The sequence below is a fragment of the Astatotilapia calliptera genome, chromosome 17 (genome assembly GCF_900246225.1).
Source record: "Astatotilapia calliptera chromosome 17, fAstCal1.2, whole genome shotgun sequence".
NCBI lineage: Eukaryota > Metazoa > Chordata > Actinopteri > Cichliformes > Cichlidae > Astatotilapia > Astatotilapia calliptera.
The window spans coordinates 13,834,251-13,978,429 of NC_039318.1; the positions used below are offsets into that span (position 1 = coordinate 13,834,251).

The following is a 144,179-nucleotide window of genomic DNA, read 5'->3' on the forward strand; positions in this document are numbered from 1 at the left end:
TTACACAGGAGAAAAAACAACTACACATAAAATAATTACACCGTGACGCCTCTGCCTTTCTAAATGGAGGTACAGTAATTGCGTGTGTATATGTAATCGTGTAAAATCTGAAGATAGTAAGATTAACAGTAACAGTATTTTGTCTCTATCCGCCATTGTAGAAATTCATTTCATGTAAACAATAACGTGGTGCACGGCGTGAGGTGAAAAAAGGCACATACCTTTGATGTTGTGAGACGAACTCCGGGGTAAAACAAAGGGGGGCCTAGCAAAAAAAGTTGAGAACCACTGTTTTAATGCAAGATAAATGTCTTTATGTCTGTGTAAAACAATTCCTAGTATTCTAGTGGACTAGATTTTAATTATTTGACATTAACTTTTTTAGACAGACTGTGGTGGGACTAACAGCAGAGTGTGAATGTTAGATAGAAAGTACTTAAGCATATGCTTCTATGAATTGGTGAATGAGGCAGGCTGTATTAAGTGCTTTAAGTGCTTGAGCAGAAAAAGGCTATACAAAAACTAGACCAAGGACCACAAAAGATATGTTGAGAAATAGAGATAAACTCAAACGTATTTATAAAGCAAACTATGTTATACAATCAAAGTGTTCAAACATCAAATAAATGAAAAATTAAAAAGATAAGAATTTATAGAAATAATGTTTCTAGTCATATAAACATAACATTACCGCAAAAACATGTTATTTAGACAGAATTTAAGAGCAGGCAGTGTTGAGGCCCTCTCAGCTCGCAGAGATAAGTCACATTCCCCCCTGTGGTTCAGGCTGGATCTTGGGATAACCAGACCCAACTGGTCAGTGGACATGAGTAACCTTGTTGGGAGGTTGGAGCTAGCCCATCGAATGATTTGTAAGCAAACAGTTAAGTGAAAATCAATCTGAAACCATACAGAGGGCCATAGAAAAGAGGCCAGTGCAGGGGAATTGAGCTCTTGGCCATGTGCTTATGTGAAAAAAAATCATGGCAAATAATTACCAAGATGACATAATAGCATGTATTCTTCTTCCAGAGTCATTAAGCAATACAAAGGTCTTCAAGCTCCACAAGTGGGACCAACCCCACAGTTTAAAAGTGAGGGGATTATGTAACGATTGGCTAAATGAAGCCTATGTTAATTTTCCATTTCTACTTATACCACTATCTGCTTTTTTTTTGGTAAAGGATACGTTTACTACATTTAGTTAGCTTTAGTTCTTCAAATTTCTGTACAGCATAAAACGGTTAACCTAGCAGAAACAGGCTTTATTAGACATGCAAGTGTTTTAGCAGCTAACCAGGAAGCAAACTCCATGAATATATAGAATAACCTGTTCTGGTCATAATCTGTAATCACATCAGATACATTCTGCCTTGCCACTGTTGCTTAACATACACACTATCATTTTGTGAATGCGTAGCTGTACGTCTATGCCTGTTTGTCAAGATTTGTGTGTGCTTGTGTGTGGCGTTTCCTGTGAGGCATCGTTTTCTTTTATCGCTGTGTTGACACATGTGTGCTCACCCTTAAAACTACGTGGGGGGGAAAAAAAACAATGTGCAAATCATACGTCATGCTACGGTTGCTGCATGGAAAGACAACTCCCCACTATACACTATACACACACTCTGAGAGACTTCCCAGCATTCAATGGGGAGCGGTATAGGGCACTGAAGGTGAGAGTTGGCATTCTAGATAGAAAACATGTAAACTGATTGTGCCCTTGAGAGAAACGAAAAGCTACAATGGTTTGTGTTTATTATTCCAGCTTTTCGTTGATGCAATTTTAGAATTTGATCATTGCAAATCATGAAAAATGCTGTTTTCAGAGACACGTTTTTTATTCCCCTCTGCAAAGTAAAATGGTTTGCCCCCACTTGTGGTCAGTTTATTAAGCCAAATGTTCATTTCTAAAAATATCATGTTGACAGGAAGGGGGCGGGCCCCATTTTGCAGGTGGCAGGCATTTAAACAAAGCACTGGCTTCACACTCAGCAGAGTCACTAAGAAGCATGCCATCCGTAGCTCCGGAAACAATAACAGTGTCGCTCAGGGACTTCTTTGAATCCCCTCCTAACCCCTCCTGACCATCCAGGTTAAAAACTCAAGGAGAGGAAAACGAGGGGAAAAACTCATTCCTCTTGATAAGACATGGCTGCTTAGAAAATTCAAGAGGCCTTTGCAAGTTGTTCGACTGTCTGATGGAAAAGTACAGGTCTTTGGCCTGCCACCCACACGCCTAATCATCATCTGTATGGGAGCATCATCCTCCTGAGCCGCTGCTCTGTGTATAGAATTAGCACAACTCAATTTGAGAAAAACAACTGGCGCATGACGTTCCATCGCACAAATCCCTGTTTGTGCAGACACTCTCACGAGGGGCGACTTCTCATTATGAGTGGTGACACAGCAGAAAAAACAAGTCGGGGAAGGACACTGGAATATTGTGTTCTCGATCCAGGTGTTTTGAGAAATTAAAGCCTTTTTTCTTAAGTACAGGTTATTAAGTAAAGGATCTACACAGCTTTCTGCCAAGAACAGTTTTGATTATTTCACTAACTTCATGTTTTCCTCATCTGACCTTAAACCCTGTTGTACAGTCCCTGCTGACAGTTACACCCATAACTTCTCTGATAATTGCACAGTTTTTGTTGTTTTGCCTGTCTACACCACCACAGTGGATTTCATACAATCAATATATGACTGAACGGCTGACTTTCAACTTTAAGTCAAGGGGTTTAACTAAAGTACTGTATTTACTATTTAGGGCATTTTTATATGCAATAATTGTCATTTGAGGATTGCTGCTAATATTTTTATAATTTAGATTAAAATTAGTGCTGTCAGCGTTAATCTCGTTAAAATGGCGTCAACGCCATAACCGCATTACACGGCAAATCTCCGTTAGCGAGTTCACCCCGTGCATGGGGCTGCACAGCACTAACGCATTAACGAGCTAACGCGTTGACGCCGTGCAGCCGCACGCACCGGGCGATCCGTGTTAACTCGCTAACAGAGAATTGTTGCGTTAATGCGGTTGTGGCGTTAACGTCATTCTAATGAGATTAACGCTGACAGCACTAATTAAAATCCTTTGAAGTTTGTTGCCTGAAGTCTAGAAGCCCAGGGACATCACTACATTTTTCTTCTCTTGAGATGATCTGGAAAGCCTTTATTGCAGCCACCTTACTGCATGTTTGTGGGTCTCCCTCTCCATTTAGTTTTCTATTTAATAACTGGAAAGTGTGCTCTATTGGTTTGAGATCCGATGACTGCCTTGGCCATTGAAGAATATCTTGTTTCTTTACCTTAAGAAACTCATAGGATGCTTTTGCAGTATGTTTTGGGTCATTATCCATGTGCACTGTGAAGCAATGTCAGATGGTTTTGCAGTTTTGAGTATAGCCCTGAACACTTCACTGTGCAATTCATTAACAAGGTCCGCGTCAGGTGTCAGGTGAACCAGGACACTCTGATGATAAGTGGGCTACAGGAGCAAGAAAACATAAATGGAAGAGGGCCAAAGCCATGGCCAACTACCAAGACTTTGTGAAGTACCCTCTGAAAGTCTCCTAGAAGAAGTGAATGCAGTATTACAGACAATCTCTACTGCGACCATCATTGAAACCAACCAGCTGATATACACCACAGCAACAGTGATCCTTGAGATGCTTGGCTACAATATAAACGCCTGCAAGGAGCAGGACCCTCCCTGGAGAAGGAGACTAGAGGCCAGACTAGATCACAAATACTGTAGATTGCACTAAAAGGTATAGAAAAAAGTGCTTGCTTAAATTAAACCTTGGCACACATGCTAGACGAAGAGAAATTCACTAACTATCAGAACCGCAGAAAGGTGTGGTAAAGAAAGAGGTTCTTTAGAAATACAACAAGCTGAGGCCTTAGAAACTGCCAAGCAATGACTAACAGCCTTGGCTAGCTGCCTAAAGAGGTATACCAGAGACAGAAGCCAGGAGAATAAACCAGATTTTCTGCTCTGAACCACCCAAGGTGCGCTTTCAGCGGGAACAGCCCCACCGAGGCTTTAGACAGAAATGCCGGAAGAGCATATGGGAAAGGGACGCAACGCCTATCAACAGTGCTGTGGATAGTGCATCTAAGAGCAGAGCACAGAAACCTCCCTAAAAAGTAATCCAGTAACCATCACAGTGGCAGACATCCAGACAGAGTCACAAGCATTGGCATAAACACCAGAGGGACTAAACACCAGCTAGAAGTAGACAGAGCAGTCGCTTGAGACCGTAAGATCAGACTGACGAACATGTGCACCGCCTGGATTGACTACAAGAAGGTCTTTGCCTCACACATGAATCCTGGAATGCCGAGAACTGTACAAGAGGAATTCAGGGGGATGCGGGAACCAACACTAGAGGGAAACTTCAAACCAGCACTCTGAGACATCCTGAAAGAAAGAAAAGGAAGAAAAAATGTTCTGACTAATTTTAGACTTGTGGACAAATATGTATGATATGGTTTCAAAAAGGCAAATCTAGTTTACTTTAACTGAAAAAAGCATTTTTCTTTCCTTTCTCAACATATGTCTTAAATAGCCACCATTTTGAGTTTTCAAACAGCCAACGGGGTTTTATCATAAAAGTAACCATAAAAGTGTCATGAAGCGCTGTGTGGCAGGCAGGGATTGGACCCAAACGCAAACTCACGGGGACAGAACTTGAACTCAAAAGCACAGCTTTATTGCTGGAAAATAGAAAACAAGCAATACAAAACTAAACTGGGAAAAGCTAATTATAACACATACAGAAGACACGGGGAGACTCACACACAGCATGAGGGACAACACGACACTGACTCAGAGAAACACAGGGTTTAAATACACTGGGGAGTAACAAGGGGAATGAGACACAGGAGGAGGGCACAGCTGGGAGAAATCAGGACTGACGAGACAAGCAAAGCAGGACACATTCACATAAGACATGGACTTTCAAAGTAAAACAGGAAGGATCACACAGAGACACGAACTTGACACAGTGGAGACAGCAACTAAGAAACACAGAGACATAAACCATAAGGCAGAGGACTCTAAGAACCGAGAGACACTGAGGGGAACTCAAACATGCAGACACAGACTTACACAGAACAGAGGGGACATAGAGAAACATGAAGGGCAAGGGATCGAAACTAGAAACCATAGAATAACTCACACAAGTACAATAATACAAACATCACAAAGAACTAAAAACGCTGGGTCAGGAGACCCAGGACCGTGACAAAAAGAGTCTGCACCACTCGTTGTCCTTGTATTTCACCATTAACGATTTCCCTGTAACAATATCTGTTACACTCTTTCTTTGGGCCTTATATTTAATACACCCTGAAGCAAAGTCTGGACTTTTCGATTCTATGATGTAAAATCCACTGTGGTGGTGTACAAAGGCAGAAGTATAGAAAATTGTGTCTTTGTTGAAGAAATTATGGACCCAACTATCACTGAACTTAATCTCCAATGTGTTTAGCTCAACAAAGCATTCAGACTATGACTCTGCTTGCTAAATTGGCTGGATGGAACAGGTCATAATAAATAAATAATAAATCTGATAAAGAATTATATCAGAAAGACTAAACCTAAAATTTATACTAAAGTTGCTTGTGTATAAGTAAATACAAGTTTTTAAACAAGTGGCTGTTTTACCTTCCTGGTTCGTGGTCACTGGCTGGTGTTTATTAAAGGACAGGAAATGTTATATGTGACTAAACCCATCTATACCCTTAGCACTCTTGAATGGTAACTCCCACAAAGGTTTGTTCTTTCCATATTCACAGTGTTACTGATTGAACTGTCATAATAAGAGCTGACATTTAAATGGAATGAGAAGGACAAAGCCACTTCTACTAGTAAATATCCTTTCTGCTGAAGGATCTTTGAGCAATATATATATTGGCTTCCCACTGGTTCGGGGAAGGCAAAAGACTAAGGGACCAATCATATTTGCTCATGTGAACAGTGAAGGTAGCTAGAAGCTGTTTCTGTAAGTCACATGAGGACAAAGATAGCTGATGTCTATTTTGGTGTCCCCGTTGCCCCTGTTGATTCCTTGTATTTATTATATTACAAATAGTGAACATTTGCATTGTTGCACATAACCATTTTTAAATGTAGTAATTAAAATAAACGGAGAGCTATTCGATACTACAAATCAGTGCCAAATCAGAAATATTCTGTTTTAAATCTGACGAGTATTTACAATCAGTAGTTGTGGTAACCTTGAGTACAGCGTATATAGCCAGGATAAGGTGTTCTGCCTGTCAGGGTCCACTAATTACTTTTCAGGCTTTCTCCCAGCTGCACCAACCTCTAAAGGAGAGGGAAAAAATAAAACAAGTATCACATTATCACAGTATTACCAACTAGGAAAGGAGGCTAAAGTTCATTTCCTTAAAATAACCCCAGAACCACAGGGCGAAATATGTGAACATATGACAGTTTTAAACCTGCTCTTGTGAATATTTTTATGTTGTCAAAGGAAAAGATGAGTGACTAGAGACATGTGGACGATGCTGTCATTGAGGAAAAACAAAAAAATGTACTCTCCTTTAAACCTTTATTGTCTTTGAGCTCATTGTTTCAGTTTTAGAGTCATAGTTTCAGTCTCATTGACTCTGTATTAGTGTTAAAGTCCTGAAAAATCCCCTGTATTTGTCAGCCTATAGACAGCAAGTAGCTGATCTATCCATTATACTCCCACTTTGTGTCATCAAGAAGTTATTACTAATTAATTATTTCACTTTCCTTTATCTTAACAGACAAAACAGACACTGTTAATCCAGATTACAAATATGTCACACCAGATTGCTCATGAATCATTCTTTTGTCTGTCGAGTTTCCAAACAAAAATAAGTCTACCCACAGGATAGCCCATGCTGCGCTGTAACTGACAAACTGCATACGTCCCCTGTTTTCTCCACACACGTGTGGATCGTGACCGGTGGGCTCTCCGACACAGCCGACTGTTTATGGCCTGTTTGGGTTCATCAGAGCCAAACATCCACATCAGGAAGGGGAGCAGGGGGTGAGCTTTTGAATATAAACAGCATCTTCAGCCATCAAAAATGTGCCCCCGGACCTGTTAGTGAGCGGAGCCCTGAAAAATAGACATCAGACATTGCATAATATCTTATGTAACAAGCCTCAGAAATTAATAGATGGGGCAGAGAGGCGGAAGAATTGGGAAATTATGCCATGGCCTTGCAGTATTGTATCGGTGCCCTGGCATGAGGGGCACACAGGAGGGCTCAAAGGATTTTAGGGGGGAATGTCAACTGCTTGATGAGAACAGAACGTTTGAAGAGTTTCAGACTTTCAAGATAGATTAAAAATTCACAAATTATTAGACTAAGCGTCTTTTAGACTAAAACAACCTGATGCTTTTTCCAGTAATTCCAAGTCTTTTGGTTCATCATAGGTTGATAAATTCCTGACTAGTTAAGATAAAAACATGCCATAAGAACAGAGTAAGATAGGAAATGTGATCTATACCTTGTTAAACATTTTAACTCAAGACTGAGTTTGAGTTAAGAAGAAACTTGCTAGTTTCCTGTCTTTGGTTTTAGGCCAATGACAGTTCTCCACACCAAGGGAAGTGGGGTGATTGGTATTGATAACAATGCATCGAAGTGATGTGGTGCAGCACATGCATGCTTGTGCAGAAAAGGGAAGCATTGTTTTTGAAATTTTATTTTGACACTAGCAGGGCTGGCTTCTGCTTTAGTAAGACCAGAAGGGAAGTTTTAACTAATCTAACCCATAGCAAGCCTGAAGACTTTGTTTTTCATGATAATGAGTGGTGCAGATTGAACAGTATAAAGTGGCAAGTGTAAAAGATTTTGATGAATTGACGGCTCAAGGCATCTGCTAATGAAAACAAACTTTGAACTTGGAGCAATTTCTATGTCTTTAAGTTACTACTACTCAGTCACCAAGCCTAGAGACTGAAATCTGACCCTCTTGGCAACCACTGGTCAGTCAGGAATAATGTGTATTCACCAACTGCTTTGCAAATTGTGAATTTAACTAAACTTCGTGATTCCTTTGGTCAGATTGCCATAGTCTCCTCCAGTTTACATAGAAGATGCATACTTGGCACTTAAGCGTGATTGAGATTTCTATCAGAAATTTATTTTTAAACCAGAAATTCCTTATAGCCCGACACTGTAACCTTTCCACACCATGGGGTATGTGTCGACGTGATTTGTAGTTACATTTCTCAAGAGGTGCACATCAAGTTATGTAGAAGGTTGTGGCGTGGGGTTAAAATGGGGTTCAGGCTATAACGTAAATTACAACGTGGATCTGATGCAGAATATGTATTGAGCTTTGACAAAGGACATAAACCTATGAAAGAAATTTGTAATTACATAATTAGAGTTAAACATTATATTGTTAATTAACAACTCAAGTAATGTTTAGAATTAGGTAAATGTAGCAAGTGCATGATAATAATAGTGTAAGAATATGCATTACTATAACTAATAATATGTAAAAACTAATTTAGTTATGACACTGCCTTTTCTAATCTTAAGTGGTGTAAGTGTAACTGAACTGATATTGCAAATGCAAAGTACAACATCTGTAATGCGCATTTATAAACCCTTTCTAAAATGCTTTGCAATTAGGCATTCACATTTATTTAGCAGCACTTGATTCCTGAATAGAAAACAACATTAAATTGGTTAAATGTAGTTAACTCTAGGTGAATTAAATCTTTAACCACAACTCATGTGCAGGGTCTATGTTCTTCACACACAGCAGAATATATTTCCTACTTTAACTGCACTGTTTTCACTAATGCAAACTGATATCAACCTATGTGAGCTCAGCCTTAAATAGCTGATAGCATTTTATTTTTGCATTGAATGAAGATGTGTATTATTCTACACATAATATTATATATCTAAAAGGAACATTGGACAAATTATATACACATAATTTGCATGTTTTGAAGCATTTTAGGATCAAATCTGACAAGTGCTAAAATAAAAATTTAAAACAGCCTATTATACCAAAATATTCAACAAAACTGTATGAAACAAATTTACCATATGGACACACTGCATAATCAAGGAATTTATCTTCTGTCAGATAAAGCTTGACATATACATATGCAGTTTTACAGGGGGTGTGGATTTCATGCCAGCAGATCTGATTTTGTTTCCTAGTACTATTGCACAACTTTATTTGGTCTCACGTGTGCAGTACATCTGAGCAGCCTACACTGACGTTCAATTAATTAAATGTGAATTAACCAGGAATCTGATTACTATTATTTATGATTTTTTTTGTGCGACTTTCTTACCACAAGTGAGTCATAAATAAAGTTTTATCCTCTGTAAATCAATTATGTGCTTTGGCTCTTATGGTCAGAAAACACCCATCTGGATAAACATCTATTTGTAAGAGGTGAAGGGTCTTTGTCAGGGTCTCGCTTCTCGTCTTCAAACACTTCTTTTATGCTAAATCGGGAAGACAGATGTTAGATTTAACAAAAACACTCTGGGGTCCTACGCGTTTGCCCTCCCCTTTGATTTTTGTGAACATTGTTCAGCCGTGTCAAAACACAGATGTGGTTATTATTCAGAAAACAGGGTCTGACATTGAACAAGGGCCTGCAGGGCCTAAAAGTTCCAAATTCCAAATCTAAAGTTTTTATCTGTCCCAGCTCACGTGCAGTAAACTCAACCTGTCCCAGCGATCACTCCAGCAAAAGTTCAGAAAGTTGGCAAATGCATTTGTGCAATGTCTTTCTCAGTTTGTCAGTTACATAACGCAAGCGTTCGTTTGACTGGTTTGCTGAGTGGGAGTATTATCATGCAGCAACAGGTATGTTCCAGTCTAAAGTTTATCTAAGTTCTGTTTGCTAATATTACGATCCAAGTCCAAGTTATGAAGTTCAGCAGTATTTGAACAGAGAGGGTGGGATGGCTTTGAGCAAATAGAACTCTTATACCGTTGTTGGGCCAATCACGATAACCGATAAACGGGATACACATGTGTAACATCAAATCAAAGGAAAGGTCACACTGCTTTTAAATAGCTTATTAATATATACTTAAAAGCAGCCAGCCCTTTAATTGCAGCATGATAAAAAATGTGACATTTGTCTTAATTTGTAACATTTTTTAATCTATATTTAATTGTTGTTACTTTGTCACTTGAATTGTGCATGTGTATCCCACCACAGTGATCACTATTAATAAAATATTAATAATCAGTTTTATTCTTCCTTCTGTAACCACTAAAATTGATTGCTGTAGATTTTAGTCACAAGGTTTGTTGATATGTCCAAAGTAAATGTACCAATTATTGTTATTATGTACCAGCCGTGGTTACACCAGCCTCTTATTAGCAGGCAAACATCAAAGTAGCATAGCAGCATGTAGCTCTACAGCACAAATATTTTTAGCTCGTTTTTTTTGTTTAATATTTAAGCAAAAATCACAATTCTGAGAATCATGTTTTAGTATTTTCACCCTCTTTTCTTTTTCTGAAAGTTGTGAGTATAATATTATGTTTTACCTTCAATTAAAACTTAAGTGCTAGAAAGTTTATTATCATTTTTGCTAATTATTATCTTTCTGCTCAGCATTAGCACATTCTTCTTTACATGCTCAACAATAAAGAGCGATATTTATCATTATGTTTATGTTACTTATCCACTTTAGCAAGACTTTTGTTCTGCTTACCCCAGAGCAAAATCTCTTCCTTCTTAGCTAACATAAGGAAATATTTTGGTTTGGGGTTTTTTCCTCAGCTAACATTGCAGCTAACTGTTCATCTGTCATTTGCTAATAAGTAGTTGGCTTTTCTACATGGAAAAGAAACTGCCACACCAGACAGCAGAGGCATAAGAGGCATAAGTCAAACAAACCTAGTGATATGCTATGCTATAAATTGCCGTTTTCCATTGAAAGTATGGGCAACTGTAGCAATCTTCTAGCAACCAAATCTGTCACAATGAGTTTTTGGTTATACTATGTTCAACACAGGCATGTCGATACCTGTGAGATTGCTTATATGGTGTTTGCCACACTGCAAACTGACATTATGTGTGTTTTCAACGTTATACAAGTCACAAAGAGCAGCACATTTCAGCAACATATAACAGAATTTTAGTAGTAATGTGATTAATTGTTTCACCTTGCTCTTAAATACATGCAGTATCTGTACTGCAATTGTTCAACATCGTCCATTATAAAGTGTTTAGTTTTAATTGTGTTTTGTTTCCTGCTTTTTAGATTTTGATTTTATTCTCCCATTTAAATCACCAGTAAATTCAGAAGCTAGGTAGTTGACATCAGGGAATAGACATTTTCCCCTTGTCAGCAGTGATTAGCAGGAAGTCCCAGCCAGTCTTTAGGCTTGTGTGATTGGGCCTCAATGTTCTATGAAGACGTTTGGAAGGAATATTTTATATTTTAAGAGTTATTATTTGAATGAAAGTATGAATGAACCACAAAGCCTAGCATTTTTCAAAGGAGAAGATCCTGTCACAATCTGCTGTAAACAGTTAACTAACCATCAGCATTCATTCCTTTTCAGGTAGGAAAGAACAAAGGTCATTACAGTTCACTTCTAAGATTCTATGTAATTCATTTTGTAATTTCAAAAGCTAAAATAAAAATTGGCCTTGAAAATGTTAGTTCTTTAGATCCATTGACTGCTATTTATAAAGGACTAATTTTCCTCGTGGTAACCGCATCTAAACATAGAAGGCACTTTTAGGTTCTGTTTCTCTTCTGAAAACAAAAGAAGCACATGATGGGAGTGTTATGATGAGAGTGTTATGATGAGAGTGGCTGGATGGCTTTGAAGCCCAATTTTCTTTGTTTCTCTAAACTGTTTGCTATCAGTCTCAGGTGGAATTGCTGCGCTGGCTTCTCTCACTGGGTCCGCCTCTGGGCAGCATTTCCCTATAGTTCCCTCCTTCATACACCTGCTTCACATTTGCGATCGAGTGCTGGGTATATCTGGCTGGTGGATTCACCAGTTCTTTGCAGGTTTGTTACAAATAACAGGTAATGAAGGTGGCTCAATGGGCGCCATGATGGTGATGACAATCTGTTTGTTTCCTCCCAGTTACCTGTCTGAGCTGTTGTGGAAACTTTGGCTCTTTGGAAATACAAACCTCCTCCATGACTCCATTCACCTAGAAAACAAGTAAGGCTGACACAGTTTTCACCTCTGTCAACAGTGTCCCACTACTGGACTGCTTTTAGCTCCCTATTTAAAGGCAGTGCTCACTAATGAACTGCAGAACCTCCCGACCATCTATCCACTACTTCTTCATTCAGTCGTTGTCAATAAAATAAATCTTAAACTTCCCAGCTGTTCTTTGAGTCTGCTCTCTGGGTCTACAATTAGCCACATTATTACAGGAAGCAGTCATCTATAAAACTGAATAAATCTCATTCAACCTTTATGATCCTGTACATTAAACATAAAAGTTTTTAATTAAATGTATTCGTGTCAAGGTGTCAACTTTTGCACCATATCTATTTATAAACGGCATGTTGCAATTAGAACGTCGCTCATGTGTGCCGGTTTTGTTTTTAGATACAGAATGTAACCCGCAGCTCAAAGGCTCTCAAATAGTTGCAGCTCTGCTATTGAAATCCATTTTTAGGTCAAGTCCCAGACATGCACTCCTTTCCATTAATCTGAGAGCATTTGATCAGGTCAGCTTCATGTCCGAATGTGCACACTTGTCGCTCTTCTATAAAATTAGCGACTACAATCTTACAAGGTTGATCTGGCACAGTAAAACTATAGTAACATTTATGTGTCACTGTCAGCACAGCACACGTCACATTAATACGATTACAACTGCAGGTGTCCTCTGCTCAAACTAGTTTAAAGGGAGACTAATATTTTTTTAAAAAGCAAATATTAACAGATGCTGCCCTGGACAAAGCCTGAACGTGGTGCATCAGGCCGTTTTTTCCACATTTTGGCAGCAGCATTGTTTCATAAACATAAAAGTGCAACAGTCTGGCACACGCAGAGCTTCTAAAATCCCATAATGGTAACTTGGCTTAGTTCATCAGTGTTGTAGGTGTGTTTGAACGAAAGCATGAGGAGCATAAACATAATCTATCAAATCCCTGCGCTATGCGTGAGTAAGTGTATAGTCTCTGAGTTTCATACAGGTGGATTCTGCCTGGCCTGCAGTGCTTGTTTGATCACTGAAAATGTGGCACATACTTTGAGTTTAACAGTCTTACTTGAACTGTTATCACCTAATGATGGTCAACATTGCAAATATATTTATGTAATATACATTACATTTACAATAAAACGCTTTAAATATATGGTACCAAAACTTTACTTCAATTCAACATTCGCCTCAAGGTCCTTTATACTGTACATTCAAGACCCTACAATTATACAGAGAAAACACCAACAATTAAATGATCCTCTATGAACAATCTCTTGGTGACAGTGGGAAGGAAAAATACCCTTTTAACAGGAAGAAACCTATGGCACAGCCAGGTTTATGGAGGAGCAGCTATCTGCTTTAAGTGTCTGAGGGTATAAAATATTACTATTACACTGTACTAAGTGTTGAAGCATTGATGATGAGTTGTAGATGATATGATGATGATGATGCTCACCCAAACTCCTACCTCTTATCCCGATGTTGTTGACATCTGCTCTGCTGTGTTATGTTCCTACCTTGTGCTTTTATTAGCTAATATCAGTAAGTTAGCGGCCACTCATCTGCACTGCAAAGATGGCAGTTTTGCAGTGACCATAAAGATGCATAGCATAACCAACATGCACAAACTACAACAAACATAGCATTCGAACACCAAACGTCCAGAAATGCACATGGTGAATGCAGTATTAAGGTAGGTAGGTAGGCAATATTTATGCAGTTTCATTAAGATCTGACTTCTTCCTCGTTTGCTCTCTCCTTGGCTCTCCTCTCAGTGAGCATGAGCGTGTGTCTTCCAGGAATTGGCCCAGGCGCACCTGTTTTCCATCTGTAGTCACTGGCAATATTTAAACCCAGCTTTCATCTCCACGTTTCGCCAGATTGTTAACCTACTTCATGTGGCTGTGAAGTGCAGGCCGCTTGCATTTCAGATTTATGTTCTACTTACCTGCTGTTAACTTGTGCTTTCACTTACCTGCTTCTCTCCTCCTACTCTTGGAATAGCATACACATCTACATACCTGCCTGACCCACTATCATCCCAGACTAGGAGTCAACCATGTATCATCGATAGAGGACAGAAAGGAAAGACACTTCTGATTCAGTGACGAGTTACTTACCTGAATAAAACATTCAGGTGACTGCAGAAATTTTCTAACAAGAAGCCTACCTGAGTGGCTTATTCACGTTTCTGAGACATCCCAGGAGTATCACCTGTTTCTTTGTCGTAAAATTCTCACCTAAGTTGAACACCCAGCTTTTAAGAAGCTCCATGGTTAACTTCTATTGCTTTTGTAAAACCATCTTTGCTTTTTTTATTAAACGTTATGAATCTGTGATCAGCGATCTGCGTGTGTGTCCTCTGTGCGAATAGTGACACTAAAAGTTATCTGCATGTGTTTTACCTGCACTTTAACAGCGTGGAGAACCCAGCAATGTTCTGTGCCTGAAAAGGAACTCGGAAAAAGTAGGTCATCTGGCTTCATGTTCATACACGTGTTGCACTGTTGGGATGTGCAGTTTATAATATCTGCCTGCAAATCCTCTGGTCTCAGATATAGCTGCTCCATGGACCAGCTATCGTGTGACAATAGTTCACATGAACTTGTTACCTGACAGAAAAAGCCAAAGTGATGTAGAAGCGGACGAAGATGCCAACTTTTGGATGGTTAACTCGTTGAGGTATTAGAGACTTCTTCAGGGGACTTACTTACCTGCTGACAGATGCTCCGTCTAATTACTGCCAGTGTGGTTCAAGTATTCATAATCGCTGTCAGCTGAAATGAGCCGACTCTCATGAGATGATTTATAGCATTTCTGTGCTGTTATTCAAAACATGAGACAACACATGACACGTAGCACCAAAAAGGGGGAAAAGCATGTCGAGCTGGCCTGTAACACCACACACAACTATTTCTGACCTCAGTGGGCACGTTGGCTAATAATAAGAAGGCATAATAAGAATAAGAATAATAAGAAGCTTATTTTTTAATGCAATCAATCACCCATGCTATTCCAAAATATTGTTCTGCCCACTGTTATCAGCTGTACTGCGCATATAATAAAGAAAACTATCACTTGTTGCCTGCTTGTTGCCACATGAATGCCTGCTGAGAGGTGAAACCTGAAGGCGGATAAAGTCGAACCAACATCAGCTTCCTCTTTCCATCCTGTAAATACGGAGCAAGGATGTAGCAGAGAACAGCAGGTCAACAAAGCACACTTGGAATGTTTTCATAAACAGACGTGTTCAGTGTGTCGTTTCGGTGATGTTTGACGATAATGAGCTTTCAAATGTAAAACCAAAACATGCACAAAGGTGCACAGCAATAAACTTGAAGTGACAGCTGATGAAAGTCAGTTAAATGAAGAAAATGGCCTATCTATATAAAAATCCCCACTCACCACTGTAAGCAGTCTTCCTTCATGCTCGGGTCCTCTACCATAAGCCCGGGAGGTTGAGGGTGCTGCACAGTATCTTTACACTTCTTAGGACTGTGCGCTTCTGGACGGAGAGCTCAAATGTCATTCCTAGTATCTGCTGGAGCCACTCGCCTAGTTTGGGTGTCGAACAAGCTATAGGTTCATGTAACCCCTTCTGCTGGGATTACTTGTGTAGTAGCATTCCAACAGCTCCCTATTCCCATCCCTTGTCTACGTTCTTGTTCCAGTAGCCCACTTCTCATCAATGTGCCCTGATTCCTTAACACCTGATGTGGTACTTGTTAATCTAGGAGATGTTCGAGCCAGCATGGCATCCTGTATGGTTTAGGTAGCATGGGGGGCCTAGCCAGATGGACATCATGGTCGAGATTGGTATCCCCACCCTGTTCTGCTATATATATATATATATAGAGAGAGAGAGAGAGTGAGAGAGAGAGATAGAGAGAGAGATATTGTACATATATAGCTAAGTTATCTGGCAGATAATTGTTTGTAATGAAAGACAGACAGAGAGTACCGCAAACACTGGAAGAAATATTGAAAGTCTACAAAATGTAAGAAAAACTGTTGAGTCCATTTCATATTGTTTTAAAATGTTTGCATTAAGTTCGATGTATTACATACAAACACACCATATTGTGAAGACACCCAGTCTCAATAGGCTTATCCAGTAATATCTCCTTTAAATCGGTCAAACAGTGTTTGGCCCAGTGATGAGGAAAAGATAGCAAAGAAGGTTTTCAGCAACAGACCCGTCGCATCAAGAAATTCTTTGACAAGTGGTTCCTATTTTATTTTCATGGAAGAAAAGGTGCTCAAACTGAGCACCAAAATGGGGAAGAAAGGTGATTTAAGTGACTTTGAATGTGCCATGATTGTTTATGCCAGATAGGCTGATCTGAGTCTTTCAAAAACTGCTGATCTGCTGGGAGTTTTCCACACAACCATCTGTGGTTTTTCTAGAGAATGGTCTGAAAAACAGAAATGAGTGGCGGTCAGTGTTGGTCAAGTTACTTGAAAAAAGTAATCGGTAACTAATTACCGATTACTTCCCTTAAAAAGTAATCCCGTTACTTACTGATTACTTATTTTCAAAAGTAATTAATTACTTAGTTACTTAGTTACTTTTTAAAAACACGATTTACAAACTGAATAGGTGATAAAGCAATAGATCTTTCAGCCCAATTCTACTTTTTCTACATAATCCATCATACAAAATGTAATCAAATGGAAAAGTCTCTTTTTAAAACTTGTTTTATTAGTTTTAACCTTTTAACTTTATGCATCAAGCAAAAATTTAATTATATGCAACATTCTCTGACTGGAAGAAATTTGTTAAACTTATTTTCTGCACATTCCAGCACATAAAATATTTTTTTGTGTGTGTGTGTGTGTTTACACTCACTCTTTCAAATAGATGCAAGTAAAACACAGCAGAAAATAAATAAAGTCAAAGACTAGCGGTCCTGTTGCTCTATTTTCACCTGTAAAGCAGGAGTGGCGTAGGCGGAGGTTTACCCTGGTGCAGGTGTGCTGAGAGTTTCTCTGTGAGTTTCCCATTACGTCATAGCGCACTCGGTGCTTGCTTGGAAGTTTAGGGGTGGGGGGGGGGGGGGGTTTCGCTTTAAAAAGAAGTTTTCATCCCACGCACAACGGACACTAATGTTTTTGTCACTTTTTATGGAATCTAACTCAAAGTAAGGTCAGTACTTCCAGGCTTTGAATGCTGCACGCTCATACTCTCTCCCGCACCCATATAATCCATTGTTGATCTGCACACAGCTGTTGTCAGGAATGTCGCACTCGCTTACGTCACTGTTATGAGACATTCTCGCAAAAAAATCACGTTTTAGTAACGCAGTAACGCAGCGTTCCTACGGGAAAGTAACGGTAATCTAATTACCGTTTTTGCAATAGTAATCCCTTACTTTACTCGTTACCTGAAAAAAGTAATCAGATTACAGCAGATTACTGCCCATCTCTGGTGGCGGTGAGCGGCAGTGAGCGGCAGTTGGACAATAAAAGACCGGAAAAAACGCTGCCTGATGGGCTGAGTCTTAATTTCTGCTGTGACATTCAGAGTTTGCCATAAACAACATGAAAGCATGGATCTGTCTCCTGCTGCTGTAATGTGTAACGTGTGGGAGATACTTTGTTGGCACACTTTGCCAACTGAAGTTTTGTTCTAACGCAGCGGTCCCCAACCCCGGGCCTCGGACCGGTACCGGTCCGTGAGTCGTTTGGTACCGGGCCGCGAGAGTTGACGCTCAGGTGAGAAATGTATGGTTTTCAGGGTTTTTATCGGTTTTCAGCGTCATTTTGTTATCGTTTTTATCGTTAACTCGGTTTTCCTGGGTCTTTTCACGTGTGTTATGAATAAATCTTCTTTTTTTCGGTACCGGTACTAGTTTTATTTTGTTGTATTTATCAGCGACACCTTAAAGGCCGGTCCGTGAAAATATTGTCGGGCATAAACCGGTCCGTGGCGCAAAAAAGGTTGGGGACCACTGTTCTAACGTGCACTAACCAGTGTCACAGTCACCAGATCCCAATTTAATAGAGCACTTTTGGGATGTTACACGGGAGAGTCGCACCATGAACGTGTAACTGATAGATCTGCAGCAACTCTGTAATGCTGTCACACCAAAATCTGCCAGCAATATTTCCAACACCTTGCTGAATCCATCCCACAAAGGCTTAGATTTCTATGCCTGCTGTTAAAACTCACGACACTAAGATTTAATGTGTATTTGTGTAATATTTATTCCTTTTGGGGGGAAAGTAGTTAATGCAAGGCAGTAAAATAATACAATGGATAATAAATGCATGGCAAATAAAGGCGACAGTAAACTGCAGCTTCCTCAAACTTGGCCACCACCACAGGAACGCCCAAATGATAAGTCCGTTCCAGGTCCTGCTCGCTTTAAAAGCAGTGAATTGCACTGAACTGGCAGCGTGAAGCTGTTTTTCTCCAACAATGTGGTCAGCCAGAATGTAAACAACGACTCTCTGTCATTAAACCTGTATTTATCCTAAACACTGCCCAAACATAAAATTGGACACTCATTATAAATGGCTAAGACTACAACGCCTGTTTCAGGTGGAAAAACTGGTAAAAGACTGACTGAGCGACTCCACTCAGACCGTCACTTTCTGAGCTCTGGGCTGTTTAAGTGTATCCTCAAATCAAATGAGGTAATTGGGAGAAGAAGGAGCCCCCAGCAGCGGTGGGTGTAACACGACGCTTAAAGAGTTGCTATCATCACATGGCAGATGGAAATTTCCATTCAGTGTCCTTGCTTGTTAAATGGGAAGGGTCTGAAGCGCTCGTTTCCAGTAGTCCGCTTCCTCCTGCGCCGCTCTTACACAGTAGGTAAGACCCCGACATTTCCATTAACATCTGCTCTTTACTTTAAGTTTTTTTTTTTTTTCCATCCTTCTTGTGATTAGCTGCCTAATCATTACCCTCCCTTTCTGATACTCTGGAAGCGGGCAGTTTGACTCGGAGGGCTTCCCCCCGCCTGGTAAGCAGTGTGGTGAGGTTTAATGACTAAAATTAGAACATGTAAGTCAAATCATAAATAATAATAATGACAGAGAGCTCACTTGTGCGCGGGTTTATTTGGGTTTGCATGCATGCGTATTCGTTTGTTTGTTTTTTGTTTGTTTTTATCGGGTTTCTTTCTACAGTAAAGCGTGTCTTTAGATAAGGAGCGTCTGTGTGCGGAGGCTTCCTGCAGGGTGGTGCCTGAAGTCAATAAACAGCGCCAAACGTGTCTTTATTTATAAGAGAAAATTGCGCTTTTTTCTTTCTTTTTTTTTTTTTTTTTTTGGTGTGAGCATTTATTGTCTTAACAAAAGGGTTTCTCGAGCCACCAGTTGATCGCATGCAGCAAACGTGGATTTTGCGTGGAGCTTGTGTGTGTTTTGCATGCTTTTCCGCGTTCACTGAAACCGCAGGAAAAAAGCTACACAAAGGCGGCTAATAACGTTTCCAATTTTCATCTCGCTTTTTATTTAACATTTCCCTGCTTTTTTTCACTTTCCATAGTTTCTGTGACTCATAAAGTCTCTCTGTATATAATACAATTCCAGTAATGATTTTTGAAGCGGTGAGCAGCTGGAGAAGATGCTTAAAGAAAGAAAGGATCGTGGTTTATGTAACAGCGGAGCGAGGCACGCGGAGCGTGGCTTGAGGAAGTCCTCTGAGGACTAATAGATATGTTACGACTGCAATCACAAGCTCATACTGTCCCCATGCTTTGATGGAGATGCTTATATGGTTAATCTCAGTTTATTTTGACGAGATTTCATGTCCACGCTTTTTGTTTTTTTTTCTTTTTCTTTGTCTGTCATGGTGTGCCCCTCAGTTACCACCTGGAAGATCATTTTTTTTGACTGTGGGCATCATAATAGATTACAGATTGTAAAGAGTGAGGTTTTTATAATGGGATGCTTTTCACTTTCCACTTTACTCTCTTGAGCGTCTTTTGGTTTGAAATTGGAGAACACTGGTCTTAGTGGCAGACAGCCAGGTGACAGCACAGGACTGAAAACAAAGACTTAGATTGAGCCTGGAGAATCTGCAGGCTTGGGCGTATTCAAGTGGTGACTTAAGGTTCTGTCACTGCCATTCTGGAAGCTAAAAATACCCAGTTGCTACTCAGTGACCGTACACTTTCAAACCAAGGCCTAGATTTTTCTTTTCAACCTACTTGCATAATAGAGGTCTGAGTATGACTCCACCTACATGGATATTTAAGTTTCTAGATGTGGGCGTGTTTTCTTTGAGGAATGTGGTGGTGGCAGTGGTACACACTCGTGTCGTAAAGACTGTGTGGAGACATAATGGCTATCAGTTATTGAAGAGAAGTTATTACCTTGCTGCAGCTTTAATAATTACTACAGAGTAAATGTGTAACCTAAGTTTATAAGAAATTTGAAATGACCCATTGCCTTAATGGCAGTGGGTCATTCCAGCTCTTGAGCAGAAGTGCACTTTAATGAAGTTTGACAACTTCCTAAACTGTAACTTTTTTTAAAGAGTATGGTCAGAGTCAAAGGATTGTAGAAGCATAACATAAGCGTGTTTCCAGCTTGGAAAAGGTTTTGTGGATCACGTACCAACTGAGCAGTTTCCAACTATTTCACCAGCTGCATGCTGGTTAAACTAACCTCCATGTTTAATATCCGTGCAGTGCCTTTCAGTCTTACACCAGCTGACTGTAAAGGTCTCTGTGAAAGCAGCCATTACAGTTATTTTAACTGCTTTTCCAAGATAAAGGTGGGAAGGAAATTCCTGCACATGTTAGAGCTTGGAGCTCGTGAAGCCTTACTCCTCACTGACCCCATGGATACCTGAATGACACATGTAGGTCAGATCCTGCTGCGCAGCTGGGAGCTGAAATATTGCCTGCACTGGCTGAGCTAACTTGGAGTATGAGCAAATGATCCACAAGCCAGATGCCGTGTCAGTTTCAAAGGAATGGATATCATACAAAGATGCATTGAGCCAGTGCCACAAAGCACAGAAGCAACTGGCAGTTTTCCAGAATGCTGTCGGCACATTCAATGCGAATGTGAAAAGGTAAATACACTGTATAATGTGTGAACTGAATGATTGCATAATTCACAAACCTGGGCTGTTCACTGAGGTAACCACCTGCCTGTATGCAGTAATCCAGCTTTTTTCTAATGTAAAACTTAGCAGAACCTTGGAAGGAATTTACCCCTTTTCTTTTTCTCGCCAACAGGGTGGTCAGGGGTCAGCTGCAGGGGTTCAGTGTCCTCTAAGCACTGTGGGATGTTTGCCAACACAACTGCTTGAGCACTTTAAAAACTCCTGTGGAGGGAATAAGGTGTGATTCCTGATTAGGTTTTTTTGTTTTGTTTTTTTGTAGTTTTAGGGGGCATTCCTCAGTTGACTGATTGTGGTACACCTGGGGTAAATGTCAAGGAGAAAACCACAAAAGGAAAAGAAGGCAAAGAGAGGGAGTGATAGAAACTCGTAAACTATTTTTTTCAGCTAGCAAGCATATCAGGTGTCAGTCACATAGCCCTGGAGACCTGTCGACCCATGTATTTCCCGACCGTTTGACAAGTGATTGCTGGAGTTTGCTAGCTTTCACCAGGTGAAACAGGTCATAAAAAGAGTACTGCTTCAAAAACCTCCTTAATTGTTATCCATAGTTGCACACGTCTTTGCAACGCAATTTCATGGTAGTGACAGTGCAACCACTTGCTAAGCATTTGCAGAATACACAGCAGGACAGGTGACTGCCAGCTCTCAAGGCCTGTGTGAATGGGGCAAGTGATATCACATTGACTGCTCTCAACCACTCGCAACTTGTTGGGGAATGTACATTTTCCCCTCATGATCAGTGGTTTCCTTGCAGTTAACAACCTGGCTATAGGCCTGTGTGACTGGGGGCTTAGCTAGGCTATCTGTCTCCCCATGCTTACTCTGCCTTCATATTTGTCCTGCAGACTTGAGAGTTTTAGAATATTCTCATCTAAAACCTCTGAAGAAAGGACAATATACAGACTTCCCAAGATACTTCTGCCTTTCCTAAAAATGTAGCATTTATAATTTACCCAGAGTAACTCTGAGTTTACCTAATGTTAGCAAGTCCCTGCAAAGGTAAACACGAGTTTCATGTAGGCAACACTGTGCATGAGAGAGGTAATATATTTAAATATTTTCTTCTTTTATCTGTCTGCCAGGAATCAGAACTATGAGTCAGTGCCTTAGCAAGAGATTAGTGCAGAGCACTTGATATGATTGTAGCTCTAAATATCCCACATAGCACCTCTGAATAATCAGAGAACACCGGGTTGATGGTTACTAAAATATTCTCCATTTTTCTTCTACAATTCCTTCCTTAGACCCAGTTAATGTAATTAAAGTGACCTGAATTCATGCTTGTGTAGTGTAAAGACTCTTTTTCTGTTTCTCCTAATTCAATATTGTATGCTTCAATTACACTTTATAAAGCTACTAGGGACAAAGGTGTCAGCTTTACATAAGCAGCCAGAGTAGTTCTGTGTTAAAGTGAACTTCAAATGCAGACTGTTATGTGGAAAGTTCTTACTATGGCGTGATGAAGATATCCAGAGTTCAAAATGGTGCCAACTAGAGAAACATGAAAAGAAGCAGGTTATTTTGTAAATGTGTTCTCCTACTGAGAGAACAGTCTGTCTCCTCTGTGCATCAGGTAGTGACGTCTTTATACAGGTGACCTAACAAAAGTTACTGGCTCCAAGCTCTCAAATTACACCCACGGGTTATTTTTCATGGTGGAAAAGACCACAGATGGAACTGGTTTTAGTCTTTTAGCTTAATTTTAATCAAACTGAAACTGAAGACACCGAGAACTGAGCCTTTGACGTAACAGGAAACAAAAACCCTTCTCTGGCCCATTAGCCCCTTCTGAAGTCATCATCCACACCTCCAGCTAGAGTCAAGGGTGAAACCTTGAGCTTGTGAAGAATTACACATTGTTACAAAACAAAATGCTGTCGTCACTATTAGCAGACATGAGCTGGCAAATCAATATTAACTGATAAGATGGACAGAGAGAGAAAGTCTCCAGGGTTCACAAACAGGTTTGGACACACCAGGTTTATTCCAAAAGGTCAATATGGTGTTTACTTTAGGTCTAAGGTCAAAGTTTTTTGTCAATATGGGCTTTTTTTTTGGTTGTTTTTTGTGTGTTACTTGTTTGATATTCGTCATAGAAATCTCCATCTTTATGTAACAGTTTCTTTTGAATAAATGAAACGATTCATTCCTTCACTTCCGACACTGCTGTCGCCTAACAGTGGACGCAAACTGGTATCTTAAATGTCACAGGCAATAAGGGCCGTTCCATATTATGTTAGAAATAGGTCACACCATGTGCGGTTTGGCTACGTCAAAAAGTGTTTGCAGTTGTTTTCAGTGGCCACATACGTCACAGTGATCGCATGAAATGACAGAGGTGCGTTCAAACCCCGTCTTCTTCTTTACCTTCACACATCTAGCCCGTCGCTGTGAAACGATAACGGGAAATGAACAGAAAATGTTGGAAAACAGTTGAGAGGAATTATCTAACCAGCTAACCTAGCACTTTGGATGTAGTATAAAGTTGCCCTTATTCAGGAGAGTCGTTGTATGTGATTATTTGTTCCAGACTAGAGGGAATACCTCAGGACTGAGGTTGAAAAAATAGTTACCAGCCACCACACCTTTTCTGGGAACACTCAGTCCTCTGTGCTTACTTTACCCTACAGAAGCAGAACATTAAAAATCAAACTTCTCTATGGAACATCAAAATCAAGAAATAGATTCCTAACCCTTCCATATGGTAGCAGTTTCAAACTAGATATGAATAGCATGAACGCAGCCTTCCAGGATAGTCTGTTCATATGCTCTCAACATGTGAAAACGTGATATTCGATTCCAGCGCAACAGCAAGGGAAATTTACAGAAGGGAGGAGGGAGTTGTCGTCCACATGTCACACATGATGATTCGTCCCAAGTGCAAACAATGACAAACTGGATGATCTGAAGGAGCATGCATGCCTCTGTCACACTCTCTCATATGTTGTTATAGTTCTTGCTGCAGGGACACAAGTGAATGTTAAGCCATCCACAGATGACACGCCTCACCAGTAGCTATGGTTAGGCTGTCATAATTCTTTGCAGATTCAGAACGCTTTGATTTCTGTCACTGTTCTTAGGCAGCAGAGGCAGATGGACTTCACTGGTTTAATGGACAGTTTGGTATTTTTTGCGCTCATGAAAAAGAACTTTTAGCTCCGTGAGCTTCAGCTGTCCTTATCTGTTATCAGTACATATTCAGACTGTTTACAAAACGAGTTGCAATCATAGCAAGATCTCTCGTTGGGGATTCCAGTCTTGGCTGTATGGCTCTTCACAGATAAGACTTTAGAGATAACACTTTATTGTTCATCCATCTATCATAGGGTTTCATGTTTTGGCAATTGTGAAATGACTGGAAAGTGTAAGCAAACCTAAGGTTAGCAAAACTGTTTTGTGCTTTAAAAGTTTCACGAGTTTTAGAAAGCAGGGATTGTCCGAGGTAGTAACACTGTTCTTCTAGGTCTTGGTGATATTTCTGGTTGGAATGTGGCGTTTGTTCATCGGGTGTCATCGTGTTACTTAGCAACCTCCGACCAATAGGTTAAAATGGCTAGTTTCTAGCATTTATGAATAGTAACACCTTATAAAAGTGTCATATGATACTGATTTTATAACAGTAACATCTAATTTAACAAATATTGAGTATACTCATTTTTGACATCTCCAAAGTGTGCCATATTAGTCCAGTGTTAGTATTAGTATTACATCATTTCACAGGGTAACTTAGTAAGTCAAGTTAACTGTACTTAGGAACCATATCAAAAGGTTGTCAGATAACTGTATGCATGTATTTTAGGCTACGTGATCTAATCCAGCTTTCAAAGTCACCTTTGTTTCAGCATTTTATGCATTTTTGTCTGGTGCATGTTGCTGATGTGCAGGTAAACCATAATTAAACGATAACTTAATGAAAATTAAGGTATGAAAATCTCCTTTCCTACATGGATGTTTATTTGATTGAGCAAAATCTTGCATTCTAATTTTTTATTATGCACTCAATGGAGGTGGTCAGTGTCTGACTGAGTGTAGTAGTTGAGCATTGATGCATGCATGCAGGTAAATAGAGTTTGCTGCATGTAAACATACAATGAGGCCCATATTTATGTCGATTTCTATAAACTATGTCTACCACCCTGTGGCCCTGTGACAGACTGGCGATCTGTCCAGGGTGTACCCTGCCTCACGGCTCTCTATGACACCATACAGTTTGTTATTTAATCTGTTACCCAGAATATTGCTTTACCTTCACCTAGTGGCAGGGTACCCAATTGCTTCTTAACAGGAAGTTTTGTGGCCGGTTGTAGCACAATTTTTAAAGCAAAGTGCATCATAAGAAGAACAGTTTGATTCTTAGTGACTCATTCTGTTGACCTGCAAACAACTAGCGGCCATTTCTGCTGACTGATAACTTTTTGTTCATTTTAATTGTTTAAAGCCCAAGAGAGGCTGGCAGGCTACTGGTGTCAGGTATGAACCAGCTGGTTCAACTTCTCCTTAACAGCTACCGTTGTACATCCAAACTGCCTCATTAAATTGAATTTGTGGTTTCAGGTGGAGGAATGTGGTTGCAATTTGCAGCTACTGTGACGTGTGTGACTTCTTTTTGACGTAAGCACGCCAGAACAACTTTGCACTAACTTTTAGAATGTTTACAAAAAAATGTTGAAAGTAACTTTAGTCATTTGAATTAAGCTTATATTTTTAATGTATGTGTTATTGAATATTTTTGAGATTATCTTGAAGGGATCTCCACAAATATAATTGCTAAGTATCATATGATGTACATAGCACTTACTTAGAAACACGTGCTGACAGAGGACAACTAATGATTTACTTGCAAGTTGTTTGGTATTTGCACCCAGTCACATCGAGTTGAGAGGTTTGGGCTTCACTAACAATAAAGATATACAGAGAAGTTAAAGTTGATGGTGCCAACGATGTTTTGGTCAAAATGGGAGGTTAATAAACCCTCGATCCATGATGGAAACGTCCCTCGTGGCCTCTTGTCAGCCACCTGATTTCAACATACTTTGTTATTCTCCCGCTACAGACATGCAGTTAAAGCGGGAGAGTAACAACGTGTACTCTCTAATCTGGAAGAACCACATGATTACCTCAGCTCTTATTTAGGCAATCACTTTAGCAAACTTTAAGAATAGCCAGAGTGTGGTGGCAAACACCAGCAGTAGGTGGGCTCTGCCAGTTAAATGACAAAGTGTTCCCAAAACATTGACTGGGGACATGCTAATGGCTCAAAATGTGGGTAGAGATATCAGCGTGAGCAATGATCAACCTTTACTGAACCCAGTGAGAAGAGAACTGAGAACATGAACTCTTACACCCTGTTCTGTACAAACCTATCAGTAAATAAGTGAAGTTTCAATTCCAGGATTGAAACTTATTATTATTACTCAAAAAAACACCTAAAAGAAAGAAGAATCGGAAGATTCAAAAAAGGATAAATATTTGTATTTGTAGATGCTTGTAGCAACTTTGCAATATTTTCAGCCACATATTTCTTACTAAAAACCTTCATTTTAAATGAGCAAAGTTGGTGGACTGGTCCTTTGGGTTTATGTTTTTTTTAGTTGTAGGCTGGAACTGAGGCAGATACAGATCATTGAATGGATTGGCTGAAGCCAGCACGTGTCTTTGCCTCCGACGGATACTTCAAGTCTTTGTTTTGTTTGCAGTGCTAATCATGTGACCTCAAACTCTGACCTCAGACACTTTGGTTGGTAGTTGCTTTTCAGCTCGGCTCAGAAGTTTCTTTCCCAACCCCCGAATCTGTGTCTTCGGGGGTTGATGCTTAGTCACAGGTGATTAGCCGAGCATGTGTGTGAAGACACCCCCCCCCCCCCACACACACACACACACAGTTTAGCTTTCACAGAAATTGTCTCTCCTGTGCATTTTTCTGCTTCATCATTTTTCTTCTTTGTGTCAAACTTTTGGGATGAATTTGATTTTACTTGCATTTAAAGTGAGATTATTATTACTGCTTTCTTGCTCTGGTACATTTTGAAGTTTCTCACATGATCTCACACACACATTGCTCAAGATTTGTCAGGTTGTGCTCGCCTTGCTAACTACTAGACGAGTGGTAGTGAAACGTGAAAAAGTGCAACAGAGATGGTAAAAAGTTGAGACGATAAGAGATAAAGTTGTGCAGAGCTGCAGGTGACATATTTCAAAAGCAAACTGTCCTCGTTTCCCATTTTAGGTTATACTTTTCACAGTTTCACTACAAACTGGACAGCAGCTAGTCCTTATTTGCAGCCAAGTATGCGGACTAATAATGGCTCGTGTGGGCTCAAGTAAATTTTCTGATTTTATTTAAACATTAAAACACAGTAAAGTATCGTATAAACGAAGACTTTGTAGCAGTTCAGCATTTGGAGTCTATATTTAAAACATATCTTTTCATGTTCAGCATTTACAAGCTCAGTGTCCGATGTTCTGAGGAAGAAAATAGTGTCTTTTTACCTTAAGTGATCTGTACATGTGTGTGTTTTCTTCTATTTGAACTGCATTACAAAGTAAAAAAAAACCCATCTCTGACACAAACATGACCTTGGGCACGCCGACATCCAGACAGTGAGCCATCTGATTGGTCAGCCTGTGGCACGGCCTACTACTGAAAACACTGACAGTCGCCTACAGTATGTCTGTGTCTGGGCATCTGTGTGCCTGCTGCATGTGCAAGCAATTTTGTGTGTGTGTGTGTGTGTGTGTGTGTGTGTGTGTGTGTGTGTGTGTGTGTGTGTGTGTGTGTGTGTGTGTGTGTGTGTGTGTGTGTCAGAGACCAGTCCAGACAGCAGTTTTCTGTGACCTAAATCATACAGACCACCTGTGTTTGATCTGTATGATTTAGGTCCATTTATAAGTGGTCATGTGTCCTGTCATGTGGTCGTGTCTTGAAGCTGCTGAGGGTATTTAAGAGTTGGTGCACGCTGGTATCTTCAGTCCGATGCCGATGATCAAACTGGCCACGTTACAGTGTAGCTCTATCCGTCCTTCAGTGAGTGTATATAGTTTATTCTCCGTGTGCTCTCCTCGATTATATTTGTTGAGTCAGATGTGTATATACGTGTATGCATACCAAGTGGGTGGTGTTGGTGGAGATTGGGAGTGAGCTATCAGGGTTACGACCCCGCTTATGACTGATCAAAAAAGGAGGAGTCTGAGCAAACTGCGCATACTGATTGGCTGACAGAGGCCCTCCTTCCTCTCTTTTAAAAGCTTCCTGTCTTACCTGAGTCACAAAAGGGCCAGAGCACCTCACCCATCCACTCGTCTCTCTTCTGTCTGTTTTTCTTCAAATCTATTCATTCAAAAAGGGAGGACAAACAAGGAACCTTCCTAGAACCGCTTTAAGAAACCTTTCAGTAAGTGAGCTTGTTTGTTTAGGGAGATTTTTTTTCTTGAAAAAGTGAGCCATGCCATGCACAGCAGGTAGGACCTCTGTTGTGCAAATGTTGAGTGGGGGGTAAAACAGAAACACGTGTAATGTTTGCTTTCAAGGAATTTTCTGTGTAACACGTAGCAGTTTAAAGCATTGACTTCACTCACTTAGCTATAAAGGGGTGTGTTTGCTCGTGCCAAGACTTGTAGACCGTGGCTGATGCAACAGCTTGTGTGTACACTGAAGGCGAATGGTTTCAGACTAAATAGGTAAAGGGCTCTCATTCTAAATTTACAAATTACTGTATTTTTTTAAGCCTGGCTTCTTTTCCTTTTTTGCCAAACACTTTAGATAAGACCAATATCTTATCTTAACATGACTGCATACAGTCTATATCACTATAGCAGACATTCTATATATGAGAAGAAACTTAAAATGACTGCTGCTGTGTGATTTGCCTTGAAACATGTTGAAAGAACCAAGTCAAAATCTTTAAATGCATATTGTATGAACTGTGTGTTGTCTCTGGAGTCTTTAAAAATGTTTTGGCCTCAGGAGTGAGATAGATGGGTCGGGTTTAGAAAAGAAATGAACAAATTCCAGCAACCTATAAAGATTAATTTTACCGATGGTGGGAAGTACTTAATGTGGGTTTCTATAAGTAATGGTTGTATCAACACATCATTTTAACCCAGCTTGACAGGTTAATCCTCTTGGCTGCAGAGAGCGAACCCCAGTCTCCATTTCCCTCTAACAGCACGGCAGACAAGGACTTTGAGAGATTAGGTGTAGCGGCGTGTGTGATGTGGCTTTTAACGATGACACAGCCACCTAATCTCTGTTGGCTCAAAACTATTATGGCTTTACTTCACAGAAAGTACAACAACCTGTCAGTAACAATAAGTTTTTGTGAAAGAAGGTCTCAACTGCATCGGCCAGGACATTGAACACCCCTGGTAGTGTATCTAAAAGAGCTCAAGTTTTGACTGCAAACGCTTGTTTACACTTTGAAGTGGCTCAACCGCTTCCCTCTTTAAAAGCTGTTGCTTAAGTTGCAGGTCTTTGTATTTCTATCAGCTGTCCTTAAGACTGACCACTTGCGGATGGATGGTAGCTCAACTATGTTTTTACTGCTCCACTTGATCATCACCAGGTGGTTGTGGGAAGGTTTTTGTTCATCGTTGATGTTACAGTTGTTGTCGTATTGTGGCATTATCAGCAATTTGCATGAAAAACCCAATGATTGGTTTAAAACATAAGACCTTTTTAAACAGAGAGAAACACTGTTTGATTCAGTGCAAAGAAGCAAAGCTATCATTATGCATAAAGGTAATCAAGGTAGAATAAAGACCTGTCCATATCTAGTTAGTCATTACAGGAAGTGTTTGTGAACTAAAAATCACGAATGTGGGATACTGTTTGTCCGTGATTTAAACAGCCCAGTGCTGCTCCCAACAAAGGGAAAACCAATTCTGCAGGGGAGACCTACCTCGGCACTTGTGCAGGTGAAGCCAAAGGGAAGATATGCTTCACCATATTTTCTAGTCTTTGGCTTAGAATGAAGTTGGTTTGGAAACACATTCAGCGATGCTTCATCTCCTGCTTTGCGTTTCTGTAGGCGCCCGTGCTAGCAGTGTCCAAGCGTTTTGTTTTTTTCCCCCCTTTTCATCCCGTGCCCCCCCTGCCATGGCTCTGCGCCCCCCCTAGGGGGCGGGCCCCATACTTTGGGAAGGTCTGCATTAGTGTATGTTAAGTTCATGGCAGAAGAAAGAGCTGTGTGAATAGGTAAATGTGGTTTGCCGAGCTGTTCCTTTAACTTTACATTAACATATTTGTTCTTCTCAATGCATTACACCACATCATTACTGCTGCGAGTGCCGTGAAACAAAAGAGGATGTCAGAAGTGTCCTTTCTCATGGGTTCATCGGTGTCACGGCTCTGGCTGGTCCTGTACACGTTGCATTAGTTTTTCATTAGTGAGTCGCCCTTAGGCTCTTTTCTTCCAACTCAGTCAAAGAGCTCTTTGTGTGAGGGGGGAAACAGCACTGTAAATCACGTTGCTGCTATTTTCGTTTATAATCACGTTGTCTTCTTTCAGTGTGTTGAGCTCCTTCTTACATAACTTAAACACTACAGAAATTGAAGGCGGTGCCCCTAAGTGGAGTGTCATTTCTTTTCTTTGATGTTAAGGGTTAAGTTGTGTAAACCAGCTCATGCATTATCAAGGGCGCAGCTGATGGTGGTCCGACGACCCCACGGACATGCTATATCCATGACCTAGTTTCACGTCACTGGAGCTGACTCGACTCCGCTCAGCAGTCATTATGTACGTCAGCACTTGGTTGTGATATCTTCCTAAAGAGACAAGAGATACAAATAACTTTAGTCATTAACACAACTAATTGAGCCTGTGTGAAATGTAAAAGGCAATAAAATTAACACAAAGTCACCCTTCCTGGTACAGGTGAAGCTGCGTAACAAGTGCCAAGGCACATATAATCTCTTAGGAAGCCCCTCAGTTCCAGGAAATGGTTTCCAGAGTAGAGGGCTCCATTTTTACCTTAAAGGATTTTTTTATTCTTGTGGGAGTGGTCTTCCCCCGGGGCTTTCTACAAGAAACCCTTTCTGCCATAAAGTACTTGGATAGTTAAAGGTTAAACATCATGGTTAACCATGTTTAAGTTGAAGTTTGCCTTCAGGGCTTTCTGCCAAAAAGGCTTTCTGTGTGCCTTCCTCATCATGGCCAAAAACCTGATAAGGGCAGATAATAAAACCACTGACAGCCCCTGTAATCAGTTATTCCAGTTCTTGGAACAGTTTAAGACCAGCAAAAAAAGGAAAGCAACATATAAACAGACAAAAAGCCAATTCTGTTACTGAAACTTTGTCTTGTTTTTCCTTTATTGTTTCAGGACTTTTCTCAACGGTAACAAGATATAGCTGAGGTGATTGACAAGGTTCTTGTATCCTGTGCCAGTGAAGTCTAAACCCTGAAAATCCTAGAAAGGTACATTTCTCTGCCTCTGGTCCTGCTCTCTGTACCACTATGCCGGGAATTGTGGAACGCATGGAACTGAGGAAAGTCTCCACAGTGGCTGACGACGACAGCCTTGATGAACAACTCACAGAGCCCACCGACTGTGAGAAGGCCACCATGAGCAGGTCAGTGACTGTGATGTCTTTCTTAATATCAGTAGACTAGAGAAGGCTGGATTTTTGTGGGCAAGCCTCTGGTTATGGCAATCTAATCACAAGCGGATCTTTGAACTCCTGCTTTACCATGATTGGGTATAAATTGGTGTGCATTGGTGCGTCAGAATAAATGACAGAAGTTGTAAATTGGTGTCAAATAATCAGCGTAGACAGCTTCTTCTCTGCTCGTTGCACAGAAAGGTGATTAAATCATAAATCGTAACACGGTAATGTTTTCAATGAATGACTCTCTGTGTTTGCATCACTTCAGGACACCTGCTTGGGATGTTTGATCTGTTTCTAAGAATAAATTGCATATGTTTTAGTCTGAAGCAGCACAGTGAATCTTTTTACACATAGCTTCCATATATAGTTGAGACGTGGACACACAAATGACCTCAGACAAGTGGCATAACCAGTTCAGCTTCTTTTCTGTTGCTTGTACTGGCACTTGCATATAGACATAAAGATTACATCTGTTAGCAGTTTGCTAAAAAAAAAGAAAAGCTAAACATAGCACAGAAAGTTGATATACATTTGAACTGAACCACTGTGTTTGTGTCCTAATGCATATCTTTTTCAATCCTATCAGTCAGTATAATGTGGATGATAATGACGATGGAGAAAGCAATGTGTTCCTGACAAATGGGATACCAAAGAGGCAGAAGTATGATAATAAATACTCTATATTACTAACACATGTCTATGGGAAGCTGGATTTTCAATCTCTCTGACAAATCTTTCACCAACAGCACCAAAGCCTTTGGTTTGCTGCACATTGACAGTGTAAACTTAAAGCTAACACTAATGAAATAAATAAAAGTCTTTGTCTGGTGAAGGTTGGTGTGTTTGAGGACAACCGCTTGACAAAAACTATAGACTCTACTTTATTTTCTTTTGCTTGCACTTAAGACTTGCAGTTAAACATAAACACTACAACAGCTATTGGCAGCTGGTTACAAAAAAGATGTGCCACAGTTGACGTATATTTGAACTGAACCATTAGCTACATTTGCATGTCCCAACCAGAGATGGGCAGTAACGCGTTACTTGTAACGCGTTACTGTAATCTGATTACTTTTTTCGAGTAACGAGTAAAGTAAGGGATTACTATTGCAAAATCGGTAATTAGATTACCGTTACTTTCCCGTAGGAACGCTGCGTTACTGCGTTACTAAAACCGTGATTTTTTGCGAGAATGTCTCACGACAGTGACGTAAGCGAGTGCGCCGTTAGTGACAACAGCTGTGTGCAGATCAACAATGGATCACATATCGAGTGTGGGAGAGAGTATGAGCATGCAGCATTTAAAGCGTGGAAGTACTGACCTTACTTTGAGTTTGATTCCATAAAAAGTGACAAAAACATTAGCGTCCATCGTGCGTGGGAAGAAAACTTCTTTTTACAGCGAAAAAAAACCCTAAACTTCCAAGGAAGCACCAAGAGCGCAACGACATAATGGGAAACTCACAGAGACACTGCCGTATCCTTCCACTGACCGCTGCACACCTGCACCAGGGTAAACCTCCGCCTACTGCAGTCCTGCTTTACAGGTGAAAATAGAGCAACAGGACCGCTGAGTCTTTGACTTTATTTATGTTCTGCTGTGTTTTACTTGCATCTATTTGAAAGAGTGAGTGTAAACACAAAAAATTATTTTATTTTATGTGCTGGAATGTGCAGAAAATAGGTTTAAATGTTAAACTCATTTATTCAACTCAGAGAATGTTGCATATAATTAAATTTTTGCTTGATGCATAAAGTTAAAAGATTAAAAATGATAAAACAAGTTAAAAAAAAGAGACTTTTCCATTTGATTACATTTTGTATGATGGATTATGTAGAAAAAGTAGAATTGGGCTGAAAGATCTATCGCTTTATCACCTCTTCAGGTTGTAAATCGTGTTTTTAAAAAGTAACTAAGTAACTAAGTAACTAAGTAATTAATTACTTTTGAAAATAAGTAATCAGTAAAGTAACGGGATTACTTTTTTGGGGAAGTAATCAGTAATTAGTTACTGATTACTTTTTTCAAGTAACTTGACCAACACTGGTCCCAACGTATAACTTTCAATTCAATTCAATTTTATAGAAGACCCTACAATAATACATACAAACATTCTGTTGCTTTCTCTATTCTGCCAGTGAATATAACATGGATGATATGTTCCTTCCAAATGAGATACGAAGGAGGAAAAAGTATGATAATAAATAGTTTTTCCTTCTACTGGTGAATCTTTCACCACCAGCAGTACCAGGCTTTGGTTTGCTTGCACATAGCATCCACTAAGACTAGCAGACTTGGCAAACACTAATGAGTCATAGAATAAATATAAACATATTTTATTACTCATTTTAGTTTGGTTTATACAGATTATTACAGATTCTTGTCCATTCTTTTCTTTCTGGGCATAGGTTGGTGTCCAACTTCTTTTCTGTTGCTTCCACTGACACTTGCATTTTAACATAAAGACTACAGCTGATGGCAAGTGGTTAAAAGCAAATTGTGGGGCAGAAAGTTGATTCATATGTGACATTAACCATTAGCTGTGTTTGCATGTGTTAATATATATCTTTCTCAATCCTCACAGTCAATTTATGGATGATAATGAAGACGGAGAAGGACAAAGGTGATAATAAGAACTTTATAAAACTAGCACAGGACTATGGGAGGGTGGATTTTTCCTTGTGTCTGACAAATCTTTTACAGAAGGTTCAGATTCATGACAAATAACCAACATAGATAGTCCAGTACCTTTTCTGCTCCCTGCACTTGTGCTTGCACTTGCGAAGTTACTCCTCATTTGGCATGTCTATCTTTTGGCTTTAAAGCGGCAGATTAATTGCATGTAAATAATGTGTTTATCAGGGTGAGGCACACTGGTGGTTATTGAATTGGGAAGGTGTTTCAGTCCAGCTAGCTACTTTCTGCTGCTCCCTTGCCACAGCGGGTAGCTAGTTTTTTAAAAAAAAACTGAGTTGTTAGAGTTGATGCGTTTTTAAGAACAAATGAAGAAAGGCATAGGTGTAAAGAGGTGCAGTTACAATTTTTACGTTTACATTTAAAACCCTGACACACACAAATGTCGTCAGATAACCAGCATAACCAGTCCAGCTTCTTTTCTCTTGCTTGCATTTACACTCGCACTTAAACGTAAAGACTACGGCTACAGATTTTAGGTAGTGAACAGTAAATTGTAGCACATAAAGTTGATACAGAGACTGCATGTGCTAATGTATATCTTTTTCACAGTCAGTTTATGGATGACCATAGTCCTGGATGGAGGACTATGTGTTGGTAGATTGTTTTTCTTGTGTCTAACAAATCTTTTATAAGTGGCACCAATGTCTTTTTGTTTCCTGCACATTGTCAAGTCAAGGTACACTGAATGCTAACACTAATAATTTGCAAAAGAAAATCTACATATTTCATCACTCATTTGAACTTGGTTCTACTTCAGAGGAAGTCTCTGGGTTGAGAGCAGTGTAGATCGGTATAACCATATAAACAGTTGAGCATCTTATTGCTTGCACTCACGCTTGCACTTACGCACAAAGACTGCATTTGATGACAGGCGGTTACATCATAAAATATAGCACTGAAAGTTGATACACATTTGAAGTGAACCTCTCACTGTGTTTGTCCTAACGTGTATCTTTCTCAATGTTGACAGCCAATTTAATGGGGATGATAATGACGATGGAGAGAGCCACAGGTTTCTGTCAAACGGTATACCAAAGAAGAAGACATATGAAGAAGAATATGTAAGGATTTAGTCACATCAACTATGTATCTCCTTTTGACTCCCAATATAATCTGTTATATTATTTTTATATTTGGTTTTACTCACCATATAATGCATATGCACATGTCAACAATTCATCATCCTGTCTTCATAATTCAAGTAAATGAAAAGTATTAATTATACACACAGACGCACTTACTGTTCTACATCAATTTTTCATGTGTTCAGTTCACTGCTCATTATTTTAAATTAGACCACATGGCAGACCACAGTCTCTAAGTTGTTAGCAGTTATGAGATGCTGTAGGAGAGTGAGGTCAAAACCATAAGAATAGTGCAGAAGAACTGCAGCTTGTCTCCTAAAGCTTCTATCTGTCTGTAGGTGGCTTACTATGCCAAATGTTTAGCTCTTTCTTTTTCTAAAACAGGGCGCATATGATGCTAACATTAATGATTCATGTAGTAAATATCAATAGTTCATCACTCAACTGAAGGTAGTTTTACCTTAAAAAGCTCTTGTCTTTTCTTTTGACTTTGGGCAGCATCCTGGCCACGCCTCATTCGGCATGTCCGTCTTCAACTTGAGCAACGCCATTATGGGCAGCGGCATCCTGGGCCTGTCCTTTGCCATGGCAAACACTGGCATCATTCTCTTTACGTAAGTATGTTTGGACTAGCGGATATATAGTGCATTGTGTTACATGTTTGATAGAGATTAGGTGTTAATTTGGTTATAAATGCCAAAAACAATGATTGCTCCACAGGATATACTTTGAAAGATTATTCAATTTCAGTTCAACTTACTTATCAAATTACAAAATGACAACAACAATAACCTCAATGCACTTTATATTGTAAGGTAAAGACCCTAAAATAAAGCAGAGAAACCCCCAACAATCAGACCACCTCCTATGTGCAAGACCCTGGCAACAGTGGAAAGTAAAAACTCCCTTTTAACAGAAAGAAACCTTCGGCAGAACCAGTCTCAGAGAGGGGCAACCATGTGCCACGACCAGTTTAGATCGAGGGGAGGGAGACAGCACAAAATACATGGATTAATAATAACTAATGCAATTATAAGCTGAAGCTTGTTAGAGCTCCCTGTCAGTGTCACCCCTCCTTACAGTCCTGAAAAGAGACCTAAAATAAACACCGGTTAGCATTGCATTGTTCTCCACAGATTAATTCATGTCTTCTTAGAATTTATTGTAGTGGAGTTTAAGATGACAGAATTATGGGTTGGGCAGGAAAGACAAAGATTTTCTGCTGCGTCACTAGGTGGAGTGTTTAGTGTGTGTACTAACTAACTTATACCAAATGATGGCAGAAAGTTCTTTTCACTTTTTGTTAGAAAAGGTGACAATCGCGTGTTACCACAACAACCATGACAATTCAGCATTTTGGAATCTTTTGTATGGTATAATAGTGTGATAATTATGGTACAGCTAAGGCTGAAGGGAATGTCACTAATTTGTTTGGAAATCAGAGTGTCTGATTATTAATTGTTGCACTGACAAAGTAAAAATGATTTTTATGACTCTTTTAGATATAGACTGTGGTCACGTACCACTCGGATTAGGGGGCACCTGTTCCCCACGGGGACATCTGAGCTTCAGTGGTCAGTTCCCTCACCAATCTGGTCCCATGCATATGCATTATTGGACTGTGGATGACTTCCATTATCCAACACCCCCTAAATGCCCCCGGTGTACCCACCGCAACTCCCTCTGTCATCCACTGTCCACGCACATGGCTGCAGTCCAGAGCCTAAAAATGAGAACTAGCTGGGGGTGTGAAATAACTACAGGAAGCTGTACAACTTTGTCCCTCTTCCGTCATAATCTCACTGCTGACACACAGTATGGTATTTGAAGAATGCAGCAATGGATGTATTTGTAGCATTTACGTGACACAGACATTAGTCATGCTACAACCATGCCAAAGTCATTTTGAAAGGACAGAATCCCCCCCCACCGAACACAAACATGAGCCAGAGCAGCTTCAAATGTCATTACGTTTTTTTTAACAGCAAGGGGTAGATACTCAGTTACACAGTACCAGTTTTTCATACTTCTACACCTCTCTCTCTCTCTCTCTGCGCAGAGTCCTCCTCATCGCTATAGCCATTCTCTCCTTATACTCTGTACACCTGCTCCTTGTGACTGCTAAGGAAGGAGGTTGGTATTTGCTCTTCAGACCTTTAAACATTTTTAAATGTTACGACGTTAAATGTTATGACTGCTGATTAAGGGATTACAAGTGTATGTTTCCACAGATGATAACATTTTATATACAGTATTTAATTGGGAGGTTACTGTAGGTCACAGGGAGGAGTATGACGCATGAGAAAATGCTCGGACAAGTGATTGTAACAGCACAAAAAAGTAATTGCTGTTATGCCAACTTTCGTTGGAAATCTCCACACCCTTACCTAAAGGCATTTGAAGAAATGAGAATGAAGTAGTTATTGCAAAGATAACTTTTTTTTTTTACAAAGAAGGGGCTAAGTAAGAATTGCAAAAGAGACTGTGTAACATACACCTGATTGTCTAGTTAAGGCTGGTATCCTTAGTCACTCTCTCTGTTCTGGCAGGATCCCTCATCTATGAGAAGCTTGGAGAGAGGGCATTTGGCTGGCCCGGAAAAATGGCTGCATTTGGATCAATAATCATGCAGAACATTGGAGGTAGGCCCTAAATCAGTGTATTTCAATGAAACATATGTGTTTTTAATTGCATTACTGGAGCTACAATAATATCTGTAATGTGCACCTCTAAAGAAGTATTTGTAGTTTGCATGAAACCTGAAGTTGCCCTTGTTGTCCTCTTGCAGCGATGTCCAGCTACCTCTTTATAGTGAAGTATGAGTTGCCAGAAGTGATCCGCGCATTCCTGCACTTAGAAGAAAACTCTGGGTGAGAATGGGCTCCTCTAAAGATGAAGCAAACTAATGTTCGTGTGCCATCTCTTGTGGTCTAACCTTGTGTTGTGTTTGCAGTGAATGGTACCTAAATGGAAATTACCTGGTGCTGTTTGTGTCCGTCGGAATCATTCTGCCTTTATCCCTCCTCAAAAATCTGGGTAGGAACACAAGTGAAAACCGTCATATTTTCTCCTTCACATGTTTTGTAAACTTTATCCACTTGCTCCCACCACAGACTGACTTCCAGTTTCACTAAAGTTTCTAAAGTTCGCTTCCTGCTATGTCTCGCCAAATTCCTCAGTGCCTCCATGTTCTTGCAGCTGTCTGTAAAACATACAGACAGCTGTATAAAGCAGCAGACGGGATAAATTCTTTATGTTAGAACTGAATTTGTTGATGATGATGATGGTGGGGTTTTTTGCATCTGTCACTATTTAAATTTGTTTCTGCTCAGATCACACTTGGTTGGTGCGTTTCTTTAATAGGGCTGACAAGCAAGAGTGACACATATAATAGAAAAGGCATCAAAATGCATTAAAAACAGCTATCTAGGTTCAGAGTAAGAAAGGAACTCACTTTTTGTTTTCTCGTTTCTTTTTTAGGCTACCTGGGCTACACCAGTGGTTTTTCCCTCTCTTGCATGGTTTTCTTCCTAGGTGTGGTAAGTTGAGTGTGAGCAATCGTAATATGTGCTAATAATAATGTGATTAAGAATTGTATGTCAAGAGATCAGTATGAACATAAACCATCTGTACGTAGGTGTTTGTCACTTGGGGTATGTTAGCATCTTTCAGCTAATAGTTTCTGTGTTACGGCCTGTTGCCAGTTACTCAGATTTCCGATTTGCCAGTGTCAGGACTACTAACGGAGGAAGTAGATTTTTCTTTCTTTTCATATTTACTTTCCCAGGTCAACACTCAACTTGTTGCCTAAAAGAACAAAAGTGGTAGGGAAAAGGGTCAAATAATTTTTTTGTTACCACGTTTTAATAAATTTTAGTTGCAACTTCTTATTCTTGAAGAAGGTGCAACTAAAACCTAAGATACAGCCTCACACCTCAACTAAGCAGTAAAACAACCGTCCTTAAATTATTTGTTTTAACCCTTCAGTATGGTTGACGCTATAATGGTATCTTTTGGCATTTTCTTGCTAGGTAGTATGACAAAATTACACTAAATGCAAATTACAAAGATGACATTTTTTAACAATATTAAACTCTTGATTCACTGTCACTCCTCACGTGCACCTTCTTTGGTAAAGGAGCCTGCTTCAGTGAACAGTCTTGATAAACCCAGCATGTGCTACCTCCGCAGCATCAAAAAACAGATAATTTTAGCTGCTAACTGGAGAACTCAGTCAATTATTTAGCAACTAAGTTGCCAGTTTATTTTTCTATGGAGTTGAAGGAAGCTAGAAAAGAGCTAAAAGGAGTTTGAAATCACTAAGTTGCTGAGATGCTAATGTTGCTCCGTATCTTTTGGATGTCGTAATAAAAACTGTTAGCTAGTACGTTAGCATACAATATGTGACAATTCTACTTTGAAGAGCACAGTCAGACTTCATGTCAATCTTTTTCAGATAATATACAAAAAAACCCAGCTACCCTGCCCTCTGCCTTTCCTCCATGGCCACTCATCCAATCTCAGCATAAATGGCTCGGACATGCCAGGGCTCTACGCCTTGCAAAACAAGTCTATACAGATGGATTTCTCCCACGCTGACATTTCCCCAGCAATCATTGGCAGCCACGATACCCAGCACTCCACGGGAATACACTCTGAACCTCACCCAGACGTTGAGGAGATGTGCACGCCGAAATACTTTGTCTTCAACTCACAGGTTAGTTCGTTGTACTGGTGCAGAACCTTTGATTGCCTTCACAGTCCATTGCTTATTTGTTATTTTAAGAGGTTTTAGCTTCTGAAATGGAGAACTGTTGGGTTTGTCATTGTACATGTGCAAATATTCACCATTGATCAGTTCCCAATTAATTAGACACTCCAAGACTTTAGTAAAGTTGAAGATAATCTTGTTGCTGGGGTAAAGTCTTGAAAACATGTACACAATGTATCATGGGGCTGTAGGGGTGGAATAGACAAGACACCAGTATGCCAAGCCAAGACATGTTTGACATCTTTGGTGCTGTGTTTTCGGCCTTTGAGTGACAAATGTTTTGTTTAATCTGTGGGCAATTATAATCATAAATCAGGGTACACATTTTAAATGTGGCATTATACTTCATAAAAGCGAGTTAATCCAAATCCAAACTTTGTGTAATAACAGCTCTTACAAATAAAATTTCACGATGATACCTTTCACATAATTTAAGTAGAAAAATGAGACCGTTCAAAAGTAGCAGCTGGTAGAAGTAAAGGTCATTGTATTGTCTGCATGTCATGCTTTGATTGGAGACAAAGAAAGGAAACATATTCCGTGTCTTTTTATGCATACCAGTTTTTATGACCTGAGAAGACAGCAGTGCAGCACTGCTGTGTTCAACTGTCCAGTGCATCAGAAGTCTTAAATGCTGAGGAAAAGGTTTTTTAGTGCTCTCCCTCCTCTCTTTTCTCCTGAGGCTATATCAGCAGGCATTTCTGTTTTACAGCTACTTTACCCAGTAGAAGAATACTTCTCATATATATTACATCATGTTAATGGCTCGTTTCCGTACTTTTTTCATCCTTCCTTAGACTGCGTACACTGTTCCCATCCTGGCCTTTGCTTTCGTCTGCCATCCTGAGGTGCTGCCTATCTATAGCGAGCTTAAAGAGTAAGTATGTTACTTACATTTACATCATCACATCCTGAAAAACCATCAAACATCTTATACATACATTTAAATCATCATATGCTGACCAGTTGCAATGACGTCTTCCAAGAGAGAGGAAGCGAAGAAACAGTTAGTTCTCGATATTCTTGATGTGTTCAAAGCAAAAAAAAAAAGTTGATTAGTAATTCTGACATGGCAAAAATTGTGGTGTCTATGTGGGGTACTCCTAATGTGGATTAGTGGATGCCTCCTAGTAGTGGACCTCTGCCAGAGCTGGTATTGTTTACATTCATCTGGTTTCAGATACCTCCTCGTGCACTGCTGTCAGGGACTTTAACATGGATTTCTAATTAGCATTTTTCAGTAATACTGTCATTTGGGAAGTGCTAGTTGTGAGCTAGCTCCCAGCTACCGCCTCCACCTTATTCGAGGAAACAACAGGGCATTCTGAGGCCAGTCAAGAGATATAATCTCCCGAGGACACACTAGAGAGAAATAGGGGCCTCCTTCCAATAGGAAATGCCTGGAACTCCTCACATATGAGGTGTCCGGGAGGCGTACTCGTCACTTTCCCGAACAACCTCAACTGGCACCCAATCGCTAAGGGGGAGGCAAGTCCTTTGGAGAAAAGTCATTTCTGCCACTTGTGTCTACAATCTTGTTCTGTCGGTCACTACCTAATTTTAACAGACCACCTCCTGCAGAAGTGGCGTGATAATGGTGTTACTTCTGCAGGAAGTGGTTTGTTTTCGACACTTCCTTTTGTGTTCACCCTTTTGTCCAATCCTTATATTTCGATCGTGAAGTCACCTCTCTAAAAGTCTGTGTGTTTGCCATCTACAGTCGGAGCCGGAAGAAAATGCAGAATGTCTCTAACCTGTCCATCCTGGCGATGCTCATCATGTACATGCTGTCGGCACTTTTTGGCTACCTCACCTTTTATGGTATAAGCAACAGTTTAACCAACAGAAAAAAACGATTGGTTTTTGTTTGTTTTGTTCTGCCATTCCGTTCTTTTGTCTTGCTAGAATTCCTATTTTTCCATTTCTTCAGTCTCAGTATTTCTCACGGACTGCTCTTTTATCCCTCTGCATCACAGACAACGTGGAGGCAGAGTTGCTGCACACTTTCACTAAAGTGTACAAGTTTGACACGATGCTGCTGCTGGTGCGTTTGGCTGTCCTCACTGCCGTCACTCTTACTGTCCCCATCGTGCTTTTCCCTGTAAGTACAACCTGCATAAACACACAGTCTGTCTCTGTCTTGTCTTCTGGAAGCCGAAAAAGTTGCCTTTATGGTAAAATATCATGCCTAGAGCTTATTTCTAACCTCTTTCATCACTCGCCTTCATCATTTGGAGCCTCATTTAGGCAGCAGTTTAATTTGATTTACGTCAGAGCACACGAGCACAAACACCACGCCTGTAAATGTTGAACATTGCTGCCACTCTCTGTCAGTCTGCTTACAGACTGTGTTTTGTATTCACTGCAGTCATTCAGAATGTTTTGTTTTTTTTTTTTGTCATTTTCTGGACACAGCTGCTTTTTCCCGGCGTTGGTAAAAAAGAACACACTGTTCAGTTTGGAGCTCCATCTTGTGCCGTCACCTCAAAGCTCAAATGCACAGACGAAGGCTCTTTAAAAAAACAAAACTTTTTTATCACATTAACGCAAACAGGCATACACACTGTAAGATTTCAGCAGTGAGGCCCGACTCTTTTTTACACCCGTTTATGTTGCTCTTTCTCTCAGCATGAAGTCAAAAGTCTGCATGTGTGTGATTTCCAGTCACCACAACTTCACAAGCCACATTCATTCACACGTACGCTTCCCCTCTTACTTGCCTGTCCATACATGGTCAAGGACTAATTTTAGCTTGACCTTTATCTGACTTGAGGAGAACAAGAATGGCTGCTAGACAGAGGAAGTTTCCTGACCCGTTTTGGCTTCCAGGCACTCACGCACACACACACACACACACACACACACACATCTAAACTGGGTTTAATATAGAGAAGAGCAGCTGGGGCATGAATTCTTCTCGGAAATACCTGAAGTTACAGCAGACTGCCACCAGGGGGCAGGAGCATTCAATCAGAGGAAAGTGCTGATGGAGAATGATGCAGCAAGTGATGGCATGTTATGGAAACACACTGCGACACCGCACTCACACACACGCACACACATTTATACAGACACATTTCTGTACATCGGTGCTCTCTTACATACAGCCTACACATTTTGTTATATTTTAGACGCATGGATGGAGCTTATGCCCGCACAGTGCCACTTCCGCCTCAGTTCCTTTGTTGTGTTTTGTTATGTTAGAGGGGAATCCCTTCAGCCCCCTCAGTCTCTGCAGTGGAAGTTTACAGACTCGGAGTGGACAGTGGAAAAACCCCGACTCTAACTGCTGCCTTCCGGGCGATAGAGAGGTGGAGCCAGTGAGACGAGCTAGAGAAGAGAAACAGACACAAACCTCTGCCAGGACCGCACAGTCCTCCAATTGTGTAGTTTTGTTGATAAGAAATATGCATCTGTACCCACTCTGTCAATGAGGAAGACAGTGTAATGGACTTACTTTGTTAGCATTATTGTGTTATCGTATTGTATTATTGTAGGGTCTTCACCTTACAATATAAAGTGCCTGAGGCAACTATTGTTGAAATCTGGCACTATATAAAATACATTGCATTGAATTGAATTGAATATTGCGGCCATATGTGAAATTATGTTCAAATCATATCAAAAAACGTAATCCTGGGTATTTATGATCCATGTCTAGTCACTGTGTGAAACATATCCAGCTGAGTCCTTCAAGAGAAATAGAGAGAGTTTGACAGAGGACATAGAAAACTGATAGCAGCAGAGAAACACGAGACTGAAACGGGATGCTGTGATGAATTAGGAAAAAGGCAGCTATGCAGCCTTGGCTTGGAGTTAAAAAACTAATGTGCACGTGGCTGTTTTATCAGCGTTGAAGCTGTTACAAGGAGATTTCTTTTAGTTATCCTGCTTTGCAAACTGATTTTAGATTGAATATGCCTGCATGTAAAGACATGACACATAACATTAGTCAGTCTTGGGTGTACTTTTAACTGGTGACAGTGTGAATGAAGTGACTGGGAAAGTTGATTAACAGCGTTCTGATTAAAATACACAAAGTTGGGGAGGTTTTAATTAACTGACCATAACTATTCCTACAATCACCGTTGCCATAACACTGCCGGAAGACTGGCTAGATCTAGATCCGTGCACGGCGTCGGATCAAAAGAACTGCTCAGTCACAGCAACGCTTATGCCAAGTTTCCGTGTGGCATTTGAGAATCTTGTCTTGAATGCTCCTGACCTTCATTTTGTAGGAAAATGTGGCCAACCTTCAGCTAGAGACTAACTTTAGCTTTATCTGCAGCTGTCTTTGACTCCTGTAGAGGACTATAAGAGACGAGACAAGACTGTATGTGTGGGAGATAAATGTCCAGATAAACGTTCAAGCCTGAAAGTGTGTGTGTGTGTGTGTGTGTGTGTGTGTGTGTGTGTGTGTGTGTGTGTGTGTGTGTGTGTGTGTGTGTGTGTGCATGCAGAGGGCGGTGCAGTCACGTGAAGGATAGATGCTTACAGAGGCCACATCACATAAGGCTTTGCCAGGATTCAGGATATAATGAAAGGGTTTTATGTGGAGTCAGACGTGCTCCAGTTCTCAGGCTCCAGCAGGAGATGGAAACCACAAAAGACGGCTGTAAGAGAGCTGATTAACACTTACAGCCAGTAATAACTTACTATCATCAACATAAAAATGTTCCTTTTGTAGCTCTGGCTTAAATACATGTATGTAAAGTCTTGTATGCTACAGCTGGTTTCTCTTTACTTCCTCTGCTCCTGCTTTAGTAATGTACATGTGACTGTGAATATTTGCAGATAGCCACTCAAGCTAAATATATTTAATGTGTCATGAGTGGTCATTTCTGGTGATTAATCCAGGCGTGTGAATGTCTTACTTTTTAATAGGTGTGCTCCTCCTAAGTGTGCTTCTGTAAACAGTTGTGTTATTTCAGTCCAGATGTGCTGAAACGCTTCCAAAAGAGCCGAGGGCAAACAAGCCTGAGGGGTCTTCTATTGAATTTAGGTTAAAAGGATGACACTGGTGTCATGCTGGAGGGGACAAACACCATCCAGACAGAAATTACACAACCTCAACACCCGAATGTTGTTCTTGCTGAAGTACAAAGCGTGTTCTGTATGTAAACCTCTGGGAAGGCAGGGCAGTCTGTGCCTCACACAGTGCAGTTGTTGTCCATCAGGATCGGTGTCACCGCTAGAGAGCACGGTTCACAAATATTCTTCTTAGGTTTGCTTGGCTGCATTAAAGCCTTTTGCCTAGAGAAGAAGTCATGGTTTGTAAAGCTTCAGTGGTTCTACAGCGAGGCAACACTTTTTTTTTACATATATATATATATATATATATATATGTATATATGTATATCCGAGAAGGGGCTTTCCTTACTGTGCTGCTTGTAGTTTCAGTTCACACTTGGTTTTGTCAGTCACACATTTAACTTTGCTCAGAAAAAGTCACATATGCTTGCCTATTTATTACCTTAGATCTTCATCTGTGGTTTGTTTTGGACTGACCGAAGCCTGGCCATACTGATAGGTTAGGAGTGCGCAGATATCAAAGGGTGCACTCCCAAGAGTCATAGTGCCAGATGACAGTCAGATGCTGAATAACTTGAAGCTTTGGAGTGAAATGCTGCGTCCAGGCTCTAGTTTTCCAAGCAGTCCTAATTACGCTGGTGGGAGTAAAGTGAAGGTATGGGTTGGGGCAGTGAGGAGGGGCTGTTTTAAAACGGCTAAGAGAGAAACTTGGGTTTGAATCGTTCATTTTATCTGTGCTGTGAGCCACTAGTTTGTCACAGAGAAGAAAGCACATGCTGGCAGCAACAAAAAAAGAGAAAAGGCGTAAAGACACGCCTCCTCCTCTTCCTCCCCCCCCCCCCCCCCCCCCCCCTGGGGCTGAGCCCGCCCTCCTCTCTGCACTGGCTGATGCAATCCCATAGTTCCATTGCGCTGCGGGAGATAATCCCAAACAGTTTTGAATGGGCGCTGTAAGCAGGGCTCTTTGTGACCTCTCTCCCAGAGGCTTACGGGCTAAAGGGGCCTCAGGTTTTACCTGATACCTGCGACCTTTCACCCAGTTCAGGCTTTAACAGGTTGCCTGTAGCTCAAGGATCTCCTGGTTTTCTCTGACTCACACACACACACAAGTTCATAACTCTTGACACACTTCAATCACTGGCCAAATGTGAGGAATCGGCTTCAGTCGCAGGCTGGCAGCCGTGCATATTTGTTAATGATTCGGTTCTTTGACTGAGACAAGAAGAGAGCAACTGACTTTAGTGTTGGAATAAATTGTTTTTATCAAACAAACGTTTATTTCTCTATTTACAAGAAAGCTGAAAACACTGTTTCACCACATTCATCACCACTATGTCACTGTTTCTCCTAGATCCGTTCGTCCATCACCACGTTACTGTTCAGCGGGCGAGAGTTCAGCTGGACTCGCCACTTGCTGATTGCCGCCTTCATCCTGGCCTTTAACAACGTCCTGGTCATCTGTGTCCCCACCATCCGGGACATCTTTGGCTTCATCGGTGAGTCCTGACACTGAGTGTGAACAGAGAGCAACATTTCTGCCCTTTCAAAAAGACACATGAACCCAGAGTGAGTCAGTGAGGTTTGCCGGTTCACGCCTGATTGGCACCTTCAGATGAGGGATTGTTTAATTGGATAAAGCCGCTGGAAGTACAGAGAAGCTTAAAATGTCAGGTTAAATCCTTACCTGGTGAGGATTCTCAGGTTTAAGATTGTCAGGAAGAACACTTTCCTACTCACCCCCTTTTTAATAAAGAGTTGCCAGCAGATGCCTGTGCACATGTTCTGTTGGAGCAAAGACGATCACTTCGAGCAAAGTTTAAAAAAAAGAAAAAAGAAAAATCAGCTCTGCAAAACTAATCCCTAAATCAAACCGAAGAGTACTACTTTGTAACTGAGTACCAGCACCTCAAATCAATACTTAATGGCATGCCTATAATATATGAGGCTTGATGCTTTATTAAAGGTATTTTAAAAGCTTATGTTATGCACCTTAATTATTAAAAAGTCTAAAAAACACAGCTGTCACTCAACATGTCACTTAAAGAATTCCTCATAGTGATTGGTCTGGCTGTTTGTTTCAGTTGTTGTCACCTGATGGCAGATTCAGTTTTCCTCTCGGTTTAATTGCAGGCGCCTCTGCAGCAACAATGCTCATCTTCATCCTACCCGCTGCCTTTTACCTGCGCCTGGTAAAGTCGCTGCCGTTGCGCTCCCCACAGAAGATTGGGGTAAGTGTACAGAAACACACTCGCAGTCACACACAATGCTTTCTGCTGCTGTCTCACTGTATTGGCTTTCTCCATGTATCCACTGAGGGCCAGATGAATGTGATCTGCCAGAAATTTCCACAGACCCCTTCTTTCTTCTGTGTATCTCATCAAGCTGAATCCCTTCTTGTTCTGTCTCTCTCTCTCTCTCTTCAGGCAGCCATCTTCCTGGTCATGGGAGTCATCTTCATGATTGGCAGCTTGACGCTTATCGTTCTTGACTGGATCCACAACCCCCCAGGCTCTGGGGGACACCATTAAAACACTTTTCTACCGTCTTCAGTTTCCCATTTAGAAGTGCAGCCACTTCCTTGACTGCCCCACAGCAAATCACTTGTTTTCCGTACCCACTGGTTTCCTTCATTTCATCAAATCGTTATAGAACCTCAGGCTATAGACATGAGTGCAGCACTGGGTTAAGACATCTTCAGTATCCTCCCAGAAAGTCCCACTGGAGGGGATCCTTTTAGCTTAGTTTGTATTTTTTTTTCTTTTTTCTTTTTTTGGATGTGAAACGACACAAATGAAAGAATCACAACAAGGGGTACCGGTCTCTGGTTTAAAATGCCAACATGCCACCGAGACAGCTTTAGATCGTCACCATCATCTTGATGATCATTCTTTTCCAGCTAAGAAGAAACAACAATGAACAGATACTCTGCAGCCTGTACTTGAAGCTGGAAGGGCTGGAACGATCATGTAGGTCCATCAGTCCTCTGTGAACTTTAAGGAGTCTTTTGGAGTGTGCCATCATCCATGGAAAAAGGAGCACATCTAGCATTGTGTTCAGTAGTAGCTGTGTAAGAAGCCATTACTATAATTATTACTACTATTTCCTAAAATTCCTGCGGTCGATTAAGCATTCATCTCTTCTCAAAATGACGGTTGATGAGCAATTTAATTCCATTTTTTATTTGGGAAATTCAACATCGATTTGCTGCTGTGTTACGTATTAACAACCAGAAGCTTTGCCAAAGTTGGCACGCACAAACAATTTTCTTTAGTAGAGTTATGCTAGATATTTTCAGCTCCAAAAAGACAAGGATCTTCCTTGCTGGTCTTTTTTCATTTCGGCTGTGCACACAAGATTAAGTGGGTGCTTTCAGTATTACTGTTCACAGATGGATCTAAATATGCAAGATACGAATGTACATAATTAAGTGTATCTACTGACAAAATGGTTGTTGTATATAATATCTTACTTGGCCTCTTAAGGCTGTTTCCCATTCAGCTGGATGATCATTTCCAACTAGCAGTATACATATACCTGCTGGAATCATTATTAAGGCACATACAGTAGAACTCATGAGATAAACATTGAATTGTTTTTTTTTTAAATAAGTAATTATATGGGGAAAAAATAAGTATGCATTTTAGACAATTTTTAAAAAAGATCAGCTAAAAAAGATACATATGAATAGGTTGACCTAAATATTACAATTATTTTAACTCGTGCCATATTATGCTCAAGAAGAACTTTATTCGAATGTACGTCCTTTGTTTTTGTTTTTTTGCATAATTATATGCTATTTAGTTTGAAGTAATTGTTTGACACTTTGTAAAAGTTTATGAGTTAGATGCGAAGATTGATAACAATCTCATGTAGGCACGTTAAGTAGGAAGTTAACCTTTTACTGTCAGGCCTGTAGGGATTGAAACGCTCCATTAAAGTGTGATGCAATGCTTAAACATTTACGGATATATAGAAATTAATTTAAGGAAATATAATATTTCAGTTATTAAGCTTTAGAGGCTGTGGTAGGCAAATTTTAACTTTACGCCAAACCATGCTAGCTAGTCAGTCAATATGCTAGCGAGGGCTAACAAGTCTCCAGGTTCCTTTGTTTTTACTTGGCATATAAACGAGATTGTTATCAATCTTCACGTGTAAGTCTTGACAATTAAGTGAAAATGTTCCCTTCACACACAAAATATCAAAGAGCAGTAATTTTTAGAAGTAAGGGTGCGGTAAATAATAACTAACAAAGAATGCTTCAATACCTAGATGACCATGCTAAAGGTGTCAGCCATTTTTAAGTATGTTGTGAAGGGTGTCTACCAAGATCCCAAGTTGCAACTCCAGATGTTTTACCTCAACATCTAAAGCTAAACATTTGGATATCCCCTAGCAATATATTTTTTTATATATATATAATTCTTGATGTTTTTTTTAATTTAAAAGAATAATATACAACCGGTAATCGTATTCATTATTTTATTGTGCCTTCTGAATTCTTGGTATTGTAATTGGCTTTTGAAACAGGTGCCTTAAATGTAACAGTGAATGGCGGCATCACAACCTCAGACTTGTTCCGTTTCACCGCTTCTCCCGTGCCATTGCGAGTCACACGCAGCCAAAGTGGACAGCATTTATAGATCCTTTGTGGATCTACGTACATAAAAACAAATAGATATTTCAAATGAAATAGTATATAATGTGCATGTTTTTGGCCTACAAACATGGTCTTTTTGAACAATTGTATATGCTCTGTAAATAATCTTTATTTTATGGTACACTGACACTCATTGCTTGTGAGCGGGTTGATGGATGAATTCTACTTGACTTCTTCTGCAATCCGTGTTTGTTTTAGTTTCTAAGTATGTATTAGACCTTTTTTTTCTCTTGCTGTCAGACAGTAGTTTGTTCTGGGTTTTTTTGGTCCTATATTTGAAGCTTGTATATTTGTAGAAAAGTTGTTCGCTATATATCTGTTTTCATATTTTAACATTAACCTGTCGTCACAATGCATTAACTCAACAGCCTACTTCCCAACACGGTTTTCCCAGGAGTCTCAGAAATAAGGCAACTGGGTTTATGTCACTAGCTGACCGTCACTGGGTTGAATTTTAAAGCCACGATTAAGCCGTGTTGATATTAAACATGTAATTTAACACTCAACAAAATTAGGACGAGACAAGTATTTTATGACCACACTACAGGAAGTTTCTTACAAGACACGTTAGTCATCTGTTACAAGACCAAGTGGTTCTTTTGCTATTGCACTGTGCAATGCAGTGTAGCCATCACTTAAACTAACATGTACTGTAAGCGTATATCTTTATGCATAAGAATCTTCCACGTTCACCAGCTCAAAGCTTTACCAGGACAATCATACACCATTGCTGGATGTATGTCAGTGGCTTGTGACGCATTGGTGTCATAGACATCTTTAAAAAGCCCAGTTTTTGGTCAGGTTTTATTTGCAAGGCATTACTTGAATATTTTTACAGCCTGATAAAGTCACCAAGCTTCTCGACTAAAGGGTCACTTGACCCGTGCAGTACTCACTATCAATATTCAATAATAGGTGTTTGAAAATCTGCCTCACTCTCTCCTCTGGGTCTGTTACTAATGTAAGAGTTTTTCTCAGTTCCTCAGGATGAGTTTTGTCTTTTCAAGCAGCTCATCCAATAAAAAGAAGAGACAGCAGTTTTTTATCAGAAAGCTCTTTCAACCTACTTTAGTATCTCAGGTATTCAGTCTGGCTGAACTTTTCTTCTCACTTTCGGATAGACTCGTATCATATCTCTTTTCCTTTTTTGTGTGATCGAGCCAAGCTGTACAATGCCGTGCTGGTCTAAATGACAAGTCTTCTCATGGATTTGTAAAACAGACAAGTCCCCAGAATGTGTTTCGAAAGAAGGTGTAGAAAAACCACCTGCCTTATTTTTCTATGGAGCCTCAGCCGTGTAGAAGCACTGGCTTAATGTTTCTGCTGTTCACAGTGTTCCTATGGATCAGATTGAACATTCAGATTTGTAATTTTACCTAAACAAAGGGGATTTTTTTTTTCCTTTTTTTTTGTATCGGTGATGCTGTTTCATTATGATGAACAATAAAAATGTGAAATAAAAACCATGTTTTTATCATTTTTTAACTTTTAAAATCATAGTTCTTTAAAGAAATCCAAAGCAAACGAACAAGTGGTAATAATAGAAATGCAGTATATTATAAAATGTTTGTAAATGTGGATATGGGAAAAATCCCTTATGTCGCTCCAGATTTTATATAACATGCTGGGGTGGGGGGGGGGGGGTTCTAGTTTGTGTCTGAGAAGGTAGTGACCAGAACCATATTTCTGTCATAACAATTAGATGGTATTGGGCCTATAGAAATAAATCTTCAATTTCCTGGATACCTAGCATCTGCTGCTGACATGTAACACCTGCTTGTAATGTCCCAAGAGTCAAAATGAGGAATGTTATAATCTTTCCATTTTTTTCTTTCTCCAAAGAGTTTTTCTCCTGCAGTTTGCAAATACAGTAATAAAAATGCATAAATTTCATATATCTGCCACAACACTGTTGAGCTTGAGTAGTACAGTGACCAACAATACTTCATAATGGTTTGGAGTGACTGAATGTACTGATGCTTGTACACTTCTAATGATGTGCAATTCATTTTAAAAGGTTTTGCAGAGTTTTTAAAAAAATCCACTAATACTGCATATTTTCCTGTGCCAATGAATATAAAACTACTTTAAAAAAAAAAAAAAAAACTACTCTACAGTTTATAATTAAACTCATCTCCAGCTGGAGCATTAAAATGGCTATACACATCAACAAATCAATAATCCTAATTTAATAGAGCACTCAAAGGCTTTTAGAGTACAAGCACTTTACCATCTATCACACACTGTGTCCAGTTTAGAATCTCTAATTATCCTAACATGCATGCGGCTGAATTGTGGACAAAGGAAACCCACAGAGGCACAGCAGTCTCCACACAGAAAAGCCCCCAGCTAATATTTAAACCAGGAATCTTATTGCTGTGAGGCAAAAGTGCTGACCAGTGCCATATGTTTCTGTATGAATACTCTTGTTGCTGCTTTTCTTTCTATTTTCTACTTGATGCTAAAACTTCCTGTAACTTAAGTGTCATTTTGACTTTCACTGAAACAAAGATTATTCTTAAAATAAAAATTATTTCACTTTGCAAAAGACATAAAGTTATTTTCTGACATTTCTATGCTCAAAGCAAATAACTGTATTGTACTTACCATAGTATTTTTACACCATTATTTTAACAATCATTAAGAACTCATTAACAGGCTTTAATTATGCAAGGACCTGGTGGCCCATGCTTCAGTTTTTCATCAATGCCATTAAAAATGCCTCTATGAAAAATTGTGTTGTCCAACTGAGATTTTATGTGTGAGCACGGCATCTTTACAAGACAATGCAGATTCCACCACATGGAAGTTGTAAATCTGGTTATGCCACACGTGTGAGCTTTGACCTCTGATTGACAATCTGTAGAAACCTCCCTTTACCTCATTGTGCTGCTCCTTTGCCTCATATAGCTGTTAAAACATTTTTGTTCTCTTCATACATAAATAATGAACCGTGTGCATTCATAGATTAGCATCCACAAAAATAGTAAGAATGTCTTTCAAATGCTCCCATTTCCCAGAAGTCCAGCTTGCTGCAGTGGCAAAGGGAAAGGATAGGATGCATGAGTAATAAACTGAATAGCACATTTATCTTCCACATTAGATATGTTAAGTAAACACAGGATATACAGCAAATATGACTCACTCTACACACCCAAATCCATTGTTAATGGAGCTTTTTATGAATAACTTAATTTATAATGTTTAGAACTGTGTAACCAGTCAGTAAGCCGTAGCTTGATGTTGCTATTTGTTGTTTCTGAAGAATGTAAAGCTTTAAATGTATTTAGATGGAAGTGTAATTGAAAAAGGGAGCAAATAAAACTGGATCAAGGTGTGCCACTCCAATGTAAATAATCAAAACAGACCTGCTTCTTGTGATTCCTGTTGCTGTTCTCTTCTCTTCTTTTTTCCTCTTTTCTGATTCACCATTCTCCACCAAGACGTTTCTTCTTAACTATATTCTTCTCTCTTCCTCCTCTTAACTCTTTACCTTTGGAACTAATATTCCCCCCTTTCCAAAACCCTCTTTGCTTCCTGCCCCCCTCCCATACCACCCACTATCTTAATTTTATGAGGATTAGCTGTACCGTTCTGTAAATTCCTGGAATACACTCACCGTTAATAACCTACTATCTGTGTGGGAAAGAGGCTCAGCACAGCACCACTAAACTGCTGAGAACTGAAGTCACATTACCCAGATTTTTTGACCTGAGAAAGTACCTGGCCATAATTAAAAGTTCCCACCATGATCTAATAAGAATTCCAGTTCTGATCATCAAATTCTCCTAATGCAGCTTATAAACCACAAAGTGATTTATCTGGTATGTTGGGTGTGTAAGCAAACTCTTACAAGTGTACTAGACCCGATCGCAAATGTGTTACATGTGAGATATGCTACTTGGCTTCTGTTTTGTGTCCAAATATTTTGTAGAAGTAGCTGCTAAATGAGTCATCTAGTAGGTGATTAGCTATGTCAAGCTAGAAGCTAATTTTCTCAGTGCTTTGTAGGTGTAAAACTACAAATGTGTAACAGCTTTACAATTTCAGTATAAAAACTAGAATTATAACCAATTAAGTTACAATTTACATCTATGTGTGTCCAGATTTACATAATACTTGCTTCATACCAGGGATGGGCACCTCATGCAAAACTACTGTTCCTTATTTGCAACAATAAACCCCAAACCACTCCAGATTTGTGACATGCTAGCTGTATTTGATAGAATTTGTACTGGGCCATCATAACTTTTTGACAGCTTTAAACATTTCTTTTGCATTAGCATCTAATCTCACCACTCCACACACCACACCACTAGTGTTTTTGTTCCATGCGCAATACTGTCACACCCTTGGCAGGAGTAGTGTATTTCCAGTATAAGGAAAAGGGTTTGTTTTTTTGTTTTTTTTTAAAGAAGCTGCATAAACTATTGGAATGTTTTATGATTGAATTACTATGCAATTATATAATTCAAAATGCATGATACTTCAAAATGCATGATCATCGTCTTCACAATCTATTTTGTGAGTTCACATTGCCAATTGAGAACCAAAAGATAATCAGTTCATTAAATCAGTCGGTTCATGTGAAAGTTTGTGACAAATTTGAGGAAATTCCCTCAGGATGTTCCTGAGATATTTTGTTAACAACTGAACAAAAGGACAGACAACTGAGAACATAATGCCTCCTGGCTATAGCTGTTGCCAATGTGGAGGCATAAAATCCCCACAACAGCTCATCTGAGTCATGTGGCAAAGTTGTCACAGTAGTTTTCTTTCTAGCCACATCCTTCAGATTCTCCTGGGGGAACACAATACTAAGTCTTAGCCCACCTGGGTCTATGGCTAAAAGTTATTTGCAAACATTTACCAATACCTCCACAACGAATGTGAGAAGCATTTCATTTGGGAGCTTCCATTTGGCTCTGTTTACATTAAGATTCTTCCAGCTATTTGACCCCCCCAACATGCCATAAGGGTGAACCCAGAAACTAATTCTGGACATTTGTGTCTGTAGTATAATCCTTGCAGAGGCCAAATCCAGGTCTAGAAGTCTGGAGACTCCTCATCCTGTGTATGAAAGCTCCTTGTAATAAAACTGCTAACATTTAAACTAAAGAAACAGTAATAATACTATCTCCTATCATAACCAAGGACACCTTATACTATGCTACACAAATATGCAGTATATGGAAGCTACAGTATTCATTTACATACACTGCACAGCATGAAATCAAATTAAAAATAGTGTACAAAACATATGCCATGATTTTCAGGTTTATATGCAGCCCTATAATGATACACTGATCCTATTTCAGGGGGAGCCGATGCCACCTTTCTGGACATGCCCCTGGGTGTGTCTGACTGATGAGTCATTCTAATTACTCATATATTACGGTCAGTGTGTTCAGAAAACTCATTTTAAACTGTAACATGTCTCCACACGTTTTTGATCTCCCACTGGGTTTGCTCACTTACAAAGAAATGAACAGTCTCTTTTTTTGACAGTTTTATGAAGGAATATCAACCAAAAGACCAGAAAAAACATAAACATATAAAAGTTATAATCTAACTTCCATGTCATTGAGTAAAATGAATATTTGTGTCATGTTCGCGTACCGGCAGGCAAGGAGAAAAGGACCCAAAATGCAGGTTTCAGTGAGGCGAAGTAGAACTCAAAATAACCGCTTTATTAGCAGGTTGCCGGTAAACAGAGTCCAAAAACAAACCAAAAACCCAGGTGGTCAAGAAAAACAAATCCAACCAACAGTTCAGGGGGCTGACCCGGAGGCCGACAGTGCAGGAGGCCAAAACAGTTCAGTTCCGGGGGCCGACCGCGCGGACGGCAATGGCGGCGTGGAAACAGTTCTGGGGCCAACCATGCGCACGGCGGCAGCGGCAATGCAAGTCAGGAGGTCGTCCACAGTGGCGAAGATGCCCAACAAGCGGCCTGGCAGATGGCCGACGATGTTGAGCCGGCAGTTGTAGACCTGAAGGCTGCGTGGCCCCCGCAGCACCAGGCGAGGTGGAGGCCGGACCAGACGAGGCAGAAGCGGATGCGGAGGCCGGACCAGGCGAAGCTGAAGCGGAGGCCAGACCAGGCGAAGCGGGCGAAGCTGAAGCGGAGGCCGGACCAGGCGAAGCCGAAGCGGATGAGGAGGCCGGACCAGGCGACGCCAAAACTGATGAGGAGGCCGGACCAGGCGACGCCGATGATGCTGAAGCTGATGAGGAGGCCGGACCAGGCGACGCCAATGATGCTGAAGCTGGACCAGGTGACGCCGATGCTGGAGCTGGACAAGGCGACGCCGATGCTGGAGCTGGACCAGGCGACGCCGATGCTGGAGCTGGACCAGGCGAGGGTGAAGCCGGAGCTGGACCAGGCGAGGATGAAGACTCGGAGGCTGCAGCTGGTGAGGATGAAGACTGGGAGGCTGCAGCTGGCGAGGATGACGAGGCTGCAGCAGGCGACGGCGAGGAAGCCGGAGCCGGAGGCGCTGCAGGCGGTGGCATGGAAGCCGGAGACGGTGGCGCTGCAGGCGGTGGCGTGGAAGCCGGAGACGGTGGCGCTGCAGGCGGCGGCGTGGAAGCCGGAGACGGTGGCGCTGCAGGCGGTGGCGAGTCTTGGGGCTGGACGGGCTCCTCGGGCCCTCCAGCTGACGAGGCAGGAAGCTGGCTAGGTTCTCCTGAACCTCCAGCTGACGAGTCTTGGGGCTGTACGGGCTCCTCGGGCCCTCCAGCTGACGAGGCAGGAAGCTGGACGGGCTCCTCTGGCCCCCCAGCGAAAACAGTCTCAGAACCAGTGGGCACCGGAGCCCCTGGCACACACAGGACAGAACCAGCAGGTGCGGAGACCCCTGGCATAGACAGAACAGAACCAGCAGGTGCGGGGACCTCTGGCAGAGACAGAGCAGGACCAGCAGGTGCGGGGACCTCTGGCAGGGACAGAGCAGGACCAGCAGGTGCGGGGACCTCTGGCAGGGACAGAACAGAACCAGCAGGTGCGGGGACCTCTGGCAGGGACAGAACGGAACCAGCAGGTGCGGAGACCTCTGGCAGGGACAGAACAGAACCAGCAGGTGCGGGGACCTCTGGCAGGGACAGAACAGGACCAGCAGGCGCACGGGCCTCTGGCAGCGTTGATGCTGACTGGGGCTGAGCAACACATAGGTTTGGCTCAGGAGGCAACAGTTGGGTGCAGTCCTCGGCTGACTCCTTAGCCTTCAGGGGTCCAGAGTCGACTGCGGGTTGAAACTCGGACTCTGGGGAGGCCCTGGAGGTAGTAAATGTCTCTAATCGGGCCAGCTTTTGAGGAACGAAAACAGTCCTGTTGGGAATGTTTTTCTGCTTAACACGAGTGAGAAAAGATGGCTGCTCAGCAGGAGACTGGGTTGAAAAAGGCTGAAGTGACAGTTGTGGTGAGAACGAAACTAGTGAAGGAGCAGATGATTGAGCTATAGGTAATGGAGGAGCTAACTGGGCAGCTGACTGAGCTGAGGGCAGCTGAACAGCTAGCTGGGCTGCTGAATGAGCTAACAGTTGAAGAGGTGTTTGTAGTGAGCGTGATGCAGGGGGTGGTATAGGCTCCCCTGAGCCTCTAGGGCTCGGTTTTAACTAGCTGAACGAGTTCAGAAGAAACAGTTCTGCTTAGGCTTCTCTGCTCTAAGAGAACAGGGCAGAAACAGCCCGTTAAGTCTCCCTCCCCATTCTTGGATAGCGAACCCACAGCGTCATTCATAGATTCAGCAGTACATGTCAAAACTGAATTCAAACTGTCCGGGGTTAACTCTGTATCGACAGAAAAATTCTTAGTTGGCTCCAACAGAGGGTGCACAATCAGAGTTTTGCCCATACATTCTGATACTTCAGCGGAAAAAGCATCAACATAATTAGTCAGGGAGTCTTTTCTTTCTACAGGGCCGGGATGAATGTCCATGGAACAAACCGCCTTCACCTCACTACTCTTAGCCGTGAGAAGAAAACAGTTCCCATTACTATTCGCAGGTGAAGCAATAGGGGTACAGTCAACATCACTCACCATTGCCTGCTGTTCTGACGAGTGATTGGGCTCCGGTTGTAGTGAGGAATGACGGCGGTGGCGCTGCTTCCTCCTGGCGGCAGGGGCTGAGGCGACAGGAGAAACTGGTGACGATGGAGAAAAGACGTCCTCGTCCTGCGACCACATCGCCGCCAAGCAGGAGGCAGGTGAATTAAGCCCTGAGCGGCAAGTAGTGGAGCTCTGTGGCCGCGGTGCGGAAACCCCTCTCCCCCGTGGCAATTGCTGCTGTGCGGCGGGCGACTCCGCGGAGAGCTCCTTATGTTGCGGCCGCTGCCGATGCGATGGCTTCGGCGAAGAATACTGGGCGCGGGCAAAGGCTGCAAGCTCCCGAGCCTGTAGCACCTCCTGGGCTTCATGCAGCTGGTCCATGAAGCCCATAAATCCCTTTAGTGTGCGCAAATGAGGATTCCCCTCCAGGATCGCTTCGATTGCATTAATCCCAACTGCCATAGTCTTAGTGTCCTTAGTGTGGGAAACCCACTCGATCAGGCGGTGGATGCGGGAGAGGTCATGCTCCCAGGATGAAACCGCTGGGTCCAGGAAATGGTCGCATCATTCTGTCATGTTCGCGTACCAGCAGGCAAGGAGAGAAGGACCCAAAATGCAGGTTTCAGTGAGGCAAAGTAGAACTCAAAATAACCGTTTTATTAGCAGGTTGCCGGTAAACAGCGGACCAACTAAACTGGGAAAATACAAGATACAGGCCCATCTTAATTTTGCCAGTGAACATATAATTCATTCAGAAAACTGCTGTAGTCAGATCAAACTAAAATTAAGCGCTTTGGCATCCACTGCATTGAGGGGCCAATGGACAGGCCTATATGCAATAAAATCTTGGACGAGAACTTCCTTCCCTCAGCCAGAACACTGTAGATGAGTCGTAGATGGGTCTTTCAGCATAACAATGACCCAAAACATACTGCTTAGGCAATAAAGGAGTGGTTATTTAAGGAGCACATTACGGCAATGATGTGGCCTAGCCAGTCTGAAGACGAGAGCTAGGAAACCTAAAGGATTTAGAGATTTGGCCTTTCTCAAAATTCCTTTTTGAGATGTGCGCAAACCTGGAGACCAACTATAAGCCAAAAAAGGACTCTCCACCAAGTACTAATGGATCCTTTGCTTTGGAAAAATTAGTTTCAAATTTCTTTATGGTTTAATTTGTTGAAAATATATATATATACACAGGAAAATGCATTAAGCTCTGTCAAATAAGATCACATGGACTTATTGCTTTCACTATGAGAATCAGAAGTCTAGCCACCAACCAGAAGCCTGTTGAGCCAGGAAACCCTGGTATAGGGTAACTGGAGACTCATAACATGGTTTATTTGTAGGTGTAACATTATATGTGAAATACCTTTCAGAATTTCCATATAAAAATGAGAATTATATAACCATTTAAGTTATAGTTTCTATCTCTGTATGTCCAGATATACATAACATTTGCTTCATACTAGGGATGGGCATCTCATGCAAAAGTGCTACTGCTTCACTATTCTTAAACAATTGGCCCAAGCCTAAACAATGCAAATTCTGTCCTGAGATCTGTGCAAACGTTGTGACCAACTACAAGAAATGCTTACCAACAAGGGTTTTTCCAAGTCATGTTTTGCTTTGGGATCAAATATTTCTTTCACTCAACAACATGCAAATCAGTTCATAACGTATTTAATGTGTTAATGCTTGACATTTGGTTGATATACTATCTTACTTCATTAAAATGAAACTACCCTAAAAAGAGACTGTCCAAGTGTAAGTGAGAAACTTTAACAGGAGCTCAAAGACGTGTGGAGACGTGTTGCAGTTGTATGAGTTCTCGGAACACACTGACCTTATAAAGAGTTCTCGTTTCAGTGTCAAGTTTCATGACTGCAGCTTACATAGCTTTGATGTTAATGTCTTGATAAAAATCTTTCCATAGCTAGACAGACATGCAGTACAAACATCTGTTCTATTACAGCTGGTAATTAGTAAAAGCAGAGATTTAATTCAGAGGTCACTTAAATTAATATTGAGTACCACAAGTAAATAACTCAATGAGAAAATGGCAACAATAAGCATATATCTATATCTATATAGATATATATAGATATAGATATATATAGATATAGATATGGCGCCTGTGTCCGGCAGCCTCGCCTCTGTCTGTAGCTGTGGCTACAATGTAGCTTGCTATCGCCAGTGTGTGAATGTCCGTGTGAATGGGTGAATGACTGAATGTAGTGTAAAGCGCTTTGGGGTCCTTAATGACTAGAAAAGCGCTATACAAATACAGGCCATTTATAATAATAATAATAATGGATACTTTATTGATCCCCATGGGGAAATTACTTGTTTTTCTCTGCATTTGACCCATTCACTCAGTGAAGCAGTGGGCAGCCCACTAAGCAGGCGCCCGGGGAGCAGTGTGTAGGGACGGTACCTTGCTCAGGGGTACCTCAGGGTAGCCGTTAAGTGGATTCGAACCGCCGACCTTCCGATCATGGGGCGACCACTTTACATACTGAGCTATCCCTGAGCTATCCCTGCCCCCTATATATATATATATATATATATATATATATATATATATATATATATATATATATATATATATATATATATATATATATATATATATATATATATATATATATATATATATATATATATATATATATATATATTTTTTTTTTTTTTTTTTTTTTTTTTTTTTTTTATTAGGGGTGCAACGATACACAAAATTCACGGTTTGGTTCGGTTTGATACTTTGGTGTCACGGTTTGATATTTTTTCGATACAAAAAAAAAATGTTCATGCCTTTTTAATTTGTCATTTATTAAAATTATAAATATATATTTTAACTCAAAAGTGCAGTTTTTAAATTTAATGTTGCTGAAACAACAAAGTAATAAAAAAAAATAAATCTATCTGATCGAGAAATCACTCATCTTTGGAAAAGAGAGTTTATTACAGAGGAATGTCTCTTTCCAAAATAAAAGCTATACTATACGCTTCTTCTGGGCTATATTCTCAGCAGCATATGAAACATATCAGGTCCCCATAAGGAGAATCATGTGCTAACAGCTGTCTAAATGACTCGGGTAAAGTTTGTAGCATGTGTGCTTGTTGTTTTTGTCTGCTTCCACTTGTCTTTGCATTAGGATGATGTCGGCGTAAATGTGCAGTCATATTCATTTTGTTCCCACTAGCGCTGTCAGCGTTAATCTGAAATGACGTTAACGGCACAACACGGCAAATCTCCGTTAACGAGCTACCGCGGATCGCCCCGTGCGTGGGGCTGGACGGCTTCCACACGTTAACGAGCTAACTGCGCTAACGCACTAGTTCCCACCAATGTAATTGAGCACTGCGTGGCACATCCGACATACTGTTTTACTTTTGTCCATGACACGTTTACCTTCAGGGTCATACTTCACATGAAAACCAAAATAGTTCCAAACGCCAGATCTGAATGAGGGTGGGGGAGGTTCAATTTGCCATGTCGCAAGGAGAGCTTAACTCCTTGGAGGAGGTCAGCGCCCTGACCCACTGGTGTCAAGACAACCATCTCACCCTCAACGTCGCAAAGACAAAGGAGTTGATAGTGGACTTCCGGAGGTGCAGAGAAGTACACACCCCCATCACCATCAACGGCGCTGCTGTGGAGAGAGTGAGCAGCTTCCGGTTCCTTGGTGTACATCTGGCTGAGGATCTTACGTGGTCAGTACACACAAACAAAACAGTGAAGAAGGCGCAGCAGCGCCTCTTCTTTCTCAGGAGACTGAAAAGATTCGGCATGAGCCCCCGCATCCTCAGGACCTTCTATCACTGTGCCATTGAGAGCATCCTCACTGGATGCATCACCACCTGGTATGGCAACAGCACCGCCTACAACTGCAAAGCTCTCCAGCGAGTAGTGCGGTGCTCTGAACGGATAATTGGAGGTGAGCTTCCCTCCCTCCAAGACATCTACAGGAAGCGGTGCCTGAGGAAAGCGGGGAGGATCATCAAGGACTCCAGTCACCCCAGCCATAAACTGTTCAGACTGCTTCCATCAGGAAGGAGGTTCTGCAGCATCCGGTCCCGTACCAGCAGACTGAGAGACAGCTTTTTCCATCAGGCCATCAGACTGCTGAACACTTCATAGACACCTCAGCTTCACTACTGGAACTTTAACATTATGCACTCCATACTGTACAGTAACGCCACTGTTTTGCACGTCTCACTCTGTATATTTTATTTTATATATTTTATTTATTGTTTACTCTATTTAATTTGTAAAATATGTGTACACACACACACACACGTAGAAAAATATTTAGTATACACATCCAGAAATGCATATACTATTATATATTGTACATATATTTATTAGTTTCAGATGTAGCCATTCTTGTATTTTGCTTGTTTACATTATTGTATCTTGCACAACTCTGTTGCTTGTGAAGCTCGCACACAAGAATTTCACTCACATGTGCTGTACCAATGTACCTGCACATGTGATGTGACAATAAAAGTTATTTGATTTGATTTGATTTTTTGCTTTCACTTTGCAATCTTGCGAACTGTGTATAGAGAGCGACAGCACTGATCTGTGAGTGATGATAATTTGTGCACCAATTCCTCTGACATCGTCTTATTAATCGTTAGCTTACTATGCAAACATGACAAGTGAAATCTCCCGCAGCTTAAACATGTGAGAGGTTGATCGCGCAGAGAATCGCTGAGCTTATGTGAGTGCGTGTGTAAAAGCAGCAGGATTTATATTTCAGTTCTGCTGAGCCAAATAAGACAGGTCAGGGTGAAGAAGTGCGCATTCGCTGTCAAAATAAAAAACGCGCACAAGGGCTAGGGTTAGGGTTAAATTTAAAAACTGTACTTTTGAGTTAAAATATATATTTATAATTTTAATAAATGACAAATTAAAAAGGCATGAACATTTTTTTGTATCGAAAAAATATCGAACCATGACACCAAAGTATCGAACCGAACCGTGAATTTTGTGTATCGTTGCACCCCTAATATATACATATGTGTGTGTGTGTGTGTGTGTGTGTGTGTGTGTGTGTGTGTGTGTGTGTGTGTGTGTGTGTGTGTGTGAGACCAAGGATGCTCTCGGTGGCCTCAGAGTGGATGCCAGTACCCACTCTGAACAAGCATCTGTCTAGATGTGGTTAACAGACTTTTATGAAATACAATTCAATTTTAGAACAGCTGAGCAGAGTCAGAAAAAGGCCCCGCTCTCATTGATTGAGTGCATCAGGGAAATGTCAGTGTCATCACCACTGATCGACTTTACTAAATGACCTTAAATGAATTAAAACTAGAATTAGAGGACGTAATTAAGCTCGGGGTCCTCACCATATGCTGATGACTCATCTGAAAGCAGCATCAGCACAACACACACAGGATACACACATTTTCCATAGCCACAACAACATGGAAAACCACACACACACAAACACTATCTCTTTTTAATCACTTAAAGGATGTGCTCAGGAGAGCAGGGCTCGGTCTCTGAGATCAGAGATGGATGATTTTATGTGTCTGACTGTAAGGTGCTGCATGACACGCCTACAGTGGCAAAGATGGCAACCCTGTGACATAAACTACATTTAGGTGTGAGAAATAACCACCTCCAACCACAGACATGCAGTACACTACGCATGCAAAAAGGGGGGGTATTGATCGTGACCTCTTGGGGACCGTGTAGGCGTGGTGGAGCAAAACCTAGGTGTGTTAAATCTGCCTGGGAGGTTATGCTAGCCCCGCATGTCTGAAAAGAAATGAAAGTCTTTATTCCTGAGAAACGAAAGAGATAGAAATTGCTTACAAGCACAGTTAGACATTTCTGAAAATCAAACTATGAAAACTGAATAAAGTGTGTACTTAACCTAAACACACAATGAGGTAAAATACTGCCACACACTCAGCGGCCTGGGAACCAGTCCAGCCGACGGCCTTCACTCATGTGTTTCATTAGCTCTGTGCTCTTCACCTGCTGTGATGGAAAATAAATCTGCTTTACTAACAGCCAGGACAGTGAGAGTACATCACACCCTTTCTAAGAAAATGAACGTTTGCTACGTGTGCAAACAACTGAGCTCGATTTCTGCAGTTTCATATGTCTGTGCGAATCAACCTCAGTCAATATGTTGGTTCAGTTCAGTTCTGGGTACATTCTGTTCCTCAGTGTGTTCACACGGAGCACAGTGCCATCCACTCCATGTTTGTCACTCAATGTCTGTCATTAAGATCGATAATGTTTAACTGGCATATTATATACATGAAGTGTTCAGTTTAATTCAGTTTTATTTAAAATTATAAATTAAAAAAAACACCTAAACAACAGTCATTTCTTGAAACAGAACAATCTTCTCTACACCAGGGATGTGACATCACTCATGCAGCCTACGTTGATCTCAAGTGGGCTGGACCAGAGAAAGTACCTATGCTAGGCATTTCATCGTAAAGATATTTTAAGTTCAGTAACTTCATCTGGAAGAATTGAGAAGAACTGATGACTTGGAAGAATTAAACATGATTTATCAAGATATAGAAATTAACACATTTTCCCATTAGACTCCAGTGACCCCTCAGGGCAGAACAGAATCCCAGCCATGATAGGACTCCCCCGAGTCTAGATGCTGGTGGCGGTAAAGCTGGAGACCGATGGATGGAGCCCTGACTGAGGTGCGTGAGGTGGAGATGAGGAGGAGGTGGGCTGCGCGAATGAGAGTCTGAAAGGGAGAATGATGGAGCACACAGATTTAAATCATGCAAAGCAAAGGCTGATTGGCTCAAAGGTGGACGAGAAGATGATTGGACTGGAATAATGATGTCAGTATTGAAACTGATAGCGTGGGAAAGTGGTAGTTATGTAAAGAACAGAAAGCAGCCTAACACCCAGGAAAGCAGGCAGAAAAGTGAATACAGATCTTCCTTTGAACTTACTCATAAGCTTCAGTTGTTTGCTTTTTTCACTGTGAAAAACTAATTTCTACATTAGATGGTCAAAACAGGAGCTTTCTGTCATGTAATTGTTTATTTATTAGTTAATGACTTTATCATAGTATGAATGTTCATGGGGAAGGTGGAAAGCAGGAAAAGCAGGAAAAGCTACAAAACCTCTGAAAATACAGTTCAAAAGTCCAAAACATATGCTCTCTTTCACTTGGTCCAAAGCAATCCGGTGCACCGGATTGGAGTCTTTCCCAGTCCTTTTGTTTGAAAGCTCTACTCTACACCATTACACCACCACCAGCAGCCTGGACTGCCAATACAAGGCATGAGGGATCCATTATTTCAGGTTGTTTATGTGAAATTCTGAATGTTGCAGCAAAATCGTGACTTATCAGACAACATTTTTCTAAACTTCTGTTGTCCAGTGTTGGTCTTCTCTGCTGCTGTAGTCCATCAGCATCAGCCTTTTTTGGCAAAAAAAGTAAGTATATCCTTTTTTTTGAAGTTCTTGCTGTCTGCAATTATAACTGGCAAAAGAGTCAAACGGGACAGGCAAAAAAAAAAGAAAAAAAAAAAAAGAAAGAAGATAATGCTATAAATCTAGGAAAGTGTACCACTGCCAAATATTCATGACTCAAACTGATAAAGAATACCTCCTGTATAAACAGTGAGCTCAGCACACACACTCAACTTAATAATTTAATAGTAATGAGGGTGAACTATTGTTTAAAGTTTGATACAAATAAATTATATTATTACCATATCAATATATTGCTCATACTCCTTATATATACTTATATATGCTTATTAACACTTTGATAATAATATCTTCAGACAGGTCTTGTGATCCTAAAATAGGTCAATTAAATTAAGTATTTAAGAAAATTAAATGATCTGCTACTTGAAAAAAAAAAGAAAAAAAAAAGAAAAGCACTTGGGAGCGGTGACGAGGCGAGTAGGTACAAGGTCTTGGATCAGGTAAAGCAAACAGGAGGCTCTGAACACTAGAATGAGAGGAGACAAGATTTAGTGGCTCAGTCTGTGAAGTCCTGGTGGATAGGAATCATAACAGGCAGGTGGAGAAATGGCAAGGGAGGGCCAAGTGGTCCAGGTGAGGCAGCATGGTTTCCAGGTGAGGGTGATTCTAAGAGTACTGTGACAGGAGGGCAGGCAGGTGAGTTAAGCCGATGTGAGCTGCCGAGTACAGACCAACGTCTGGATGCAGGTGAGTATAGTCAGAGGATCTAAGGGGAAGTTGACCGGATGGCTGAAGGTAGAAAGCACAAGGTGAGTAAATGCTACTGTGAAATAATCTTCTCCTTTGAAGAGCTGTGACTTTCCAGTCACCTTTCTTACTCAACATGTGTTAATAGACCTCTCTGCATTGAATCATATCTGTTATTAACCTCTGTCTCTCTTCCACAGCATGTCTTTATCCTGTTTTCCTTCTCTCACCCCAACCGGTCGCAGCAGATGGCCCCGCCCCTCCCTGAGCCTGGTTCTGCCGGAGGTTTCTTCCTGTTAAAAGGGAGTTTTTCCTTCCCACTGTCGCCAAGGTGCTTGCTCATACGGTGTCATATGATTGTTGGTTTTTTCTCTGTATCTACTGTACAATATAAAGCGCCTTGAGGCAACTGCTGTTGTGATTTCCTGTAATTGGACAGATTGAAATGAAATTGAAGTTAAAATAGATTTAATTGGCCATCAGCGAGGTGTAAAATGTATGAAAATACAGTTTAAAGTCTAAAACATATGCTTCTTTCACATACTCTAGCAACATCCAGTATGGGAGTCTTTTCCTGGCTGATTAAGGCCCCCTGGGCCTTATGTTGGACACCCCTGGTCTAGATGTAAATCTCTATAGCAATATTCTTTTCTGTGAAAATTGATACAAACTTACAGCCAAGCTTTATGTTTTAATTCGTCAATTTCTTTTATTTTTACCGTCTTCTTACAGCCTATGTTTTGTTGAACTCTATGCGAAATATGAAATCAACCATTGCTAAATTTACTAGTAATGCAGCATTTCATAACTCTATTAAATAGAAATGACAAACAAATAAAGTATCCATGATCAGCATGTAGTGGTTGCAACACAGCCTTGTGATGATGATGATTCAAAGCTGAACTATCCAAACAACCTACACTGATTACTCTTCATCTATATGAGTTTATCTTAATGGCCACATCATAAAACAGACTTCAAACGCTGGCTGTTATCCTAATGTTGTGAATGATATCAATCCTGTAAGTATTTCCTGTGGATATAATAGATATTCCTGACTGTAAAAATATTTGTGACTCACTGTGTTTGATACAAACTTTGCATTTCACATTAACAGCCAAACAATGACAAAGTTTGCTGTGCTGGTAATCATCTCTCTATGAACACATCGTACAGTTCAAAGGTCAGGTTTGTTTAGTATTTCTCCAACTCCAAAACTATTTTAGGAAATGACATGGTTCTTAACATTAGCCTGTGAATGTTTTTATTATATTAATTCCCAGATGAAATAGGTCAGTATTTTTTAATATTGGGAAATGGAATTTGAGTTTTGGACAGAGCTACACGTTCCCTAATTTCACACAAAAGGTCACGTTTAAACAGATGATAATACTGATAATCATAGGTACGGTTTAGCTCATCACTCTGGTTCACAAAGAGACAGGTGCTTTCTTCTTATAATGTGGCAACATTCATTCATTTTGGGCAAAGTTACAGCAAGCACACACGAGGAAATAGCATCTGAGCCTGAGTCAGTGTCAACACTTGTCTGTGCTATCGGCACACAGAAGGCAGCAGTGTTTCATTAATGTTTTAACCCGTGGCCAGTGGTCCAGTAAAGCTTCAGCTGCCAAGCGTATTACTACGGACTCATGAAGCTCTTGCAGGCATATATGAATGTAATATTAAACCCTTTTGATGTGAAAACAATCTTTTTGAAGTTGTCATGTAAAAAAAGGCGTAGTTGTGTTATTTTCATGTCACAGCCAGAAGGAAATAAGCTGGTTCAAGATAAGCAGGTTCAAGAGGCTTAGACAGGGTCAGTATGGAATTCACAATGTAAATACACAATGGGACTGACCCTCTGATGGTACCTCATGAAGAGGAAGAGGGGGGGATAAATCATACACAGACAATCATACAGTGTTCTGGAGTTGTGTTTGTTCAGCTGCATGGAGCTGTTTATTTTATTCTCAAGCTCCATGTGATTTTGGATGTTCCTGGTAAGGTGCTGTATTTCCTTCAGGCAATTAAACCCACGTACTGCACAGCATGACTTGGCACAATTTTCACGTGATAACGGCTGTGATAGAGGGAAAGGATAAGTGAGTACTGGGACTGAAACATGTCAAAGTGAAATCTTTGTGCTAGCGTTTATTTGCCAGTCAAATTTGTCATTTTGATGTCTGATGATGAACTCACCAGCAACATGAGAGACTTTTGCAGCTAATTAGCCAGTTAGCATGCTAAATTCAGTTGCCTGTTTTTGGTGTCTATGCAACACAACATACAGACATCTCCTTATAACTTTAGTTTTTACTAGTTGAAGACTCTCAAAAACTACGAATCCCACAAACTGCCTTTATTCTACATTTATATGTATCCATATAAATGGCCCACCCTATATTAGTCTGCTGTGCATTTTACCTAAGGTGGATTTTTGCTATGTCATCATGCCTCATCACCTGCAAAGTGCATGTGCTAAGGTGTGTGCTTATATAATTGATCACAAGCTACTACATCTTTTAACTAACAATGCTTATGTCATTGTGACTACTTAGATTAAAAATTGGAGCTTGCATGCTTCTTAGTTCTTAACATTAGCCTGTGAATGTTTTTATTATATTTATTCCCAGATGGCTCAGATGCTAGGTCAGTATTTTTTAATATTGGGAAATGGAATTTGAGTTTTGGACAGAGCTACACGTTCCCTAATTTCACACAAAAGGTCGCATTTCTGATGCAGTTAAACCCCTGTTTGCAGTAATGTGCAAAAAGAAGAAGTACTGAGCCAGTACTTTTTGTTGAGTAACTCATTTCTTTATTTATATAGCAAAATGGTAAATGGCTGCAACAATGTATTGGAACATGTGCATTCCTCTTCTTGTTGTATGTTGCTTGCCTTTTGTTCTATTCTCTATCAGGTTCAGTGCTTTATTGTTTTAAATTAAATAAATCCCAGGTGGATTCACACCATTCATACCTGAGTCCTTATAATTTGTCAGAATTTTGAGGGAAGTTTGCTTTGTCAAGGTGAGTATGGTGGCTCAAAAAAGCTGAGCTTCTTCTAAAAGCCTGCTTCAAACTTAACTAATAAACTGGACGAGGATGCATCACTCAGGATACCATGGAAAGGAATAAAAGAACACATTTTAATTTTGTTGTAAAACATGTGAAAAGTAAAATCAATCACTAATTACAATCAAAACCACAACATTAGACCATCATGTCAACATTGGATTAAGAGCTAGAACATCACATACAAACATATAAAGCTTTTGACATGCATATTTCACAAGAATAAAAAAAAAACAATGGCCTTTTTTTAAAGAAAACATACTTTACTGTTTTTCAACTTGGTCTGGACCAGAGATGGGCAGTAACGCGTTACTTGTAACGCGTTACTGTAATCTGATTACTTTTTTCGAGTAACGAGTAAAGTAAGGGATTACTATTGCAAAAATGGTAATTAGATTACCGTTACTTTCCCGTAGGAACACTGCGTTACTGCGTTACTAAAACCGTGATTTTTTGCGAGAATGTCTCACTACAGTGACGTAAGCGAGTGAGACGTTAGTGACAACAGCTGTGTGCAGATCAACAATGGATCATATATCAATTGTGGGAGAGAGTATGAGCGTGCAGCGTTTAAAGCGTGGAAGTACTGACCTTACTTTGAGTTTGATTCCATAAAAAGTGACAAAAACATTAGCGTCCATCGTGCGTGGGAAGAAAACTTCTTTTTACAGCGAAAAAAACCCCTAACCTTCCAAACAAGCACCAAGTGCGCAACGACGTAATGGGAAACTCACAGAGAAACTCGCGGATTCTTCCACTCGGTTCGGTTCGATACTTTGGTGTCACGGTTCTATATTTTTTCGATACAAAAAAAATGTTCATGCCTTTGTAATTTGTCATTTATTAAAATTATAAATATATATTTTAACTCAAAAGTACAGTTTTTAAATTTAACCCTAACCCTTGTGCGTGTTTTTTTATTTTGACAGCGAATGCGCACCTGCGGACCACTTATGTGCAGCCCTGGTTATTTAGCTCATCATATCGCAGCCACAGAAATTATTTTGTCCATGAAATCATAAAGCTGCACTTTCTTTTTGCCTTATAGTCTGATTTGTCATAACTTTTTCGTTTTGTGGTAAGCTTTTCTTTGGCTGTCACTTCTTCACCCTGACCTGTCTTATTTGGCTCAGCAGAACTGAAATATAAATCCTGCTGCTTTTACACAGGCACTCACATAAGCTCAGCGATTCTCTGCGCGATCAACCTCTCACATGTTTAAGCTTGCTGCGGGAGATTTCACTTGTCATGTTTGCATAGTAAGCTAACGATTGATAAGACGATGTCAGAGGAATTGGTGCACAAATTATCATCACTCAGATCAGTGCTGTCGCTCTCTATACACAGTTCACGCGATTGCAAAGTGAAAGCAAAAAAACAAGCGCAAATTCAAACGTGATTTCAATATGTCACATATTGACAGTGGCTCACCGATGCCAATGACATAATTACCCAGCTACATTTCTGAAAGAATGCAAAAGCATTGCCATATATTTTTCCTTCCTACAATAGCCGGACGGGCAGGGCAGAGATAGATTTTGGTAGCCCGACTGGAAAAATCGCTAGCGTCCTAGCCCCAGGACGTCGGGCTAGCGATGATGTCGGCGTAAATGTGCAGTCATATTCGTTGTGTTCCCACTAGTGCTTTCAGGTTAACCTCGTTAAAATGACCTTAACGCCACAACACGGCAAATCTCCGTTAACGAGCTACCCCTGATAGCCCCGTGCATGGGGCTAGACGGCCAACACGTTAACGAGCTAACTGCGCTAACACACTAGCTCCCACCCATGTAATTGAGCATTGCGTGGCACATCCAACATACTGTTTTACTTTAGTCCATGACGCACTTACCTTCAGGGTCATACGTCACAAGTGATGTACACTGTCTTGATGGTATATATGTATGAATCTATCAATCGTTTGTTGTAAGACTCAGATGATTATTTTTTAAAAGCTATTATTTTAAATGAGAATAAGAAAGAAAAGTATTTCTTTGTGTCCCCCTTTCCCTGTTAATGCCCTATACCTGGTCCCCTGGCAACACTTTGCTAGACCCGCCCCTGCACAGTTACCAGCTGTCAGCTACTGAGAAAAGGATCCTGGTGTTATTTGTCTCTCAGAAACAGTTCATAACTTCCCTTCAACTCATTCATGTCACCTAAAAGGTAAACCTGTTTCTCCATCACAGCTCTGATGATTCAGTAAGGACATCTCCTGGTTTCATCTTCATGTTTCCCTCTCACCACATATCCAAACCGATATCATGACCAGCAGCTTTACAGCTGTGGCTCCAGCAGACATCAGCTGATACTAGAAATTAATATTAAATAAATTCTAACAACAGCTGATCAAGCTTAAACGTGCTGCTGTTGTTTAGCGCGACATCTGCTGGTTTCTTCTTTCTGGCGCAAAGTGGACGATAAACAAACAAGAGAGAAAAGCCGATCAGCTGATCATTGATCAGTTTCATGCTTGAAGTAGCAACGGGAGAGAGAGGAGGAGAGGGTGAGAGAAGAAGAGGCAGCTGTGCAGCAAAGACAGAATAAATCCAGTTTTGTGTCTTTTTCATTGTAGCTGAAGTTCGGGACAAACTGCGTTTCTTTTCACCTCAATACGAAACGCGTGATATTTTCTCTGAATACCGAACGATTCCATTTTTTACGGGATGGTTGGAAACTCTAATAATTAACCTTATGAACAAGATAAAGTTCAACATCAGCAACATCATAGCACCCACCCAGCTGTATAGAAACTCCGTCATGCTAGCTAGTACGCAGTACGAAAAAGTCAGCATAACGAAAATAAACTCCACCTAAACTTGGTTTATATCTGACCCGGATAGACTGCAGGTCATAACTTCTTATATGAAGTTCAGTTCACTTGACACTCGGACCGGCGGCCGCTTCGGGTCTCTGCTCCTCCTGCCTCCCCTTTCCTTCATCCACCTGCTGGCTTCCACCACTTGCTAATGTTACTAAATCTGTGGAAGCTCCGCGATAGCCATCACACGAAGTAATGAATAACGAGCCTATCTAAAGCGTTACTTTACACTGGTTTTTACATAGTACATAAAAAAAATATAACTATAGGTAAAAATATATTTTGTCACTCTTTCTTTTTAGAACAGGTAGTCTCACTGAGATTAAGATCTCTTTGTCAAGACAGACCTGTACAAAAGATATGGAGATGGACAACCACATTCCTTTCTATAGGTAAGTAGCAAAGTATTTAAAGTTTAAAGTTCAGTGTGAACAAAAGCTAAAGTGTCCTGTGATCTGACATAATAGTACTGACCCTTTATCACGGCGAATCCATCTCATAGACCATAGGACTCCAGACCATTACAGACTACAGGACCACCAAACCCTCCCCCGCATCCTCTGATGTCTCCTTCCTCAACAAGCTCAACAACTTTTATGCACGTTTTGAGCGAGGGAACCCCACAACCACACCCAAAACAGACATGACGCCAGACCACCAACCTCTGACTCTCCTCCCCACCCTGGACCCCCACCAATTCGCATACCGCCAGAACAGGAGCACAGAGGATGCACTCTCCATCGCACTGCACTCTGTCCTCTCACACCTGGACAACAACAACACATACGCCAGAATGCTGTTTATAGACTTCAGTTCAGCATTCAATACAATCCACCCCTCACAACTCATCAGGAAACTGACAGACCTGGGCATCAGGTCCCTCATCTGCAAATGGTTACTGGACTTCCTGACCAACCGCCCCCAACATGTCCGGCTGGATAACCACTGTTCATCTACAATCACAATGAACACCGGGGTACCACAAGGCTGTGTGATGAGCCCTTTCCTCTACTCCCTCTTCACCCACAACTGCAGACCTGCTGATGCTTCCAACACCATCATTAAGTTTGCAGATGACACCACGGTGATTGGCCTCATCAGTGACAACGATGAGGCCGCCTACAGGGAGGAGGTGGATCGTCTGGCTGAGTGGTGCGACACAAACAACCTGCTGCTTAACACCGAGAAGACTAAGGAGCTCATCGTGGACTACAGGAGAAATGCTGACCCACATCCACCCATCCACATTAAGGGGACGGCTGTGGAGCGTGTGAGCAGCTTCAAGTTCCTGGGAGTCCACATCTCCGAGGATCTCATCTGGACGACCAACTGCTCCAAGCTGGTCAAGAAGGCTCACCAGCGCCTCTTCTTCTTGAGGACTCTGAGGAAGAACCACCTGTCCTCAGACATCCTGGTGAACTTCTATCGTTGCACCATCGAGAGCATCCTGACCAACTGTATAACAGTCTGGTACGGGAACTGCTCTGCCTCGGACCGGAAGGCGTTGCAGAGGGTCGTGAAAACTGCCCAGCGCATCGCCGGAGCACCACTTCCTGCCATAAAGGACATCTACAGGAAGCGGTGTCTAAAAAGGGCTGGGAAAATCATCAAAGACCCCAGTCACCCATCACATGGACTCTTCACCCTCCTGCCCTCTGGGAGGCGCTACAGGAGCCTCCGGACTAAGACCACCAGGTACCGGAACAGCTTCTTCCCCACAGCTGTCAGACTCCTGAACTCTGCATCCTGACATCTGACCCATGTTAAACTCATGGACTGAACCACCACTCACAACCACTAGCACTTTATATAGCCTCTGTAGAAATTATCCACATATCTCACTTATCTTAACTGCACTACTGTATAGTTCTGTGTAAATAATCATTCTGTACATACGATAATTTTTAACCCTACAACTGTTTATAACTTGCATAGTTCACATTTCTGTATAACTGTATATCTCATATTTCTGTATAGTGTTTTATTTCATATTTATATCCTGTACATAGCTTGTACTCACTACAGCCTGTACGTACTTATAGTTATAGAATATTCATAACATACTTCATACCGTGTACATTATAACATACCATAATAGACCCATTTCTGTAATATACTTACATATCTATATTATTGCTAATATATATTGTAATATATCTATATCATGGCTAAAACACTTCTGGATGGATGCAAACTGCATTTCGTTGCAAGGTGCATGCACCTGTGCATGTGCAATGACAATAAAGTTGAATTCTATTCTATTCTATATTTTCAATTTTATTCCATTAAATTGATACAGTGGGGAACTTCTGTTGAATGAGTTTGTTCACTTACAAAGGAATAAACAATCTCTAAACAATAACATAATATCAACCAAAAGTCAAGAAAATAAAACCGTTGAAACTCTGACTGCTTCTTGTGAGTATGTGTGATCACTTTTGTTGTGAAAGATGCCACATTAGCTGAATGAGGTGTCTTCTCCACGTTGCAGGAAGTACTGACCATATTGAGCAGTCACTTATGAAATGAAATCTCACTCAGCAGGGTTAAAATATCTGGCTTAAAGTAAATCTTTCATTAAAATGCCGCTGTCTTGAATCTGACTTGTTCTGTAAATGCCGTTATTTATGAAAAGGAATGCTTAAACCTATGATCCTCTGAGTATTTGCACCATTCTAACCAGGAAGTCAGTCTGGGCGCGCACAGTGCAGTTTAACAAACTGTGCCCTTCATGCAGACTTACTCTTCTCATAAAATACAATTTTTATCAAGCAGTGAAATGCAAATGCTTGTGACACATTCAAATGCAGATGAAATTTGACTGTCATGTTATTGTTAATGTATGTAAATTGAACAAATGCTCAAACATTACTTTCGGTAGTTTGAGTCAAAAGTAAGCAAGCAAGATCATAGAAAACATTCTGGAGTTTAGTCAAAACTTATGATGTGTTCTTTGAAAATTTCAGTTTCAGTATGATTTAGGATTACTTTTTTTTTTTTAAAGCAAAAAGTAAAAGACGCAGAGCCGACGGCTTTACTGCTGCAGCTGCATGTGACTGCCGCTGCTTTGGGATCTGTCTGTACACTGAGAGCTAATGAGAACAGCAGCAAAGCCTGTACTACAAGGAAGTCTGGCATATCGAGGCTATTTTTTCTATTGTCTGGTTTCATTAACCCAGATGATGCAATAATGCTAAATGGTTGAGCGATAGTTGGTAAGTCCAACCAGGATTCTAGTTATGAGTGTGTTCTCATAAAACAGGTGGTGGTGACATTACATTACTAATCACTAGCTGACAAGCTGTTAAATAATAATAATATTAAATATAATGGAGAATTAAAGAAACAGTAATTCTACAACCAGGAAAATATTGTGATAAATAACTTAATAACAGTACTGACCCACTGTTAAGGCAAATACATCTCATATTTTCAATTTTATTCCATTAAGTTGATACAGTTGGGAATTAATGTTGAATTTGTACGTTTGCTCACTTACAAGGAAATAAACAATCTCTAATTGTATGGCAACTTCATTTTAAGGGAGATAAACAGAATATCAACCAAAAATCCAGAAAAAAAAAACACGTTAGATAAAAGTTATAAATGTTATCATGCAAATTCATGCAAAACATGAATCTGAATGACTATGAAACCCTTGTTGGCAACCACACTGGTAAGATGTTTCATGTAGTTCACACGGTCACCAGGTTTGCACACGTCTCAGGAGGGACTTTGGCCCTCTTTGCAGAAAGTCTAAGCTCCCTCCACAGATTTTCTATAGGATTCAGGTCTCTCGACCGACTGGGCCACTCCATGACCTTTTTAGCCAATCCTTTGTTCCCTTAGAGCAGGGGTCCCCAATCCCAGTCCATGAGGGCCGGTGTCCCTGCAGGTTTTAGATCTCACCCTGGGTTAACACACCTGAATCACATGATTAGTTCATTACCAGGCCTCTGGAGAACTTCAAGACATGTTGAGATGGTAATTTATCCATTTAAATCAGCTGTGATGGATCAAGTACACATTTAAACCTGCAGGGTCACCAGCCCTCATGAGCTGGGATTTGGGACCCCTGCCTTAGGCTACGTTCACACTGCAGGTCTTAATGCTCAATTCCGATTTTTTGATCAAATCCGATTTTTTTGTCTGCTCGTTCACACTACAAATAAAATGCGACAGCAAACGCTCTCTAGTGTGAACGCTCAAAGCGGCCCGCATGCGCAAAAGAAGCTCTCACACACAACGAGCTCTGTTTAGACCCAGAGCAACAGTATTGTTTGACTGATGGCCCTTAATATGCAGACTTCGGACTTCGTTTCCCAATTTTTGCTTTAAGTTATTTTGTTATTTACATAATAATGTAAATAACCTGATAATGATCCTTATTGCTGTTTAAGAGAGGAGCGGTGCTTCCAAGGATAGCTGCAGATTTCTGTCAGAATCTGCAGATTATACAGTACAAATAAAATGTTCACATTGTCTTCCCAACAGTTTCACTAACATCTACACTGGATGGCCAGGAAGCGTTCGCGATGTCTTCTCGGGCGCTTCTCGGGCGCTGATAATTGGCTTCAGTCTTGTGTCGGTGACGTAAAAGGCGGATTTAATGCGACTTGACCGTTCAAACAGCAGTCGCTTTCTAAAACATCGGATATGTATCGGATTCAGTACCACATACGAAAGTGACCCAGATCGGATTTGAAAATATCGGATTTGCGCCGTTCACACTGTCATAGCATGATCGGATATGGGTCGCATAGGGTCAAAAAAATCGGATTTGATGCGCTTTCGCCTGCAGTGTGAACGTAGCCTTAGAGTAAGTTTTGGGTCGCTGACATGCTGCAAGGTCCGTCCACAGCCCTTTTTCAGCGTCCAAGATTTTATGGCCCCTCGGTGCAGTGAAGTCATCTGACCGAAGCATAATGTTTCCACTTCTGTGCTCGACTGTTCATTGGCTCATACTTGAAATTCTCGTCCTCCAAACATGGCGGGTTGATTTTGGTTTCATCTGAACACTTTTCTGAGTCATTTATGTGTTCACTGCCTCAAATAATTATTTCCCCTACTGCATGTTGCTTTGATGTATTCTTATGGCATGGATGACAGTCTTAGCTTTAGGCTTTCAGCTGCAAACCAGGCAGTGTTAAATTTCTGGAGCAAATAAAGAACAGAAATAAAAACATAATTCACACAGGGAAGTAGGCTTACTAGCCGAGCTTTTAAGGCCAACAAGTTCAAGCCTATGGTGCTTTAATCAGGTTGTCCTCAGGATTAACTCATTTTCCATAGGCCTAAAGAAAAATGAAATGGTAGATTTCTCCATAGAAGGTTTTGTTGGACTTTAGGACTTGCACACAGGCACATTTGCATAGGTTTCATATCCCTCTAACTGTAGAGTTAGAGAAATACCTAACTACAAACGACAGTGAGAAAGTACCACCTGAGCTCCACCCTGATGCAGGTGAGAAGCATTTGTGATTTGAAGGATAATACAAAAAAAAAGAGCTGGAAGAAAGCCAGTAATTAAATGCACTAGCCAACATGCTTAAAAAGTCATTGTTTCTCAGACCTTTTCTGTTTAATTGGGCTTCATAACAGATTTGTAACAGTCAAATTTATCCACCACAACTTAATCCGTCTCTAATGGCAAGCTGCATGTGTCTCTAATTGTGAGGATCAATCAAGTTCAATTCACACCCAGTATCCAGTAAGGGTCCTGCCTAAACCCCCCATGCTAAAAACCAGCCCTGAAATGGCGCGGCTACGTCTGCAGCCTGTCCACAGTTCAGGACACAAGCAGTACACTATATGTTGTAGTGTGTATGTGACAAATAAATTAAATATTTGTAAAAAGTCTCCTCCTTTGACTTCAAAACATGTGATAAATTAACCGACACACAAATCAGAGGGCTGAATATTTAGAAGTGATAAGCCAGCACTCCCATGCGTTACATAACCACACCAAAACATTGCAGAGCTTCTCTGCACCTGGAAGCCCAGCTTTATTTTCTCAGTCTCCGTGGAGACTCAGATCATCGGGGCCCAGACTTTGCCCCACTCCTTCACTTACAAACCTTGAAAGCTAAATTTTCCAGTCACAACCAAGCCAAGCTGCAAGGAGCTTTGTACTGATTGTGTGTAGTGTTATGATGACAGGGCAGACTACACATACACATGAATGTCCCTGTGAGATTGCAGCAGGTGTTTGAGCAGTTTGGTTTTTCTCTTTTTTTTGACCATTGCAACATCACTGCAGGGCAGACACGTGGTAAACCAGTTATGGTTGAACAGAGCGTGAGCATTTGATAACATTTTGCGTAAAGATCACTTTAGGAATTGCTGTTGCTAAGTCACATGATTAGGTAGTAATATGAAAATCACAGCACAACAGGTAAACTCAAGCATGAGGCACAAAACTAAATTACTCCATGCTTCGGTTGTCTTTGTTGCAACACAGTAACAAGTTTTGCAGCTTTATAATTACTTTGCAGAAAAAAGCAACATTTTATTATTTATATATTGTATATAATTTAGGTGCTGTTCATATATGAACTCTGTTTTATTTTATTTATTTAGCTTTACTTATGCATATATTTCATCCTATATTTCCATATTTCACACAGTTTTTGAAAATAATACCGGTAAAAAAATTATGCTTTTTAATACTAAATAATAGCACATACAAATGTACTCATTAATATCAGGATTGTGCAAGTTTTTTCTACTAAATGACAGTTAGCAATAGCTAACTACTTATGAGAAAAATGTATCAAATCCTTCAAATGTCAAAGGGTTAAATGAGTAAATTAAATCTGACAGCTACAAAAAAAACATCTGCTTCTGTGAAACACAACCAGGCTCATAGACATGCAGGCCTCTGGTGTAACTGACTGGAGGATGAAAAAAAGAAAAAAAGAAGCACGGAGAACAAAGAGGAGAGAACTTACAGAAGCAATAATTTAATAATTTTGCCAATTTTGCAAAACAAAAATGCAAAATTGGCAAAATGGCAAACAGAGACAGCAACAGACACAAGTTGCTGTCTCTGTTTACTATCACACTGTGTGCAGTATTGCATCACATGTCATTGTCCTGGCCTTTAACTTGTGGGGAGGTGTGTGTGTGTTTTGGCTTCATTAAAAAAGAAGTCTTGGGTCAATTTGACAAGGGTCATGGATACGCAGGCTGAGTGAAGACAACACATACTCATTTTAACAATTCTATCCATAAAAACTATGCAAGCAATAACACTTAATATTGATTCAGTGAGGGACATTAACAGTTCATTTAAAGGATCTGTTACCCTTGCTTTCGTCACATTCAAAAAGTTTAATGTACATTACACCAGGCTGGAATAGGGTCAGATAACAAGAGAAATGATGCCTGAACTCTTGTGACATCAGGCTATTCACTGCTAAAAGCTAAGTGCTGCTTCTTTTCATATTTGCTTGGGAAAACATTACATAATTCTAGTGTCTGGTTAAACCAGGACATCTGTAGCTAGTCCACACAACAGGCCTTGAGATAAAAGAGCAGGTTAACATGCACACTTGAAATCAGTCGGCGAGTTGTACTGTCACACTACTCTGCCAAATAGCTGCACTCATAGTAACACACATGGCCAACAAACTGTGAGGACCTGTAGTTAGTCACTTTCAAAAATGGCTTATATAATAAGACTAAAACAATATTGCTTGTGCCATAAACACCATTTGCCAAAGTAGTATTTGTGGCATAGCGCTGTTCTATGTTGCAACATTAATGATGTCTTCAAATGAAAGCACAATTCATGTTTGCTTAAACTTTAGTGACGCCAAAATGCAAATAAAAAAGAGATACATTAACCATATGAAGTTAGAGCCAAAAGAGGGTTAGCTTAACCTTGACAAGGAATGGCTGGCTTGGTTCTATACAAAGACTGGCATGAATGAATAAATACTAACTAAATGAATTACATAAAAAGCAAATTAATTTTAAAAAGGAACAGAAAATCAACTGGCAAACTTGCAGTGACACAAGGTGTTGAGCTGCTAGCTAAGACTTGCACATAGCTAAAATATGCTAGTTTTACCTTTTAACATTTCATTTACTGGTTAAGGTTAGTACAACTAATTAAAGAAGTCAGTTGTAAAGGTATAATTGGAGAATTATAGTTGTGCTATATTTGAATGGAGACCAGCCCGGCAGTTATACCTGCTTGTTTTTTCTTTGCTAGATTATGCTAGCTGTATCTTGGTTTCAGCTTTCTATGTTGGACAGGCATGAGTGCTAGACTTTATTCAATGGATTAAGTTGTTTTATGGTCGCACTGAATTATATATATATATATATATATATATATATATATATATATATATATATATATATATATATATATAAAAAACACCCAGCACGCCCCTGCGGGCAGTTTATCCTTCAAGCTCGGGTCCTCTACCAGAGGCCTGGGAGCTTGAGGGTCCTGCGCAGTATCTTAGCTGTTCCCAGGACTGCGCTCTTCTGGACAGAGATCTCCGATGTTATTCCCGGGATCTGCTGGAGCCACTCGCCTAGCTTGGGAGTCACCGCACCTAGTGCTCCGATTACCACGGGGACCACCATTACCTTCACCCTCCACATCCTCTCGAGCTCTTCTCTGAGCCCTTGGTATTTCTCCAGCTTCTCGTGTTCCTTCTTCCTGATATTGCTGTCATTCGGAACCGCTACATCGATCACTACGGCCGTCTTCTTCTGTTTGTCTACCACCACTATGTCCGGTTGGTTAGCCACCACCATTTTGTCCGTCTGTATCTGGAAGTCCCACAGGATCTTAGCTCGGTCATTCTCCACCACCCTTGGGGGCATCTCCCATTTTGACCTCGGGACTTCCAGGTTATACTCGGCACAAATGTTCCTGTACACTATGCCGGCCACTTGGTTATGGCGTTCCATGTATGCCTTGCCTGCTAGCATCTTGCACCCTGCTGTTATGTGCTGGATTGTCTCTGGGGCATCTTTACACAGCCTGCACCTGGGGTCTTGCCTGGTGTGATAGACCCCAGCCTCTATGGATCTTGTACTCAGAGCTTGTTCTTGTGCTGCCATGATTAGTGCCTCTGTGCTGTCTTTCAGTCCAGCTTTGTCCAGCCACTGGTAGGATTTCTGGATATCAGCCACCTCCTCTATCTGCCGGTGGTACATACCGTGCAGGGGCCTGTCCTTCCATGATGCTTCCTCGTCTCCCTCCTCTTTCTTGGGTTTCTGCTGCCTGAGGTATTCACTGAGCACTCGGTCAGTTGGGGCCATCTTCGTGATGTATTCTTGGATGTTCGTTGTCTCATCCTGGACTGTGGTGCTGACACTCACCAGTTCCCGGCCCCCTTCCTTCCGCTTAGCGTACAGCCTCAGGGTGCTGGACTTGGGGTGAAACCCTCCATGCATGGTAAGGAGCTTTCTTGTCTTTATGTCAGTGGCTTCTATCTCCTCCTTTGGCCAGCCTATTACCCCAGCAGGGTACCTGATCACGGGCAGGGCGTACGTGTTGATGGCCCGGATCTTGTTCTTACCATTCAGCTGACTCCTCAGGACTTGCCTGACCCTCTGCAGGTACTTGGTGGTTGCAGCCTTTCTAGCGGCCTCTTCATGGTTCCCATTTGCCTGCGGGATCCCCAGGTACTTGTAACTGTCCTCTATGTCTGCAATGTTGCCTTCTGGTAGTTCAATCCCCTCAGTTCTGACTACCTTCCCTCTCTTTGTTACCATCCGACTACACTTCTCCAGTCGGAACGACATTCCAATGTCATTGCTGTATAGCCTGGTAGTGTGGATCAGTGAATCGATGTCTCGTTCACTCTTGGCATACAGCTTGATGTCATCCATGTACAGGAGGTGGCTGACAACTGCTCCGTTCCGTAGTTGGTATCCGTAGCCAGTCTTGTTAATGATCTCACTGAGGGGGTTCAGGCCTATGCAGAACAGCAGTGGGGACAGAGCATCTCCTTGGTAGATCCCGCACTTGATGGTGACTTGTGCTATGGGCTTGGAGTTGGCCTCTAGTGTTGTACGCCACATCCCCATTGAGTTCCTGATGAAGGCTCTTAGGGTCCCATTGATCTTGTACAATTCTAGGCATTCCAGTATCCAGCTGTGGGGCATTGAGTCATTGGCCTTCTTGTAATCAATCCAGGCAGTGCACAGGTTGGTCAGTCTGGTCTTGCAGTCTCGGCTGACTGTTCTGTCTACCAGTAGCTGGTGTTTTGCGCCTCTGGTATTCTTGCCAATTCCTTTCTGTGTCCCACTCATGTATTGACCCATGTGCCTGTTCATCTTAGCCGATATGATGCCTGACAGGAGCTTCCATGTAGTACTGAGGCAGGTTATTGGTCGGTAGTTGGAGGGGACCGGTCCCTTCTTGGGGTCCTTGGGGATCAGGACCGTCCGACCTTCGGTTAGCCATTCCGGGTGTCTCTCGTTAACTAGCAGCTGGTTCATTTGTGCTGCCAGACGCTCGTGGAGTGCAGTCAGCTTTTTTAGCCAGTAGGCTAAAATATATATATATATATATATATATATATATATATATATATATATATATATATATATATACATATATATATATATATATATATATATATATATATATATATATATATATATATATATATATATCCTATCGCACTTGGGGCTATGTATGTATGTATGTAGTATTTATTCATTCATGCCAGTCTTTGTATAGAACCAAGCCCCAACTGACCGAGTGCTCAGTGAATACCTCAGGCAGCAGAAACCCAAGAAAGAGGAGGGAGATGAGGAACCATCATGGAAGGACAGGCCCCTGCACGGTATGTACCACCGGCAGATAGAGGAGGTGGCTGATATCCAGAAATCCTACCAGTGGCTGGACAAAGCTGGACTGAAAGACAGCACAGAGGCACTAATCATGGCAGCACAAGAACAAGCTCTGAGCACAAGATCCATAGAGGCTGGGGTCTATCACACCAGGCAAGACCCCAGGTGCAGGCTGTGTAAAGATGCCCCAGAGACAATCCAGCACATAACAGCAGGGTGCAAGATGCTAGCAGGCAAGGCATACATGGAACGCCATAACCAAGTGGCCGGCATAGTGTACAGGAACATCTGTGCCGAGTATAATCTGGAAGTCCCGAGGTCAAAATGGGAGATGCCCCCAAGGGTGGTGGAGAATGACCGAGCTAAGATCCTGTGGGACTTCCAGATACAGACGGACAAAATGGTGGTGGTTAACCAACCGGACATAGTGGTGGTAGACAAACAGAAGAAGACGGCCGTAGTGATCGATGTAGCGGTTCCGAATGACAGCAATATCAGGAAGAAGGAACACGAGAAGCTGGAGAAATACCAAGGGCTCAGAGAAGAGCTCGAGAGGATGTGGAGGGTGAAGGTAACGGTGGTCCCCGTGGTAATCGGAGCACTAGGTGCGGTGACTCCCAAGCTAGGCGAGTGGCTCCAGCAGATCCCGGGAATAACATCGGAGATCTCTGTCCAGAAGAGCGCAGTCCTGGGAACAGCTAAGATACTGCGCAGGACCCTCAAGCTCCCAGGCCTCTGGTAGAGGACCCGAGCTTGAAGGATAAACCGCCCGCAGGGGCGTGCTGGGTGTTTTATATATATATATATATATATATATATATATATATATATATATATATATATATATATATATTCATAGCCTATTCTTAGGTCTTAGCTGTTTTAGGTAGGGTTTCTTTAAATATATTTTTTAATATTTTAATATAAACCAACTGTCCAGAAGTTTCTTCTGCAATATTTAATCATAGCAGATGTTCTTAGTAAGGATGTGGTACTTATTGCAAAAGTGAGGGGGGGCTGAGGGACTAGGATTGATGTCTAATTCTTTTTATATTCTTGTGTTAAGAGCCTCCTTTGAAATAACTTCCTGTTCTTAGAAAGTGACTGCTTTTCCAAGTAAGATAGATGATTCATCAAATAGTGTCTGGGGCCTTTTTATTTTACCTAAACTGCAGACTGCAGCAGACCTTTATTCTTACTTTGCAGGTCTTTCCTTTTTACTCTCTCTGTTTGATTGGTTTGCTGTATTGTGTTAGCACAGTCCCACTGCTCTGTCAATATTTAAAACTGAAAGCCCTCTTGAGCTTCATTGTGAAACTTTGGCAATATGCTGCAACAGCTTCTCAGAATAAATGAATGAAACTGCATCACTAAGCCTGTGGAAGTTAAGTAACACAACTTACTGTCAGAATGAAAATCCCACTACTTCTAGTTAATTATAGGGATATTTTTAAGAAGACACCTCTTCCCAGCATCAGCATACTGACTGTGTACCGTTAACTTCAGTTCAAACAGGAAGCTGTTCACAGTGAAGGCATTTCTTTAGTTTCCTGTGTTGAATTGAGCTGAGCCACACAGACCACACAGGAAACAAGATGCTCTCAGCAAGCTTTTTTAGCACTCTTGAAAACTTTATCTCAAATTCTGACAAAAGGAAACAACACTTTCACCAAATCTCGTGGTAACAACAACAGTCAGATCACCACAAAAATACTACACACATGACTAGGGCTGCACGATATTAGGAAAACCTGCGATGTGCGATAACTGATCAATACTATAATAACGATATGACTTGCGATAAAATAAATAGCAAAAAAAAAAGAAAAAAAACACGAATACATAATTTCCATTTTACTGCAACAGTTGTATTTAATGAAAGCTGCTGTATTAGCAGTGTAGCAACAAAGTGCACTTTAACTTTGAAACATTGCCCCCATAAAAAATAAAAAAATTCTAAGGCTTGAATTCTGAAAGACATCCTTCCCAGTCTCTATAATTAGTTTTAAATAAACATAACTTAAATTATACTGCAAATTATCTCAATGCAGTTGTTCATCATTTTACCATTCACCAAGTAGTTATGATCTAAGTCAAAGCTGAAGAGGAAACTTTACTGTAGGGCTTGCGTAGTTTTCAGCTTGGCTCAGTTCAAACATGGCCTGCATTTGTATAGCGCTTTACTCAGTCCCTAAGGACCCCAAAGCGCTTTACACTACATTCAGTCATTCACCCATTCACACACACATTCACACACTGGCAATAGCAAGCTACATTGTAGCCACAACTGCCCTGGGGCGCACTGACAGAGGCGGCACTGACATGACGGTCATGCGGCATGTTTCATACATTTGTGGAATGGCGACATGGGAAAAGTAGTTTCGTGAGGGGATGCGGTATCTCCGGTCCACTTTACATATCAGACTGGTGAAGCCCTCTCTGCTAACTGTATTTATAGGCATCATGTCTTTGTCAAAAATGTGTAATGGCCTCTGTTATTTCTTTGTAGCGCTTCGACGTTTTCTCATGAGTTCCACTTGAAAAACTCTGATACAGAGACGGCTGTTGGACTGCTGTGCTCTTTGTCTTAACATTAGCAACCTTTGCTTGGCTAGCCCTATCTTTCTGGAACTCTTCAAACAGTTCTCTGTGGTTGTATTGAAGATGATGGTGGAGATTAGTCGTGTTTCCTCTGGTGGTTGCCACGAGTGTTTGGCAAGTTTTGCAGAGCACCTGTGTTTGGAGAACGTCGTCTTTATCAAATCCAAAGTACCTCCAAATAAGCGAGGTACTATTTTTTTTTTTAGGCACGAGTTCATAGTCAGTAGCGTTCTCGTCATGCGTCTCGCTCTCAGCCTTTACAACTCTGACTCGTTGCTGCAGCGTTGTTCACTCCCCACCTGCGTAGGAGGTGGGCCTCTAATCCATTTGACTGGTTAATGCCGTGAAGGGCTCTATTCGACTGGTCAAATGTGTAAAGGGGTTTCTTTGATTGGTAAATTCTTTAAAGCACGTGTGTAAACATTTTAGGGTACCCAATTATCGCAGTTTATGGCGTCTTTTGCGATGGGCCCATCGCACAGGCTGATATCGCGATGACAATAAATTTTCGATTTATTGTGCAGGCCTACACATGACTGTGTCAGTACCCACCCAGTACCCACCCAGACAACGCAGTCATTAAGTTTGCAGATTACACCACTACCACCGTGGTATAATCTGCAAACTTAGCCCCCAGACATGAGCCCCACCACGGGGCGAATGAGATGGCATACAGAGCGGAGGCTCAGAGGCTGTCAGATTGGTGTGCAGACAACAGCTTGGACCTCAATACCACCAAGACAAAAAGAGTTGGTAGTCGACTTCAGAAGGAGGAAGTCTGAGCTGCAGCCCATCAGCATCAATGGGGAGCTCATGGAAAGGGTGTCGAGGTTTCAGGTTCCTGGGTGTGCACATAGACACAGACCTCCACTGGAGCTCAAACACCTCAGCGTTTGTAAGGGAGGCCCAACAGGGTCTCCGTTTTCTGAGAATCCTCAGAAAAATGGACCTGAAGAAGGAGCTGCTGATCGTCTTCTACCGTTGCTCCATTGAAAGTGTGCTGACATCTTCATGGCACTCAAAAAGGCACTTCAGAGGGTCATTAATACAGCCCAAAAAGGGCCGGACCCCTTGGATCTTCCAGCGGAGACAGGAAACGAAGGCGGGACGGCCCCCTCGGACCCTCCAGTGGAGGCTATCCCGAAGCCAGCAGGCATGGAGTCCTCTGGCAGACATGAAGGCAACTGGCGCTGCGCTGAGCACTGGCTCTGCCCAGACAGCGCTGACATGGTGTAGTTCTCTGGGGGCTGCTTAACCTTCAGGGATCCAGAATTAGCTGGGGACTGAAACCTAGCCTCTGGGGAGGCCCTGGAGTGCATAACTGTGCCCATAGCAGCTAAAACAGAGAAACACCCTGGGTGGAAATTAGATTTTCTCCCTGCATAGAACGAATGAGTGAGACTGGTGACAGAATGAGTGACAGAGCTAGTGGTGACACTGGAGCCTGGGCTACGGGTAGCGGGGACACTGGAGCCTGGGCTGAGGGCGAGTGAGCAGCTGACACTGGAGACTGAGCTGAGGACGAGTGAGCAGCTGACACTGGAGACCAGAGGTGTGGACTCGAGTCACATGACTTGGACTCGAGTCAGACTCGAGTCATTAATTTTATGACTTTAGACTTGACTTGAAAAAATGTTCTAAGACTTGTGACTTGACTTGGACTTTTACACCAATGACTTGGGACTTGAATTGGACTTGAACCGGTTTACTTGAAAAGACTTGATATTTTACCCCAAATATAAAATTTAACATGCATATTATATAGAGATTGAAAATGTGACGTCATTCACGGGTAGAACCGCAAAGGATTCTGGGAACTCGTGGCAAGCGGTACTAGCGCACGCAGGCTTTCAATTAAAATCAGTCACACAGCGATAAAAAGAAACACAAAAATGGCAAGAAGCTGTTGTATCATTAACTGCAATAGCCGGTCGCATGACAGCCACGGGAAGCCGACGGGTAAAGAGATCGGTTGTAAATTGTTCAGCCATGTTTCCGAAGTAACAAAGACGCGACTGGATTGCAGCCATTCTAAGACCAAATATAACGTCCCAGAACCCTCCAGCTCACAGGTTAGTCTGCTCCAAGCATTTACACGAAGGTCAGTGTTTTTTAGTAGTTAATACGTCATTTTCATAACATAATTAGTGATATAGGTTACAAGCAAGTCTGGCGCTATCGCGCTATGCTCCTTTATTTATTGTGCATAAATAGTGAATTGTCCTGACACAATATTGCGTTTCGCTTCTGTTATTATGGTACATTGACAAAAACATATGCTTTTATTCACAGGATAAAACAGGTTTTTTGTATCACTAATTGCCCAGTACGATTACAGCATACCATATTATTGTCACTGCTACATTTCTGTGATGGGTACTGTTAGGTATTTTAGTACCATGGTAGCATTTACTGGATATTGTTTTATAGTGACATTATGCAGGAAAACTCTGTCATTCAATAAGGCCCCTTTGTTTTAGTTATTTTTCTCTTTGACCCAAGAATTGATGTGTGAGAATCACAGGCTGGTACAAGGTTGAAATACCACAGAGATCACTCCCTCAGCTACATTAGTTTCTTTTAGACGCCTGTTGAAGGCCAAATGGTTTGTTTCAGATTTCACTAATGTAAGAACTCTTCGTTTTGTGCCTTGAAAATATGTCGCTGAGATAATCACAATTGTAGCTGAACTGATACACTACACAAAGGATGCTTCTTCACCCAAGGGCAGGAAGACGCTGCCTTATCTTGGTCTGTACTGGTTTAAACTGATAAATCTGCTGTCTCATGAATTTTACCCTCTATATAAACTGTTGTACTTGTGAATAAAGTTGAGTCAATTTGGGAAGACAATCTAAAGCAGTCTCTGTTTTCTTGTTCTCCCAAGCTGCTCCCGAGCTCGTACTAACACGCTGAATGGCATGCTTGAATATTACTTGAGAATATATTTGACTGTGTTACAGACTAAGGGACATTCTCTGCTGATAGGTGAAGGTACATTCTCTGCTGATAGACGTCCACGCCTCGAAGGAAGTCGATCCACGGATTAGGCCTTGGAAACCGTTTCCTTCAGGTACCAGAAATTATTTCCACTGCTAATTAATTACCGTTGAGCTCAAAGGTCCTATTAATAAACGGTTAATGAATGTGTATTTATGACGACAATTTGTGAGACTGGTAAACTTATGATACGTACGATGGTCTTTCGTTCTACACGGTGCATTTCAAGGTCCTGTACCCATCCGTCGGTAAACTGTACCTGGGCTTGTTGCAGTGACCTGAAGTTACTAAACTTCATGAGTGTATGCACTCACTCCAAGAACCGTATGATTATAAATATGCATATAAATATGCTACAATGAGATAGCTGACTTCATCTAACTAGCAAATGTTGTCCAGGCTACGTTGGTGATACAGTTTTTTTTAATGTGTATGATATTTTTGTCATGCGATTTTAAAGCTGGTCCTACAACCGCATCCAAGAATAACATGCAGCTTATCTCAGAACTGTCGGTGAAAATTATTCTTGGAGCTAGGTTTAATTGAGCTGCATTTTAAAGAGGTGCAATTTCACAATTTGTGTATATTTTCTACGTTCACTTTTGTCATGTGTTGAGAAAAACACAGATTTAAAATTACATGGTCTAATATTTACATTTAGCATATAACTGCAACATTATTTTTTCGTTGTTTTTTTTTTTAAAGACTCGAAAGGACTTGAAATTCAAAGTTTCAGACTTGTGACTTGACTCGGACTTTTACACCAGTGACTTGAGACTCGACTCTGACTTGCCTGACATTACTTGAGACTTGACTTGAGACTTGAGGATAAAGACTTGAGACTTACTTGAGACTTGCAAAACAATGACTTGGTCCCACCTCTGCTGGAGACTGAGCTGAGGGCGAGTGAGCAGCTGACACAGGAAACTGAGCTGAGAGCGAGTGTACAGCTAGCTAGGCCGAAGGCTGCTGGGCAGCTAGCTGGGCCGAAGGCTGCTGGGCAGGGGATAAGCAGTTCTTATTGCTATCTGCTATCTTTTGACTGTGTCAAGGAGCGTCTGCGGCGTGAGCGCCGCTTTCTTTCTGGAGGCTGGACCGACGGGCCGGACAGAACGTCCTCCGGTGGGTCGGGTAGCGAAGCAATTGTAGCTTGGAGAAGGTGTGGAGTGTTCCGGAGAAAGGCCTGCATGGTCGGGGGAAGTGATCCAAACAGCCACGGAAGGTCAGAAAAGAGCCGTTGTAGCCGGCCTTCAACTGTGCGGCGAGGCTCTTCCGGAGGGTGTTCCAGCCACAGCCCAAGTAGAATCTCCACATTGTAGATGATGTCATCTTGGAGCTCATCGGACGGATTGAATGCCGCAGGGTCCATGCTGGCTGGTTCGTACTGTCACGGGTTACTGGGGCAAGCGTGTGTGGATTATTTAGACAGACAGAGGGAACACAGAGAAGTGGGAGCAGGCAGGCACAAAACAAACCCTAACGAATGGCAAACTGAACCCAAAGACATAACAGAATAAACAAGAACACAGAATAATATAAAGAAACACAGAACACTGAGTCATCAGACTCAGGACCATGACAGAGGTTTTTGCTTTATCCTTATTATTGTACTCAAGTACTGTATAATAAAACACTGTTTTTTGTTTAAAGGTACTGTAATAAGTATACCTGTGAAACATTGCTGGCAGAGATGTGCCTTACACTCTGCCCTAATATATCAGCTGCAGGCTAAAAATGGACAGTGACAGTCACAAGTCTGTCATTGTACCTCATGTCTGACAAATAATACAGAACATTGCTAAACTCTTGACCCACCCCTTGTTTCTTCATAATTTCCAAGGAGGAGCAATTTATAGATATATGGGCAAGCATTCATTCAAATACAGTAAATAAGGTAAAACAGTAATGATAATGAGCTTTAAAATCATCCTGAACTCCTGAACTCTTGCATGCATGCTTTCTTGTCATTTCTTAAAGTAGTCTTTAGGAAGGACATTCAAAGCTCTTGTTTGGATGTTGGTTCCCTTTTGTTTGTTTTCAGTCAGGATGATGCCATCATGCTTCAATAATGTTGCGTTTCAGCCACCTGATAGGCCGATCCCTGACATACATTGGCAGTGTATTTAGGATCACTGTCATGCTGAAACAAAAGAAACACTTTGCAGATGGTATTGTAGAGTGGATCAAAACCTGATGGCTCTACTCTGCAACACCACTGGCTGAAAGGCAGCACCAAACCATGACAGAGCCTTCACTGTTGTATTTCTCTCCTGATCTCCTCCATAGCCCTGTTGCCACTGATTTTTAGTCCTGTTTTTATGTAATTTTGTAATTTTCCTTCCCTAAGAATAGCTTCTGATGGTCACCCCTCTGCTGAAACCACTAGAAGATGTATCAACTGAAGAGTCAGATACATCTCTCGGGTACTGTGTCAAGTTTTTGCTGGAATTTTCCTTTTTCTTAAGGACATGACTTTCAGTTAGGTCAGGCTTAATAAACAAAAAGACATTGCTTTGAAATCTTCATGTACAAAGACTGGACTGAAAATAAGTGAGAAAGCAGACAGTGACCAAAGAAAACCTTTGAAAGAAAACCTTTGAAAGACCTCCAGAATGCTTGCAGAGCCTAATGTTTAATATCACTTTTTTTTTAAAAAGTTACTAGAAAGCCTGCCTCCTTGGAAGCAAAATGTTTATTTAAATAATAGGTGTCTCAATACTTTTGCACAGTAATGTATATGTGTTTGCTTTCCTGTACCCTATTATTCTAATCCTCCCGGTTGCTGCAGCTCCGCTAATTCCTGTGCCACAGCAGAGTCCTTACTTTCCCCTGCGCTGCGAACCGAATAACCTCTGTATTTCCCAATTTCTTTTTCTCCCCGCTGGCAGTGTGAAACGTTAAGACTCGATTCATGTTTTAAAAGCTACTCTATCATGCATAAGAGTACAAAGTTGCATATACTGCCTTACAAAGCCACGCAGCTGGAGCTGTGTGAGTGGTGAAACTGAGATAACTAGCTCGAATTTTAGACCCATCCTAAACTAGCCAGCCCAGACACTGCACCATTGTGTTAGTTTCTCTTTTTAACACAACAGGTTATTAGATATAAAAAAGTGTAGTGACCATGAAGTCACCATCTTTGGATCTGACTGAGAAGTTGAAGCACTCTCCGTGGGTGGGTAGTGACTTGTCAAAGATATAGCACTGCTTTGGAGTAAATCATGATTTATCGCCCTTGGATGCAAATGTGGACCCAATTGAGCTTTGTGTTGCATGCAATAAGAATTAAAACTGAAACTTGAGCTCATCGTCATCAAGAAATGGTTTAGTTTGATCTCAGTATGCGAGGTAAAGGCTATTTTCCAATAGACTTCTATAGAACCCCACTTTTTTACTGGACCAGGGGACCCCTCCCCAATATGTCACCCAGTGTAAGGCATTATAAGGCGCTTCTGTGCAGGCTTAACCTTTCTGATGAAAGAGCTTTGTCCTTTTCCTCAGTCTGTGGTGGTTAGTCTGTGAACATAAAAACTTGAAGACAGTATCTTCCTGTTTCTTCTGGAACAAGGAAGAAAAACAGTAGGAATAAATGAATGCAGTCACTGTTATTCTTCTTTGGTGTCGAAATCTTAGCTGGATGAAACCTGAAAGGTAAAAACATGTTTGATGGCTAAATTGTGGCATGACCTTTGAAACACTTCTCGGTTTATCTGTGTCTTTCATTGCCTGTCTGTCACTGTATAAAACACACATCCCACAGCAGGGCAGCGGAGGCGAGCTGGGAGTCAGCGGGTTCACAGGGCTGACGGAGGTCCATCTCGGGTGGAAAGTTTTTTTGGTGAGGGAGACGAGCGCCCGACCCTCCCCTCCAGGGCCCCTAAGGCTAATGTGATCCCCCCATTTGTGCGCCTGTCATAAAGAATGCACCCGCTAAACCACTTTCCCACCACTAAGAGGATTACCAAGGTAATGCTCCAGAATCAAGAGATGCTCCGGTACAAGCGGGCAATGTGAAGATGAATTTAATAACCCATGTACAGTGCTGGATTGAGTTCATCTCTGTGAATCAAACTGGCGCCTTTCTTTGATGTTCAGTGTGGCTACCAGCTAGGCAGCCTAGGCAAGGAGGGAATCGGTGCTGATTTTGGACTTTAAACTAATTTTTGATGTCTTTTTCTAATGATTCAATTACAAAATTAGCTGATTGTGATTTCTTGTCACGGTGTATTCATTGTTGCCCTGAAAAAAAGTGCAGAAAGTAAACAGCAGTGCAGCAACAACAGCATCACCACTCAGTAGATTCCCACCAATCACTACTGCTATCTTAGGCCATTTGAACAATTTAAATGTTTGTTTAGTTGAGGTTTTTTTTTTTAGCTCAAGCCAGTTTAAGCAGTGTATTAGTTCCTTGTCCTCATTAATCATCTATCATACCGAGAACATTTCCAGGTATCCATCTGAATAATCACATACTTTGACATTTAAAGGAGCCAAGTTTTATTTCCTACCTAAGGTGGTTTCCAGAGCCAAATGGTGGTGAGAATTTGCTAAAGACAGTGGGCAAGATTTTGCTGTTTCTTTGGATTTGGCAGGAACTTTATTGATAAAATCATATCAGTTTTTAGTGTCTTGTGCAGGAGTCAAACATTTGGCATATTAAAAACCCCTCACCACATTTTTAAGCAGATACGATGTGTAACGCACAATCCTAAATGCCTTGTGACACTCTGCGATATTTAAGCCAACAGTGGGATTGGACTGGCTTGGTTTGGCTTGGGAACCTGTCAGTAAAATTAAACTTGAATGCAGCATTAAAAGCAAATGTCCAAGAGCTCAGTACAAACTGTGAAGAGGCTCCCGCGATGGTTGTTGGACTTTATAGGTTTTCCCACTGTGTTAGGAGGTCGTGTTTAGCTAAGGAATGTTTACGTAGGGACCCTGATCCCGTCAGAGACCTCACATCCGATCAGGATCAACTATGCCTCTGTTCAAGTGCATGTATTTGTGCGTGTGTGTGTAGGCAACATGACAAGGTTTCCAAAAGATAACTCACTTCCTCTTCGGTGATTTGTTTGTCTTTCAGTCTGATGGCCAATGGCCTGTTTTGTGTCATCAACGTCTAAAGGCATCTAACATCGACCAAAAAAAGATGCACACACACACACATGCGCGCATGTGTAAAAGCACTTATAGAACAAGCAATCTAGGATGAAAGGAGGAGTTTACTTTATTAAAAATCTCTACTGAAAAAGGCCAAAATTCTACAGATGGTTGGGGCTCCATGGGAACATTAAATTCTTTCCAGGTTGACTCCTGCAGTGTCTCCATCCCAGCTTATGCTGCACCCTTCTCTCTTGGTGGAAATAACCTGGTATCTCCTCGCTTTTTTGAAACCCGCCATTCCCTGCATTAACTTTTGTTTGCACCAAGAACCCGAGGATGAAAAACCCAGTGACCTTTATTTTCTTAATAAAACTTGACCGATCGTCAGATCTCCTTCTTGGAAAAGATAACAAATAAGAAAAAAGGCTGCCCGTCTATATTGTAATAAAGATCCTCCTTGGAGGTTAACCGTTCCAAGAACACTCGCAGTAGGGATGGGGTGAGTAAGGTTGAAGAACAAGAAAATCCCAGTTTAATGTGAGGGAAAATAAAAAGTTAATAAGTATTGTCTTGAGGGATGGAGGAGCAGGTGGGGAGCAATAGTGTTAGTGATCCGGGCTGGTCTCAGGAAGGGGGCTTAGTGGGAGACTGGTGAGACTACATGTAATGTACTGAGAGCTGTTCACTTGGCAGTGTGCAATGGACTTGCATAAGAAAATGGAAAGCTGCCTGAGAGGTGATTAGCTCAGGGGTGATCAGGTGCAGTGACTCCAGTGAAACGCAGGTATATGTAAAGTTCTACTAAACCAAGAATAGGTCATAAAGGTTAAATATTCTAGCTTTAACTATAACACATTCATGTTGAGAAGGTCACCAGCCCGCCTCTCTTTAACTTCAATCGTGGGATGAAACTGGAGCACACCTGCTCTCAGCTTACCTTTGTGGCACATGTGCAAATAGGGTACTTACTGGGTGGGAACTGTGCTTGTGGCCTGTCATTATGTGAAATGAACAATGCTTTAATGTTTTTGAACTTTACTCTGACAAAAGAAAAGGCAACGCATTTTAGTACAGTTAGAACTTGTGGCTGACTTTAAGAAAACAAATCGTACTATTAGAGTAGGAAAGCAGAAATGCTACAACCAGGAACTACTGAACCAGTCAAACCAGCTGGATGCGAAAACAAAAAGATTTTTCCTGTTGTACCAGCACAGTTTCTCTTTTAGAACCTGCTGATGGTAAATGTTTACAGAGACGAGCCAAGCGAATACTTCAATTCATTGTTCAACCATTTTTAAGGTGTCTTTTTTTTTTTTAAATCCTGATTTCTGAACTGAATTGGAATCTGTTGGTACTTACTAACGGCAGTCCTAGCATTTAAACAAACTATACCGACAAAAAGCACTACTGGATTCATCATTTCTCTGTTTAATAGTTTGGGAAAGTTGCACATTCTTGCTAAGTTAGCTTGTGTAAGTAGAAACTTGCCTTCTCTTGGAAGCAGCTGGCTAAGTTAATCCTGAGTATGGTCTTGTTATGTCCAAAGACGAAAGTAACACCAAACTCATACTTCAAAAAATGAAATCCCTTATTGTGTGAGCAGTGTTACGCAACCATATCTCTCCTGTTAAGTAATCTTTTTTTTTTTCTCTGTTACCGACTAAATGACCATTGTTTCCATTTGAACTCCTTCCATGAGGAACTGGTGTCACAGGTCACATTTCTCTGTGACACTGGCGCTTCTGAAAGGTCACAGTTCTTTGTGAAAAACAACTTGTGTTTCCTGGGAGGACATCAAAATTAAGATGACTCTGGACAGTTTAAAGAGATTTATTTTACAAGTGATTTAATTAGATTTATTTTTGTGAGTGAAATATCAACATTTTTACACTCTGAGTTATCAGTGTTTTACACCTTTATCTGCAAAGGTGTGTGTGCCGCTAAATCCCTCATGATTCGCTCCGAGCACATACACATACACACGCCCATGCAACTTTGGTTTGTTGAGTTGCATTGTTACAGGCTTTGCAGACAGACAGCTCATTTTTGCTACAGTACAGTCTCTGTGCAGTCACTCAGATCCAGTCATTGTTACAGTGAAAGCATTGTTTCTTTAACTTCTCAGAACTGGATCTAATTGAGCTGTCACATGCCAAAGTCAGCAGTTATAGTGGCAGCATCAGTATTACCGCTTTACACCAAAAATTTATTTACGTTTATTTAAAATACCTATTTTCACGGAGATCATACCTGTTTAGGTTCCCTGTCCCTCAGTTTTAAAAGCTCTTATGCTCTACTTTAATATTTTTATAGGAAATTGTTTATTATTGTAATTGAAAATGGGAGATGTCATTAATCATTGGGTAATGACAATGAGTAATGACATCATTACTCATTGTGAAAGTGAGTGGAAGATGACCATCCACTCACTTTCTTCTGCTTAAAAGAACATTTCCCCGCCCCATAGCCACCTCCACCGGCTTATCCAGGGAAGCATCGAGGCATTCCCAGGCCGGCCGACAGATGTCCTGGATCTATACAACTGCATACTTCACTACCCAAATCGTGAGACCAGAGGTGAGTGGAGTCATAGACACAAGAAAGGTTCACCACAATCTCCAGTGTAAGTTGGAGACCACCACCTGATGAAGCAAACAGAACCACATCATCCACAAAAAGCAGTGATGACATTCTGAGGCCATTAGAGTGGAAGTCTTCCACCATAGATAGCAGTGTCCAACATCCACTGGAAATGAGTCTGACTTATTGCTGGCAATGTGGTCCAAGCCCTTGCAAAAGTTGCACAAGGACTTGCAAGCTCGTATCAATGGGCCAGAGCTTTTCGGTCCATGTGCAACCGTTACAAGGGCTTGGACTGCATTGCCGGCAATAAGTCAGGCTCATTCCCAGAGGATGTTGGACACTGCTATCCCATTTTTAGAAGCACGCCGAAAGGATATTCTGAGGGATAATGTCGAAAACACTAGTTGGGCTAACTCCCACATACCGTGAAAGGATAAAGAGCTGGTCCGGTGTTCTTCAACCACGATATCTGCCAATCCAGAGGCACCACACCAAATCTTCATGCGATTCTGTAGAAGTGTGTCAGCCAGAACAGCCTTACAAAGTACCCATATACCAAAAGGTCATAGCAGGGCCCTGAGTTTTGCTTTCCTGTCTACTCTACTGTGCACTTTAAAAATAAAGGCTAACGTGTCAATTAATAAATGTTGTTCATACATCTGGTACAGTCAGTTCTCTCCCCTGGGGTGTCACTTAATTCTGTTTTGTGAATAGTAGTGAAGTGGCTTATTTAGTACAACGTGTTCTATTGTATCAGAGACACATGACAGTCACTCCCAGCTTATCATTTATCAAACAGCATGAAGGCCAGAAAATTAATGCAAACCACAATCTTCCTAAACCTGACCAAGTTTTTTTTTAAGTTCAGTAAGTCAAAGAAAAAACAAGCTAAACAAAGTGTTAAACAAGTGAATCAGGAGATTCTGCTTGACAAACCTGCAATTTATGGTTTCTTTGAGAATAACTGCACACTGGAATCTAACAAGTCTGTCATTCAGTCCCTGACATGATAACATGCTTGTTTCATGTTTTCTTTTGTTTTTTGTCAGTGTCTTTGGATGGGGTAAAGCACCTCTGTCCCACTTCAATTTCCTGATCCGTCTTAGACCTGCAGGGTCAAGCCAAAGTCCCAAACAAAGGCTCACACAGAGAGCCACACACAGTCTCATTCTTGTTTGACTGAGAGCAGAGGAATGCAAATGTGTGAGTGTGGGCGAGAGGGGGAGAGAACAAGAGATTATGAAGAATAGTGAGTGAGAGCATCAACAGAAGTTCTTTCATTCATGAATGTCTCGTCTTTACACCAAGAGTGTGAATATTTGTTCACTTTCTCTTTCATTCACAAGGAAATTACTGTAAACATTTGATTGTTTTTATGGTAAATGGACTGGTTCTTATGTAGCGCTCTTCTACTCTACCTGAGCACTCAAAGGTCTTTATACAACATACCACATTTACACAAGCACCTTTTCATTCTTTTTCTATGTAAGTGCTTTCTATCTAACATTTAAACACATTCGTACTCCGATGGATGCATCAGAGAGCAAACTGGAGTTAGTATCTCGCCCCCAATATTTGCCATGCAGACTTGACCAACCAGGGATCAGACTACCAACCTTCCTACAACCACACCTAAATATCATCTATATCTTTTATATTTTTTATCAGATAAGTAATAGATAACTACAAGTCATAGAATGGAGTCAGACAAATTATTGAGATGCAGCAGCTGTTTTAGCTAGCATCTCTCTATTTTGGTTTTTTACTGTATACACACTCGGCCCACTTGTAGCGGTTGCATTCAAAAATTTACCATTACCTGCTTACCACTGGGTACAAGTGGAATACGTTGGAGAAAAATGGAAGTTTGCAGCTTGTATTATCTTGGAATGTGAGTAATTCAAAAAACTGAGTAATTTTAGATTAGCAGCTGGCTAAGCTGATGACAGTAGCATGCTAACCTTTGGTTTCTAGCAGCTAAATAGACCCATCATGCTAACATAATGCTTTAGCATTATTAACTACTGTGATGTTACCCATCGGTTTTAGTTTCTGATTGGCATGTTGTTTCTTTCTTTTTATTTATTTTATTTTATTTTTAGACAGAAGTCACTTTATATAGAAAAGCCTGATAAACAAGCTGCATCCATAAACAGTATTGTGCACTGTACAGACAGTGTTGCCAACTCCTCAGTAAGGAAAATCGCTATTGGCTGTCCTAAAAGTCGCTAGAAGTCGCTAAATGACATCATTGTCTAATTTGCATAATTGGTCATGCTAATGTAATAGTAACCTACATTGTAGGAGAAAAAAATCACATCGTGGAAGAGACATAAAGTGAGTAAAAAATGTCCTAAATGCATTTAGAATTTATTTAGAACAACAAATTAAATTTCTTTTACCAATTATTGTTTTGTTAATGTCACAATTCCAACCCTACTCCTTTATCTGGCCTTGGACCGGCAAAAGTGACCCGAAATAGGCACTCTGGTGGAGTTACTTTGTGTCTGTGTGTTTATAAGTAGTTTTAAACCTTGTGATCCACAAAACAACATAACAGTAAAAGAAGAACTGACTGCGTTACAGTCAGTGCGGGAGCAGCGGCCGGCTTCGCTCAAGCGCAATTCATTTGCAGTTTGGCCGCATAGGTGTGAGCATCTCCTGCCCTGATAGCAGCTGGGGGAGGACTATCCTCCACCCTTGAGCGCTTTAGCTCGGGCGAGGTGCCCACCGCAGCACCAGCTGCTTGTTGAGAGTAAGAGCGATACGCGTAGTTAGATAATTTATTAAAAATGCTGCAAAAAGAACCAGCATTACAAACATGGTGGAGTGACTCGAACACAGCTGACTACAGACATATTAACTAGACAAGACAAGATGCAGAAAGCATCATCAGGCTGTAAATCGGTTCACTCTTAAGAGAAGTGGAATGTGTGTAATTCGAACTTGTGTCACAAGATCACAAAGCCAAAGTAAATGTGAGGCCATGAACATATTGGAGAGCAGCTCAGGGTGTAAAGAGATAATAATGTTGCATAATGTGTAGGAGAAGAAAGATCTCTTTACGTGCTGCTCCTAACGTTTCCCCTCCAGCTGAGACATTGACTGCGCACTGGACTTGCTTTTTGCTTGTTGTGAACGGGTATTACAGACAACTTGTTCCTTTTTTGCAATTCAGATCAGCTTCATGAATCACTAAATTCCACTGAAGATGTTTAACCATAAAAACCAGAAGTTGACCTCTAATTCCACTTTAAAGGGAGGACAAATAACCACAGACAACTCCCAACAGAAGTCACACTCAGCACACTGTGTTTAATAATATCCACAGTAGTCACTGTAGTATTATAAGTAGTAATACAAATCCAGGCAATACCTTTTCTAAAAATTGTTAGATGTTGCACAGCTGGTAGTTGCAATCCAATCTTAATCTTAATCCAATAATACAAGTTGCTTCCGTACGTTTTTTGGACGTTAACTACTCCCTCAGTTTTCAGCCGATTTTCTCAGTTTAAACTTCTGCTGTTTCTGCTATGACTTTTGGTGCTCATAACTTCTATACTTTTTGAGATATTGAATTTTTTATGCAATATTTTTTGCCCATTTCTTCCACATTATCAGTCTGGTCACTAGTTTTCCTTGCCCGGTTGAGCTGTGTTTTAGCTCAGTGAGATGAGCAGCCGTTCTCAGACTGGGAGGCGCGGGTTCAAATCCTGCTTATGGCAACATTTCTTTCAGTTAACAGTTAAACTTTTTTAACTCTTTTCAACACAAATTTCAGCTTTTTCACCCCTTTGCAGCAAAATTTTCTGTTTTTTTCTGCTGTTTTCAGAAAAAAAAAAACTCTTTTCAGCAGAAATTCTGCTCATTCACCTCTTTCCAGCGCAACTTTCTGCTTCTTTCCATCTTTTCTGCAGAAATTCTGCTCATTCAACTCTTTTCAGCAGAATTTTCACCTCTTTTCAGCCCAAATTCTGCTTATTCACCTCTTCTGCAAAATTTTCAGCCTTTTCACCTCTTATCTGCACAAATCTCAGCTTTTTTCAGAAAAAAAACTCTTTTGAGCAGAAATTCTGCTGATTCATCTCTTTTCAGCGCAACTTTCTGCTTCTTTACCTCTTTTCAGCAGAGATTCTGCTGATTCATCTCTTTTCAGCGCAACCTTCTGCTTCTTTACCTCTTTTCAGCAGAAATTCTGCTGATTCACCTCTTTTCTGCAAAGTTTTCAGCCTTTTCACCTCTTATCAGCACAATTCTCAGCAGCTTCTGCTCATTTCAGCAGAATTGTCAGTCTGTCCACCTATTCTTTGCGAGAATGAGCGTGGCTTAGTGAGATGAGTCGCTGCCTTGAGACAAGGAGGGCCAGGTTCGAATCCTGTTTTTTCAGCTGGCAACTTCAGCGTTAAGGCATCCAGACAGCATTTTCGCAGGAAATGCAAATTTTTCTAGTTTCAGTTGTATTACTGATAGTCATGGTTCAATGAATAGTATTAGCCATATGAGTAAGCAACTGGGTGGCAATGAGACAGTACAAGAAGGTGTAATAAGCAGTTTTAAAAGTAATATTACCAATAAAAACAATCTACAAGGTGCTAAGAGTAACAGTAGGAAGTCCAGTTCATGCAGTGGTATAATGCTATGTTTTTTGTAAGTTAAGTAGTTATAGTAGGAAGTGCTTATCCCTGAGTCTGGTTCTCCTGGAGGTTTCTTCCTGTTAAGAGAAGAGAGTTCTTCCTGCCAAATGCTTAGTTGCTGGGGTTTCTTCTCCATCACTGTAGGGCCCTAACCTTACAATAAAAAGCACCTCAAGTGAACTGTTCTGGTAATTTGGTGCTATATAAATACAACTGAATTAAATTGTATTGAATAGTATAAAGTTGATAGCGATATTACAATTTGACTATTAGATAGTAGTAACTCATTTTATAAGTAGTATAACCTGTACAAAGTGTCTATTAGATGGAAGTAGCAAAAGTAAAGGGCTGCAAACACTACTACAACTAGTATGTGTACTTCTTGCAATGCTTCTATTTGGACTTTTTACTTTTTACCACATAATAATACTACTACCTTTATGTTGTGACAAAAATCGTTAATAAATTTTAACAGTACAACTAGTTCTGCACATGCATCAGTACATTTAGTGGTTTTATATATAGAAACAGTACTCTGGTAGAAGTAGTACTAGTACAAGAACTACTGAGTGTAGCACTGATGCAGGTAGTAGATCTTGTAGTAGTGGATATGTTGCCCACACCCCACCAGGTGTGGTTCTGAACCTCACTAGCATATTCTAGTATGTTATGTATTGAAGGGTGTCATTGAGCTGGCTGTTGACCATTGAACGGTTGGAATATGGCGTGCATGTGGTCGGCTACTCAACGTTTGGCGGTACAGTTGCATCAGTACAATCAGTTCTCATCTTCTAGGCGTCAGTTAATGTTGCTGCTTCACAGCCTCTGGAATGCCATATTTAGGCACAAGTTGTCCTTGGGCCGTATTTAAGGGCTTATGGCATTGGCAAGACGGGGATGTCATTCCAACTCACCAACTTTACCAATAAGCATGGTTTCTGCTTATTGGCCAGTGGGTGAAAATGAAAAAACCAAAGTGAGTAAAAACAAATCCATTGAGATGGTGGGGGGAAAGCCAAACAATGCACAAAACACAAAAAAGGTCAGTGGGACGTTAATTGAGTGTATTGACTAAAAGAAATTTTAAATCCAATTCACTTCCATTCAACTAAAGATGAACTGCACCTGTCTGTCACTCAGTAACCACATGTGTGATTATGGGTTTATTGCTTATATTGTTTAAACAAATAAGAGAAGGACAGAAGAAACAGTTGAAAATCTAACACATGTAAGAGTAATGATAATACTGTGAGCATAATCTAAATAGAGGGTAGTGAACAGCACAGTGCTAATGCTTGGACTGTTTGGACTGTTATCTAAAGTGTAGCAACAGAAGGAAACGTTTTATCTACAGGTAAGTCAAAAGCCAGACCATAAACTGTACTGTTCTCAGTCAGCATTAATAATAAACTTAAAACCCGAGCAGTAGAAGATTATACACCACACACACACACACACACACACACACACACACACACACACACACACACACACACACACACACACCTGACCTGACAAGATGAGCCAGCAGCGTGAATAAGGATCAGGATAACCGTCACATGATGGCGTTTGTGCGTAATCTCCTTCAGACGGGGAGGTCTGCTTTGAAGCTCCGGCACATCCTGATCTAGACTGACACTCTGGCCCTCAGAGTGCACTCTGAGTCTTCACTTTACCTTAATTTAAGAAAAAAAAGAAAAAAAGAAAAAGCGTTTAACTAGCTTCACAGTGTATCTGTGGGGTTCAGCGAGGCCAAGTTCTGCTTTCAAAACAGAGCAATCCTAATCGCACAAAAAAGCCATGAGAGAGTTCCAGCGTAGAGCTACTTGAGAGTAAAAATAAAATAAAATAAAAGTAATGAGAACGTTTAAACGGAAAATTCTGAACTGATATATATGTTACTATAAAAAAATTAAGTAAAGCCTAGTTATCCACGGATTTAGACATTTGTGTGTGTTATGTAGCACTGGTGTAGTGTTTATGTGGTTTGATTATTGTAAATGTATCAGAGAGCGCCCGTGGTTTTCCAGCGAGGGAAAGTCAATCTGTTTGTACACAAACCACGTCACCGTGCGTAAAAGGTCTCCACCCTCTTCCTCCCTCTTTGCTGGTTTGGGCTGATGCAATGTGGCATCTATAAAAGGAAGAGCCCTCGCCCCTTTTTTCTAGCAGAACTGGGTTTTCTCTCCGAGCGCGCCGCATTTCTTGGACTTTGATTCAAATAGTCAATACATCGAAATTCTTTTCGCGTTTTTGCTTCGGTTTATTTATCTTTTTCTCCTTGGCCTGTTTCTGTTTATGCTTTTTAAAGTCAGATCTGGTCTACTAGTAGGTCCATTCATTCATTCATTCAAAATTTCAGTCTTTATAAATATATATACATATATATATTAAAAAAAACCATAGTCTTTTCAAGGATCAGCTGATTTTTTATAAAGAAATCGTCTGGACGTTTTTTTCTTCTTACTGAAAGGATCTTCAGGCATCCTAAGACATCTTCAAAAGGTAAGAATGTCGACATTCTCGTTTACCGTCAGAGGGAAAATTGGCGGATGTGGGCGGAACAGTATTTGAAATTTAAAAAAATCAAATCTTTACAAGTTTTAACACACTGCACAGTTTCTGATTGCACATTATTACAGCATTTTATGTCTTTACCTTTTTATTTTTAATGCGAGGTATTTTTCTTTAATTAAAAATCGTCTGTTATCGGGTGTTAAAAGCTAATCAGTGTGAAACAGAATGATTTCCTGTCACAGTACACAGTACATGTGCAGATCTCTCACTAAAGACTCATAACATGTCATTGTCTGAGAATCCCGAGGCGTTTTCTCTTATTAGGTCAGCCCTGATCCAAATAAATGAATAATGGAGTGTCCGCTTGACAGTGATGCTGCAGTGCTGGGCATGTATTAGGACACGGGCTTTTTACTGCCACACAGATCACAAAACACACACAGTGCGAAATGAAAGACATAGAAAAGTGTCTCTTGTGTGTAATCTGAAAAGGCTCTAAAGATAACCCTGCGCCTGAGCCACGGCCGCTGCGCAAAATGGGAGAGCCATGCCCATAAAGGGACAACACGTGTCATTGTTTCCAGTGGAGCCGGTCGGGTCATGGGAATAATGGCATTAAATGGCTCTGACCATTTAATGCATTAAATGGCTCTGACCATTTAATGCATTAAATGGCTCTGACCATTTAATGCCATTGTGGCTCTGTTTGGATCTTCATGTGCGTAAAAGTCATCCAAGAAGGTTATTTTACTATATGCCCGATTTAGACAGCTATGTCTGATTGTCACCTCGTTTTTGTTTCATTGGCAGTTTCTAAAATGGGATGTTTCAAGAAAAAAGGAAAGTGAAAAGTCCAGATTTTAAGACGATTTTTGAGGGGGAAATGTGCGCAAAGTGTCACATTTGTCCGCGTGTACTGCGGCTTTTTTCTTTTGTATGTGTGTGTGCCATTCAGTATCTATGGAAGAGTTGGGGTGATGCCGGTCTGGTATTTTTCCACTGCCGGTGCGTCACCCCTCCTCCCTCCTCTCTTCTTCCTCATCTGACTCCGCCGTAGCTAAAGCATTGTCACGTGGTCTCAGATTCCTGAGTAACGCTGCGGTGGAGCCACTATAATATTGATTATTCTCAAGGCAGCGTGAACGCGCACAGCTAGAAATGGGGGGAAAAGACTGAGGAACTGACGCAGTATACAGAAATATAAGAAATACAGTTAATTAACAGTTAAAACAACTTTTTTTATTTATTTTTTTTAGCTTTAAAATGCCCGAGATGAGAGATTTCAACAATGTTCCAGAAGATGACAGCAGCAGCTCAAACAGCAGTGAATACCCATGCCCAAAGAAGGTGCCACTGGATGGGTAAGGCTCACTTTACACACACTATAGTGAAAAATATATACTTAAGAACTGAAAACTGCACATGGTATAAACCACACTTCACAAAAATAACTCTTGATTCTTCTCTTTTCTTTTAAAGCCAATACCCCGATTTTGACGCAGAGTGCCAAAACTTCCTCCCTGAACACACGGGCAAGAAGAAGTATGCTACTGAATCTGTAAGAGCTTCTCTTTTTCCTCCAGCACATTTATCTTTCTCCTTTAACCAGTGATGTGATGTCTCATCTTGTCCTAACCGTCCTGCGTCTTTTCCACAGCACCAGGGTAGTGCCTCCTTTGGCATGTCCGTCTTCAACCTGGGCAACGCCATCATGGGCAGTGGCATCCTGGGTCTGTCCTTTGCCATGGCCAACACTGGCATCGCCCTGTTTGTGTAAGCATCTATTACTTACGTCTGTCCAATGCAAAGCGGCAAAAGGAAACAAACAAAGAAACTCCTTAAGCTAACACCAGAGTCAAGAGGTTAAGATGTAAAGAAAACCAAATAAGCATGACTCAAAACTGGTGTGTTTTTATTTCATAATCCGCATTCGGCTCAGATGAGCACGGGCAGGTATGGCTTTGTCTGTTGCATTGGTGTGACAGCTTGTGATGTATAGCATCTCATTGAATCATTGAATCTCTGCACGACGACTTTTCGCCGCCAGCAGAGTGTTTATGTGTCCTTTATGCAACTGCTCGACCCTGAGAGTCAGGGTTGAAAGTTTACAATTGTTCAAATGTTGTTCAGCTGAAGTACCAGCAATCTTGAGATTTTTTTTAAAGTGCATCTCATTGTGAGTGATAGTGCCCCCTGCTGGTTATTCAGCACATTATTTGTGTGTGTGGAAACACTGAAGCCACCTTGCATCAGCCGCGTGCTGCATTTCTTAATTTTTTCTTTTTAGCCCTCTGTTTCTCACTCACGCTGGCAGCATCTGCTGGAACTTTTCACAATCAGTCTGTCAGCAACCAATTGAAAGAAATCAGATTATTGGGTCCAAATAAAAAATCTAATATTTTTTTGAGTCCACTCGCAGTATTCGACATCTCTGGGAGTCAGAAACAAAAGGGAGTGGCAGGAAAAGCAGCTAAGTCGAGGTAATCCTGCTGCTCCACGCACGAATTACGTAAATGGAGAGATAATGTACGCTTGCAGGAGATCATGAATGGAGCTGCAGCTGGCCAGTCTGATCCCTGCATCTGCAGGAAGCTGGGGATTACAAACACCTGATGGCTCCTACCCAGCTGACAAACCTTGCTACCTGCGCCTTATGTCTCTGTGTTTATATGCTGAAGTACTGTCTGGTGCTAGTAAAGCAGATCAAGCCTTTGCAAACTAAGATGAGACAGAATAAGGACGTCATAGACAGACGAGCAGCCACTAAAGCAGCTGGACACACAGCTGAACATTGCGTTTATCAAAGACAAGTCTCAGAAGGCCAAGAGATTTACTTTCATCTGAACTATTAATAACGCCGAGTGTACAGTGCTGCCTCTGCAGCATCCCAGGGGCAGGGAAACCTTTCGTCCTTTGGATTCCTGCTGATGCTGCTTGTGACTCAAAGAACTTAGAGTTCTGGGTTTGTTTTTGACAAGGCAGATTGCAAACTTGCACACGCTCAGGTCTCGAAGGAAACACTAAAGGTACTGACACTTTGCTCTTGGAGCAGAAATCATCCTAACGGCAAATTCTCCCAAAACACACGAGATCTGAGCCATCACAAGAGAGAAGGGATGTGAGACATGATCAGTAGACCCTGCACAGCAATATGTGACCTTCACGTCAGCCAAATGTCAATGTGTTTGTTCACCAGTCAGGAAAATACATTTGTCATTCAACTGGCCTTCAAAGGCCCATGTTCAGCACTTCAGCCTTGATCAGAACATTTCATCATTGATTTTTCTGCTTTTCTTTTTTTTAAATCTCCTAATTATATCAAGGTCGCAGGTAAACATACAGCTAAAGCTCTCCCTTGTCTGTTTACAGGATTCTTCTTGCGTCTGTCGCCATCTTCTCCTTGTATTCTGTGCACTTGTTGCTGAAGACGGCCAATGAAGGGGGTAAGTCTATCAGACAAACATCCCCAAATGCCAAGTGTGTATTTTTTTAAAAATACTTTTGTTCTAAATCCACAATTCTTTGTGTCTTTAGGCGCACTGGTGTACGAGCAGTTGGGTTACAAAGCCTTCGGGACACCGGGGAAATTCGCAGCCTCCCTCTCCATCACCATGCAGAACATTGGAGGTAAGAAAAATGAATGTTACGTAACTGTAATAGATCCAACATGTGCTCACTCAGAAAGCTAAAACACTGCTCCTCTGTGTCTGCAATGAGAGCATGGAGGGGGGAAGGCACGGGGGGAAACCTTGGTTGATGGAAACCAGCTTGTTTTGTTTGTTTTTGTAGCTTCCAGTAAAACCTTGAGTCATTTTACAAGCATCTGGGCCCCTTGCCAAATATTAGAGATCATTATTTTTATGGCAGAGTTTCCTCCTTTTCTTTTTTCTCCCTCAGTTTTACAGGAAAATGTGCTAACTGGTGTTGTTGTTGTTTTTCTGTTTTTTCCCCAACAGCCATGTCGAGCTACCTCTACATCGTGAAATACGAGCTGCCCACTGTTATAAAAGCTTTCACAGGAGCCAACGACGAGTGAGTGACTTTGATATTTTAGCAGCTTCCACACACAAACGCAGGTCTGGAAAAGTTAGAAATGACTGCATGTCTGTGCGCACCGCTCCAACAGACACAGCGCCTCAAACTGGCCGACATGACCTCTTTAAATGCACCGTGTGGTGTTTTCTTGTAAACAAACATAAGCTGTGTTTACATGAAGAGGGGAAAGTCATACAAACACTGCTGGATGGCTCCACTAGCAGCTAAACGCTCTGCTTGGTGGCTTTGAATTTTCAAGCTTTATAGTAATACTAGCCATTTCTTTCTTTTTCATGTTTCACTGCTTTATTTCACCTAACACAGGAAACACTGCTGAAACTGGTGCATTACTTATATGAATATTTTTAACAAATCAAATAATGAACCTGGAGGTTGTAGACTTATTTCCAAGAAATCCAAGGATAAATCAGTCAAGCTGGCCTCTGTCCAAGGAACATCTGATTCGATTTTGGTAGTGGTTCAGGTCAGACCACCAGACCATTTGTCGTGCAGCCAAAGATGTAGACTAAATGTCAATACAGCATGGTTTACTCGCCCCAATAGGAATGTTTGCTGGTTGCACTAGGACTACAAAAGGGAGGTGTTGGTGAAAAAAATAAATTCCTAGAAGGAATGAAAGAGAACCGGAATGCCCGAAAGAAGCACTCGAGGTGGACATGTTAAGCAAAATGGCTGCCAGTTGTTTTTCAAGTGCTGAGTGTCGGGGAAGGTGAAGCAGCGGCTTTGTCGCTCTGCTTGGAGCACAAGCTGTGTAGGAGGACTGTCTGGCTGTTTTTAAATGGACGGACAGTGTTCTGTCTTTCTGAGCGGCTCTTTCAAAGAGCCCTTTTAGAAAATGCAGCTGGTGCCGCACAGAGATGGAGCGCGGGATGATCTCACCGCCACCCGGCTTCGAGTTTAAAAAATTGATGTAGTTCGCTCTCCTCTGTGCCGCTTTGTTACATCTATTTTTGTAAGCTATGCAGTCATGCTTGCGGAGGCCAGTTCTTGTCAGCTAGTGTGCAGAGGCTGAGAGGTTTGATCAGCCCTAAAAGCTGCAGAGGATTTCACAGGAAAGTAGATTCAGCGTGCTGCTTTCGGCATCACGTAGCTAATTAAATTACTTGTGGTCCTGGTTCATCAGTTTGTAATAAGATCAAAGCTTCTTAATATGCAAGATATACACAAGAAAGATGATAAAACTAACAAACAATTCAAACTCATTGACAGTAGATTTCACAGTAGAACACTGCAAAACAACCTGTGTTGCCCCTTTAACACAGCTACAGAAATCTTTACCTATTCATTGGTGATCTCCATTAGCTAACACTGACATGCTCTGTCTTGTATTTCAGTCAATGGTACGTCAACGGTGACTACCTGGTGTTGCTGGTTAGTGTTGGCATTATCCTGCCCCTGTCGCTGCTAAAGAACTTAGGTAAGGAAAGTGTGTGTGTGTGTGTTTTGTGGGTGGGTGCTGCGAGTCAGATGCATTTCTGAACAGGGTTGGGTTCAAAGTCAGTGACGCACTTGCACACGTGCAAGATTTCAAAAGCTTTAAAATCTTAATAGCGTAGCGTGACGTGATACAGGAGGGCATCGCTAATGATTGTGTTTTTCACTCTTTCAGGTTACCTTGGTTACACAAGTGGTCTGTCACTGCTGTGCATGGTCTTTTTTCTGATTGTGGTGAGTATGACACACCTTTCCTCATTCCTCATGTTAGCGTATCACCGCATATCCTTTACACACATCCTTTGGCCTGTTCTTGTTTTGCCAATTGAGTTTCAGTCTTCCAGTGAAATCCCTTCCTCCTACACAACAGAGCGGGATTCCTTTGTTTTAAAAAATGTAGTCAAATGAATTCATTTAATAGTGGAACAGGACAGCACAACAACAGTCAAGTCTTTGTTTCTGATCATGCCGTAAATGTGGTTTTAATGAACCTTTGCTTCTTTACAATAAGGAGCTAAAATGGGAAATTTGCTCTCTGCTCCTTCAAGGTGATCATCAAAAAGTTCCAGATCCCATGCCCTCTCCCTGATATTCACGATGACAACTTGACTCATTCGTTGAACATCTCACACAGCTCACACAGCGACAATACTTCTGACGAGGACACCTGCAAGCCAAAATACTTTATTGTCAACTCACAGGTAAAGACTTAGAACATCTGTAGAATTGAAATAAACCATAATGAAATCATTTCTACTTTTTAGACGTTAGTTTAATGAATTTTATTTACCTCCCTAGACTGTTTATGCTGTCCCTATTATTACCTTCGCCTTTGTGTGCCACCCCGCCATCCTGCCCATGTACGACGAGCTCAAAGAGTGAGTATACACTGCCGTCTTTTTAAATTTCCCTGACATATAAAACACAATTTACAACTTTTTTACAGTCATTTTTGTCTGCTGTCTAAATAAAACATGTCTTCAACTCTCTGCTGAACAGCCGTTCCCGCAAGAAGATGCAGAATGTCGCCAATGTTTCTTTCCTGGCTATGTTCATCATGTACCTGCTGGCTGCCCTTTTTGGATACCTGACTTTTAACCGTAAGTCAAGACAGTAAAAATGTAAATATGTACACAAATTTTTTACGTGGGGAAAAAATGTAACTAAATTTAGTTTCTTGACGCAGTTAATGTCAACACACACCTATACCAGTTCACAAGAAGTTATACAAAATGTTAAATGGGCTCTGTCATCTAAGGTTAAGCGAGAAACTTTCAGGAACAGTAGTTATGCAAGACTGTGAAAAAACCCACCTGATGCCACTGAGCAGTGTGCTAGCATGTTTGTGTTCCCGCGCGTCATGACAAAAACAACTGATAGACCACCAAGAAATGTTCCTGGAACTTACCAGCAGTTATACAAGAGAGTGATAGTGAAAACTGTGACAGTGTGGCGTGCCCCTCCCCCCACCAGTTTGTAGTCAGGATGAGTCGACATTGCGAAATTATATTTGTTTTACCTACTTAAATACTCCTAAAACAACATAGAAGTCGCCAAAGAATTTAGGTGGTTTGTGGCCGTAAAACTCTTGCTTAAATATACATCTAACAAAAAAATGCTTTTTTAGTTCTAGTAAAACACTTATTTTACATTAAAATATCATAACAGGGTGTTAAAAATGAAACAAAATGTTTTTTGTTGCTGTGCATGCTAATGTCAACCTGCAAACCTTTGTAAAACCACAAGGCTTAGCAAACCATTGTTTCAGTTAGCTTAGCTAAATTTTAAATGGGGAAAATTTAAAAAATCTGAATAAGCACACAGCTTAAGGCAAAGGAAAATGTAAAAACTAGACCCCAAAAAACAGAGTCAAAACATGTTTGCTTTTTTCATTAGCTGGTTAGCTTAGCTCGATCCAGAGACGTCTCTGAAGTGCTAGCATTCTTCTCATTATTATTTTACTGTAGTACAGATTCTTAAAAATATAAATAGCGTGTAGCCAAATTACTATGCTAAGATAAGCTAATTAGCAGCTACTCCCACCTTTACACTGATTGCAAAGATATGAAAGAAATTTAGCTTGTCATGAAGCAAATTTTTATGCTATTAATCCTAATGGCACATATACACATATAAATATGGGTGATATAATATATAAGGTTTTACTTACTTTGCGTTTATAGAACTTCATAATAAAAAATCTTTGACTAACAATGCAAATTTAAATTTTTTCTAAAATTTAATTTATAAAATGGTATCAGGTTCTAACCATTAGTTATCCATGTACAGTCCTCTAGATGAGTAGATGACTTTAACCCTGACTTAAGTGGAGGACATCTGTTGTCTTTGTCTATAGAGCACGTGGGAGATGAGCTGCTGCATACCTACACCAAAGTGTACAAGTTTGATGTGCTCCTGTTGATTGTCCGTCTGGCCGTGCTGACCGCCGTCACCCTTACTGTCCCTGTTGTCCTCTTCCCTGTAAGTTTGAAAAAAAATGTCACAGAGATTCTAAAATATGAATTACTACAAATAATCGGTCATGTGGAATAACCTCCCTGTGTCTTTCTCATTGTGCAGATTCGTACCACTGTCAACCACCTCCTGTGCCCTTCTAAGGAATTCAGCTGGGTTCGCCACACTGCCATCACTGTGTTCTTGCTGGCTGGCACAAATGCCCTGGTTATTTTCGTTCCCACCATCAGGGACATCTTTGGCTTTATAGGTATGTGTCTGCATACAAGATACTGTAATAACATCTTAGCAACAGTAAAAGAAAGGATTGTGACTAAAATGTCAAATGTCTTTACTCTGTCAGGAGCTTCTGCTGCTGCCATGCTCATCTTCATCCTGCCTTCAGCTTTCTACATCAGACTGGTCAAGAAAGAGTCCATGAAGTCTAGGCAAAAGATCGGGGTAAGATGGAGTTCGATGAAATGAACAGTTTTGGAACTTTACACTTATTTGTTTCCTTGCCAAGAATTCGACATGGTTGTAGCTGCAGTAATTAGCCCTTTAGTTTAACTTCATATTAAGCAAACACTTGAATTAACTCTGTTCAAAACCACAATTCTTATGTTTGATTGTTTTTTTCTTTAATTCTCATATTTTTAACTAAAGGATAACACAAATAGTGCAACAAATGGGCTTTATCTTCTGCATTGCTAAGCTAAAGTAAGATAATTAGCTTTATACTGAACCGAAGACAACAAATTACACATTTGTTGAACTGTGAAAGGTTTCATTTAACTTGGTGTGAATGAACACATTAGCTAACTGTGATCTTATTTTGCTCTCTAGGCATTAGTCTTCCTCGTTCTCGGTATCGTGGTCATGCTTGGCAGCATGACCCTCATCATCCTGGACTGGATCAAGAACGCCACAAGCGACAGCGGACACTAAACCTCCAGCTCTCCTGCTGTTTGCTGCTGGCTCTTCGACATCCTTGTAACCAACATCAAACCTATTGTAAACAAAGAAAAACACAAGAACTCGCTTCATGTTCAGCATTGACTCGCTGAGCGACGGACCATGCCATTCCAAGAGAATGTATCTGAACTTTGTACAGTATGCTGTGATAGACCACAACGTCAGCGTTTTACTTTTTTTGTTTGTTTCTGTTTTTATTGCAACTTTTTTCATTGTCATTTTTGCTCATTTTTATTCTTCGTGTTTTGATAGTTTGAGGTATGGGGCTTTGTTTTGCTTTTATTTTTGAATAGTTACTAAAGGTACAGCTGAAAACAAAATTCTTTTAACGTGCCTCACGCCACAGAAGAAATAGTCATAGAGTTCAAAATAGAGCTTATGCTCAGGTACGCTGCAACTGTCCTCTGAGCTCGGCAACAATAGATCCTGCTGACAAAACAAAAGAAAAACCTTGTGAATTTTCCAAATCCTGACAAGTGGGAACAGACTTAGTTACGTTCTTTACAACAGTTTTTCTTTTTTTTAACTTTGCCAAAACTGTGTTTGTAAAGCATAATTATATAGTGAAAAGCACTTAAAATCAGCACACTTGTCAGTTTTCACAGGCAAGGCCTAACACAGCCTATTTCAGTATTTGTACCAAGCCTCTGCAACCTTGTTAACAGTGTCAGCTTTCCTTGTAAAACTGTGCGTCACTCAACAGAACCTGCCCTTTCAAACCCAGTACTGGGCGCTGCAGAGGTTCTTGCGTGAGGTCTCTCCTGAAACTGTATTTAGTCTTTATAACCTGCTGAAGGTCTGCGCAGCGACGACACTACTGCTTTGAGAAGGCCTGCGAGCCTCCCGGTTCCACTTCCCCCACTCAGGGGTTGTGGGAAACTTGAAATTTTTTCTTTATGGGAGAATACTTTGAATTTTGACCACATGCCGTGGTTATAAGATACCTGTTAAACTTGCAAAAAAAAAACAACCTAAGAAACAACTAAAAACAGGTTGCACTCTTGAACACCTTCAACCAAACAATAACGAACAAGAGAGCTCGACGCGGATTCCTTCCCACCGAGTGGAGAGCCCGTCGTAGATGGCACACTGTGCTTCCAACATTCACACGTCACCGAAATGTTGTCATCTATTTATGGAAGACCGTGAAATCAATGTAATTTAAAATATTTTACTATATTTATATAATATTGTACGTGTACATGTATATGTGTGTATATATATATATATATATCTATTGAGTTCACCTGTAAATATGCTTTTTTTTTTTTTGTACAATGTTGTATTGGAGCTGTAAAACAAAACAAATCCCAAGGTGGTTAATACCAAATTTGTTTCAGTGCATCGGAGCTTCAGCGGTTCTTCTCCGTTAAGACTGACTGAAATTCTCGTTTAGGAACTGTGTGAAAGCCCCGTTGTTGAGCGGTATCAGTCTTCTTTTCCTTTTTGGCCCCTGAACACAAACACAGCAAAATGTTGTTTCTGCACATCTCCGCTTGAGAGTACGTCAACCAACTCTTGACCTCAGGAGCAAAGAGGGCTTTGCCCATCAGTGTTACACTGTTGTTTCAATGAAACACTATGTATATCCTGTAATTACTGTCCAAATAAATCAAAGACAAATGGTAACTTGAGCTGTGTACACTCTTTCTTGTCCTCTGTTGGACTGTTTTTTGTTTGTTTTTTTTGGGGGGGGGGGGATGTGGAAGAACTACTATGTTTAGTTTTTTTTATGTCCAAAACTCCTATGCACTGTGCTAAAGCGAGAGACCAAGTTCAGCTTAGATAGACCCAGGCCATATTTTGCTGTAATACCATTTTGTACCATGAGATGGTGCAGCAGGTCAATGTAAACTTTTTTATCAATGAAAATACATTTTTATTTACAACAACAGTGTGAGAAAAGGAAAAGCTTCATGAGGGAAAAGAGCAGCTAAAAAAATTAAAAACATCTGTCAAAAAAAACTCTGCCGGTGTCACCCCTCCTCTCTCTTCTTCCTCATCTGACTCCGCCGTAGCTAAAGCATGGTCACGTGGTCTCAGATTCCTGAGTAGTGACCCATCACTTCCCTTACCTGTGGCACCTGGATGTCTCTAAACCACATACATACACATACAAATATTTAAACTCCTCCAATTGGAGGAGTTTAAATATCTCGGGGTCTTGTTCACGAGTGATGGAAGAAGGGAGCGGGAGATCGACAGACAGATTGGTGCAGCGGCTGCAGTGATGCAGACGCTGTACCGGTCTGTTGTGGTGAAGAGAGAGCTGAGTGTAAAAGCAAAGCTCTCAATTTACCGGTCGATCTATGCCCCTACCCTCACCTATGGTCACGAGCTGTGGGTAGTGACCCAAAGAACAAGATCGCGAATACAAGCGGCGGAAATGGGTTTCCTCTGAAAGGTGGCTGGCCTCTCCTTTAGAGATAGGGTGAGAAGTTCGGCCATTCGGGAGGGGCTCAGATGCTCCACATCGAAAGGAGTCAGTTGAGGTGGTTCGGACATCTGACAAGGATGCCTCCTGGGCGCCTCCTGGGTGAGGTGTTCCGGGCATGTCCCACCGGGAGGAGGCCCCGGGGCAGACCCAGGACATGCTGGAGAGATTATATCTCTCGGCTGGCCTGGGAAAGCCTTGGTGTTCCCCCGGATAAGCTGGAGGAGGTGGCTGGGGAGAGGGAGGTCTGGGCCTCTCTGCTTGGGCTGCTGCCCCCACGACCCGGCCCCGGATAAGCGGAAGAAAATGGATGGATGGATGGATGGATGGATGGATATTTACTATATGCAATAATGAATTTCTATACATTTTACATCAGATGACCACTTTGGTTGTAAGATTCAGATAATTATTTATTAAAAGCTAGACATTTAAAATGAAAATAAGAAAGAAAAGTATTTCTTTGTGCCCCCCTCTCCCTGTTAATGCCCTACCTGGCCCCCTGGCAAAACTTTGCTAGACTCGCCCCTGCACAGTTATCAGCCGCCAGCTACGTTAAAAAAGGATCCTGGTGTTATTTCTCAGAAACAGGTCATAACTTCCCTTCAACTCATTCATGTCACCTAAAAGGTAAACCTGTTCCTCCATCACCTGTTCAGCTCTGATGATTCAGTAAGGACATCTCCTGGTTTCATCTTCATGTTTCCCTCTCACCACATATCCAAACCGACATCATGACCAGCAGCTTTTACAGCTGTGGCTCCAGCAAACATCAGCTGATACTAGAAAGTAATATTAAATAAATTCTAACAACAGCTGATCAAGCTTAAACATGCTGCTGTTGTTTAGCGCGACCTCCACCTGTTTCCTCTTTCTGGCGCAAAGGGGACGATAAACAAACAAGAGAGAAAAGCCGATCAGCTGATCATTGATCAATTTCATGATTGAAATAGCAACAGGAGAAGGAGGGGGAGAAAATGAGAGAAGAAGAGGCAGCTGTGCAGCATAAAGACGCTGAAAAACTCCAGCTTTGCGTCTTTTTTTTCATTCTAGCTGAAGTATGGGACAAATTGCATTCCTTTTCACCTCAATACAGAACTTTAAAGTTCAACCTCATCGGCTGTAATTGGTCCAGCCTAGAGTCGATCATGACCAATTAGCCAATCCACGCCTTTAAATGTTTATACCATTACAAAAAACAAACAGACAAACAAACAAAAAGACATCAGCCCATAAAAACAAAAAATCACCGTTGGGCATACCAGCTCTATGCTGAGAGCCAGGGTTAAAAGTTTACAATTGTTCAAATTTTGCTCAGCTGAAGTACCAGCAGTCTTGTTTGCCTGATATTTTTTTTAAAAATGCATCTCATTGTGAGTGAGAGTGCCCCCTGCTAGTTATTCAGCACATTATCGTCAGTCTGCTCACTTGTGTAGAAAGACTGAAGCCATCTTGCATCAGCCAGGTGCTTTTTAGCCCTCTGTTTCTTACTCACACTGGCAGCATCTGCTGGAATTGATCACAATCAGCTTGTCAGGAACCAACTGTAGAGAAATCAGATTATTGGGTCAAAAAATATTTATATATATATTTTTGAGAGTCTACTCGCAGTACTTGAGATCTCTGGGAGTCACCCAAATGGTGTCCCTTCAGAGACACAAGGGGGAAAGCAGCTAAATTGAGGTAATCCTGCTGCGCCAGGCATGAGTTACGTAAATGGAGAGATAATGTACACTCGCAGGAGATCGTGAATGAAGCGGTGCTCCAGCTGACCAATCTGATCCCTGCATCTGCAGGAAGCTGGGGATTACATATGCCTAATGGCTCCTACATAACTGACAAAGCTGGCTATTTGCTCCTTGTTTTGTGTTTATATACTGAAGTGCTGGCTGGTACTATTGATGGTCCAATAATCAGACAATTGACATTAGAATTCCACCTTTAATGGTCGCCTTCCTTTTTACAACAAGTGGAAAGTCCCCACATAAAACTTCCGCCCCCCCTTTCCCGCCTGTGCATAGCCAGTAGGTAGATTACATACATCTTAACAATCTCCCCTTTTTCTTTAAGAAAATGAGACAAGAGACTAGCACTAGGGCTGGGTATCGTCACTGATTTCTAGAATCGATTCGATTCCGATTCACAAGTTCCTGAATCAATTTGATCCACGATTCGATTCAATTTTATTTGAATCTGGGAAATTTTGCCTCAGACAGTCAGAAATATTATAATTCAGATCAGTATATTTACATATTTTTGTATCTATAAAAAGGAAGCTGACACTCGCAAGGCTTTATCAAAGGTGTGAGCATCACAGCAGATGCCTTTGTGTCAAAGTAGCTGAAGATAAAACACAGAAAAACATGAAGGTGATTTTCCTGGCCTGGATTTTATAAAAATATTCTGCAGTAGATCAAAAACGAAAGAAAATCATTAATCAACTTATGAACATTACCTCTGAAGTTACAGCGGTTTTATTAGAGACACGCTAAGCGTTTTGCATTTTGTATAATTTTAAAAAGTTTAAATTTGTTCAGAAGCCTATTGAACGGCAGAAATTAGGTTTTCTTTTCGGAAGTAAGTAAAAGGGAAAAAAAACATCGGCCGACAGCCTGTAAATAATAGTAGTCTTGTGCGTAACAAGCAAGTGAATAATGCAGAAAACAGATTTCAGAGATAGACGGGAAACTGTTCTTGAAGTACACCGAGAAAGAGAGAGAGTGAAGTGATTTTATTGTGGTGGAAGCAAAACAGCAAAAATCAGAGGGAGTCCTTGACGATGTTTATGTGAAGCTTAGTTTGGATCTTCATTTGCTGCTGGTTCGGTCAATATTGTTTGGAGAGAGTGTGGTGGGGCGTGGTCTGCGGTGCCGTGCAGGGAGGGCGGACGCACCTGCACGGCATCCATAATCATGCCCCCTGGGTTAAAACACGGGGACTCAGAGCACTCCCTTTTCCATTTACAGGATTCTCCTTAAGTTTTTCACCATCTTCTCGTTGTATTCTGTGCACTTGTTGCTGAAGATAGCCAATGAATTAGATAAGCTTAACAGGCAAACATCCCCAAATGCTTGTTAGTGTATTTTTTTTAATCCACAATTCTTTGTGTATTTAGGTGTACTGGATTACGAGCAGTTGTGTTACAAAGTCTTTGGGAGACTGGGAAAATTCACAGCCTCCCTCTTCATCATCATGAGGTATATTGGAGGTAAGAAAAATGAATGTTACATGACTGTAATAGATCCAACATGTGCTCACTCAGAAAGCCAAATCACTGCTCCTCTGTGTCTGCAATGAGCGCATGGAGGGGGGAGGCACAGGGGGAAACCTTGGTTGATGGAAAGCAGCTTGTGTTTTTTGGAAGCAGCTTCCAGTAAAACCTTGAGTCATTTTACAACATGTCGTGATTCTTTTCTTTGGAACATCTGGGCCCCTTGCCAAATATTAGAGATCGCTATTTTTATGGCAGTTTCCTCCTTTTCTTTTCTCTCCCTCAGTTTTACAGGAAAATGTGCTAACTGCTGTTGTTGTTGTTGTTGTTGTTGTTGTTGTTGTTGTTTTGCTTTTTTTTTTTCCCCTCAACAGTCATGTCGAGCTACCTCTACATCATACGAACTACCCACCGTTATAAAAGCATTCACAGGAGCCAATGTCAAGTGAGTAACTTAAATATTTTAGCAACTTCCACACAAAATTTCTTTCTTGTTCATGTTTCACTGTTTTATTTCACCTACCACAAGAAACACTGCTGATACTGGCATATTACTTAAATAAATACTATTACCAAATCTAATTTGATGGACCTGGAGGTTGTACACTTATTTCCAAGATATCCGAGGACAAATCAGTCAGGTTGGCCTCTGTCCAAGGAACATCTGATTTGATTTTGGTAGTGGTTCAGATCAGAGCACCAGACCATTTGTTGTGCAGCCAAAGATGTAAACAAAATGTCAATACGGCATAGTTTACTCGCCCTAAAAGGAATGTTTCCTGGTTGCACTAAGACTAAGGTGTTGGTGAAAAACAAAAATTCCTAGAAGGAATGAAAGAGACCAGGAACACCTGAGAGAACCACTTGAGGTGGACATGTTAAGCAAAATGGCTGCCAGTTGTTTTTCAAGTGCTGAGGGAAGGTGAAATAGGCATTTGTCGCTCTGCTTGGAGCACAGGCGGGATGTGTAGGAGGACTGTCTGGCTGTTTTTAAAGGACGGAGGGTGTTCCATCTCTCTGAGTGGCTCTTTCAGAGGGCCCTTTTAGGGAATCAGTCAGAGTCAGAGACACTTTATTTATCCCCAATGGGCAGTTAAGATAGATGATACTATGCCAATCACACATACAATACACAAACATCATATTGGGGAGACAGGTCAGGCTAGGTAGCCCTGGCTGCTTGACCACACGAGCAGCGACCCCAGTCGAAACAATGGAAAATGCACAACATGAGGAAAGACAAGAAAAAAGAACTCCCCCCAGACTGAGCCACACAGGGAGATCAGTTTGAGAACAGAAAAAAACACCTCGGCACATGAATCATCACATCTCACAACATAGAAGGCATAAGCTTCGAAGCATAAGCTTTGGAGTGGGGTTGTGGGGTGAGTGTAGGTCTGTGTCAGTGTACATGCATATGTGTGCGTGTGTGTTCCGTGTTCAGCCGAGAGAAAGTGTCCCTTCACCAAAAAGTGTCCCTTCACCCGGCTGGGCAAAAGTCAACAATCTTCAGTCGACGCAGGTAACCTTGAATGAGGAGGAAGAAAGTCACAACACAGTCTTGTTATCTAAGGAGAATATTTTGTTATTCCCGTCAGCTTTTGCCTTGAGCATCCAGCTGGCGCCAGGGGGGCCTTATGAGATGAAAATGGTAGTTGTTTTGGTTAGTGACAAACAAAATGCTTTCAATTTTACAGTTGATGTAGCCGGTGTTAAACAGGACTAAAAGCTGTAGAGGATCTGAGAGGAGTCTGATGAGAAAGTGGATTCAGTGTGCGGTTTTCTGTGTCACAGAACTAATTAGTTTACTTGTAGTCCTGGTTCATCAGTTTATGATGAGATCAAAGCTACTTCATATGCAAGATACACCTGAGAAAGATGATAAGACTAACAGAACATTCTAACTCTAACTAATTCATAGTAGATTTCACAGTATAACACTGCAAAACAACCTAACATGGTGTGTTGCCCCTTTAACACAGCTACAGAAATCTTTACCTACATGATGATTCATTGGTGATCTCTGTCAACTAACACTGACATGCTCTGTCCTGTATTTCAGACAATGGTACATCATGGTGACTACCTGGTGTTGCTGGTTAGTCTTTGCATTATCCTGCCCCTGACACTGCGCAGGGACTTAGGTAAGGAAAGTTGCGATCTTGTTCTTTCGTGACCATAGGGTGAGGGTAGGGACATAAATTGACCGGTAAATTGAGAATTTTGCTTGTACACTCAGCTCTCTCCTCAACATGACAGACTGGTACACCGTCTGCATCATTGCAGCCAGAGCACCAATCCACTTTCGATCTCCTGCTTCCTTCTCCTGGTACTCGTCCCTAATCTGGAATGGGCACACCACAGCCACGACCATGGCCTCAGATTTGGAGGTGCTGATTCTCATTCGCACTTCTTCACACTTGGCTGCAAACCATTCCAGTGCGAGCTGGAGGCCATCACCGGACAAAGCCAACAAAACCACATCATCCACAAAAAGCAGAGATGAGATTCTGAGCCCACCCAAGTAAAGCCTTCCGCAACTTGGCTATGCCTAGAAATTCTGTCCATAAAAATTACGAACAGAATCAGTGACAAAGAGCAGCCTTGGCAGAGCCCATCACCCACAAGTAACGAGTCCGACTTATTGCTGGCTATGCGGACCACTCATGCAACGGTTGTATAAGGATTGAATGGCCCAGAGCAATGGGCCAAACACCCCATATGTCCACAAAACACATGTAGACTGGTTGGGCAAACCTCAAGTATTTTGAGAGGATACAGAGCTGGTCCAGTGTCCCTCTTTTGGGCTGTGCCCGCCAGGGGCCCATGGACTAAGGCCAGTCTGGTGGCCGTGATATTCCGAAAACATATAAACAATACATAAAAGAAAAGAAATTCCCTTTACACACACTAGCACACATGCAAGATTTCAAAACCTTTAAAACTTTAATAGCTTAGAGTGACGTGATACAGGGGGGCATCGCTATTAATTGTGTTTTTCCTCTTTCAGGTTGCCTTGGTTACACAAGTGGTCTGCCACTGCTGTGCATGGTCTTTTTTCTGATTGTGGTGAGTGACACACCTTTCCTCATTCCTCATGCTACCATATTATCCTTTACGCAAATCTTTGGCAAATGCCTGTTCTTGGTTTGCCAGTTGAGTTTGAGTCAGAACATATTTCAGTCTTCCAGTGAAATCTCTTCCTGCTACACAAAAGAGCAGGATTCCTTTTTTTTTTTTTTTTCTAAAAATGTAGTCAAATGAATTAATTTAATAGTGGAACAGGACAGCACAACAACAGTCAAGTCTTTGTTTCTGATCATGCTGTAAATGCTGTAAATAAACCTTTGCACCTTCACAATAAGGAGCTAAAATGGGAAATTTGCTCTCCGCTCCTTCAAGGTGATCATCAAAAAGTTCCAGATCCCATGCCCTCTCCCTGATATTCACAATGACAACTCGACTCATTCGTTGAACAGCTCACACAGCGACAATACTTCTGACGAGGACACCTGCAGGCCAAAATACTTTGTCATCAATTCACAGGTAAAAGCCTTCAAAACTTAGAACATCTGTAGAACTGAAATAAACCGTAAGGGAATCATTTCTAGTGTTTGGATGTCAGTTATGATTTTTTTTTTTTTTTTGATCTCCCTAGACTGTTTATGCTGTCCCTATTATTGCCTTTGTGTGCCACCCTGATATCCTGCCCATTTACAACAAGCTCAAAGAGTGAGTATACGCTGCCATTTATTTAAATTTCTCTGACAAAAAAAACACACTTTTGAATTTTTTACAGTGATTTTTGTCTGCTGACTAAATAAAACATGTCTTCAACTCTCTGCTGAACAGCTGTTCTCTTGTGTAATCAGTACATAGTTTTAGTTTGCATCATACTTCTGAGTTAAAAGAATATGAAAATCATTAGATTTATTAGATAGGTTTCTATTATCCTATACTGCTGACTTACTGTGAGTGAGTTACACTGTTTCATGACATTTCATACTGCTGAGTTATGAAGAGAATATTGTGTTCAGAGAGTCAGGGCCTTTTTTTTTTTTGATAGTAGAGACAACAGAGCACATTGCACGGGAGCTTCACACTGTAGGAGTGTTTAGCTGATTTTAGAGTTTAGAAATGTGTTAACATAGAATGTAGAACACTAGAGACACTGCCCCCGATATAATAAAGGCCTCACTGTGTCGTGAACTTAGGAGTAGATTGTAGGAGAACCCTCCCCCACTTGAACTGTGAAAGTAAAACAGAGGAGTTAATGCTGAGTGGAAATTCCCCAGAGAATGTTTGGGTGGGGGTCTCAACATTTGTAAATGGATAACTGTGGTCTGGAAGGGAGATGGGTTTTATGACCTAGGGAGTCACCTACACCCACAGTGTTTTAACTGTCACGCACACACATCCACACGCACACTGACTCATGTGCACACACATACACACAGGTATGCGTACACAGTCACACACGAGCACTCACATAGGCTACGTTCACACTGCAGGCGAAAGCGCATCAAATCCGTTTTTTTTTTTTTTTTTTTTTTTTTTTTTTTTTTTTGACCCTATGCGACCCATATCCGATCATGGTATGACAGTGTGAACGGCACAAATCCGATATTTTCAAATCCGATCTGGGTCACTTTCGTATGTGGTACTGAATCCGATACATATCCGATGTTTTAGAAAGCGACTGCTGTTTGAACGGTCATGTCGCATTAAATCCATCTTTTACATCACTGACACAAGACAGACGCCAATTATCAGCGCTGGAGAAGACATCGCGAACGCTTCCTGGCCATCCCGTGTAGATGTCAGTGAAACTGTTGGGAAGACAATGTTGGAGAAACGTGAACATTTTTTGTACTGTATAATCTGCAGATTCTGACAGAAATCTGCAACTATCCTTTGAAGCACCGCTCCTCTAAAACAGCAATAAGGATCATTATTAGGTTATCTACATTATTATGTAAATAACTTAAAGCAAAAATTGAGAAACGTAAAGTCCGAAGTCTTTATATTAATGGCCATCAGTCAAACAATATTGTTTGCTCTGGGTCTAAACAGAGCGCGTTGTGTGTGACGTCTTCTTTTGCGCATGCGGGCCGCTTTGAGGGTTCACACTAGAGCACGTTTGCTGTCGCATTTTATTTGTAGTGTGAACGAGCAGACAAAAAAATCGGATTTGATCAAAAAATCGGAATTGAGCATCAAGACCTGCAGTGTGAACGTAGCCATAGACACGCGGGAACGCGCACATGTAGGCATTCATGTGCTCGTGCACATAGACACAGAGTTTGCAGCACGCCGTGGGGGTTTTATGATGGGGACGCCTCTATAAAGATGGCTGTAACGAACAAAGGGGTGAAGATTTTTTGCAGAGGGACACACCGGCCTCGTCTTCCCTTCTAGAAGTGCATGCTTAAATGAAGATGAATAAAGATGAATAAAGGTTTTGTGAAATGACTGAGTTCCGGTGCCGTCTCTGGAAGTTTTGACGAATAAAAGAACCGGGGTAAAACTGATTTCGCAACAACACCCACCTTTTGTTGGAAGCAGAAAAACAGGGAGCCAAGGTCATAACTCAGGCTTACTGACAGTTAGAAAGAATGTGAATGCTTGGTTTGTGGCTGTGGCGCATTTTGTATAGCTTCTTTTCTTTTGTTTAGTAGCTTTCTGCCTTCACCTGAGAGGGTGTGCCCTAGGTATGTGCCTTCGGGTCTCCATAATTAGAGTTTATTTAAAGATACCTTGTGGCCCTAACTCAGCCAAGTGACGTAACATAGCCATAGTATTTTGCTTACACCCTTCCTCTGTGTGGCCAGTCACTAAAATGTCATCTACGTAGAGTAGAAACTGTCTCTGCCCCTCAAAAGTGAAGCCAAACAGGTGTTGTGGGTCGGGGTGGAAAGGCAATTCAATTTTATTTATATGGCGCCAAATCACAAAAAAAGTCGCCTCAAGGCATTTGATAAGTCTATCACTGAGAACCATTGTTCTTTTGGAGTGACTTGATTCAGTATAGTGTGGGGATTTGCTAATTCTGGTGGCATCATTTCAGTGATTTCATTTATTGCTCGCAGATCATGCACTAGACGGTATTTTGCAGTATTAGCTTTCTTCACCACTTAAACAAAACATCAGTCTTTGTTTTATTATTATTATTATTATTATTATTTAAATTCTCCTTTCTCAAAAACAGAAAATGAAATTGTAGTTGTTCTTGGCTGAGAAACATAAAACCTCCTTTTGTTTTTTTTGTTTTTTCTTTCGAGACAAGAAACTAAGTTTTAACTTTTCTGCCTTATCACCTAAAGCAAAGCAGACAACCCATCTCCCAGCTGGCTCTGAACTTATCATCATCAAGGTCGCATGGTGAGAGGCACTTCAGAAGTCACAGTACTCCTCACATTTCAACATTTCAAAAAAAAAAAAAAAAAACTAAACTCAGCACACTACACAGAGAACAACAGCCAAGACACAACTGGAAATGCTGTTCTTGTTTGTCCTCCTTGAACTTTAGAATAAACTTATTACATCTGCAATAGTAAATCATATGCCTAATCATTATATGTCACTGTGATCCACGAGTGTGATCACAAATTTACTTATTTTTCAATCCAACAAAACAAACAAACAAAAAAACAAAAACAAATTGCTGATGGCATGAATGCTTTACACACATGAGTCAGGATGCAAATAAAGGATGCTGCCAAAAACAAATCAGAAGTATGAGGGGAAAAACTGAGCTCACAGACAGCTGCATGTTTGAGTTTAATAGCATGCAGCTCCTGCTCTAAAAAACGTGTTACTTGCTCATCAGCTTAGCAGTGACCACATATTTAATTCAGCTTCTCAATTTTGTAGCTTTAGCTGTTGCATACAGGGTTTAGCTTATTAGTTGTTAGTATAGGTGTGCTCTATATTTCAGCAATGTCTCATCTTGGATGACAGGTTTTCAAGCAGGTGAAGTGCCTCTATGCACTTAATTAGTTTAGATATTTTCTGTATTACCGTCATCTCATATGTCATTGTACTGAATTTGAGCAAACCTTAAGCTTGATGCAGACTACTTTTAACAATTATCCACCTCACATCATATTAATATTATTTCAATATTAATGCTATTATCTTTTCATATAACAGCAATAGTATATTACAATATTTTATTTATATTTTATTTTGCATCCACCAATGGCTGTGGGTGATCTGCAGTTTCACCCTTTCCCAAGCTGGAGACATTTTCCTTTTCACACACTTTCCTTGGCTGAACAATGACACAACCTTAATATACTTTATGCATCTCTCTATTTCATTTAATATGTGTTTGTGTGAATTATCTGCTTTCTTTCATTCTATTCATTCTGGGCATGGTCTTCATCCTAACTATGTTTCATTGTTAACACCAGTTTACAGGTTGTTATCCTTGCTATTATTAGTTTGAATACATTAAAGATAAGCTCTAATGTAATTTAGCCTTTTGTTTATTTTACTTTATTCCTCTTGTATTTATATTTATTCAGTCGGGTCTGTTTCCAACCCTTTTTAAACTTCAGTCGGCTGATAATACAATCCTGTTTTTGTGATCTCTACTTTGATCTCTAATTTTCAGTTCTCCCTTCAGTTTCGATTTCTCATGCTTGGAAAAGTCTATACTCTTCCTTACGTTTTTTTAATGCTTTTACTTTTTTGTCTGTCTCTCCCTTTCATCTGTCTGGGTGGTGGCAGCCACAGTGGTTGCAGCTAATCATTCCGTGTCGGGCGTTCTCTGTCTTACAGTCCCTTTCTTTTGGATTATTCCTGCTCCAGCTTGTTGTTTTTCTAAACATTTCTAATCAAGTGTTAATTTTTCTTGTTTATTCTCCATTTTCATAGATTTTGCTAGGCCGTCACTGGCACACTTGACTTCAGAGTGGTTTACTGATACGGCCTTCGACTTCACCCTAAAGGTGAAGCGCTATCAGTTTTATGAGATGAAACTCAACCGTTCTCCTTTGTCACCAGTACGTGAGCCTCAGCAAAGAAAACAAAAAATGGAAGTAGTTCAGCAGCGTATTGTGCTGTAAAATCAACTTACTTCCAGACACATACACACATATAGACATTTGCGCGCTTATTTAACTTAAACCTATTTGGTCACGAAGTAATTTCGGCTACCTCTAAAACCAGCCTAAACTTAGGTCCTTTTGGTGAACTTAAACCTATTTTACGCGTTTCTTTAAACCCTTACGGCGGGTTAGACCAAAATAGTGTTTTCTCACCCTCAGACGTCTCAGTGGTGTTTCGGATCATCAGACTGAATCCCACCGCCGTGGACCAGACTATAAACACCGGCCCGGACCTGAATTCACGTCCCAGGGCTTTCGTCCTCGTCTAAGAGGGCTGTGCACAGACTTCGGTGCTGGCTTCCCACGGCGTCAGGAATCAGTGCTGGATCCTGGAACAGAGTCACAGATAACAGTTCTGATGTTTCTGCCCCGGCTACAAAGGACCAAAATAAATGTCAAGAGATTTATTCTAAATGACACTTCTTCAGCTGAGAGTCAGAGAGTGGAGACACACACGTTGCAAGGGCGGTCACAGAGCGCTCACATCAGAGTGGGGGCCCTGTGAAGTGCGCTTTGTTACCACTCTGGTCTTTATTTATATACAAAAAGTAATACAATAGTGAATACATCTGTTCATAGACAGAGGAATGTTAGTGCATATGCAGGTAGGTGTGTGTGTGTGTGTGTGTGTGTGTGTGTGTGTGTGTGTGTGTGTGTGTGTGTGTGTGTGTGTGTTGTGGGACTCAGAAGGGAGTGGAGACAAGAGTGGTTCAGCTCTTATTATCGCTGTGGGAAGAAACTAAGAAAGAGAACAGAACAAGTTTTTGTAGTGAACAACAGTCTAACACATCTAAAAGGTCATAATGCAGTATTCTATCATATGCAAACTTATATCATTAAAAGCTTATAATGACTACTAAGTACAATTTTCCATTGACACACACCAAGGTTAATTATAGAGTTCCACAGGGTTCAGTGCTAGGACCAATTCTGTTTACATTATACATGCTTCCCCTTGGCAGTATCATTAGAAGACATAGCATACATTTTCACTGCTATGCAGATGACACCCAGCTCTATCTGTCCATGAAGCCAGATCACACACACCAATTAGTTAAACCGCAGGAATGTCTTAAAGACATAAAGACCTGGATGGCCGCTAACTTTCTGCTTCTTAATTCAAATAAAACTGAGGTTATTGGACTCGGCCCTGAAAATCTTAGAAATATGGTATCTAACCAGATTCTTACTCTGGCATTACCTTGGCCTCCAGTAACGCTGTGAGGAAACTTGGAGTCATTTTTGACCAAGACAAGTCCTTCAACGCACATATTAAACAAGTATGTAAGACTGATTTCTTCCATTTGTGCAAAATCTCTAAAATTAGAAATATCCTGTCTCAGAGTGACGCTGAAAAACTAGTTCATGCATTTATTACTTCCAGGCTGGACTACTGTAATTCATTATTATCAGGATGTCCTAAAAACCCGCTGAAAAGCCTTCAGTTAATCCAAAATGCTGCAGCAAGAGTACTGACAGGGACTAGAAAGAGAGAGCATATTTCTCCTGTTTTGGCTTCCCTTCATTGGCTTCCTGTTAAATCCAGAATTGAATTCAAAATCCTGCTCCTCAGATACAAGATCTTAAATAATCAGGCCCCATCTTATCTTAATGACCTTGTAGTACCATATCACCCTATTAGAGCACTTCGCTCTCGCTCTGCAGGCTTACTTGTTGTTCTTAAATTATTTAAAAGTAGAATGGGAGGCAGAGCCTTCAGTTTTAAGGCCCCTCTTCTGTGGAACCAGCTTCCAGTTTGGATTCAGGAGACAGACACTATCTCTACTTTCAAGATTAGGCTTAAAACTTTCCTTTTTGCTAAAGCATATAGTTAGGGCTGGACCAGGTGACCCTGAATCCTCCCTTTCTTTCCTCACCTTTCTCACTCACTATGTGTTACTAGACCTCTCTGCATTGAATCATATCTGTTATTAGTCTCATGTCTTTCATCCTGTCTTTTTTCTCTCACCCCAACCAGTCGCAGCAGATGGCCCCGCCCCTCCCTGAGCCTGGTTCTGCCAGAGGTTTCTTCCTGTTAAAAGGGAGTTTTTCCTTCCTACTGTCTCCAAAGTGCTTGCTCATAGGGGGTCATATGATTGTTGGGTTTTTCTCTGTATCTATTATTGTACGATCTACTGTGCAATATAAAGCGCCTTGAGGCGACTGTTGTTGTGATTTGGTGCTAGATCGTCATCAAACGTGCAAACCATAAACCCTGGTTTTCTGCAAAGCTACATAGCCTGATGAAAATCAAAGACTCTGCCTTTAAGTCCAACAATAGAGAAGCTTACACTACAGCCAGAGCAGACCAGGCAAAGCGAGAGTATGCAGAAAAAATCAACACACACTTCACAGGTTCAAAGGACACTCGGCGCATGTGGTAGGGCGTTCAAACAATCATGTGCTACAAGCCAACACCTCCGGCATGCAGCAGTGATCCCTCTTTGCCAGAGAAACTGAATGCTTCTTTGCAGAGTAAAACCATGAAAGGCTTCTGGACCTGACAACATAACTGACCAGGTGCTTTGGGAGCGTGCTGACCAGCTCACAGGCATCTTCACGGACATCTTGAATACATCACTGAGCTCAGCTCTGGTACCTGCATGCCTCAAAACCACAACATTCATCCCAGGGCCAAAGAAGTCCACTGTGATCTGCCTCAATCACTACTGACCAGTGGAACTTACACCCATCATCACAAAGTGCTTTGAGAGGCTGCTATTGAGGCACATGAAAACTCAGCTTCCAAAGAATCTGGACCCGCTACAGTTTGCTTACCGCCCAAACCACTCCACAGATGATGCCATCTTGTCTCCTCTTCACCTTTCTCTCTCCCACCTCGACAAAAAGGACACTTTTGTCAGAATGCTGTTTATTGACTTCAGTTCAGCATTCAACACAGTCATTCTCCAGAAGCTTGTAAAGAAGTTGGACCTACTGACAATAGATATCACTCTCTGCAATTGGATCTTGGACTTCCTAACTGACAGGCCCCAGTCTGTCTTCATAGGAAATAATACTTCCAAAGTCCTCAGACTGAGTACAGGTTCGCCGCAGGGCTGTGTGCTTAGTCCACTGCTGTTCACCCTGCTAACACATGACTGTATTGCACAGTAATTCTCAAATCACATCATCAAGTTTGCAGATGACACAACAGTGGTGTGTCTCATCTCCAGCAACGGTGAGTCTGAAAACAGAGAGGAGGTACAAGACCTGGTGGACTGGTGTCAGAATAATAACCTGTCTCTAAATGTTCAGAAGACTAAAGAGATGGTTGTTAACTTCACGAAGAGTTCAACGACCCTGCCAGTTTGTAGTCGGGATGAGTCGACATTGCAAAATGATATTAGTTTGACCCACTTAAATACTCCTAAAACAACATAGAAGCCACCAGAGAATTTAGGTGGTGTGTGTGGAAGCAAACCTCTTTTGCTTAAATATACATGTAACGAAAAAATGTTGTTCTTCCCTGTAAGTTTGAAAAAAATGTTAGGGACTGTAAAATATGAATTACTACAAATAATAGGTCGTGTGGAATAACCTCCCTGTGTCTTTCTCATTGTGCAGATTCGTACCACTGTCAACCACCTCCTGTGCCCTTCTAAGGGATTCAGCTGGGTTCGTCACACTACCATCACTGTGTTCTTGCTGGCTGGCACAAATGCCCTGGTTATTTTCGTTCCCACCATCTTTAGACTTATAGGTATATGTCTGCATGCAAGATATTGTAATAACATCTTAAAGAGCAACAGTAAAAGAAAGGATTGTGACTAAAATGCCAAATGTCTTTACAATGTCAGACATTTCTGCTGCTGCCATGCTCATCTTCATCCTGCCTTCAGCTTTCTACATCAGACTGGTCAAGAAAGAGTCCATGAAGTCTGGGCAAAAGATCGGGGTAAGATGGAGTTCGATGAAATGAACCGTTTTTGAACTTTACACTTATTTGTTTCCTTGCCAAGGATTCGACACGGTTGTAGCTGCAGTAATTAGCCCTTTAGTTTAACTTCATATTAAGCAAACAATCTTATGTTTTATTGTTTTTTCATTAATTATCATATTTTTAATTACAAAACAGTGCAGTGCAACAAACTAATACTATATCTTCTGCATTGCTAAGCTAAAGTAAGATAATTAGCTTTATACTGAACCAAAGACAACAAATTACACGTCTTAAACTGTGAAAGGTTTCATTTAACTTGGTGTGAATGAACACATTAGCTAACTGTGATCTTATTTTGCTCTCTAGGCATGCCTCTTCCTCCTCATCTGTATCACGGTCATGTCCAGCAGCATGATCCTCATCATTCTGGACTGGATCAAGAACGCCACAAGCGAGGTCTCTCCTGAAACTGTATTTAGTCTTTATAACCTGCTGAAGGTCTGCGCAGCGACAACACTACTGCTTTGAGAAGGCCTGCGAGCCTCCCGGTTCCACTTCCCCCACTCAGGGGTTGTGGGAAACTTGAAATTTTTTCTTTATGGGAGAATACTTTGAATTTTGACCACATGCCGTGATACCTGTTAAACATGCAAAAAAAAAAAAAAAAAACAACCTAAGAAACAACTAAAAACAGGTTGCACTCTTGAACACCTTCAACCAAACAATAACGAACAAGAGAGCTCGACGCGGATTCCTTCCCACCGAGTGGAGAGCCCGTCGTAGATGGCACACTGTGCTTCCAACATTCACACGTCACCGAAATGTTGTCATCTATTTATGGAAGACCGGAGATGTGCAGAAAATGTTGTTTCTGCACATCTCCGCTTGAGAGTACGTCAACCAACTCTTGACCTCAGCAGCAAAGAAAAAAAAAACCTCCAAGCTAAAGCCAACAACAGAATGTGGAAGAACTACTATGTTTAGTTGTTTTTTTTTAATCTCCAAAACACCTATGCACCGTGCTAAAGAGAGAGACCAAGTTCAGCTTAGATAGACCCAGGCCATATTTTGCTGTAATACCATTCTGTACCATAAGATGGTGCAGCAGGTTAATGTAAAATTTATTATCAATGAAAATAAAATTTTATTTACAACAGTGTGAGAAAAGGAAAAGCTTCATGAGGGGAAAGGTGCAGTTAAAAAAACAAGCTGTCAAAAAAAAAAAAAAAACCAGCAACAGCCCTTTTAAAAATTAAAAACACTGCCCACTGGTGGATGAAGTTTTAGTTGCAATTTGCAAAAAGTACCTTTGAGGGCTTTGTTTTAGAAATGTAAGCCAATCAATGCCTGTAGGAGGCAGTGTTTAATTCAAATAAAAGAAAAGTTAAAACACACACGTCTTTCAGATTCTTTAGTATTTAACAAAGTGAGTGTTTGTTCACATGGAGACAACTTCAACTCCACTGTCTTTTAAAAATGAAGCAGTGGGCTCAGATAATTTTGAGTTTTAGTTTATTTCTCCAGAGAAAGATTTCTGCAGAGCTGAAACACCAGCTTGACAATGCTGCCCCCAAGCTGACGGAGGTTGACATTGTGCTCCAAGGATCAGACACCGAGGTTCATCCATGGCACCAATTCAGTTGGCTTAAGCGCTCTGTGTGTGTGTGTGTGTTTAGGCCAAGGAAGATGAGTTTTTCACTGCAACTTGTTTTACTGAAGCTATGCAAGTGTGTTGAGACTTCATTTCAGGATTTGTGTGGTGTGTACCCTGAATAGTTTTAAGGGGCAGGTCAAAATGAAACTTCATTCTGATGCAAGAATACCTTTAACAGCTGGTCAATCTGCCATCGTAACTGAAAGTCCAGAGGTTACGTTTCTGATATTTGCAGGGTTTGACTGCCATTTTTTAAGCACAAATTGGGGGGGGAGACCAGAGTTGTAGCTCATAGTTGTAGATACTCCTCCCTCCTTCAAACATGGGCTCAGAGTTCACGGAAGCTCACCCACAAATGCAGATTTCATGATTATTTTCTTACCTGAATTTGTGAATTCGTAACAATTTTAGGTACACAAATGATGTCGGCCTGAAAAAAACAAACATCTTTCAATGAACAGATGCCCTATCATCAGCAGGACTCTTATCTCAGGCTGGTCCTTGTCCTCCACATGCTTTCTTCTTGTTCTTTTTGGGGACGAGTCGACTTTAATATGAGTCTGTGCCTAACACATGAATTGGATGATAGCAGAGTTAAGACTCAATTTGTTTGCATGTCTAAGTGAAAGAGGTGCATCTTCAACATGTTTATGTCTGGATGGGAAACAAAAATGTGTCATAATCGTGCAAACTGGGATGTTTAATCTAAAACATGAACACTAATGTGAAAGAATAGTGGGTTTAACACGACGGTAATGTGGAGTTCGTCACATAAACCACCTCCAACTCTACACTTCAAAGACCAAGGAACTGGTTGTGGACTTCGGGAGGTCCAGATCAGGTCCACTGCCAGTTCAGACAGAGAGAGAGGAGGTGGTCAACGCATACAAGTACCTCGGGCTGTGGGTGGACAACAAGATGGACTGGTCATGCAACACAGAGCACTTGTATAAAAAAGGCCAAAGCAGACTGTACTTCCTCAGGAGGCGGAGGTCCTTCAACATCTGCAGGAAGCTCCTGAGGATGTTTTACCAGTCTGTGGTTGCTGGAGTACTGTTCTATGCTGTGGTGTGCTGGGTGAGCAGCACAGCAAAGGAGGACTCATCCAGGCTGGCTCTGTGGTCAGCATGGAGCTGCACACTCTGGTGATAGTGGCAGAGAAAAGGACAAAAGAAACTGCTGGACATTATGGACAATGCTGGGCATCCTCTGCACACGGCCATAAACAACCAGAGGAGTCTGTTCAGTGACAGGTTGCTTCTCCCAAAGACAAGAACTAACAGACTTAAAAACTCCTTTGTTCCACACGCTATCAAACTGTTTAACTCCTCTCTGGAGGGGAGAGGGAGGGGAAACAGGAGGACAAAGGAGGAGGGAACTAAGCTGTAGTGCCTTTTCACTGTGCAATACTTTTTGTTAATATCCAACGGTGCAATAGACTCACAATACTGTGAAATGTGCAATTCCCTTGTATTCTTATTCCTATTTATCCCTTTTGTATACTCTGTATTTATATATGTCTCTGTATTGTGTGTGTATATATGGTACATTTCTGCTCACATTCTGTAACTTCTGTCGGTGCTGTGCTATTGGAAACCAAATTTCCCGGAGGAACCCACCCGAGGGATTAATAAAGTTTTATCTAATCTAATGTGTGACTGTTTTACAGTACTTTGCAAGAATCCTGTTTCCAAAGAGCCAGACTGCATTATAATTTTGTTAAAAGCAGTCATTAGCAACAGCACTGCAGAGGTCAGTCCAGTCCTTGTGCCTGACCATTTTCAGAGGAATGCTTTAACACTGACTTATGAATTATTCAAGCATAACTCAAGGGACGAACTAGTGTTGTGTCTACAGAGTAACAGACAACTTGGCAAAGAACCCATTTTAACTTCTTTAAGCACTTAGATACTTGCAGCCTGTTGCAAAAAGACATTTTCCCCAAATTTCTTTAGTGTATCTATAAAGCTGAAAAGATGAAACCATTTGACAGCCCAAAAAAACCCCAAAACAAAACAAACAAAAAAACCCAGGAAAAATAGTATCGCTAGTAGCTGAAAAATTGGCAAATCCCAGTCGATATAAGGACACACAGACGTTTAGTGTGTCCTTCTACAAATTTGAGGAAATTTGACAAACAAAAGCAGCCAAAGAAGACTTAAGGAAAGCCTAAAAACTGATCTACAGCAGAGGAACAGTATTCTGAAAGTCATGTCTTTAAAAGAAAAATCCATCCGTCTACTGTTCACTTACACCTCATTAGAAACAGGGAAGGGAAACGGAGAAAAGACTGAGGGTATGCCAAATTACTCAAGAGCTGGACTGAAAATCAGGTCTTATTGAGATGTTAATTCCACATTCCTGCTTTAAATTATTGTCACTAAGCGCAGACAGGATAAAACAGTGAGTGTCTACAACCACGTGTAAAACACGGGGGAGGCTTTGGTTTTGGGGTGCTTGTCAGCCAGTGGTGTTGGTGATGTTCCTGTTCCATCATGATGATGATCCCAAACACACTGCTAATACAGTAAAAGCAAAGACAGAAAAAGACACTGGAACAGTCAGACTCAGTCAGCTTTTTTGTTTAGACCCAGTATGTATCCATGTATGTCTACACGTTTCAATACATTGTTGGCTCTAGACTTTTGCACAGTACCATAAAAGAAACCTAAGAAAAAGAGCATTTCTCTTCATGTCACGCTGTTCTCCAACGACCATGAACGCACCAACGCTGTTGGTCACTCTACATATATCTACCTTGATATTGTTTATTAGATTCATGTCACACCGTGTAGCCTGCAATTAAATCTTACAGTGACCCGGCGCTCTAACAGGAAGTCTTTCATGCAACTCCTGTCACAACACACACAGAAGCACGTTAGGAGGCAGCTAATTTATTCAACTACTCTCTGGATAGCTTCCACAGTTCATGTATACTCAGACACTTATTACACATTCAAGCAAGGGGGTGGAGTTTCTAAACTACCCCCTCCCACCCAGGAGCTACAGCTCACATTATACACTCACTGCTGATTGGTTAACCCAGTTTGGGTCCAATCAGGGCCCTGATTACAATCACGTTCATTAGATTCCAGCCCATCACTGGGCCACACAGATTGATAAAGGCAATAAACTAGGATCTCATCTGAAATATTATTTAACATTTAAAAAAGGACACTGACAATATTCAGTTCAGAAGCGATCAGGATGCCCTAACAGAGAAATTCGTTGTACCAGCTGGCACCCTGGAAATGTCTTTCACTGAGTGGTGCATCTTTAACATCATCCACCCCACCCCCCCCCTCTCCCCACACTAGCCTGCGCTCTTTACAGTAGTTCCCAAGTCACATGATCTATGCAAAATAAAGGGCTCTTGCATTACAATTTCTGATTGGGTTGTTCTTTTCTGACAAAATATGAAAATCTATAGAAAAAAATCTTCATCATTCAATAAAAGGTAGAGATATCAAAAAAAGAAAAGAAAAGGGGAAAAAAAAGCTGGCTCTCCATCATCTTTCAGCTCGGAGGCCAAATTCCAAGGAGAAGAAATTGCACTTGAGCAGCTCAATGGGTCTTTGAGGGTTTTTGCCACCTCAGCAGCAGGGCGACGTTTCATTTCTTGCGGGCATGCTTGTATTTGTCCACGTAGGCCTTCACCAGGTTGGCCACCTTACCAGAGTTCACCTCCCCACTCTTGCTGTGACACACCTGAAGTGGAAGAAAAGCCAAACACATAAAGTCAGGAAATACCGATCCCTAAATGTAACAGTCTGTATGTGGTTGTTTTAAAAAGCAGCGGGCTTTTATTTGGCCTTCACAAAACCAAAAATATCTAATGTTAGCAGCAACTGTTGGCAAATACACTCAATAATGAGAACAATAATAAGCTAGCTGCTCTCAGAGTTTGTGTGAACATTACACCTGGCTACCACACAGCTAGGTGTCTGTATTCAATATAATTTAAAGGCCGTGTATTGGGCTCTGATTGCATTAAAAATGCAGATGACAGTAAAAGAAATCTGAGGGTTTACCTTCTCTACTGCCTTGCGCACAATCTCCTTGTACTCCTCCTTTGTAATCTCCTTCTTTTGGTAAAATGGTTTGATGGCTGTCTTCACTTCATTTATAGCTTTCTCTTGGATCTGTTGTTTCTGCAACAGTAAGAGGAACTTGGATTATCCAAAAGACAACAAACAGAAAAGGGCAGAGAAGAAAAAAACTTTACTGAATGACCTTTGATGGAGTGACAGATCAGTTACCTTTTCTTTTTTGGAGCTGTCAGCCTGGGCCTTGTTATGCTGGCCGGGCTGAGTTGTAGAGGATGGCAGCGCCTGGCTTGGTGCCGGCTGGCCTTGTGTCACTGCTACAACCCCAGCTTTGGTTGGGGTTGGAAGCAATGCTGGTTTCACAAAACTCACCTTGGTATTGGCCATCTAATGCAAAATGGAAAAATCACAGAGAGAATTATGGGAAGAACTGCTTGGAGACAGTTATTGTGCCCATTTATAAAATAAATAAATAAAAACATTAGACATTCAGGAATTGGAAACTAATCCTGCCAAGACTACCATACCTGTGCAGCGTGGCCGTCTGGCTGAACCGCTGCTGTCTGGCTGCCTTGCTGCATTGGTGGAGGTGGTGGTGGAGGAGGTGGGAGGCCCTGAGCACCCACAGCGGGCACCTGCAGCAGCGGCACAGCAGGGTGGAGATGCATGGGGACCTGAGGAGGCATGGCATAGGGTGCTGCAGGCTGCAAGCTGACCGGCAGGGCTCCTCGTGGGGCCTGCATGGGGTAGTGATGAATAACATTAAGCTGCGGAGGATGAGGTGGAATCACGTTCATCAGAGGCACCGGAGCATTACCGGGGACTGCCTGGAGAGGAGGATCGCTTTTTGGAGGATCTGGAGAACAAGGACCACAAATAATAATGAAAAAATGTGAGGGGACAGTGAATGTGAGAGGCTAAATAAAACTCTGTCTGTGCTTATTCACGTAGGTTTATATAAAAAAGTGCAGGACAGGATTCGCAGAAGGCAGAATGAAAAGAGCCGCCTTATATCAAAAATAGATGTTGTGAGACTTTCAAAGGAATAAATTAACTTCAAAGAAATCACAGTTTCCTCTAAATCGAATGGAGTGCAGATACCTGGGGGTAATTTCTAGTTGTTCTCTCCTCACACATGAACTAAAATTATCTTCTTCTCGTTGGCTCAAAGAGAATATTCAACACATACCACCATAATGTATAACATGCTTCTTTACTTTTCAACTCTGCAGTGCAGACAACACAGTGATGCCTGATTTTTTGGAGGTGTATCGACAAAATAAAGAGGTCTCACCTGCTGCAGCTGGTGGCTGCTGCTCTTCCTCCTGCCGGCTCCACGTGCCCGGGCCTCTCTCCCTTTTTGAGTAATAGTCTTGAACATCTGCAGGCAGTGTCCTCCTGACAGCCCAGCTGGATGCAGAGGACCAGCCTGAGCGGTCAACCATAGGGTCGCCTGGCTCAGGCTCTTTCCTGCGCCCGCCACCTCGGTTTTCATTGAATCGGCTGTATGCGTCGTTCCCTGAATTGTTGCCTGTACCTGAGAAGTTGTTCCTCGACTGCCAGCGGCTGTCAGACATTTCTTCCTGTTGGTTGTAAAAGTTGCGGTTGCCACCACCACGTCCTCCGCCCCGGCCACGTTCAAACCCTCCAGGGCCCCCTCGACTTCGTTGTTCTCCTCTGTTCCCACCACTTCCACGATGGTCTTCCCAGCGTGAGCTGCTGCTGTACCCGAAGTCCCGGTTCCTTCCATCAGCATCTCCTCGAATCTTTTCTGTAACCCAATCGGGATTGTCTGAGCTCTGGCGATCAGGAGAACTTTCTGCAGGGACACCATTTTCAAAGTGGCCAGCGCTGCCGTGATACCTCCGTCCTTCACTGCCAGACCCACCACCGGCTCCAGATCTCCAGCTTCTACGCTCCTTCCTCTGAGGAGACTGCTCTCTAGATGTCGACCATTCAGGGCTGGGCCCTCGTCTGTGTGATCTTGTTCTAGATCGAGATCTAGACCGGGACCTTGACCGGGATCTTGAGCGGGACCGTCGCCTCCTTCTGTCCCGACTACGATCTCTCCTAGAATAGTCTCTGTCTCCATCCCGGTCCCTGTCTCTTTCTCTGCTGCGAGCCCGTGAAGAGCGCCTCGGGGAAGGGCTGCTGTCACGTTCTCTAGACCGTGAACGTGAACGCCTGCATGTTTCTCTCTTTGAGTCCCTCTTAGGTGACCACGTGGAAGTTGGAGAGTGGAAGCGAGATCTCCGCTGCTTGCCATTCTTCCTCTCTTGGCTCCTGTCTCTCTCCCTTTTGTCCTTGGCGCCTTCATCTTTGGTGACGTGGCTTTCAGAAGTTGTAGGAGGTGGTTCTACAGGAGCAGGGGAAGCAGTCTCACTCGGAGGTTCCAAAACGGGGCTGTTCCCATGCTCGCTCGTGGGTGAACTGCAGTCCATGGGGACAACACTTGTGTCATCCTTGGATTCTTCCACAGAGTTGTCGACTCCCGAATGCTCTATTGATGCCAGCATTTCTGCCTCAATGACCTCTGAAACTTTCGCTTCTTGGTCAGCTACATTTTCCTCTCGAGCAGAGGGAGAACCAGGTTGTGCTAAACTCCCACATGATTCAGCCTTCACTTTCTTTGAAGATTCTTCATTGTTGGCATCTTCTGACTCTACACAAATGTCCATTTCATCATCCTGCTCCACCTGCTCGTCACACTGTGGAGACACTACATCTTCCAGAGCATTCTGTGTGGAGGAGTGGGATGGGGATGGCGAAGTCCTTTCCTCTGGATGCTTTTCTCCAGAGGAAACTGGACTGGCCTGCTCTTCCTTCTCTTTTTTGCTCTCGACTCCTTCAGAGCACAAACCAGGGCTGCTAACAGCTGATCCTGAGGGACATGAGACGTCACTCTCACCTTCGTCGGCTTTCTCTTCTTGCTCGTGCTCATCACTTTGTTCCTGAGCTTCCTCACTCTCCTGTCCCACATCATTCATAGCTCCTCCGGCTCGCTGCTCATCAGAGGAATTGAAACCATCCTGTTCCTCATTGAGACCATCTTCAGCGTCAGACTGCTGCTGTTCTGAGTGACTTCCATCCTGCTCCTGTTCAGTTTTATCTTCCTCTTCTTCTTCCTCCACCTCCTCCCTGTTTTGACTCACGTCATTTTCCTCCTCCTGTGATGCTTCCTGTGCCTCTACCTGTGCTTCCTCCTGCACTTCCTCACATGCCTCTTCCACTGCGTCCTCCTGTGCTTCCTCCTCGCTAGCTGCTGGACTGTTAACAACTTCCGGAGAGCTTTTTTTTCTCGTTGTGGCTTTCCGTTTGCCGCTAGCCTTTCGGTTTGTCACTCGTTTCCCTTTCCTCTTGGCCGGCACCTGAGAAGCCTTGCCAGGCCTTGTGGACTGGCTAGCAGATGAGTCGGAGTCTGACAAACTGGACTGTGGAGGTGTTGAAGGGTCAGATGCAGGAGTCTCTTCTTGAGTTTTGCTGCTGTTGCGTCCTGATCGTCTCGACGGTAGAGACTCTGTCTCTTTGGTGGGGGCTTTGGAGGTTGAAGCTCGGCCACCTCTCTTCTCTCCTCCTTTGGGACACGTGATGGCGCAGACAACACCCTGAAACACTACACGGCAGAGAGACTGGTTATAGAAGCCTGTGATTCACTATTATTTTGGTCCAGTGTTTCCTATGAACAGCAGCTGCCGTTTGAATACAGTCATTTGATTTTACTTCTTATTGATATCTAGTTCAAGACTTTAATGGTTCTTCTACATTTCATCCATCCATACAGTCACTACAGTCACCTAGAGACCATACAACATGAAACAGAAAACCCCAACAACCAGACAATCCCCTATGAGGATTGTCTGGTTGGCGTAATAAGCATATGCTTCAGCCAATACGTTTCGATTAGCCTCGTCTCGTGCTTTCTTGCTTTGTGATCATAGAAAAAAGTCAACTGTGTCGAATGTGTCTCACCAAAGTTGCTCGGGGTGAACGGTGAGCTGGAGGTAAATGGAAATGAGCCAAATCCAAATGGAAACGTGTTGTGATTCCAACTGGTTCCATGGAAACTCTGCCTGTAAAACCAACAAACAGCTAGAGGTCAGATTTTATCTCAGTGCGTTCTTCATTCCTACTTTTCCACAATTTTAAAGTCCCAAAAACCCAAAGAAGAACTCATTCTAATGTCCTGTTTGAATGGACCCCAATCAATGTTACCAAAACAAACTTTTCAAGAATTTACCAAGTGAAACATTTCAGTGTGCAGTTTTAAAGCTCCTGTGTTTTATACTCAGGACAATTCCTTGTGTGCGCTGTTCTATAGTCCTGACTGACAGACTAAACCACGAGTGTCAAACTGAGGCTGTGGATAGGATCTAATGAAAGATGTTGTCAGTTTGTGAAAACGGTCACAGCAGTGGGAATTTTATTACCTTGAGGTGCCATTAGCAGGGATGGGAGCAGCAGGAGAGAGCCAGGGACAGTGCTGCACCTGGGGCTTGCACTGCTTGAGTCCAGTGTCATATGGTATATCTTCTGCCAGCCACTCAGGATCTGCACTGAAGGACAGTGAAAGCAGGGTAAGAGTTACAAAAGTGCTTTCTACACAGCACTAATTTGAATTTCAAATGTAAAGTTATAGTCCAAAATAAATGGTTCCCAGGTACCCAAAATATCTCATGTTCAGAAGTAGATTTACCCATCTGCCCTGCCGTCCAGCTTCTGAACATGATATTTTTTGGTTTCTACAGTTAAAATAGGTCTAAACTGTAATCTGTCAATTATTTGATGTTACCTATTCTTAGAAGAAGCAGACTTTATATCTATAAAAAGGTCTATACTTACAGCTAATTTTACAAGTTACTTTTTAAGTGCTCCTCAATACCACTTTATGATGCAGTGATGACCAAGATCACCATGGAAACACAAATGTAAAAACATCTGTCTAATTTTCATGTAATACACTGATGATAGTTCAAAAATAAAAGCAAGAAGCTAAAGTATGTGGTTAAATTTACAACATTTTTCCAACTTGTTTATCAGTGTGAAAAGAAAAGAAAAAAAAAAATCACTGCCACTCCAAACGATATCCGAACCGAAACATCTTCCACACACAGTGTGGGGAGTTTCAGAAACGCTTTCAGGCACCAGTTTTAACCACCACGAGTTGTGGTTTTCTTCAGGAGTGTCATTAAACTTGCACCTTTCCATATCCAAACACCAACTTTTTCTGGCATGTCTGCCTGAAGTCAAATTTGAGTGAACTGAAGGTCAGCACATTACAAACTCAATGTTTATTCATCTTAGTTTCCCTGATGTTTCCATCTTCAGTTGCTCTATCCCCAGTGGGTTGAAAACCACGGGAATAAAACAGTTCCACTGACGGAGTTGGTAAGGATGTTTTCTTTATCGTTTTCAGAGTTTCTGTCTATACACTGCAGCCTCAGGAGACCCTCTGCCAGCATCGAGAATTTTGTAAGTTTTTTATTTTTTCTATTTTTAAAGACATGAGCTAAAACTGTTAAGCTACAATGTATCAGTCTACTCTTACAGTTAATCCTGCTTACACATAAAAAGTCAACCTTTGGTTGTTTAGGTGACATGTTAATAGTGCACAGTTAGCACAATAATTCATCACTGCACGTGAATGAAGTTAACCATGATTCAGAGCTGTCCTATCAATAAAGCCTTACTGACATAGGATGTGAAACATAGTCTTGCCCAAGATGTTTCCTAACCCCGTGTTTGCCTACTGGTGGTGGTCAGAGGGCCCGGTGGCGCCAGTGTCCGGCAGCCTCGCCTCTGTCAGTGCGCCCCAGGGCAGCTGTGGCTACAATGTAGCTTGCCATCGCCAGTGTGTGAATGTGTGTGTGAATGGGTGAATGACTGAATGTAGTGTGAAGCGCTTTGGGGTCCTTAGGGACTAGAAAAGCGCTATACAAATGCAGGCCATTTACCATTTACCATAGTCTGGCCTGTTTCTAAAACAGCAAGACGTTAATGCATGCAATATGTCAAAGAGGCACTGTGTGCTGGAGTTTTGTGCAGTGACTCCACTAATAAATTTTAATGTTAATGTGTTTAATACCATAAAACTTTTTAAAGATCCACCTACTATGTTTAGAATTCAACCCAATTTTTTGACTTCTCCAACTGATCGACTGAGCGCACTTTAAACATGATCGCTGTAAGCACTTTAAAAAAAAATCCTGACAAAGAGTACAAACTACAAAAAAACTACTAACATATTATTTCATTAAATCAGTGTCACTTACACGTCCTGTGCTGACGTAACTAATGAAACACAGGGAGGAGGTGACCACGTACAGCAGTCTGTTCCTCTCACCTGAAGAAAGAAATGCAAAGAATCAACAGTGACATCAAACCTAACAGTGAAACGTGTGTGGGACAGATAAAAAAAACAAAAAACAAAGCAGTTACCTTTTTTCTGCTCAGTGAGGAGGGATCCTCATCGTTACCTATAAACACATTTAAAGACGTGAGATTGCTGACAATGCGAGAAAAGGCTAGCCACATTTCTGGGGCAGAAGCGCTCTAACATACATTTCCTCACAAGTCCTTTTGTTTTAGCGCCTGCCGTCCTCTCCACCTTTTGCCGTCTCAACCTTCTTGTGGGCTTGCTTCTGAAAAGATAACCATTTTATCAGTTCTTGGTTGCACTCACAGTCAAATGTCAAGGGCCGACCTAAGAGGCGACCCAGTAATGTTAAGAAAGAAACAGTCTAACACTCACTTGAGACAGACTTTTTGTTCAGGGTTTCTACAGCAGCAGTTCTCAGCATCGCTTTGAGACAGTCGCTTCCTCACAGGGACCTTTGAGGATAGAAGCATATTTATTTATTTATTTTTTAAGTACATATAAAAACAAAAGTCATGTGAGGCAGTGTGGTGGCTTGACAGCTGGCCTACATGTGACTTGGAAACAAAACTAATTTTGACTGCTGGCTTTACCTTCTAGGTCAATCCCAGGCTAACTCAAAACCACTTCAACCAAATTTTTTTTCAGCTGTTAAAATTCTTCTTAAATACACTTCAAATAAACTGACATCATGGGAAAATAACGCTCCGTATTTCTCGTTAACAGCAGGCAGCGGGTGTCTCAGCTTTACAGCACAGGAAATTTCAACAAAGCTTAAAACAACAGCAGTAAACAGAGAAAACAGCGCATTGACCTGCACACAGCCGAGAATCCTGTCCCATCTGTAAACATGACTGAAAGGTCTTCTATCCACGGGGCAGGAAGGAGCCATCTGCAGCTTCAAATTAAAGCAAACAAAACATCATTAGTACACTAATACGAATGAAAGGCATGAATGCTTAAAGGCTTACGGGCTTTTCCAGTCTGACATGAGGGAAATCACTAGATGCTATTTTTGGCATGAGTACTGGCACAAGAATATCATTGCTAACACCTTTGAACTTTTCCCTCTGTACTCAAGGCTTTTTACTGCCAAGTTTAAAGAGAATAAACATAACTAAAATGATCCGACCTTCCCCAACTTCCCTGGTTTCCTCCAACAGCATGTGGACCGGGGCCCAGTGTCAAAGGTGAGCAACACTAGCTAAATGTAGCTCAAAAATCCACTAATCACTAATGTCAACCAACACCCAGCACAACAAAAACTTGTTATAAGGAGCTACAGGTAACATCTTGTCTGCAACAACTTTAGTGAGGAAGTAAACTACGGTTAGCCTGCTAGCTGTTACACTGATATGTGTCTTTGCTAGCAGGTAACGTTAGCCAACATTAACAAACAGAAAGCCAGTTTTAGCACATCAAACCGGGCTTTAATGGCATTGGTTGCTTTCTCACATCCCAAGTCACCTTTGTTGTCAATGCACTAATACTCATTAAAATATCATTCTGGATCTAAGACAGAATATAGTGATTAATTCACAGACAGACCAGATATATAATTGTTCACTACACATGACATGACCTAAAAATCACTTCCACTTAGTGCCACTACTATATTAGCATTATCTGAGTGTCACCTCTGCCCATGTGAGGAGGCATCTGAGGCAGAAGACATGGCAGCAGCTATCAGGCATGGCGAGTTCGCCTCCAGCCAGGACGCCCAGGCAGATAGGACACCTCTCCGCCTCCTCGCCGTCTGCCCCATCAGGCGGGCCCTGGCCGCCTGTATACGCCGCAGAGGATACACACAAGTATGAAAAATATTTACTTACACCAATCAGTCTTAAAAAAATAGAGTCTGCTATGTTTATGCAACATGCAGCTAAACGAAGGTTAGAATTTCTCACCGCTTCCAGCTCCAATCATGTCCGGCCCCTGGCTGTCGTGATCCCCACTACAACAGAGGGAAGGTGACAGAAATGAAGAGTTGGTTAGATACTGCAAGATACTGAATGTAGCATG

At 41.4% G+C, this 144,179-nt stretch overlaps 4 protein-coding genes, 1 long non-coding RNA gene and 1 pseudogene across 13 annotated transcripts in view; 4 read left to right on the plus strand and 2 right to left on the minus strand.

Annotated features, from left to right (window-relative positions):
- The first annotated feature begins 18,613 nt into the window (after positions 1–18,613).
- On the plus strand, positions 18,614–51,590 carry slc38a4 (solute carrier family 38 member 4). Of its 7 annotated transcripts, XM_026146962.1 has the most exons (19): positions 18,614–19,008; positions 19,125–19,159; positions 31,597–31,846; positions 32,469–32,543; positions 34,468–34,506; positions 35,551–35,641; positions 36,164–36,279; positions 37,725–37,798; positions 38,215–38,307; positions 38,454–38,535; positions 38,619–38,701; positions 39,146–39,204; positions 40,122–40,382; positions 41,234–41,313; positions 42,157–42,257; positions 42,413–42,537; positions 46,819–46,963; positions 47,598–47,695; positions 47,891–51,590. In XM_026146962.1, the coding sequence occupies exons 3-19, from the start codon at positions 31,731–31,733 to the stop codon at positions 47,993–47,995; spliced, it is 1,743 nt and encodes a 580-aa protein (XP_026002747.1). In that variant the 5' UTR covers positions 18,614–19,008; positions 19,125–19,159; positions 31,597–31,730; the 3' UTR covers positions 47,996–51,590. The 7 variants fall into 7 exon arrangements, with proteins under 7 accessions (XP_026002747.1, XP_026002745.1, XP_026002748.1 ...); XM_026146960.1 differs by lacking the exon at positions 19,125–19,159; XM_026146963.1 differs by lacking the exon at positions 19,125–19,159 and having other exon boundaries at positions 18,614–19,004.
- A 5,989-nt stretch (positions 51,591–57,579) lies between these two features.
- On the minus strand, positions 57,580–59,931 carry LOC113008976 (uncharacterized). The gene has a single exon (XM_026146967.1). The coding sequence runs from the start codon at positions 58,634–58,636 to the stop codon at positions 57,725–57,727; it is 912 nt and encodes a 303-aa protein (XP_026002752.1). The 5' UTR covers positions 58,637–59,931; the 3' UTR covers positions 57,580–57,724.
- Positions 59,932–66,661: 6,730 nt separating this feature from the next.
- Positions 66,662–72,789, plus strand: LOC113008977 (uncharacterized). The gene is made up of 3 exons (XR_003270103.1): positions 66,662–66,690; positions 72,561–72,650; positions 72,761–72,789. It is a non-coding gene; the product is annotated as an uncharacterized LOC113008977 (long non-coding RNA).
- Positions 72,790–103,153: 30,364 nt separating this feature from the next.
- Positions 103,154–130,753, plus strand: slc38a2 (solute carrier family 38 member 2). Its single transcript, XM_026146669.1, has 17 exons — positions 103,154–103,511; positions 104,780–104,884; positions 105,003–105,081; positions 105,181–105,296; positions 106,893–106,966; positions 107,058–107,150; positions 107,480–107,555; positions 108,914–108,996; positions 109,189–109,247; positions 109,562–109,714; positions 109,812–109,891; positions 110,013–110,113; positions 111,370–111,494; positions 111,594–111,738; positions 111,832–111,929; positions 112,314–113,196; positions 130,541–130,753. Exons 2-16 carry the CDS (start codon positions 104,787–104,789, stop codon positions 112,413–112,415), a joined length of 1,482 nt encoding a protein of 493 aa, XP_026002454.1. The 5' UTR covers positions 103,154–103,511; positions 104,780–104,786; the 3' UTR covers positions 112,416–113,196; positions 130,541–130,753.
- On the plus strand, positions 116,580–130,612 carry LOC113009482 (sodium-coupled neutral amino acid transporter 2-like; annotated as a pseudogene).
- Positions 130,754–134,492: 3,739 nt separating the features above from the next.
- scaf11 (SR-related CTD-associated factor 11) overlaps positions 134,493–144,179 on the minus strand; it is a 15,715-nt gene continuing 6,028 nt past the window's right edge. Inside the window, exons 2-15 of one of the 3 annotated variants that reach the window (XM_026146988.1) lie at positions 144,065–144,111; positions 143,795–143,940; positions 142,972–143,049; positions 142,533–142,612; positions 142,343–142,422; positions 142,220–142,257; positions 142,054–142,124; positions 140,212–140,337; positions 139,754–139,854; positions 137,079–139,397; positions 136,312–136,640; positions 135,998–136,171; positions 135,770–135,889; positions 134,493–135,446 (exon numbers count right to left, since the gene is read on the minus strand). In XM_026146988.1, the coding sequence (XP_026002773.1) occupies positions 135,351–135,446; positions 135,770–135,889; positions 135,998–136,171; positions 136,312–136,640; positions 137,079–139,397; positions 139,754–139,854; positions 140,212–140,337; positions 142,054–142,124; positions 142,220–142,257; positions 142,343–142,422; positions 142,533–142,612; positions 142,972–143,049; positions 143,795–143,940; positions 144,065–144,083 (3,777 nt within the window). In that variant the 5' untranslated portion in view covers positions 144,084–144,111 and the 3' untranslated portion in view covers positions 134,493–135,350. Of the gene's footprint in view, positions 135,447–135,769; positions 135,890–135,997; positions 136,172–136,311; positions 136,641–137,078; positions 139,398–139,753; positions 139,855–140,211; positions 140,338–142,053; positions 142,125–142,219; positions 142,258–142,342; positions 142,423–142,532; positions 142,613–142,971; positions 143,056–143,794; positions 143,941–144,064; positions 144,112–144,179 lie in introns of those variants that run through there. The other 2 variants (XM_026146986.1, XM_026146989.1) reach the window with 2 other exon arrangements.

Excerpts from the sequence above, each read along its gene's own strand:
- slc38a4 (XM_026146962.1), top strand. The coding sequence starts at position 31,731 with ATGCCGGGAATTGTGGAACGCATGGAACTGAGGAAAGTCTCCACAGTG. Across the intron at positions 38,702-39,145 it reads ATCCCTCCTCAAAAATCTGG|GCTACCTGGGCTACACCAGT; the intron begins GTAGGAACACAA and ends TTTCTTTTTTAG. Across the intron at positions 47,696-47,890 it reads GCTCCCCACAGAAGATTGGG|GCAGCCATCTTCCTGGTCAT; the intron begins GTAAGTGTACAG and ends CTCTCTCTTCAG.
- LOC113008976 (XM_026146967.1), bottom strand. The coding sequence starts at position 58,636 with ATGGCAGTTGGGATTAATGCAATCGAAGCGATCCTGGAGGGGAATCCT.
- slc38a2 (XM_026146669.1), top strand. The coding sequence starts at position 104,787 with ATGCCCGAGATGAGAGATTTCAACAATGTTCCAGAAGATGACAGCAGC. Across the intron at positions 110,114-111,369 it reads TGGATACCTGACTTTTAACC|AGCACGTGGGAGATGAGCTG; the intron begins GTAAGTCAAGAC and ends CTTTGTCTATAG. Across the intron at positions 111,930-112,313 it reads AGTCTAGGCAAAAGATCGGG|GCATTAGTCTTCCTCGTTCT; the intron begins GTAAGATGGAGT and ends TTTGCTCTCTAG.